Source organism: Mus caroli, unplaced genomic scaffold (genome assembly GCF_978045245.1).
Source record: "Mus caroli unplaced genomic scaffold, Mus_caroli_1 scaffold_4, whole genome shotgun sequence".
Classification (NCBI taxonomy): Eukaryota; Metazoa; Chordata; class Mammalia; order Rodentia; family Muridae; genus Mus; species Mus caroli.
This window is the reverse complement of record NW_028227259.1, coordinates 113,800,732-113,930,692: the sequence shown is the minus strand read 5'-3', so window position 1 is coordinate 113,930,692 and position 129,961 is coordinate 113,800,732. Positions and strand designations below refer to the sequence as shown.

Below are 129,961 nucleotides of genomic sequence, written 5' to 3'. Positions count from 1 at the left end.
TTGCTGCATAATAAAAAGTTTACTTATCTAAGTCTAAGTTACTATGATGTTGTAGGTGACCTGCCTTCTGTGATCCTCTGAGGTCAGAAATCGCAGTTTCTGGCACTCAGCACCTCATCCTAAAACAGCAGGAGATTCAGTAAAGGATTAATTGCTAGACCCTTTCCCCTATTGTCCACATGCCTCCTGCTTGTAGGGCTAGGAGGGAGTATAGAGCAATAGACTTGTATTGAGTCAGGAGAAGAGAAAACACTCCCAGAAGGAAAAACTTTTACATAAGCAATTATGCATAATCTCACATAAATTCATATTCAGCTTCATTCATGCTCATTTATTCATTTTCATTCAAACCCGGCTAGGCCCAGCTTTCATACATTCTCACAACAACATACTTACACACACACAAGCAGACATTCTCACAATTACATACTTATACACACACATCCATACTTACATATGCATATGGAGCAAAAGACCAAGCATGGGTGCAGCCAGGATTCACTCATTCTGGATGAAAAAAAAAAAAAATGTGTTCCAATCTTTATTACATAGAGAAAGAAAAGGCTTCTACCTTTTTAATGCTAAGTGAATTAAACCCATGTTTGTAAGAAAAAAGCTTTGTTTCTTTTAGTAAGATTAAACCTGCCTTGTCCTTACCATGGCACCTGTTCTGTCCCATGGTTAGGAGAAGCCTGCCTGCTCCTTCTGCTCCCTGCGACATCTTCTTTTCTCCTCTTTCCCTCTGCATTCTGCACATTGCTCTCTTAGTACTTTATGTTACCTATAATTTCTAAGCTACTCCACTCTGCATTCTTCTTCTAATATAAAAAGTGTTCTGTCTAAAAACTTCTCCTCAAAACCAAAAAAAAAAAAAAAAAAAAAAAAGAGAAGCCGGGCGTGGTGGCGCACGCCTTTAATCCCAGCACTCGGGAGGCAGAGGCAGGCGGATTTCTGAGTTCGAGGCCAGCCTGGTCTACAAAGTGAGTTCCAGGACAGCCAGGGCTATACAGAGAAACCCTGTCTCGAAAAACCAAAATAAATAAATAAATAAATAAATAAATAAATAAAAACTTCTCACCTCAGCTCAGTTCCTCCCTCAGCTCAGTTCTTCTCACCTCCGTTCCTCTCACCCCAGTCCCTCAGTTCTGACTCTTCTCTCTGACCTCAGCCCTTAAACATCATTCAGAATACATGATCACATGTTAAAAAGGTCATCAAAAGTTCACACAGAAAATCAAATCATAAATTGAAATAAAAGTTTACAACAGAGAATGTCTACATGTATATCCAATAGGAGTGATTATCTAGCTAAACATTCATCACCTGTCTCAGCTCCACAGGTTCACAGAAGGCTTAAAACCATAACTAAGTTATAAGTGAAGTTCTGTATAGATAAACCCAGTCAATACTTTATCTTCTGTCCCAGCACCTACAATAAATCATCAGTCCCCTTTTTATTATCTTTTTAAATTGTTTTACAACCTCTTGAAATGTGCTCTGAGTAGGAGAATGTCTGGTTACTAGCTAAGAGCATTTAACTGGTGAAATTTGAGAAACTGGAGAATTCTCATTGCAGCTTTGATTATCAGAAAAGGACCTAATAGCAGTCTCATTATAAAAGAGCTTAATAATCACAGATATAATATTAGGAATTATTATAGGATCATCATTAAGACTTAAGTCATCTATTTACATAGCATCACTATGAGATAGTACATCTCCGTGGATCTGCAGAGATCTGCTCCAAAGGGATGTGCTACTACTTAGTGGTAGTTATGTATATTCAATAACAACAGGAAAAGCATATTAATAGCAGGAAACTTTCCTAAAATGAGTCCCTCAGAGCCTTGCTTAATGAGGGCTCACCTGTCGCAGATTATATAATAATCCGAGGCAGGCCACTTCAGGATGATCACCTGCTAGTTATTAGCTTGTCCCTGACACAGTGAAGACTGAGGTTGTATGAGAGGTCCAGGACATGCACAAAGCTGTCCAGGTAAGATCCCCTTGTCTATACACTCTACAGCACTGCAGATGTGTGCTAGCACATCTTTGCTCTCAAACAAAATATACTGTTTTTAAAAATGGAATTACTTTTAATCTTTCTTTTCCCTTAAAGATATGAGGTAGTCGTTTTTCCTTGGGACAAACATTATTTTCATGTTTTGTAAGAACTAAACAAACTTTCACTTTGAAATCTTAAATGATTTACTTAAGAGAGCATGTTCTGTGATCCACTGTGTTCATGCTCTGCTTCCTTCATTGTCTTGGCAGCAGGTTGCTCTGAGTACAGAAACGTATGCCATATTGTTCTTTAATTTTATTCTTTACATATTTTATGAAGATGAGAAGTTGGAATGTTTCGTGTTTGGAATGCTTGTTTGCAAAACGACTCTGTCCTTACACATTACAGCATATGGATGAAGAAAAAGGAGAAACTACTTAATATTTATCAATTTAATATCTACCCTGCTCTTTACACCATCATTAGCTATAGGTAAGAAATGAAAAGATTTTACTTTTGTCTAGAGTAGAAGAATGTAAACCAATATCCTCAATATGGTATTGGTTACAGTGCTGATTACATCCATCATATATTTGTTAAATTTTGCAAAAAAGAGAATTCCATGACTTATAATATCAGGAAGGATGCCTTATGTAAAAGAAATTTCCTTATCCTACCTAAAAATTTTGAGCTCTAAAAGTAAATTTAAGTCCCTGTTTTCTGTTTGTCAGTAAATAGCTAGTAGGCAAGCCTAAGTTATTGAGAACCTAAATCTTTAAAAACCATCAAATAGAAATATACCCACGACAGTATCCTGCATACAGGTAGGCTATCTGCACCAAGTTACATTATAACATGATCTAATGTCCACATGAGATAGTGACACTTACTGGTTTTCCATAGTACAATAAAATAAATAAAATGCTATTGTATGAATACTAATGTCATAATGGAATCTGTTTTCCCCAGAATGAGACACAGGTTAAAAGACAGAACTTAGTGGCAGGTCACTGCTTTGAAAGAGGGTTGGAGTCCTTCCCTCTCAGTGTCTTAATGCAGCTCACCACCTGCTATTTACATGGAAACAGCAGCAGACAGGATAATGGTCAGCAAGATTCAGGGAATGGTGAAGGATATTTTCAGTTTGTAATATGAAATTTAGGTACCCAGAGGCCTCAGAAGACATAAGCTCATAGATAGGTAAGGGGTACATGGTCTTGTGAAAAAGCCCATGAGTTCAATAAGATAAAAATTTGTAAAAACAAGGCTGGAGGGATGGCTCAGCTGTTAAGAGCACTAACTGCTCTTCCAGAGGTTCTGAGTTCAATTCCCAGCAACCACATGGTGGCACAAAACCATCTGTAATGGGATCTGATGCCTTCTTCTGGTGTGTGTCTCAAGACAGCTACAAGCTGGGTGTGGCCCAATGGGGGCCACTTTCATTCAGACTGTCACAGGTAGGAATAAAATATGTGTGTGATTGTTAACCATTGTCCAGGTAGGCGGGTGGAGGGAGGCACAGCTTGGAGAATGTTCAGACTGAATGTTTCTGGGCAGGTATGACTTCAAAATAGAAATTCTTTCTTATGTAAACAGTTTGCTCAGATGTCCACAGGTCTCTTCCTTTGTCCCTCTCCTTTAGAATGCAGAGGTGACACTTAAGAAGACTCTAGAGTAATTAAAGCCCCATACTGCCATGCTGGACTTGTGGTTGATGCTTGTCTAGCCTAGACTATTCTCTTATTCTTTCAGCCACATCCTTTAAATCTCATCTTCTGAGAAAAGACTTATGCATTTAATTCTTCTGATATCACACAAGCTCATGCAGGAAGGAGGAAGGGCACTGGTGGCTGTCAGTGGAGAACAGGCCCATTATTGATGGCAGGAGTGGTGTGGGGCCTCGTCATTTCTGTTCCTCCTGAGGATGCTATTTTAAAGAAAACTGTTCCTCATGACTGAAGATTTTCACACATAAGACATAGACAAGCAGCCGGTGTATCAGTGACACGTCATGGCATTGCTCTACACATAGGCAGAGCAGAGTTCACAGAGCGTGGGTGTTGTGAACGAGACTGTTGGAGGGTAGGAGGTGTGAGAATCACAGTCTCTTGTTTTCACCAGGATCTCTTTCTATTTCCTTCCACAGTACTGAAAGGCTCATTCCCACTGTTTCATTTCCTCTTCATTAAAGTTGATATTATTTCCTGTTGAACTTGTCTAATAGGATGCAGCATTCCTAGAGAAGTCTATTTTCTAGTGTTACTTTGTGTCCAGGACACCTTAAGTGGGACAGAAGTGGAAGACAGAGCTGAGGGTGCCCCCTGGTGGCTTCTACTGAACCAATTTCATTTAATAAGATGATGATGAAAGACTAAGAAAGGTGCTATACTGTGTACAGTAAATTTCCTTTTTTTAACTGATTTTTTTTTTTTTGGTAAATTTCCTTTAAAGAAATTTTCATTTGTGAGGCTTATTTTAACAAAAATTTTGTGGTCATTTTATAAATAATCTAATTGTTATATATACATATGTTTTAAAAATAAAATTTAAAAAAAGATTTATTTATTATTATAACTAAGTACACTGTAGATACAGTTCAAATGCACCAGAAGAGGGCATCAGATCTCATTACAGATGGTTGTGAGCTACCATGTGGTTGCTGGGATTTGAACTCAGGACCTTCGGAAGAGCAGTGGGTGCTCTTAACCACTGAGCCATCTCTCCAGTCCAAAAATAAAAATTTTAAAATAAAAATCGAATTTAAAAAAAGTTTCATGGTCTTTAGTTTTAAAATAAAAAGGTTTTCCGGGTGAGTCTTTGAAGCACATTTTCAGTAGCCTATTACTAATGTGATCAGTACTCTAGCTGGAGGACAGGATGTGCAAACATGTATTTTACATGACTGTCCTCCCACAGAAAAGGGAATACTGTGTTATGTATTTTAGGTGCTAATTAAAGCGTCTAGGTAACATACCATGTTCTTCAAACAGCCATTGAACCTTTTGCCATCTCAAATAAGTTTCACCTACCTTCTTAGGGAGGGGAGGCAAGAATTCTTTCTTTTTTGAGAAGGGTTTTGCATTTGTATTCTTTTTTTTTTTTTTTTTTTAATGTACAGTGTTTTGCCTGCATGCCAGAAGAGGGTGCCAAGATCACATTAAAGATGGTTGTCAGCCGGGCAGTGGTGGTGCACGCCTTTAATCCCAGCCCTTGGGAGGCAGAGGCAGGCGGATTTCTGAGTTCGAGGACAGCCTGGTCTACAAAGTGAGTTCCAGGACAGCCAAGGCTACACAGAGAAACCCTGTCTCAAAAAAAAAAAAAAAAAAAAAAAAAAAAAAAGATGGTTGTCAGCCACCATGTGGTTGCTGGAATTGAACTCAGAGACCAATCACAGCTCATGCTTGCATGATGCAGAAGAACAAAAGAGGGAAGACTTTATGGAAAACCTGCAGGTTTTCTTTCCCTGCCCATCATTAACATAGCCAAGGGCACTCTGGTCACTGTGTGTTCTTCCTGTGAACCTTCCAAATTCTGACGAAGCTTGGAATTAAACATTTTAGAAAACTAATAGTCACATAACAGGGATCTCTCTGGATTGCTTCAATGTGTCAGCAGCAGATCCCATGTTCTGATGCTCTGTTGAATGGCAAGGAGGTGGACATGGAGGACAGTCTAGAAAGACTGCCATGTGAATCTTAAAGAAAGTTATCTTGACTCTATCCAATATATGTTTGTGTTTAATAAACACTAGAGGGAAGCACCTTGGAACCCTCTCTTACAACTCATAATGCAATGGGGTTGGTCCCCTCTTGCCAAAGATCACTGAATCTGTTAGAGCATCTCCCGGAGTACTCTTCTGGCTTGAGAAGATATTTATGGTGCTTTAAGTACTAGTCCTCTTGGTCATTTTTGCTGGAATTAAACTCACGACCTCTGGAAAAGCAGCCAGTGCTCTTAGCCGATGAACTCATCTCTCCAGCCCCTAGTCATGATTTCGTAATTATTCAACGTGTCTTCTTAGAATCAACACTGTATTGAATATTGCAAAACACTAAGTTGATTTACGGTGTAAGGAGGATGTGTCTGGGTTTTATGCTATTTCTACTCAATTTTACATAGGAGACCTGGCCATCCCAAGATGTGATATTGATGTGGGGGCCTGGAACCAAAGTCCCATGTATACAGAGAACTGCCTGTATGCTGACTGGTAACTACACTTTCGAGAAAGTGTCAAGGTGATATTCAGAATCGTGGGTAAGATACATTAATACAGATGAGTCTGGCCCATGTATGGTTAGACAGAGTCAGTGTGGAGACGGTGGCACAGACTCAAACAGTGATCACCAAGAGCCCTCCCATCTTGTCTCTTAACTTGCCTGTTCTATGACAAGAGCTGTCCAGAGAAAAAACAAGGTAAACCCCAGAGATAATAACCTTCATTGCTCTCTGCTTTTTAACTTGTTTCTGAAGATATCTGTTGGGAGGCCATCTACAGGAAGTACATTAAACAGCATCTAACATAAACCTGACCAATCTCTCCCCTTCGGTGCACACCAAGTACCCATTACTCACAGGCACAATAGAAGTCTTCAAAGGAGGACACAGGAAGGAAGGTGGGATCCACTTCTGCTGCTGGTCATTGGTCACCATGTTTGTGGTATGATGAAGGAAGATTTTTTTCTGTTCAAAGCAATAAAACATCTATTGCTGTGTGCTAAGAATCAGAGTTTTGCTCAGTGTTTTCTTTTTTTTTAAAGATTCTACTTACTTTATGTATGCTAGTACTGTCATTGTCTTCAGACACATAAGAAGAGGGCATCAGATCACATTACAGATGGTTGTGAGCTGCCATGTGGTTGCTGGGAAATGAATTCAGGACCTATGCAAGAACAGTCAGTGCTCTTAACTTCCAAGCCATCTAGCCCTTGCTCAGTCTTTTCAATACCTGCCCAGTAGCTTGAGCTAAGATATGATCATGAATAGAATCCCCGTAATGGCACAAGTGGCTTTATAAGGACAAGTAGAGAAACCTCATTATCCCATTTCCTCTGCCTCACTAGATGACACCCTTATCATGTTATGATGTAGCAAGAGATCCCTCACCAGATACTGTTGCTGTGTTCTTGAAACTCCCATTCTCCAGAGTCATGAGCCCAACAAATCTATTTTCTTTAAAAAATTAACCAGGCTGTGGCATGTGGTTATAATTACAGAAAACAAATTAAGATAGTATCTTTTGTTTTGTTTCCTAGTTAACTTGAGTATAGAAACTTTGAGGGATATAAATATAGATTTAAAGAATTTATTTAAGGCCAGTGAGATGTCTCAGTGGGTTGATGATCTGAGTTTTAGCCCCAGAATAGATATGGTGGAAGGAGAGAACTAACTTCTGAATGTTGCCCTCTTGTCTCTATGTGTGCACCATGGTACTCATGTGTGCACAAGTACTCACACCCACCCACACAAGTAAATAAATTTTGTTTGTTTGTTTTGTATGTGTGTGTGTGTGTGTGAGTGTGTGTGTGGTTTTGAGACAAGTTTTCTCTGTGTAGGCCTGGCTGTCCTGAAACTCACTCTGTAGACCAGGCTGGCCTCAAACTCAGAAAATCACCTGCCTCTGCCTCCCAAGTGCTGGGATTAAAGGTGTGCACCATTATGCCCTTCGTCAATAAATATTTTAAAGTTATTTTATTTTGTAATGTATACCTCAACAATATGAATAAACATATTTATTGATTTAGCTACACTGTATCATAAAGCACATGCAGTACTGTATTCATTCAATGATATTACTTTTTCTACTTTTGTGTCCAGGTTTACATTAACTTTGCATGTGACTCTTGGCTATAGGTATTTTTATAATTCCCACTGTCAATGTTGAGCCTCTTACAAGCATCCTAAAGTGCATGACTTTTGGTTCTGACCTATTGAAGGCTGTGGCCATGCCAACTATAAAACAAGTTCAAACTACAAGCTTCCATTGACTGGAAAATGACCTCTTATCATAAGCTTCTACCTTATGATTGACTAGGAGAGATGATTTTTTTTTTCATTGATCCTATCCTATGCTTCAGAATTTGAACAAGCTGGGCATGGTGGTGCACACCTTTAATCTCAGCACTCGGGAGGCAGAGGCAGGCGGCTTTCTGAGTTTGAGGCCAGCCTGGTCTACAAAGTGAGTTCCAGGACAGCCAGGGCTATACAGAGAAACCCTGTCTTGAGAAAAAAAGAAAAAAGAAAAAAACAAAAAACAAAAGCAAAAACAGAATTTGAACAATGACTCCTTTCTTAATTGATATTTAAAGTCTGTGTACAGTGACTTTCAACAATTCCAATGTGAGGTCCTTATACTGATTATTAACCCTTTCTAAGGGGATTTCCTTTTTCTGTGTTTAAATAATTTCTCAAGTGGCCTCTGTTAGCACCCTAAACTGACGATACTGAAGGTGTTTCCAGAGATAAATGTCCAAATAATTTAGTTGTGATCGCCTTCTACATTGTGAATCTTTGTAGTGACATTAGACTTGACATTGGATGCTTCTTCCTAATGAGTAAACTTTAAGAGAGGAAAAACAAAATAGTGGGCATAGGATGTAGTCATTGTTGATGATCACAAGGACAAACCTTTGAGCTTCTTAACTTGGTTGCTGAGAACAGAACACAGACCCTCTGAAAGATCAGCAACTGCTCTTAACTTTCTAGTCATTTCTCCACCCCCAAATGTGGGTAAATTTTTTAAAAACAATAAAAACTGGACAAATCCCTACTGAATAAGGTAAAATATAAATATTACTAAAAGTAGAGAGTAGAAAGAGACAGAAAGTAAAAAGGCAAGCAAATGATTTCCTACCAAGAATACATTCAGGTTAGCTGTTATTCTTCCCTTAGGTGTCCATTATAGTCTGCTTTCCATATTGTGTAATAGATATACTTACTTGAAGCCTTTTTTATAAAGAAGTATGTCTTTTTTATCCCCCTAATTTGAAGCTCCTGGATGTTTTTCTTTGAATCTGATGTTTTGTTATTTCTCTGATAAGAGCAGCTCACTTTGGACTTTATTTTAGTTTTGTTTATAAATGACTCATGGTTTATTTGCAGTTTGAATTGAAATATTATGACATAGTTTCTTCAAACATTGCTTTTTCTCATTCCTTGCCATCCTCTTATTATATTGAGTCTTCTCTTTATTTTATGTGTTTTGTATCCATTTCATATTTCTATGTATCTATTCTCCATGTTAATTTCACTTGTGTGTGCATACATGTATGAGTGCCACCCCCCTCTCTCTTGGTGTGTGTGTGTGTAAACCTCAGAAGGGCATGTTTAGATAGAAAGACAATTTGAGTAAGTTTGTTCTCTCTTTCCACCATATGTGTTCCAGGAATTGAACTCAGGTCATTAGTCTTGGTGCCAAATGGTTTCAGATGAGCCACCTTGCTGTCCCCGATTAAACACTTTATTGCACCAGGACTTTTTTTTTCCAAGACAGAATTTCAGTGTGTAACATGACTTTCTGGAACTCGCTTTGTAGAACATGGTGGCCTCCAACTCAGAGAGATCCACCTGCCTCTGCCTACAGAGTGCTGGGATTAAAGATGTGCACCACAGTACCTGGCTACAACAGGATTCTTAATTCCTTTGCTTACTTTACAGCCAAAACAAGACCTAGCCGGGCGTGGTGGCACACAACTTTAATTCCAGCACTTGGGGAGGCAGAGGCAGGTGACTTTCTGAGTTCGAGGTCAGCCTGGTCTACAGAGTGAGTTCCAGGACAGCCAGGGCTACACAGAGAAACCCTGTCTCGAAAAAACTTAAAAAAAAAAAAAAAACAAAACAAAACCCAGTTGCAAATACTTACCTGATAATGGCATACATTTTATCATTAGAATATCTTTTATGTACTATAAAATGCTGACATAAATCCATGAGCCTATGACTTTAATGGGACTATCCATTTCTTAGGGGACACTCCCTGAAGCCTGTCTGAGTCTTTTCTTGGAATATGTTAACAATTTCTAAACTAAAGCTTCTTATTAAAAAGAAATTGAAGCAGGGCGTGGTGGCGCACGCCTTTAATCCCAGCACTCGGGAGGCAGAGGCAGGCGGATTTCTGAGTTCGAGGCCAGCCTGGGCTTCAGAGTGAGTTCCAGGACAGCCACGACTACACAGAGAAACCCTGTCTTGAAAAACCAAAAAAAAAAAAAATAATAAAATAAATAAAATAAAATAAAATAAAATAAAAAGAAATTGAAAGGTATGAGTCTCCTTTTCCCTTGCCATAAAGTCTGATAAATTCAGTCATCACTAGATTTTCAGTTCAAAAAATGTACCTACTACAACTTGTATGGAAGTAAAAACCTCTTTTCTTCTTTTAAACATGGCATCATGAGACATGCAGAAGCAGCCTGACAAACCATGAATGAATTATTAGTTGTTATTGAATGGCTTCACAACTGTTTAAGTTTTGAAAGCAAGTGTTGTTCTCTCCTGTAATTTTAGAATGGATTCATTAGGAAACATAATCAAGGGCTGGAGAAATGGGTCAGGGGTTAGGAGCACGGACTTCTCTTCCAGAGGTCCTGAGTTCAAATCCCAGCAACCACATGGTGGCTCACAACCATCTGTAATGGGATCCAATGCTCTCTTCTGAAGACAACTACAGTGTACTCATATGCATAAAATAAATAAATAAACCTTTTAAAATGTTCTTTAGAAAAAAAGAAACATCAAACCTATTCTCAAAGCTATTTGGTGTCTAATAATGGACTTAGTGCAGTTCTTTCTATTCAGAAACACTGTACCCCTGAACTTTAAAAGAAAAAACAAAAAAACCTGCACTAAAACTTTGTCATTGGTAACCCAGTGAACTGATGTGCAGCAGGGCAGGGTAGAATATGATAGGGGTGATTGGAATTTCCTCTCTGCCCTCTGAAGGTTTGCTGGAATAAAATGTCTAAGATAAGTTAAATCGGAGAAAAGTGTGCAACTGCATTAGTGTCCTTAAGTGCAGCCCAACGTGATTCAGAAGCTTTGGGGCGCCACACTTTCTAGGGGAAGTGAAACACAGGAAATGTCAGAAAACAGCGTGCTGGGGTTTTCTCTTTATTGTTGTTGTTGTTATTGTTGGGATTATTTTTTATTGTCAACATTACACAAGTGAGACTCATCTTCCAAGAGGACCTCTTAATTGAGAAAAGGCCTCTATCAGACTGGCCTATGGGCATATATGTTGGGCATTTTCTTGATTAATTATTGATGTGAAAAAGCCCAGCCGGGCAATGGTGGCAAAGGCCTTTAATCCTAGCACTTGGGAGGCAGAGACAGAGGGATTTCTGAGTTCGAGGCCAGCCTGGTCTACAGAGTGAGTTCAAGGACAGCCAGGGCTATACAGAGAAACCCTATCTCCAAAGAAAAAAAGAAAAAGCCCAAGAAATTGTGGGCAGTGTGACCCCTGGGTAGGTAGTCCTTGGTCATATGAAAAAAACGAGCTGAGCAAGCAAGCAAGCAAACAGAATTCCTCCATGGCCTCTGCTATATTTCCTGCTTCCAGCTTCCTACTTGCCAGGGTTGCTGCTCCGATTTCCCTTCATGAAAGACTATAAGTTGTGAGACAGAATAAGTAAAACCCTCAAGCTGGTGTTGATTGTGATGTTTATCACAGCATCAAAAACAAATTAGAACAAATAGTAAAAATCATTTAGGGATTCACAGGGGTGAAGAATATACAATAGTTTGGAACAACCAGTATTTGCTCTGCAAACGTGGTGGGCAATATTATGTCCAATCTTTGAGAACATCCCACCTGAAGACTGGCTCCATTACTACATCTGATGCAAATCTGACAGAAAGCTGAGGACAGTTAGAGCAACCACCTGTTGCACTGTCATGTCTTCTAGCTCTTAAATCACAACCTGTATTTTTTTTAACAGCATCTGTTGTTTTTGCCTTACCAAGTAATATGATACAATTTTAAAACAGGTATTCCTTTCTTCACTAAGAGAAGCAGTTATGGGGCTGGAGAGATGGCTCAGTGGTTAAGAGCACAGATTACCATTGAAGAGGACTGAGACCTGGTTCCCAGCACCCACATTGGAAGGTTCACAACGGCTTATAACTCCGGCTCCAGGGGCTCAGACACTTCTATTCTCAGAGGGTGCCCCACACTCCCACACAAACACTAAAAACAAATAAATAATGAAATAATTAAAAAAGAAAAACAGTTGTCAGCTTGCCATACTATTGTATTTTATATGATTTTTTTTTTGTTTTTAAAAACAGATTAAAAAGTGGGCTGAATATTAGCAAAGTTCAGAGTTACCAAGACCAAGTGAAGAGGGTGCCATTGAAATCAACCCAAAATGCTAATTGCAGAGTTGTCTTACTCTCAATCTCTCAATATTTCCTAATGATGGGGAAAAAAGTTTAGTAGTGTTAGGTAGGTTGTCACCTATCCTTCATAGGCTCCCTAAGAACACTAACACCAGTGACAGAAATAGTAACTAATGTTTGTTTATTTAGTGTTCGTTAGGTGACAGGGCCTGCAGAGTTTTATATATCTCACTCCTAATTTTGCAGTATGTGCTATTCTGTCAGTTTTACACATGAAGAGCTGGAATCTGAGTCACTCATTATTGAATGCTAAGTGTTGTGTTGTTTACTGCTTATCCTGTCTTGAGGTGGCTTGCATTCTAGGAGTAATAAACTGATGTTTACTACATGAAAGTTTAGTCTAAATATCTAGACAAGCACTGAGCATCTTTTATTATGCCAGCATGAATTCAAACATCTCTTCACAGCAAAAGATGACACAAACATTCAGTGAAGAAAAGATCCTTGCATGCTGCAGGCCACCGCCAGTGCAGCCAGGGGTTTCACACATCCTAGCCTCAGTGACATACCTTTAAAAACCAAGACATTTGAGGACAGAGGAAGCATCTCATGCTGACTTCTTGTGAAAGTCCATGTGCTTAACCAACCCAAACAGATAGGCATAAAGGTCTTTTTTTTAATTTTTAATATTTTTATTACATATTTTCCTCAATTACATTTCCAATGTTATCCCAAAAGTCCCCCATAGCACCCCCCACTTCCCTACCCACCCATTCCCATTCTTTTGGCCCTGGCATTCCCCTATATTGGGGCATATAAAGTTAGGCATAAAGGTCTTATTCTGTAAAGTTTTATAAAGGAAAGTAAACTAATTAAGTACTTCCTAGGAGTTAGTGCTGTAAACTAAGTACTGCCTGGGAGTTGGTGCTGTAAACTAAGTACTGCCTGAGAGTTAGTGCAGTAAACTAAGTACTGTTGGGGAGTTGGTGCTGTAAACTAAGTACTGCCTGGGAGTTGGTGTTGTAAACTAAGTACTGCCTGAGAGTTAGTGCAGTAAACTAAGTACTGCTGGGGAGTTGGTGCTGTGCAGAGCACTCAGGCTTCACTAGGATTCTGTCTTCTTCTCAGCACTTCAGAGCCAACAGCTGCCTCTATTGCACTAAGTCACTCAGAGGAGTTTGCTTTGAGATTTCAACAGATACCTTAGAAATGACAGTGGTAGACATTTTAATGCTACTTTGTTTTTAAGATACACATATATAAATGCAGTGAAACAGTTAAGAAACTGACCAAAGTAGATTAGCATTGCTGTTGCTGAGTTGCAGCTTTACAGAGACTAGCCTCCCTATCAGTTTATGGTGAAAGAGAACATTTTATTATTTTTGTAAAATATACATAATATGAAAGCTATGATTTTTTATCTTTTGGTTTTTTTTTTTTTGTTTGTTTGGTTGGTTTTTGTTTTTTTGGTTTTTTCGAGACAGGGTTTCTCTGTGTAGCCCTGGCTGTCCTGGAACTCACTCTGTAGACCAGGATGGCCTCGAACTCAGAAATCTGCCTGCTTCTGCCTCCCAAGTGCTGGGATTAAAGGCGTGAGCCACCACGCCCAGCTACTAACACAAATTCTTAAATCATTCTATTAAATAGCAAAGTACGGGTACATTACTAAACTCTTTTTGAAGCTAGCATTATCCTGATACTCAAACCAGATAAAAACCAAAATAAAAAATTACTCACCAACCTCCAATATAAATATATATATGCAAAATTTCTTTAGAAATACTTGCAAACTCGATTCAATAATACATCAAAGTATCACTCACCATGATCAAGCTGGTTTATCCCAGAGATGTAGTGATGGTTCAATATATCAATTAATAAATTCTATAAATTTCACAAATGATACCTTGTCTTGATAATAGAAATCATATGACATCTTGATAGACCTGGAAGGCTTTTGAGAAAACCAACATTGATCATATCAAGCATCCCAAGAAACTCAGAATATCAGAAATATATCTCACCAGAATAATACAGCAAGCTTATAGTTGACATTATATTAAATGGAGAAAATAAGGGTTTCCACTTTCCTGAATCTGATTTAAGGTGGTTCTGAAAAATCTTAGCTAGAACAATATAAAGCAAATAAAAGAAATATAATACAGAAAGGTAGAAGTCAAAGTATCTCTATTTGCAGATAATATAATTCTATACATCAAAGACTCTAAGGACTCCACCAGAAAACCTAAAGAATGGATAAATATTTGCAACAAAATGGCAGAAGACAAAAATGACATATAAAAGTCAGTAGCCTTCTTATAAACCAATGAAAATATACTGAGAAAGAAATCAGGGAAATAATCCCATTCATAAGACTTTAAAAATCCAAGCCAAAAAAAAAAAAATCTCTTGAATTAAACCTGACCAAGGAAGTGAAAGACCTCTATAATGAAAACTTTAGATACTGAAGAAAGAAATTATAGAAGATATTAGAAGATGGCAAGACCTTGGGTGCCCAAGGGATGGCCATAATTCTAAAGTCAATGTACAGATTCAATGCAACCCCAAGAGAAATTAAGGTGTTTGGGGAATATTGTCAAAATACATTACACACATGCATGGAAACACTATAATTAATCCCATTATTCTGTATAATAAATACTTATTAAAACGTGTTTTGAAAACTTTACTGTAGATCCAAGCTGTTTTCAGTGACACACACACAGACAATCACATACATGCATATGACAAAACTCCAAAACACTAGTCAGGCACATGAAGTTCTTCCAGTAATCTCAGCTCTGGTGAGGTGGAGACAGGTGGAGCCCTGGGATTCACCGTCAAGACAGCCAGCCTAAATTATTGATCTCAAGTGAGACACCTGGCTTCAAAAAAGACAGGTGGATATTACCTGAGGGACAATATCCAAGGTCAGCATTTGGTCAATAGATGCATACAAACATAAATGAACACACACTAGGTACAAATGGAACATGATTCAGACTAAACACTGTGGCACACGCCAGAACATAGATGTCCCAAAAATTTTACACAAAAAGAAATAACCTGGTTGCCAAGAGACAAATATTATATTGATTTTATTTGATCAAGGAGCCTAGAGACATCAAATTGGTGGCAATGGAAAGTAGCATGGTGGTTACCAAGGGTTATGAGAGGGAGAAGTGAAGAGTTAGTATTTACTGAGTATGGAATTTCAGTTTAAAATGGTAAAAGAAATCCTACAATACTGTGAATGTATTTAATGCTACTCAACTATTAACTTAAAAAGATAAAAATCAAGCCTAAAACTAACCCTAACCCCTAACTCTGACCCTAACCCCTGACCCTGACCTTGGCCCTAAACCCTTACCCTGACTCTGACCATATGCAGTCACACTGGAGTGATTGAAAACCTAGTGGCTGTACAATAATGAGGTTGAAGGCCTTCACTGTTCCAGTCTGGTTCTAGAAACTTGTGAGATTCCTGGAGTGTTATAATTCTGTCTAAACTCTACTCCACAGTTACCTGGCAATAACCAGGTATGCTCCTCCCCACAGTTACCTGTCACTCAGGCCACTATCGGACTGCATGTTTACTTTATCCAAGTGGCTGATCTTGCAGACCCTTAAGACCTGCACCTCTCGGGACCTCTCTGCTTACGTTTGCAACCTTGTTCAGCAGTCTGTGGAGTTCTCCATGGACTTCTTGTTCCATGTGACTGAGGCAGTGGAAAGATGAGTCAATGCTGGCTCAACCAATGACATACTCATCAAGCAAGATGCCTTAATGCCCCTACTCACATTGCTGTGGCAGCCATAAAGAATAATGATATCTGGGCTGGTGAGATGGCTCAGTGGGTAAGAGCACCCGACTGCTCTTCCAAAGGTCCAGAGTTCAAATCCCAGCAACCACATGGTGGCTCACAACCATCCGTAAAGAGATCTGGTGCCCTCTTCTGGAGTGTCTGAAGATAGCTACAGTGTACTTGCATATAATAAATAAAAAAATTAAAAAAAAAAAAGAATAATGATATCCATAAATGGGTTGTTGCCATTTGTGATTTGGACATTTGTGCAGGCCCCATTGCAGCCCTAACTGCCTCCATTGATGCCTTGGCCATGGAGTGTGTGCAGAGGACATGCCCTTTTCCTGAAGAGTGCTCTGATTGCACCTGTTGGAACTATAGCAAGCCTGGTCATCTTAGATGGGTCTGTCCCTCAGCTAGGCCCAAGACCAGATGTCCCTGTTGTAACAAGGGTTTTCACAGGAATTGCATTGCTGTTCTCCAAGGCAGGAAGACAATTTAAACTCCAAAAGGGGCATCCCTCATCCTTGCCAGTAAGAAGGAGCCTTGCTCATTTAGGAGTCTTTTGGATTTTGCTTGTGTTTCCTCACTCCCTAATATGACTGTGCACCTAGATGGTATAGCCGTTAAAAGGTTTTTTGACCTCAGAGATCAGTATGCGCAGGAAAGTGCATGGGCTGCAGAAGCAACATAGCTTCTTGGACTGGCTCCCTTCAGGTCTTCATTTTCAGCCAGGAGGTGGAGCTGAGCTCCAGATCTCAGTGCACCTTCCCTGCAAGAGGAGAGCTTGCCTTCAGAGAGTGCTCTGACCACTGAGACTCAGGAGAGAGTTGGATTCCCAGAAGTGCTGACAGAGGCTAACAGAATAACAGGAGGAACAAGCTCCAGTCAGAGACAGCTATAACAACTGACACCAGAGATTACTAGATGGTGAAAGGCAAATGTAAGAATCTTACTGACAGAAACCAAGACCACTCAGCATCATCAGAACACAGCACTCCCACCACAGTGAGTTCTGGATACCCCAACACACCAGAAAAGCAAGATTTGGATTTAAAATCATATCTCATGATGCTGGTAGAGGATTTTTGAGAAGAACATTAATAACTTACTTAAAGAAATACAGGAGACTACAGGTAAACAGCTAGAAGCCCTTAAAGAGGAAACACAAAAATCCCTTAAAGAATTACAGGAAAACACAATCAAACAGGCAAAGGAAATGAACAAAACCATCCAGAATCTAAAAATGGAAGTAGAAATGAAAGAAAGATGAAATTTCAAGACCTGTAAGTCATATAAAGTACTCAGAAATTGCTGGTTGTTTGTGAGCCTAGAGGCTGCCTGGGGCTGAGAACAAAGAAAAACAAACCTGGGCATGCCCCGTTGTTAAAGCATTCCTGGGAACAGCTTGACCATAAAGATAAAGAGGAATGTGAGGATATAACAGGGCTATCTGAACTGAATCAACAACCATCTGGCCCACCACCTCCCTCTGCCCATTGCCCTTTGACAAAGTTTAAACCAGATACTCTGCTAGCATTGATAAACATCCAACTCACAGAACCCTGACACCTTGACCTGCATGTATTCTTTTGCTGATATGTAATTGTTTTGCTGATGTTTGAATAAGCCAATAGTGTATCACTATGCTGAATTCCCCACCCCTAAGCCCTTTACCCAATAAAAATCCCTAGCTTTCGAGCCTCGGGGTTGAATCCACTGTCTCCTGCGTGAGATACTTTTTGATCTGGAGCTCTGCCATTAAACTGACTCATGTGTTTACAGCAAGAGGGATTTTCGTGTTTCTTTGGGTGCGCTCTCTCCTGAGACAAGAGTGGGGTCCCCAAAAGGGGGTCTTACAGAAACAATAAAGAAATCACAAAGGGAAACAACCCTAGAGTTAGAAAACCTAGGAAAGTGATCAGGAGTCATAGATGCATCACCAACAGAATACAAGAGATAGAAGTGAGACTCTCAGGTACACAAGATAATATAGAAAACATTGACATAACAGTCTAAGAAAATGCCAAAATTAAAATGTGCCTAAACCAAAACATCCAGGAAATCCAGGACACAATGAAAAGATCAAACCCAAGGATAATAGGTATAGAAGAAAGCAAAGATTCCCAACTTAAAGGGCCAGGAAATATCTTCAACCAAAGTATAGAAGAAAACTTCCCTAACCTAAAGAAAGAGATGCCCACAAACATACAAGAAGCCCACAGAACTCCAAATAGCCTGGACTCAAAAAGAAATTCCTCCTGTCACATAATAATCAAAACACCAAATGCACTAAACAAAGAAAGAATATTAAAAGCAGTAAGGGAAGCAGATGATATGATAGTATATATGTGACCCTAAAAATTCTACCAGAGTGTTGGGAACTATTAAGACAACTCTTGATCTCTGAATTGGGCCTCTCCCTCCAAGAAGAAAAAGGGATCAAAAGCGGGACCGAGACACCAATTCTGAGAATGTTCCAGCCCTAAGCCATCGCTGATGTCCTGACCACACCCTGATACCACCTAGTTCCTGCTTCCCCGTGTAGCTGCCAAAAGAAAGAATTTCTATTGCCCCCCTGTAAGGAGCCGCCCTCACATTCGCCATTACAAGATGGCGCTGATGGCACTGGCACCTGTGTAAACAAACCATCTGCGCATGCGCTGGGGTAGTTTCCCACCCCATGTGCTCTGCCTTCCCTGTGACAACAACTCTGGCCAATGGGCTGCAGCCAATCAGGGAGCGACACGTCCAAGGCGGAGGACAGTCCTCCATAAAAGGGACGGGTTTCCGCCATTCTCTCTCTCTGGCGCTCTCTTCTCCACTGGCTCCTGAAGGGGTAAGCAATAAAGCTTGTGCCTCAGAAGATTCCGGTTGCCCTGAGCTTGTTCTTACCAGGGGGGAACAAAAGCACGGGCAATACCCCCCTCCCATAAATACTTCTCCTTTTGCTTGTATTGCTCTACCCCTCCCACTGATAAGTATCTGTACTTCCCCTTTTGCTTGTGCATTTAAGCCTTGGACCTTTTTCAACAGATTTGTGGCCTTGATACATTCCAGAACGGTTTCCGTGTCATTATTCGTACAAGGCCCTCGTCCCTCTCTACCCCCCACTTGGTTCTTAGGAGGAGGTCCCCTCGTGACCCTCGAATAACTGGACCTGCTGGACGGGTCACCAGAGACCTCCTAAACCTGATAAACAGCTTCCGTGAAATAGCTGGATACAAAATTAACTCAAACAAGTCAATGGCCTTTCTCTACAGAAAGAATAAACAGTCTGAGAAAGAAATTAGGGAAACAACACCATTCTCAATAGTCACAAATAATATAAAATACCTTGGCGTGACTCTAACTAAGGAAGTGAAAGATTTGTATGATAAGAACTTCAAGTCTCTGAAGAAAAAAATTAAAGAAGATCTCAGAAGATGGAAAGATCTCCCATGCTCATGGATTGGCAGGATCAACATTGTAAAAATGGCTATCTTGCCAAAAGCAATCTACAGATTCAATGAAATCCCCATCAAAATTCCAACTCAATTCTTCAACGAATTAGAAAGAGCAATCTGCAAATTCATCTGGAATAACAAAAAACCTAGGATAGCAAAAACTCTTCTCAAGGATAAAAGAACCTCTGGTGGAATCACCATGCCTGACCTAAAGCTTTACTACAGAGCAATTGTGATAAAAACTGCATAGTACTGGTATAGTGACAGACAAGTGGACCAATGGAATAGAATTGAAGACCCAGAAATGAACTCACACACCTATGGTCACTTGATCTTCAACAAGGGAGCTAAAACCATCCAGTGGAAAAAAGACAGCATTTTCAACAAATGGTGCTGGCACAACTGGTGGTTATCATGTAGAAGAATGCGAATCGATCCATTCCTATCTCCTTGTTCTAAGGTCAAATCTAAGTGGATCAAGGAACTCCACATAAAACCAGAGACACTGAAACTTATAGAGGAGAAAGTGGGGAAAAGCCTCGAAGATATGGGCACAGGGGGAAAATTCCTGAATAGAACAGCAATGGCTTGTGCTGTAAGATCGAGGATTGACAAATGGGACCTCATGAAACTGCAAAGCTTCTGCAAGGCAAAAGACACCGTCAATAAGACAAAAAGGCCACCAACAGATTGGGAAAGGATCTTTACCTATCCTAAATCAGATAAGGGACTAATATCCAATATATATAAAGAACTCAAGAAAATCAAATAACCCCATTAAAAAATGGGGCTCAGAGCTAAACAAAGAATTCTCACCTGAGGAATACCAAATGGCTGAGAAGCACCTGAAAAAATGTTCAGCATCCTTAATCATCAGAGAAATGCAAATCAAAACAACCCTGAGATTCCACCTCACACCAGTCAGAATGGCTAAGATCAAAAATTCAGGTGACAGCAGATGCTGGTGAGGATGTGGAGAAAGAGGAACACTCCTCCATTGTTGGTGGGATTGCAAGCTTGTACAACCACTCTGGAAATCGGTCTGGCGGTTCCTCAGAAAATTGGACATAGTACTACTGAAGGATCCCGCAATACCTCTCCTGGGCATATATCCAGAAGATGTTCCAACTGGTAAGAAGGACACATGCTCCACTATGTTCATAGCAGCCTTATTTATAATAGCCAGAAGCTGGAAAGAACCCAGATACCCCTCAACAGAGGAATGGATACAGAAAATGTGATACATTTACACAATGGAGTACTACTCAGCTATTAACAAGAATGAATTTATGAAATTCCTAGGCAAATGGTTGGACCTAGAGGGCATCATCCTGGGGATGTAACACAATCACAAAAGAACTCAAATGATATGTACTCACTGATAAGTGGATATTAGCCCAGAAACCTAGTATACCCGAGATATAAGATACAATTTGCAAAACAGATGAAACTGAAGAAGAATGAAGACCAAAGTGTGGACACTTTACCCCTTCTTAGAATTGGGAACAAAACACCCATGGAAGGAGTTACAGAGACAAAGTTTGGAGCTGAGACAAAAAGATGGACCATCTAGAGACTGCCATATCCAGGGATCCATCCCATAATCAGCCTCCAAACAATGACACCATTGCATTCACTAGCAAGGGTTTGCTGAAAGGACCCTGATATAGCTGTGTCTTGTGAGACTATGCCGGGGCCTGGCAAAGACGTAAGTGGATGCTCACAGTCAGCTATTGGATGGATCACAGGGCCCCCAATGGAGGAGCTAGGGAAAGTATCCAAGGAGCTAAAGGGATCTGCAACCCTATAGGTGGAACAACATTATGAACTAACCAGTACCCCGGAGCTCTTGACTCTAGCTGCATATGTATCAAAAGATGGCCTAGTCGGCCATCACTGTAAAGAGAGGCCCATTGGACATGCAAACTTTATATGCTCCAGTACAGGGGAATGCCAGGGCCCCAAAAAGTGGGAGTGGGTGGATAGGGGAGCGGGGGGGGGGGGGCGGTTATGGGGGACTTTTGGGATAGCATTGGAAATGTAATTGAGGAAAATACCATATATATATATACATACATATATATATATATATATTAAAATAAATAAAGAAAGAAAGAAAAGAAAAGAAATCACAAAGGGAAACAACCCTAGAGTTAGAAAACCTAGGAAAGTGATCAGGAGTCATAGATGCATCACCAACAGAATACAAGAGATAGAAGTGAGAAAGAATCTCAGGTACACAAGATAACATAGAAAACATTGACATAACAGTCTAAGAAAATGTAAAAATCAAAATGACAGGAGACAATGAAAAGATCAAACCCAAGGATAATAGGTATAGAAGAAAGCAAAGATTCCCAACTTAAAGGGCCAGGAAATATCTTCAACCAAAGTATAGAAGAAAACTTCCCTAACCTAAAGAAAGAGATGCCCACAAACATACAAGAAGCCCACAGAACTCCAAATAGCCTGGACTCAAAAAGAAATTCCTCCCGTCACATAATAATCAAAACACCAAATGCACTAAACAAAGAAAGAATATTAAAAGCAGTAAGGGAAAAGGTGAAGTAACAAATAAAGGCAGACCTATCAGAATTACACCAGAGTTCTCATCAGAGACTATGAAAGCTAGAAGATCCTGGGCAGATGTCATATAGACTCTAAGAGAACACAAATGGCAGCCCAGGCTACTATACCCAGCAAAACTCTCGATTACTATAGAGGAGAAAGCAATATATTCCATGCCAAAACCAAATTTACACAATATCTTTCCATAAATACATATATCCTACAAAGAATAATAGATGGACTACACCAATACAAGGAGGGAAATTACACCCTAAAAAAAAAAAAAAAAAAAGGAAGAAAGTAATCTTTCAACAAACCCCAAACAAGATAGCCACACAAACATATTTCTACCTCTAACAACAAAAATAACAGGAAGCAACAATCACTTTTCCTTAATTTCTCTTAACACAATGGACTCAATTCCCCAAAAAAGACATAGATTAACAGGCTGGATATGTAAACAAGACCAAGCCTTTTGCTGTATACAAAAAATGTGAAACCAGCAGCCTTGTGATTCTTTTTCATAGTGATTTTATACCCCACAGTACTGTCTAAAGCAAAGCCACAGGCTAACAGAAACAATTTCCTGAAATATACACAGACTATCTGTTCTTATCCAGAGTCATCTCCCTTGAGCCTCAGGTGTACCTCCTCTTATCATTCCATGCCTCATCAGACTGGGAAATCTGCCAACAGACCCTGACCCATCCTGACTGCCTGGGTACAAAGAGTAGGGACAGTTGTAAGGCATAAACAAAGTAGAAATGTAAGAAAAAGGGTGTAAACAAAGTTCCCCTGGTGGCTGTATTCAGGGTCTTATCAAGATGATCAAGATACGACAAGATATGAGGAACACATTCCTCAGCTGTACTTTTTCTGAGGTTACTTCCTTGACCTAGCCCAGTGTCAAATATTCTTGCCATTTTCCTAGAAGGGGTACCAAGAACTCTCCACACCTGGGAGAGTAGAAGATTCTAATAAAATACAAACTTACCATACTAGGGCTCTGTCTGCCCTTAGAGTGGGCTGGAAGGGGAGGCTGGGAAGGTCTGTGCTGTCTGAGTCATTTAATCTCTACTCCTGCAGTAGGAGAGCTGCTACTGTCTGTCCTCTGGGCAGCCTAGAAATCAGGAGGAGTACCAGTGGGAGGTAGTTTGCAGGTTCTTCCCATATTCTCCTCTGATGCAGCTCATCAGAGAGCTGTGAGGAAGACCACAGCCATGCCATCATGATTGTGGCATCCACCAGGTTGGCCAAGCAATCAGAGTCCAATCTGATTAAAATGTGATGGTCTGTGAACCAGACTGTGGTTCTTTTGGTACATGTGGTGCCCTGGGAAAAGGGCCTTGGCCTCTGAACCTTCCTGAGTGTGGATACCCTGAGGAAGAGGCTCTGCAGTTCTGGCCATAGGAAGCTGTGTTACTTATATCATCACTGCACAGTGTGCACACACAAGCATTGCTTTTTTGTGTGCAGAAGAAAGACTACAAAACTGAAACTCTGGTTTCTAGATGTTCGGAACATTGCATTGCAAATTCAGTTTTGTGTGATAAATTTTACAAAAAGTTTAGAAACTAGTAGAGATGAGGTTATGGGGATCCTCCTTTGGCAATATTTGAATAAAATCCTTTTACCTTTCCAATATTGGAACTAGTCACAATGAATGGAGTGATTCAGGGAAATCAGGTCCAGTGTCCAAAGGGAGTTTCTCAGATGCAGAGGTTTCTTAATTGTGCGTGGTGGTGTGCAGGTCAGTAGGGCAGATTCTACATCATGTGCTATAATCCATGTGGAAGGAAGCAGCCATTAAAATATTCTTCAACCTTTTTTGTGTGTGGCTTCAGTGGGGCTGGGTTTGTGTGAGATCACAAGGGGGCATTAGGTGTTGCAGAGCCATAGCCTAGCTTTCTGATAACCCCCATACAGAGAGATTTCTGGGGCCTCTGTTTGGAAGTGAGGTCTGTAGTGGCTGGAGGGGTTACAAATGTATCAGTTAGGGGTCACTTTGAGTTATTTTTGTGGGAGTTGTGAAGTCTGTGTTTATTCTATTTGTATACACATGCAGTCATGCTTAATATTGGTCATGTTCACTTTCCTTAGATCTTTTGATTGAAACTTGACTATAATTTGTGCCTTATGTTCTTGGCTTTTTTTCTCTACATCTTATTATTTTTGACAAATATATATATGTATATGTATATATATATATTTGTAAAGCTTTTGATTGTTGTAGCTTTGTGATAAATTTGGATGGAATTTACATGGTCTCAAAATGTGTACTATTTCTTCATAATCTTAATGATAATTCTGAGGATTTTTTTCAGATGGCAGATCAGTTTTTCCTGTTAGGAGTTTTCTTTAGTTTGTTTTGAATTTATGCTGCAAATTAAACATACCCAACATCCCCCCCACGTTTAAAAAAATCACTGTAATGGTGTTGTTTAGAGTTGTAAGTGTGGGAAACTGAAACTGATGTGAAATAATGTACAAAGCAATAGAAAGAGGACTTTAGCATAGACTTTAGTAACCAAGAATACATTGTTAGGGTCAGGTAAATGGTATCTCGCTAAGTATAACTCAATTGAGAACACAAAAAGAATGAAAATAAGACATTGTCCAGAATTGAAGAATGAATATGTATGTGACACAGGATTGTGTATTAGCAATAAACCCTGATAGCAGTAGGTTGGGCTTTTCCATAGATATCAACTAAAATTAGTTTAGACCATGTTGTGTTCTAGTTGATATAAAATTGCACATATTTAATATATGTATTCTGATACATTTGGACATAATACCTATACCCAAGCAACCCCATTCTACGGAGTTCTCATAAATGACAGAGTTGCCATGGATCCCAGCAGTCTTCTCAGTATAGTTTCCATGCACTTGAGATTAGTTTAAAGAAGAACCAGAATTATCATGTTCATTGCAGTTGTATTCATGGTAGCCTAAATATGAGAATTACCTCAATGCTCTTTTGTTGAGGACAATTTGGGTGCATCAAGGAGAAGTTGTGCTAAAGGAATGAAGACAATAGCAATGGTTAAAGGATTTAGTACTTGTAAAGACGCTCACAGTTAGTTCTGTAGTGGTCATAAAAACATGTAATTACAGTTTAAACATTGTCAAACTATTTTTTTTACCTATATAATTTTAGTCTTTAGAGTACTCTTATTGTCAAATGGATGTGAGAACTTGAACCACCTTGCTCCCTAACAATGAAGATAAAGTTAATTTTAGAAGGAAGCACTCATGTTTGAAAGTAATGTCTAAATGTGTGGCTGACAAAATGATGAATTAGAGAAAGATCTGACAGAATAGGATATGCCCAACTCTCAAAAAAGAAGAGAGGCAATAATAAGAAGAAGCAGCTCAGAGAGTGAGAGGCGGAGGCAGTTTTACCTGGAGAGTTTTACAGAGACAGGCTAAAGAGAAAACAAGCTAGACACACAGGTGAAGAAAGAATTAGCCAGAGAATTAGCATGAGAAAGTGCCAGAAGATGAGAACAGATTGCTGGAGTTCATTTGAGACCAAGCACAGCAATTCAGTCAGTAGTGAAAGAAGCCAGTTTGAATCTGTTAGCATGAAGAGGAGTTAGAGTCAGAACAGCTGAGTTGATCTGCCAACCAAAGTTCAGAAAGAAAAAGAAAGGGTGAATTTATTCAGCAGTTAAGTCTCAGATGCCCAAAACATTTTAGACCTAGATAAGATTGTGGAGAGGCTAGAAGCTTTCAGGACTAGGTCTAGATGATCAGTAGGAGGAATTGAGCCTCCAAGATTATATTTTTACAGTCCTATGTGATGATCATGGTCTACAAAAACAGAATGAAAACTGTATCTGCCACAATCATACTGTCCTTGTCTTCACCATTTTGCTTTTCTTTGTTCATTATTGCTTTCCTTTTTTGCATTTTCTTTTTTTTATCTTTTTTCTTTTTTCAGATTTATTTATTAATATATCTAAGCACACTGTAGCTGTCTTTGGAGACACCAGGGAGAGCTTCAGATCTCATTAAGGATAATTGTGAGCCACCATGTGGTTGCTGGGATTTGAACTCATGACCTTCGGAAGGGTTGGTGCTCTTAACCGCTGAGCCATCTCTCCAGTTCCCCCTTTTTGCATTTTCATTTAAGCAATATTAAATTAATTTTTAATTGAAGACAGATTCTCTCTCATACAATATATCCTGAGCACTGTTTTTCCTCCCTACAGTCTTCCTAGCTATGCCCCTTGCCCCCACTTCACCTATCCTCTTTTCTCCATTATTGAACACCCATTTCCTCTTCAAAAAGTGGCAGATCTCCAAGAGAGGACAGCCTAAGAGGACAAAACAAGATAGAAAAAGACAAGGTGAAAGCCTTCATATTGGACAAGGCAACCTGCTAGGAGGAAAAGTCTCAAGATCAAGCTAAGGAATCAGAGTTATACCTGCTCCCACTGTTAGGAGTCCCACAAAGACACCAAGCTAACAACCATAACGTATCAGCAGAGGACCTGGCCCATGCTGTCTCTATGCTTGCCATTTAAGTCTCTGTAACATTCCTAAAATCCAGTCAGTGTTAGTCATGGGTTCCCTCTCATGTCAAGGGTCTCAAGTTAAACCAAACATTGGTTTGCCACTGAACCAAATTTGTTACCATCATGCCCCAGAACATCTTGCAGGAAGGACCAATTGTAGGGGTGTGTGTTTGTATGTGTGTGTGTAAGTGGGAGTGCAGTGTGTGTGTGTGTGTGTGTGTGTCCACGTTTCTCTTCCTGTAGCTTGTAGAGTACCTTCTCTCCTCAAAGAGACTAGAACACAGGGATGAAGGCTCTAAGCTTGTATCAGCTTGATTTCTATATTAAATGAGCTGTGTGGAATTTGTCCTCATTTATGGAGCCCTGCTGTTGAAAGACCCACAACGTGAGGACTCCCCCATGTTCTGACTCAGGAGAGGCGACACCCCAAATCACTCACAATTAACAGTCTTGCTGCATACTACAGGAGGACTTTTTATTTCAAGACTGCTCTCGGGGTCCACAGTCATACACCATGCCCGGGTAGAGGACTGTGGCGCCCTGAGTAGCTGGGTAAGGGGGTATTTAAAGGAAGAAACCACAACTTAAGGGGGTGGGAAGGGTGTTGTTGGAAAATACCAAAATACCAGTTAAGAGTCAAGAGGAAGTGGAAAGTCAAGACAGTTTTCTAGGAGCCTCTAACAATAGCATCTTTGCATAGAGGGTTCCAGCAACAGTCAGGGTGGGTCAGGGTGACTTTCTTTGAATGAACACTTCCTGAACCCAGGAAGAGGGTGGGTGGAGGAATGTTGCAATCTGTTTTTATGATTAGCATGCTTTGGAGCATTGAGTCACAAAGGTCACATTCTCCAGCCTGGGCCTAAAGGCCTAGAATTTTTGTTTTTAAGTTATACTTTTTCACTGTTAGTTATGTGAGAGCAAAGTTTTGTCCTAGTGTCAGCATGGATAGTTTAAGGATCTCCAAGAGACCACGTTGACCAACAGCTCAACCAAATGTAACCCATTTCCAACACTGAAGCCCTGGCTGGCTACAAGAATGGTCAGTTCAGACTCCATATCCTCCATTACTTGGAGTCTTCATTAGGGTCACTCCATAGCATTCAGGAATTTGTGATTGTACTGGGTTTTTACACTAACCCACAAATGACCCCATTCCAACTGTTTCTCCCTGCATTCTACTTTACCCCTGCATTGCCCCAACTTATCCCTCCCACTCCTGTTCCCATCAAACCCTAGTCTGCTCACAGAAACTACTCTATTTCCCCTTTAGAAGGAGATCTGTGCTTCCCCCTATAGTCCATCTCCACCTAGCCTTTCTGGGTTTGAGGAGTACAGCTTGATTATTATTTACCCAGTAGGTAATATCCACTTATAAGTGAATGCATGCCATACGTGTCATTGTGGGTGTGGATTACTTCACTTAGGGTGGTGTGGTTTTATTTTTTAGTTGCATTCACTTGCCAGTAAATTCATGATGTCATTTTTTTTAAACAGCTTTGTGATACTTCATTGTATAAATGCACTACATTTTTGTTTATCCATTCTTCAGTTGAGGTCCCTCTTGGTTGTTTCCAGTTTCTGGCTAGTATGAACAAATATGCTATGAACATAGTTTAGCAAGTGTCCTTGTGGTAGGGTGGAGCACCTTTTGGATGGTGCTCCGAAGAGCACCATCTTCGGTGATTCCGAAGAGCAGTGTGAGTGGGTTTTGAGATAGATGGCTTGTCAGTGTTTGGAGGAACCAAGATTCTGAGGAAATGCTGATTTGCATAGTGGCTATATTAGTTTGCACCCCACAAGCAGTGGAGAGTTGTTCACTCTCTCCACATCCTTGCCACATCTGAGGGAGCCTCCCTTGAGTCCAGGCCCTCATCAAAATGGCTGGATGCTGTGTCTGTGAGAGATTGTGTTGTGTGATGATTGATGTGGGAAGGGTCTTCCACTGAGGGTGGCAGGATCCCTAAGCCAGTGGGCCTGGGCTATAGTAAGAGAACTAGCTGAGCATGAGACAGTGACCAAGCAAGAGGGCAAGGAGGAAACAATGGTTTGTCCATGGTTTTTGCCTAATTTTCTTGAAGCTTGAGTTTCTATCCTAAGATCCCAAAATGATCCAACAGAACCAAACAAATGAGCCTTTACCTGAGATGCTTTTGGTTAGACGATTTAATCAAAGTAACAGAGTAGCAAGTTACAACCAAGAAAAGAAAAAAAAAAAAAGCAAAGGAAGTGATTTTGTTGCTGGACAGAAACTGGAAATGTTCTTCATTGGAGGGATGTGGGAGATATCAGAACTTGAGATGGCATACAACATAGAAAACTGTACTCAGAGCTTAATTGACTGTTGTTGTAGCATCTGGAAATTTGGAGTATTGCAAGTAATGAAGACAGAAATTGAGGTCATAGTGAAAGACTCACAATGTGAGGACTCCCCCACTTTCTGACTCAGGAGAGGCGACACCCCAAATCACTCACTGCAAGAGGACTTTTAATTCAAGAGCGCTCTTGGGCCCATGGTCATACACCACACAGGGGTAGAGGACCATGGCACCCCGAATATCTGGGTAAGGGGGAATTTAAAGGAAGAAACCACAACTCAAGGAAGTGGGGAGGGCCTTGTTGGAAAATACCAAAGATACCAGTTAAGAGTTGCAAGGAGGGGCTGGAGAGATGGCTCAGTGGGTAACAGCACCCGACTGCTCTTCTGAAGGTCCGGAATTCAAATCCCAGCAACCACGTGGTGTATCACAACCTTCCATAGCAACAGTGTACATACATTAAATAAATAAATAAATCTTAAAAAAAAAAAGAGTCATAAGGAAGTGCAAAGTTACAGGAGTCACAAGGAATACCTGGTAATTGTGCAGGTTATCTTTCAAGACAATTTCTAAGAGCCACTAACAATAGCACATTTGCATAGCGGGTTCCAGCAATGGTCAGGGTGGGTCAGGGTGGGTCAGGGTGGGTCAGGGTGGGTCAGGGTGACTTTCTTTGAATGAACACTCCTTGAACCCAGGAAGAGGGTGGGTGGAGGAATGTCGCTATCTGTTTTATGATTAGCATACCTTGGAGCATTGAGTCATAGAGGTCATATTCTCAAGCCTGGGCCTAAATGTCTAGAATTTTGCTTTTACGTTATATTTTTTCAATAGGATTTCAGTTGAAAATGGACACCATGAAAAATTTAACTAGAGGTGATTTGTGTGCTAATTTGACCCCAAATCTTTCTTATCCTTCCTGTGCTCTGAGAAATTGAGTAAGGCAGAATTAAAAAACTAATTGGCTGTATTCCTTAGATGGAACATTGAATCTGTTGGATGATTATTTCCAGTAGCTCATTCAGGACCACAATTAAAAAAATTGCAGCAAGTTGGGCAGAAATAAATGCAAAGTCTGTGGCTTGAAGAGCAAACCAGCACTGGGTAGTTTCAAATGGCAGCCAAATGCTGAGACAGAGGCCTGAATTCAGGATTGAAAGCCTAAGAAGGTGTCCTAAGGGAAACCCACCCTCCTGCTAAGCATTTAATGAATGGAAGGGCAGAGTGGGGTGAGTGGGGGAGGGGGGGTGGAAGGTGGGGGGTAGGCAATGTAATTCTTAGTCCCCGGAAGGAACTTCATACAAAGCCTGCCTCAACTGTGGTCCAAGCATGGGGGAGTTCATCCCAATTTAGAATCCAAACTTGACAGGAGCACCCAAATTCTGGAAATAAGAACAATGCAAAATTTAAGGTCATGGATTCTTCCCCTGTGGTTTCAGTTCAGCACTGTTCCAACCATCTATGTTTGCCAGAGTCAGAGCCCCAGTGATGGAGGATACTGTGAGAGTGCATTGTATGAACTTGTGAGGATAAAGCCTGAGTTGCATTTTGAGACCACAAGATGTTGAGATACCTAAGCTAGGAGACACCTGCCACGGAGAGCGGCATATAGAGAGTGCAAGTAACTAAACTGAGAGATGTATGAGAAGTTGCAGGGATAGGGCCATCTAAGGCTTTTGAAACTTAGGCACCTTGTGTATGAGACAGAGCTACAGGATATGGTGTTTGTCCTGCTGGGTTTCCTGCCTTGGTCCAGTCTTCCCATACTATGTACATATTCTTCTCCTTTGGAATGGGAAGGGGCATTCTGTGCTTTCATATGTTGGAAAGATATAATGTGTGTTTTGATTTTACAAGACGTAGCAATCAAGAGTATCAGAAGAGGGGATGGAGAGATGGCTCAGCTGTTAAGAGCACTATCTGCTTGCTCTTCCAGAGGACCTGAGTTCAATTCCCAGCAACCACACTATGTTAGAACTTCATGGTCATGAAATAAGTGGGGGAAATACCAGAATCATACAAACATATTGTCAATGGAGCATACATTTACAGTGATGTTGGTATCATGGTTTCTGTTGTACACATGTATGGAATATTTTAGGATGCATTGACCTATGATGATGTGTATGTGAACTTCACTCAAGAAGAATGGGCTTTGCTGAATCCTTCACAGAAGAGTCTCTACAAAGATGTGATGTTGGAGACCTACAGGAACCTCAATGCTATAGGTAAGACTGTGAATTTTCTTTCACTTTTAAAAACAAGGGTACAACTATTTTGTTGGGCATTGGGCTATGCACAGACAGCCTGATTTCCAGTTGGCTAGATGTTGAACCCTGGGACCCGGTGGTGATAATTCACCTACATGGGACAGAAGGAGTTCTCTCATGTCTCCTGGAACTCTGGCTCCTGTAGAAGTTACAGCCCCCCTCAGCCCCCACAAGAGAAGCATGGTTAACAGTTATGTAGGCAATGTCCCAAGCTTCTGACCTTCAGGTTCCACTCCTCCTCAGTTACCTAGGAACAGAAAAGATTGCTACTTAGAAAAGATAGCAGCATACTCTAAGAGGGATTGTTTGGCCCTGCCACACTTTCTCCTCTCTCACTCCTTTCACTTCTCTTTCTCTCTTTGGCTTCTCTTCTCCTCTCCTCTCACTCTCTTACTCTCTCTTTCTCTCTAGCCTTTCTTCTCTCTCTTTTACCTTCTCTCTTTCCCCTGCCTTTCTATAATAAAGCTCTAAAACCATAGACAGTCTCTGCTCATCAAGGCCCGATGTGCCTGTGTGGGAACCTCTCTTCCTAAGCCCTCTCTCCCATAATCCCGGTGCACGGGTTGTTGCCCCAGACCCCTGGTTGGGGGCTGCTCCTTGTCCACCCTCTGTCCAGTGGGGTCAAAGGCTTAGATGACCACCAGGGGCCAAGTGGAAAGCATCTCGCAGCCCTTCCGCATCCACCTGCCCAGAGCATAGGAGGAACTCTGGCCAGACATGGGCTATCCTCCCTTCCCTCTCCTTCCCTGACCTCTTTTAGTTCCCACACTATTTCTTTGTTGTTGATGCTTTTCTGTAATTTTAATTGAGAATGAGGAAGAATGAGGTGAATAATCAGGTTTACTAAAGATAGAAACTTAAATTTTCCTAATTTCCAGTAATATGTCATACTTTTTTTGGTACTAGATTTTAGGATTCAGTTGGGAAGACCATACTATTGAAGAACATTATCAAAGTTCCAGAAGACATGAAAGGTAATTTTCATGTGCACGTTCATATGAATATAGCTCTGAAGAAATGTTAATGTGTCCTGGAACTTTTAAGGAAAAGCAACAGTGTAAAAAAAGTACTTCTTTAAGTGTATTAATTATTAAATTCTCAATCCATGTACCTCAATATCAGGTGTCTGATTTGTGTTTTCAAAGAATTTCTCTAAAAGAGAAGGCAAGAAAACAATGCCTTAACTGATATTATCATTTGAATCATAGTCATATTCCAGCTACTCTATAGAACTGCCATTCTAGTTTCATACTACTCACATATTGCCAAAGATATATATTAGGTGATAAGTGTATGTTTCTAATAAGCAATTATTCCATAGTAAAGCTGATTACTTCTAGACTAACATTGCTATGTTGAAGTGAGAGGGGCAGTTGATGAGAATCAAGAATGTTGTTGAGAACAAACCTTAATTCCTATACCATATGTCTATGAAGAAAAAACAGCCACACTGCGTGAATGCAATGGAAATCTTTCATTTGTTATTCTTATTTATTTATTTATTTATTTATTTATTTATTTATTTGGTTTTTCGAGACAGGGTTTCTCTGTGTAGCCCTGACTGTCCTGGAACTCACTTTGTAGACCAGGCTGGCCTCGAACTCAGAAATCCGCCTGCCTCTGCCTCAAAAGTGCTGGGATTAAAGGCGTGCGCCACCATGCCCGGCTGTTATTCTTTTTTAATAGGTATATCCTGAGTCACAATGGATACAGGCCATTTGAGCATATGGATATTGAAATAAGCAATGTACCTCTCTTTCCCAGAACACTTAGAATATATAGTAGTCCACATTTGCACAAACTTTCTCAGTGTGATACAAGTTTATAATTAGGTGGTTTTCCAACTTAATTGGGGATATATCCATAAACTCGCACTGCAGAAAATCCCTATGAGTACTAGGATTGTGGAAATTCTTTTATGTTTCCCTGGTTTACTTTGCCAATGTAGTATGAAAATGTAGTGTATTTCACAATATAGGAAAATTTGTGAATGTACTCAGTGTGGTAAAGCTCTGAGCTCTTCCATTTCTCTTCAAATTTCTAAAAAATTTCTCATGGAGAAAAAGAATGCTACAAATGTGGGCCATGTAATAACACTCTTACCATTACAGGTTTGCAAAACAAACCATAATTAAGGGGAACACATGAATGTAAACAAAGTGATAAAAATCTTACGATACGATTCCTCTTTACAATTAGACCAAATTGTAAAATTAATTCCTATAGATAAAAAGATTCATTGGTTTAGTGAATGTGGTAAAGCTTTCACATGTGCCAATTATCTTTGCAGGCATGAAAGAAGACTTACTGGAGAGAAACCCTCGGAAAATACTCAGTGTGGTAAAGCCTTTGCACGTCACAGTTATCTTCAAAGGCATGAAAGAATTCATGCTGGAGAGAAACCCTATGAAGGCATTCAGTATGGTGAAGCCTTTGAACATCACAGTAGTCTCCAAATGAATAAAAAAATCCCTACTTGAAAGAAACCCTACAAATGCAAGGTGCAAGTGGCTGAGCAGTGCCAGGTGGAGTGGTGGAGACACCTTGGGGCTGCGCGGGGAAACAGATGGGTAGGCTATTGGAGGACAGGCACAAATACTACAGAAATGCAAATCCCTGTAGATCTGGAAAAAGTCAGGCACTGGACTTGAAGCTAGGGCTGAGAACCCCTGCACAGTGTACCTTTAGCACACACCTGAACCCTAAGGGAGGTGCTCGAGTCACTCAAGACTTACTGGCCAATCAGAGCCTCTAGGCGGACCTGCCAGTCAGAAGGGAAGGCGGGTTTTTTCCGGATACCTTGGTCCCATTTCTCTTAGTAGCTGAGCGGGCTTGAATGGTCCCTTACACTGAGCTCTCTGTCTGGCCGCTGGATGCTGTGGAAGGTGCTCAGGCAAGCTCCGAAGTTGCGATATGGTGAGTACAGGGTCAGTGAAAACAATGGGGAGAAACCAGGGTATGAGCCGCGCGAGCTGCTGTGGTGGGTCTTTCCCGGGGCTGCGCGGGAATCCACGGCCACCTGTGAGGTCCCCTGAGATCCTAGCCATTCGCGGGACCCAGCTGTAGCGTCTGAATAACTTCACTGTGGGGGCTGCATGTGTGCAGAGCATTTGGCTTGTGTGTAGAAAGATCTTTGGCGTTATCCCAAACTCGGAGAGTCCAGGACTTTCTACAAGTTCTGTTCTTAGCACTTGAGGTTAAGGTGGACAATCCATTTGTAGTTAATTTTGGGGAGGTTGTAAAAGGCATCTCATGTGCTGGGTAGCAAATCAGTGTCAAGCTGTGATGTTAAAGAGTAGAATTGATGATGTAAAGGATTTAGTAAAGCTTAGGAAATAGCAAGGCACACCAAGTAGAATTTAGCTGAGGGAGGACTGCCTCACACCTCACAGATAAGTACTATGCCAACCAGGGCAGTTAGAGATTAGGATACACATGCTTGTTCACCAGCATTGTCCAGAAATCATAACAAAGGAAACAAACTTGATTTATAATCTGCCACTAGGCCCATTTCCTTATCGAAGAGCAGGCCTCTAACCAGCTGCTCAATGGGCCATTACAGGATCACAACCAACAGCAAGGCCTCTTGTGCCATAAGGTTCAGTTTTCTTCTTGAGAAAAGCATAGTTCTGCCACACTGGCTAGATGACATCTAGTGACAACCATTTGAAAACTTAAAAAAACAAAACAAAAGAAAACAACCCACTACCAGTGCATTGAGTGCAGGCCTGATCCAGCTGCACTTTACCTGAGGTCACCATGTCTGGAGCAGGACACAGCTCCTTCTGACACTCAGGAACATGCTTGGCAGAGCCAGTCACAGCCTGGGCCTAGTCCTTGGGAGTTTTCCCCTTGCCCTGTGTATAGAGAGAAAACAGGGCTCCTTTACTTCGTTTTTTTTGTTTTTGTTTTGTAGAACATGATTTTAATATTTTCAATTGTTAATATTTTTAAAAGAGAATAATTATTTTAAGATATATTTCACTGTTATATCCTCCTTTTCATTTCTGATTTTATTACTGAGGATACTGTCTCTGTGCCCTCTGCTGAGTCTGGTTTATCTAGTTGATTTTCTCAAAGAAATATCTCCTGGTCTTGTTGATTCTGTATATAGTTCTTTTTGTTTCTATTTGTTTGATTTCAGCCCCGAGTTTGACTCTTTCCTGACATCTCCTCCTCTTGGGTGTATTTGCAGAGCTCCTTCTCTAAAACCTGAAATACACTTGGGAGAGCTGGTAATGGTCTGGGGCCAGGGCTTTGGGAGGGGTTGAATCAGATTCTGAGAGCACAACTTCCCACCATATGGGGCTGTGGTTATCAGTTCCAAGGCCACTAGAAGTTTGGTCAGAAATGTTTTTGAGAAACACTGAGTTCCCCTCCTGCAGCAGTGTTTGATTAGCCTTCTCCTGAGTGTGTCCCATTGTCTGATGTTTCTGTGGACTTCCTACTTTCTTCATCTTCCTGCTGACTTCAGAGGTGTCTCCCATCTCCTTCCTTTTCCCTCATGTCAATCGTGTACAAGATGGTATTCTTAAGAAGCTGACTTAGCATAAGCCATAGCTTGTGTAAGACCTCCCACCCCAGCTCTCATACTCTCTACCTTTTCCTTTTCCGGTGTTTTTCATCATCTGGAACCTTCCACTTAAGACACTGTCACTAACCTGCTGTGTGGTAGGGCACTGGTGTCCTTAAGAGATGATCCTGGAATATGCTTGCTGTGCAAATTTCCCATGTGTCTTAGTGGCTAGACTTGCAGTCTCCAGTCTGTATTTAAGTTGTTCAAAACTTAACCTGGAACCTGAACCTAAAAGAGACTTAAGGGTGGCAGCATATGTGGAATGCAAAATCCATCCTAGTCTGGCTCCTCTTTTAGCCTTAATCAGTGTAGCTGGTCTTTGCTACTTTATGGTTTCTTCTTTTCCCCTCCCTTATCCTCTTCCATGACCCCCCCCCCGCCCCCCACAGTTTCACTCACTAACACCAGACAGGAGAAAAACAGGGATGGAGGAGAAAGATCCTTGAGTTGAGTTTCTGTCCTTGTACTGGATCCCCCAGCATGAGTCAAACAGTCTCTGATGGGGGAGCAAGGATCAAAAATAGGAAAGGTAGAAGGAAGATGCAAAGTCAAGAATTAGATTTGAGAGAACTGCTGGTTAATACTGCTGCAGCAGCAGCCAGCAGCAACCACCAACCTTGAGTTTACTTTTCATAGTCTTTTTATACCCCACAGCACCTTGGAAAGCAAAGCTACAAGCTAACAGAAACAATTTCCTGAAATATACACAGACTATCCCTTCTTTTCCAGAGGCACCTCCATTGAGCCTCAGGTATACCTCCTCTTTTCATTTCTTGCCTCATCAGACTGGGAAATCTGCCAACAGACCCTGACACACCTTGACTGCCTGAGTGCAAACAGGAGTAGGGTCAGTTCTAAGGCATAAACAAAGTAGAAATGTAAGAAAAAGGGTGTAAACAAGTTCCACTGGTAGCTGTATTCTGGGTCTTATCAAGATGATCAAGATATGACAAGATATGAGGAACACATTCCTCAGCTGTACTTTTTTTGAGCTTACTTCCTTGACCTAGCCCAGTGTCAAATATTCTTGCCATTTTTTCCTAGAAGCGGTTCCAACAACTGTCCACACCTGGGAGAGTAGAAGATTCTAATAAAACACAAATTTACCATACTAGGGCTCTGTCTGCCCCTAGGGTGGGCTGGAAGGGGATAGCTGGGAAGGTCTGTGCTGTCTGAGTCATTTAATCTCTACTTCTCCAGTAGGAGAGCTGCTACTGTCCTCTGGGCAGCCTAGCAATCAGGAGTAGTAGCTTGCAGGTTCTTTCTATAATTCTCCTCGGATGCAGTTCATCAGAGAGCTGTGAGGGAGACCACATTGTGACTGTGACAGCCACCAGGAAGAATAGGTTGGCTAAACAATCTGATTGGACTGTGATGGACTGTGAACCAGACTGTGTTTCTTTTGGTACATGTGGTGACCTGGGCAAAAGGCCTTGGCCTCTGTGTGGATTCCCTGGGGAGGAGGAGGTTCTGCAGTTCTGGCCATAGGAAGCTGTGTTGCTTATAATCCCACTGCCCAATGTGAACACACAAACAGTGCTTTTGGTGTGCAGAAGATAAATTTCAAAACTGAAAATCTGGTTTGTAGAAGTTCTGAACATTTCATTGCAAATTCAGTTTTGTGTGATAAATTTTACAAATAGTTTAGAAAGTGGTAGAGATGAGGTTATGGGGATCATCCTTCAGCCATATTTGATTAAAATCCTTGTTCCTCTCCACCATCACCAGTCACAATGAATGGAGTGATTCAGGGAAATTCAGTTCCAGGGTCACCAAGGAGTTTCTGAGATGCAGAGGATTCTTAAGTGTGCATGATGGTGTGCAGGTGGGTAGGGCAGGTACTACATCATGTGCTATAATCCATGTGGTAGGAAGCAGACATTAAATTATTCTTCAACCTTGGTTTGTGTGTGGGCTCATTGGGTCTGGGTTTGTGTGAGATCTCTAGTGGGTATTAGGTGCTGCAGAACCATAGCCCAGCTTTCTGATCACCTCCATACAGAGAGAGCTCTAGAGCCTCTGTTTGGAAGTGAGGTCAGTAGTGGCTGGAGGGTCAGAAATATAACAGTTTGGGGTCACTTTTAGTTATTTTTGTGGAGTTGTGAAGTCCTTGTTCATTCCATTTGTATACACATGCAATCATTGGTAATATTAGTCATGTTCACATGTTTCCTGGCTGAGTTTCCTTAGGTCTTTTAATTGAAACTTGAGTATAATTTGGGGCTTAATTTCCTGGCTTTTTTTTCTGTACATTTCATTATTTTTTCACAAATGTTGTAAAGCTTTTGATTGTTGGAGCTCTGTGATAAGTAGGGATGGAATTTACATTGTGCCAAAATGTGTACTATTTCTTCATCATCCTAGTGACAATTCTGAGATCAGTTTCACATGGCAGGTAGCTTTGGAATCAGCTTTCCTGTTAGGAGTTTTTTTTTTTTTTTTAGATTGTTTAGAATTTATGCTGCAAATTAAACCTACCCAACCCCCCCCCCCCAATTTTTAAACATCACTATAATGGTGTAGTTTACAGTTGTAAGTGTGTGAAATTGACGCTGATGTGAAGTAATGTATAAAGCTATAGAAAGAGGACTTTAGCATAGACTTTAGTGACACACAGTACATCAGAATACATTATTAGAGTCACATAAATGATATCTCACTAAGAATAACTCAATTGAGAAAACAAAGAGAGTGTAAATACGACATTGTCCAGTATTGAACAATGAATATGAATGTGGCACATGATTGTGTTTTAGGAATAAATTCTGAAGCCGGGCGTGGTGGCGCACGCCTTTAATCCCAGCACTCGGGAGGCAGAGGCAGGCGGATTTCTGAGTTCGAGGCCAGCCTGGTCTACAGAGTGAGTTCCAGGACAGCCAGGGCTATACAGAGAAACCCTGTCTCGAAAAACCAAAAAAAAAAAAAAAAAAAAAAAGGAATAAATTCTGAGAGCAGCAGGTTGGGATTTTCCACAGATATTAACTAAAATTAGTTAAGGCCACATTGTTTTATAGTTGATATAAAACTATACATATTTAATATATGTATTTTGATACATTTGGATATAATACCTACACTCAAGCGACCCCATTGTACCTAGTTCTTATAAAAATGACAGAGTTGCCATGGATCCCAGCAGTTTTCTCAGTATAGTTTCCATGTACTTGAAATTAGTTTTATGAAGAATCAGAATTCTCATGTTCATTGCATTTGTATTCATAGTACCCTAAATATGAGAATTACTTCAGTGCTCATTTGTTGAGGACAAACTGGCTGCCTCAAGGAGAAGTTGTGCTAAAGGAATGAATACAATAGTAATGGTTAAAGGACTAGGTACTTGTAAAGACTCTCACAGTCAGTGCCGTATTGGTCTTAAAAATGGCATGTAATTACAGCTTAAGCATTGTCAACCCATTTTGTTTTCCATATAATTTTAATCTTTAGTGTTCTCCTATGGATATGAGAACTTGAACCATCTTGTCTACCTTGCATGTAGGAATGGAAAATGAAGGGTGACCATTCAGCTCAGTCAGGTCAACAGGATCTCAAGGGAGAGCAAGGATTGAAAAGAAGAAGACCATTAGACAACACTATAATATTACTCCAGGCATTGCTGAGGCTGAAGTGGGTCTATTTTTCTTTTTTTTTTTTTCTTAAGATTTATTTATTACATGTAAGTACACTGTAGCTGTCTTCAGACACACCAGAAGAGGGAGTCAGATCTCGTTAAGGATGGTCGTGAGCCACCATGTGGTTGCTGGGATTTGAACTCAGGACCTTTGGAAGAACAGTCGGGTGCTCTTACCTGCTGAGCCATCTCACCAGACCGGGGTCTATTTTTCTTAAGCCTGCTCTTATACCATTTTAAGTCCATACCAGTAATAAGGTCAGTTCTAGGTCAAGGAACTGAGAAGACAGTAAACCAAGTCCAGGGATGGTTGTTTTTAGGGGCTTAGTAGGATGACCAAGAGAAAAGGAATGCCACACATTCCTTGGCTGAGTTTGCCTAGCTTGAGCTTTGTAGTAGCCCAAATGTAAATATTATTTTCTTTTTTTTGTGGTTTTTCGAGACAGGGTTTCTCTGTGTAGCTCTGGCTGTCCTGGAACTCACTTTGTAGACCAGGCTGGCCTCGAACTCAGAAATCCGCCTGCCTCTGCCTCCCGAGTGCTGGGATTAAAGGCGTGCGCCACCAGGCCCGGCTTAAATATTATTTTCTGAGCCTACTTCCGTGTCCTAGCTTAATGTCCAATTCCTGCCAAATTCCTACAGAAGGGCAGAAAGCACAGAATCTAGCTGAAGAAATCACATTCAAAGAGTTTTTCTAATGTTTATTTAGATCATTATGTGGAGAAGAGAAATGAACTCGCAAGTTTCCTGTAGCAAGAGTTGTTATAGATGGGAAGCAAATGTGGTATTATAGTATACTGTCAAAATGCAGAGAGTGGCTGTATTTGGATGGTATGAGAGCTTTCTGTCTATGAGTCATGCTCCATGAAAAAGTAAAAATGAGTTTAAGAAACAGACTGACTGTTTTGTTTGAATTTAAATACTGATGATATATTGCAATTGAACACAAAAATGAACACACAGTTATCTTAAATAACTGACTCATCTCTTTGTTTTCTCTGCATTAAGTCACTTATTTTAGATAGTAACACTTTCATTTTTGCTTTGGAGAATGTGTTTAAACACTTAACATTTTTATACATTGGTTTATTCTTAATGCATAACATCATTATTGTAGCAATTTTGTACAACATCACATGTTTATTTTTATTGAATACTTATTTAAACATTAGTTTTCTTGAAAACAATCAAGAGTATTTGTTTGGGATGAATTCAGAAGCATTTTAATTCCACATTCCAAACTAGTGAAAGCTAATACAGAAAATGACTGCTTTTGTTTCCTACATGATATATATTTCACATTACTGAGAGGAAAACTTCTGATTTCACAGATGTAGACTGGGCCCAAGAAGACCTTATCATGAACTCCTGTTTTGCAGGGTATTTGATCACACTGTGAACCCAGAGATTATCCAATTTGGTAGAGGGTGTGGGAAACTGTTTCAAATTGTGGGGTGGCTCAGCCCTTAGTATACACATTTGCTCCCAAAGGATGGAGATAAAGTTACTTTCAGAAGGAAGCACTCATGTTTGAAAGCAATGTCTAATTGAGTGGCTGAAAAAATGATGAATCACGCAAAGATCTGACAGAATAGGATATGCTCAACTCTCAAGAGAAGAGAGAAGAGAGGCAACATAAGAGGAAGCAGCACCCTCTCAGTGGGTGTTGGAGAGTTTTACAGAGACAGGCTAGAGAGAAAACGAACTAGACACAGGTGAAGGACGAAGGAGCCAGAGAATGATTATTATTTACCTAGTAGGTAATATCCACTTATAAGTGAATGCATGCCATGTGTGTCATTCTGGGTGTGGGTTACTTCACTTAGGGTGGGTTTTGTGTGTGTGTGTGTGTGTGTGTGTGTGTATTTTGTTGTTGTTGTTGCATTCATTTGGCTGTAACTTTACTATGTCATTTTTTAAAAATATCTGAGTGATACTCTATTGTATAAACATACCACATCTTTTGTTTATTCATTCTGCATTTGAGGTACCTCTAGGATGTTTCCAGTTTCTGGCTAGTATGAATAAATATGCTAGGAACATAGTTGAGCAAATGTTCTTGTGGTACAGTGGAGCACCATTTGGATAGATTCCCAAGAGCAGTGTAGCTGGGTTTTGGGTAGAGGGATTCTCACTGTTGTGAGGAACTACAATTCTAAGGAAAACAGTGATTTCTCTAGTGACAGTATTAGTTTGTATCCGACAAGGAGTTGTGTTTTGGTCCCCTTTCTCCACATCCTTGTCAGCATGCCCTGCCACTTGTATTATTGATCTTAACCATTCTGACTTGTACAAGATAGATACTCAAAGTAGTTTTGATTTGCATTCCCCTCATGACTAAGATGGTGATGATTTCATTAAGTATTTCTCATGTTTTTGAGACTTGTCTGTTGAGAATTCTCTGTTTAGATCTATACCCCATTATACATGGAATTTTTTGCTTTGGAAAGCCTAGTTTCTTGAGGTTGTTATATATTTTGTATATTAGGCCTTTGTAAGACGTGGATTTGGTTAAAAAAAAATCTTTTCCCATTCCTTAGGCTGCCTCTATATCCAATTGACCAGGTTTTTGCCACTTTTAATCTATTTTCTATCATTGGCAAAGAGGAGAAACAGAATACACAGGATGAGTATTGGCCTGTAATTTCTTAATTTTTTTCATTATAGTCTTGTACTTCATTTTTAAAAGACTTATATGTCTGTCAGTCTTTCTGTCTCTTTTTATTTGTGGTGCTCTTTATGTTGTGTGATTTTTTTTCATTATTATCTAATTATATTGTTGTTTCTCTGGAAATGATAGACCTTCACCTACTTTTGTCTTTTAAAAATTTACTATGAGTTTCTTGAGTTTTTGATAGTTTGGGAAACAGTTTTAATTTCCTCTATTTGATTCTGAAGGCTTGCCTCTCCTCATTTCTTGGCAACTCTGGCTTCCAGTCGCTGCAATCAGCTATTTTTGGGGTTTTGCTACTTAAGTGATTGATATGGTTAACAAATTAGATTAGGGTATTTGAAACTTTCTGATATATTATTGTCTGTGTGTTCCAATGAGCTTAAGTTGTCAACATTTTGGAGCCTACAGGCATCTGAGGGAGCCTCACTTGAGCTCATGCCCTCATTAAAATAAATGGATGCTATGTTAGTGAGAGATTGTGATGAGTGATGTGGGAAGGGTCTTCCACTGAGGGTGGCAGGATTCCTATGCAAGAGGCTCTGGGGTACATAAGAGAGCTAGCTGAGCATGAGACAGTGACCAAGCCAGAGGGCAAGGCAAGAAACAATGTTTGTCCATGGTTTTTGCCTTATTTTATTTTATTTTATTTTATTTTTTGTTTTTTTCAAGACAGGGTTTCTCTATATAGCCCTGGCTGTCCTGGAACTCACTTTGTAGACCAGGCTGGTCTAGAACTCAGAAATTCGCCTGCCTCTGCCTCCCTAATGCTGGGATTAAAGGCGTGCCCCACCATGCCAGGCTTACTTTTTGATTTTACAAGATATAGCAATCAAGAGTATCAGAAGAGGGCATGAAGAGATGGCTCAGTGGTTAAGAGCACTGTCTGCTTGTTCTTCCATTGGTCCTGAGTTTAATTCTCAGCAACCACATGGTGGCTTACAACAATCTGTAATGGGATATGATGCACTCCTCTGGTGTGTCTGAGGACAGATACAGTGTACTCATATAAATGAAATAAATAAATCTTGATTTTAAAAAAGAGAGTCATAATAGACTTTAGACATTTGAAGAATATATGGGCTGCTGTAGACTATTAGGGTCATTGAAGTTAAACTCAGTGCATTTTCATCATGGATGACCATGACCAGAATGTAGTTGATTTAAATCAAAAAGCTCCCAGATAGTGTGATGTCTTTGAACACTTGTTTTTCCTTTGTAGCTTTCTTTGGGAGAGCTTATATTGTTAGTGTCCAAGAATCACTGAAGGAAGCCCCCAACTCAAATAGTATGCAAAAGTGTTTTATTCTCCAGAATACTATCATACAGGGGTGTACCATTCACTGGGATGGATACAGGCATGAGCTTTGCAAGCTCAATTTAAAGCCAGTTAGGGGAGTTCTAGGGAGCAGTAGGTGAACTTAATTCTGATTGGTTGACTCAATTTACAGGGGTATGGGTGTCTTTGGGATTGGTTTAGGTTCTGGGGAATATGGGAGACTTTCCAGAACCAATGCTAAGTAATCTTGGTTCAGATTTGGCTCAGGCCTGGTGGCAGAGGCAGCTCCTGGAAGCTCCTGATTGGCAGTCTATGAGGGTGGTTTTCCTGGAATTGACTTGTTTGGACTTTTCTAGTTCTGGGAAACAAACTTAGGCCTAGTCTCCCAAATTGTCAGTTTGCAGCTTGTCATAGATTCAGCTTGGCTTTGGCCAACTCAGTCTTAGTCGAAGTTTTGGTAGGAGGAACTTTTCTAGATTGCTTATTGGGAATGAAATTTGAGTGTCTATAGACTCAACCCATTTCCTGTGTGTGTGTGTGTGTGTGTGTGTGTGTACTGTGTTGTGGTTGGACGTGATTAGTCAGCTTGCTTCTTATGTTGTCTTGCCTTCACCATTATAGACTTTATCCCCTAAATTACATAAGATGCATTTGAAGCAATTGTAATTCACTGCTAAGTTATTTTGTAAGCTCAGTGTTTTTATAATTTTAAATTTGTTGTTTTTGTCTTTGAGGACATCATTTCTCTGTGTAGCCTTGGCTGTCCTGAAAGTGTAAGTGTATAGCACATGTGGCCTCAAACTTAAAAGTCCACCTGAGTCTGGCTCCACAATGCTGGGATTAAATGTGGGCCAACATGACTAGCTTTTTCTTTGTTTGTTTGTTTTTATATCATTGACTGATGGGCTTGCAATGTAGGTTTTGGTACATGTCATGCATGTGCTGTTGTGTTGATCTTCATGCACATTTTGAATTTTGAAATTTGGCAGAGAGAATATTCTGTTTCTCAAGATGGCGTGTATTCATGACATTGATACTGCCTGAGCTTTACTGCCTGAGCTTTCTGAGTCATTGGATTGCGGGTGCATAGCATTCTTCCTACCTATTGTGGTTGTTTTGATATTTTTAAATGAATATGAATATTTGAGTCTATGCATGAATATGCCCATCATGTATACCTGGTCCCCATAGTAGTGAGAAGATGGGTTCAGAATTCCCAAACTTGAAGTAATTGATAGTTCTGAAGCCCCCTTGAAGGTACTGGCAATTGAGCCCAATTATTTGCAAGCCTAGGAAGAGCTCTTCACTGCTGAGCCATCTCCTGTCCCATGTAGCATCAATATTGACATTGCCAATATTTTCATAGGTCTATTTGTGTGTGTTTAAAGATGCATCCCTTTTTAGTAAGATCTTGTTACTGTTACAGATTAAGCTGGGCCACATCAGGAGGCTGGAAGATGAATAGAGAACTGGAGTGAATGTGTAATTCTTTCTAGGAACTCCAGTAAAAACATCTGAGTCCTTTCTATCTTTCTTGTTTGTTAGATTGATTCTTATAGGTGAGACAGGGTCTTAATATGTACCTGTGGCTGTCCTGATAGACCAAAGATATACTTGCTTCTGTCTCCTGAGTGCTGCGATTAAAGACATGAACTAATATGCTCAGCTTGCCCAATTTCTCTGATGTATGCTCAGTACTGCTTCTCTCTCTCTCTCTCTCTCTCTCTCTCTCTCTCTCTCTCTCTCTCTCTCTCTCTCTCTCTCTCTTTCTCTCTCTCTCTGTTAATTAGCATTTCTCTAGTAAGGCTAAATCCTATTCTAAAAGCAAAGAAATGACAGAATTGAACCTTATTACTCAGTTTCCTTCTAAGATGACTTGGTAATTGCATTAGAACTTCTTGGTCATGAAATAAGTAGGGGAAGCACCAGAATCATACAAACATATTGTCATTGAAGCATACATTTACAGTGATGTTGGTGTCATGGTTTCTGTTGTACACATGTATGGAATGTTTTAGGATGCATTGACCTATGATGATGTGTATGTGAACTTCACTCAAGAAGAATGGGCTTTGCTGAATCCTTCACAGAAGAGTCTCTACAAAGATGTGATGTTGGAGACCTACAGGAACCTCAATGCTGTAGGTAAGACTGAATTTTCTTTCACTTTTTAAAATAAGGGAACAACTGTTTTCTTCTTATTGATGCTTTTCTGTAATTTCACTTGAGAATGAGGAAGAATGAGGTGAACAAATCAGGTTTACTAAAGATAGTAACTTAAATTTGCCTAATTTCCAATAATATAATCATACATTTTCTGGTACTATGTTTTAGGCTACAATTGGGAAGAGCATAATATTGAAGAACATTGTCAAAGTTCCAGAAGACATGGGAGGTAATTTTCATGTTCAAGTTGGTATGGATATGCTTATAAAGAAAAGTTAACGTGTCCTGGAACTTTTAAAGAAAGCAACAGTGTTTTTTTTTTTAAAAAAAAAAAAAAAGCAATTCTTTAAGTGAGTTGATTAAATTCTCAAAAATCCCAATACCTCAATGTCAGGTGTCTGATTTTAGTCTCATACCATTCACATATTGCCAAGATATATATTAGGTGATAAGTGTATGTTTGTAATAAGCAAATATTTCATAGGAAAGCTGATTACTCCTATAGTAACATTGCTAAGTTTAAGTGAGTGGGGCAGTTTATGAGAGTCAGGAATGTTGTTGAGGAGAAAACTTAATGCCTATACCATACGTCTATGATGGACAAACAACCAAACTTCATGAATGTAATGTGAAAATCTTTCATTTGTTATTTTTTTTAATAGGTATATCCTGTGTCACAATGGATACAAGCCATGTGAGCATAGGCATATTGAAATAAGCAATGTAACTCTCTCTCACATAAATATTGAAATGTATGTAGTAGTCCACGCTTGAGCAAACTTTCTCAATGTCTACAAGTTTACAATAAGTTTGTTTTCCAATTTCAGTGGGAATATACCCCCAAACGCACACTGCAGAAAATCCATATGAATACTAGGATTGTAGAAATTCTTTTCTATTTGTCCTGTTTTTTTTTTTTTTTTTTTTTTTGCCAATGTAGTGTGAAAATGTAGTGTTTTTCACAATATAGAAAGTTTATGAATGTACTCAGTGTGGTAAAGCTCTGAGCTCTTCCATTTCTCTTCAAATTTGTGAAAAATATTATAGAGAAGAAGGATTCTACAAATGTAAGCCATGTAATAATACTCTTACCATTACAGGCAAGCAAAACAAAGCATAATGAAGGGGAACCCATGAATGTAAACAAAGTGATAAAAATCTTAAGATGTGATTCTTCTTTCCAATTAGACCAAATTGTAATATTAATTCCTACAGATAAAAAAATATTCATTGGTACAGTGAATGTGGCAAAGCTTTCACATGTGCCAATTACCTTTGCAGGAATGACAGAAGTCTTACTGGAGAGAATCCCTCTGAAGGCATTCAGTGTGGTGAAGCCTTTGTTCATCACAGTAGTCTCCGAATGCAGAAAATAACACACACTGGAGAGAAACGCTACAAATGCAGTCAATGTGGTAAAGCCTATGCAAGACCCCATAATCTCCAGATACATGAAAGAACACATAGTGGAGAGAAAGCCTATGAATGTAAGCAATGTAGTAAATCCTTTGCTTCTCATGGTCAACTTCGAAAACATGAAAGAATTCATACTCGAGTGAAATGTTACAAATGTGATCAATGTTCTAAAGCCTTTGCATACCCTGGTAATCTTCGAATGCATAAAAGAATGCATACTGAACACAAACCCTATGAATGTAATCAATGTACTAAATCCTTTGCTTCTCATCGTCAACTTCGAATACATGAAAGAATTCATACTGAAGAGAAACCATATGAATGTAATCAATGTAGTAAAACCTTTGCTTGTCATGGTCAACTTCGAATACATGAAAGAACACATAGTGGAGAGAAACCCTATGAATGTAATCAATGTAGTAAAACCTTTGAATCTCATGGTCACCTTCGAATACATGAAAGAATTCATACTGGAGAGAAACCTTACAAATGTGATCAATGTGGAAAAGCCTTTTCACACCAAGGTAATCTCAAAATGCATAAAATAACAACACATACTGAAGAGAAACCTTACAAGTGTGATCAGTGTGGTAAAGGCTTTGCATATCATGGAAGGTTCGAAGTACATAAAAGAGCACATACTGGAGAGAAGCCCTATGAATGTAAGCAATGTGGCAAAGCCTTTGCATGTCAAAATTATTACCAAATACATAAAAGAATACATACTGGAGAGAAGCCCTATGAATGTAAGCAATGTGGCAAAGCCTTTGCATATCAAAATCAATACCAAGTACATAAAAGAATACATACTGGAGAGAAACCCTATGAATGTAAGCAATGTAGTAAATCCTTTGCTTCTTGTGGTCAACTTCGAATACATGAAAGAATTCATACTGGAGAGAAACCTTACAAGTGTGATCAATGTGGCAAAGCCTTTGTACACTACGGTTATCTCAAAATACACAAAATAACAACACATAATGAAGAGACACCTTACAAGTGTGATCAGTGTGGTAAAGGCTTTGCATATCATAGTATGTTCCAAGTACATAAAAGAACACATACTGGAGAGAAGCCCTATGAATGTAAGCAATGTGGCAAAGCCTTTGCATGTCAAAATTATTACCAAGTACATAAAAGAATACATACTGGAGAGAAATCCTATGAATGTAAGCAATGTAGTAAATCCTTTGTTCATCATGCTTCACTTCGAAAACATGAAAGAATTCATATTGGAGAGAAAACTTATTAATGTAGACAATGTGGTAAAGCCTATTCACAATCAATGTGCCTAAAACTACATAAAAGGACACATACTAAAGAGTAACCCTATGAATATAACTAATGTGGTAAAGCCTTTACAGTGATATTGAAAGGTGTGGTGGTTTAAATATACTTGGACCTTGGAGAGTGGCCGTATTAGGAAGTATGGCCTTTTGGAGTAGATGTGGCATTTGAGAAAGTCTGTCACTGTGGGCTTGGACTCTGAGATCCTATGCTTAAGCTCCACCCAGGGCAGAAGTGTCTTCTGGCTGCCTTCTGATCAAGTTGTCAAATTCTCCTTTCTTCCAGCACCATGTCTGCTTGGACACTGCTGTTCTTTTCGCCTTGATGATAATAGACTGAAACTTTGAATCTGTACAATACCCCCAATTAAATGTCCTTCATAAGAGTTGCCTTTATCTTGGTATATTTTTTTTCACATCAATAAAACCCAAATTAAGATGAACAGCATAGCGAGGCAGTAGTGGCACATGCCTTTAATCTCAGCACTTGGGAGGCAGAGGCAGGTGATTTTTTAGTTCAAGGTCAGTGAGGGCTACATAGAGACACCCCGTCTTGAAAAACCAATATATATATCAAAAAAGATAACACATTGGAGAGAAACTGACAAGCAGATATTTCTCTGCATGTTTGATAACAGAAATAACATGTTTTAAATAGTCTCCTTTTTCCTTCCCCTCTCCTTCCATTTTCCACATATATATTCTTCTACATCTACTTTTCCTTTCCATTTCCCCGCCCCCATGAGGACAGTATATATTAAGATAGAATCTTACATGTAGTCGAGAGTTGTCTTGAATTAAAAGTCCTCCTACGTCTACCTCTTGAAGGTTAAGATTATAGTTGTGTGTGTCATGCCTAGGGTTTTATGGATGTTGAACCCTGAGCTAGAAAATAACTAATCTTTGGGAAATTGCTAAGGTGATGACAATATTGATGAGTAATCTGAGAAAGTACAATCATACCTCTACTTCTGTTAGCTCCTGCAAGCCCACTACTGTAGGGATATGGAGTAAGCTTAGGCATTAATTATAAAGCAGCTTGTTTCACTTGAGACAATAAGAGGTACCAAAATGACCAACATGGACTAGAGATTGAAGCACCGTAAAGGCCTCTTAAGCCAGACAAGGAGTCCAGTAGATGCTCTAACAGATTAAATGATCCTTCTCTGAAGAGGACCACCCCATTGTGTTATACGGTCTAAGAGAAAGTTCCAAAATGTTCCATGGGATGTGTTGCTGATGCATTGAAGCAATTCGAGAAAGATCACTGTTATGTGACTATTAGTTTTTGAAATGTTTAATCCCAGGCTTCTTCACAATTTGTAAGGTTCATAGGAAGAACAAACACGTAAAGACCAGAATGTCTTTGGCTGTGTTAGTGATTAAAAAGGGAAAGAAAAGTCTTGTGAGTTTTCCTAAAAGGTTTCCCGCCTGTGTTCTACATCATGCAAAGCCTGAACTATGATTGGTCTCTGAGGTCTTGCACTGTTTCTCCTTGGTAATGTTGCCTGATGAGCAGGTAATGAATTCTGGTCTTTACTGTGCTTGCAGAAATCATGATTTCCTAACAATTCAGTGTGTTTTCTTAGAGTCAACATTGTATTGAATATGTAAAACATCTAAACTGATTTACAGTGTAAGGTTCTGTGCTGTTACTACACAATTCTACATGCTTGTGGGTAGTTTCACTTCACTACATTGTTTTGGCTGCTCTGTATTATTTATTGACCATATAACTACCAGAAAGCACATTATACAGTGAAACTAACTTTTCTCTTTTTTTCTTGTTTTTACTAGATATTTTCTTTATTTACATTTCAAATGCTATCCTGAAAGTTCCCAATACCCTCTCCCCTGCCCTGCTCCCCTACCCACCCACTCCCACTTCTTGGCCCTGGTGTTCCACTTTACTGGGGCATATACAGTTTTCAAGACCAAGGGGCCTCTCTTCCCAATGATGGCCGACTTGGCCATTGTCTGCTACATATGTAGCTATAGACACAGCTGTGGAGTGTACTGGTTATTTCATGTTGCTGTTCCTCCTATAAGGTTGGAGATCCCGTTAGCTTCTTGGGTACTTTCTGTAGCTCCTTCACTAGGGGCCCTGTGTTCCATCCAATAGATGACTGTGAGCATCTACTTCTGTATTTGCAAGGCACTGGCATAGCCTCACAAGAGACAGCTATATCAGGGTCCTGTCAGCAAAATCTTGCTGGCATATGCAATAGTGTCTGTGTTTGGTGGTTGATTGTGGGATGGATCCCCGGGTGGGACAGTCTATGGATGGTACATTCTTTCATCTCAGCTCCAAATGTTATTCTGTAACTCCTTCCATGAGTATTTTGTTCCCTATTCTAAGGAGGAATGCAGTATTCATGCGTTGATTTTCCTCCTTCTTGATTTTCTTGTGTTTTGCAAATTGTATCTTGGGTATTCTGTTTCTGGGCTAATATCCACTTATCAGTGAGTGCATATCAAGTGAGTTCTTTTGTGATTGGCTTGAAACTAACTTTTCAATGTGTTATTTCCTGAAATTTGCCCTAGCAAACCTTAAACTAAAAAGTGTTATTTCTCTAGAATGTGCTCAACAATTAATTTTGTATCAGCAAATTAAGAGAGCAGCTTTCAGATGCACACATTCATAGTTAACAGAGTGTGCTATTGAAACCTGTTGTTAAGGGCAATACATATTTCTTTGGTCTAGTCATCTTGATCTACTACAAATTTGTTCATTATTAGAAAATTTAATTTAGCTAAATTATGGATACAGTGATACTGTGAAATGATGTGAAGAAAAAAACTGCACTTTTGAGATGGCTCAGAGGTTGAATGCACTGACTGCACTTCCAGAGGTCCTGAGTTCAATTCCCAGCAAGCACACGGTGGCTCACAACTATTTGTAATGTGATCTTAGTGCCCTCTTCTGGCGTGCAGGCAGAACACTCTACAGAATAAATGAATAAATCTTTAATAATAATCATAAAAAAGAATCAAAATGCAAAACTCTTGCCCCCCAAAAAAGGGAGAATGCTTGTCTCGTCTTCCTAAGAAGGTAGGTGAAATTTATTTGAGATGGCAAAAGGCTCTATGGGTGTTTGAAGAAGATGACATGTTACCCAGATGCTTTAATTAGCATCCAAAATACAGATCATAATATTCACTTTTGTGTGGGAGGGCAGTCATGAAAAATACATGTAATTGGGTGAGTTTGCACATCCTATCCTCCAGCTAGAGTACTGATCTCATTGGGAATAGGCTACTGAAAATGTGCTTCAAAAGCTCACCGTGAAACAATTTTTTTTTTAAATTAAAAACTCAGAAACATTTTTAACTCTTTTATTTCTAAAATATATACACATTATATAACTATTAAATTATTTATAAAGCGATTATAAAATATTTTCTAATAAAATAAGCACCACACATGAACATTTGTTTAAAGGAAATTTACTGTACACAGTATAGCACCTTTCTCAGAGTTAGTCTTTCATCATCTTATTATATGAAATTTGTTCAGTAGAAACCACCAGGGGGTACCCTCAATGTTGTCTTCCACTTGTGTCCTACTTGAGGTCATGCAAACAAGGTCCTGGACAGAAGGTGACACTAGAAAATAGAACTCTCTAGGAATACTGCCTGCTATTCGACAAATTCAACAGGAAAAAAACATAAACTTTAACAAAGAGAAAATGAAACAGAATAAGTCATTCAGTACTGTGGAAGAGAAATAGAGATCCTGGTGAAAACAAGAGACTGCAATTCTCACACCTCCTACCCAGCAACAGTCTCCTCTACCACATCTACTATGTGTGAACTCCCCTATGCCTATGTGGAGAGTGATGCCATGACATGTCACTGGCATACCTGCTGCTGGTCTATGTCTTAAGTGTGAAAATCTTCAGTCATGAGGAACAGTTTTCTTTAAAATAGCATCGTCAGGAGGAACAGAAATGACGAGGCCCCACACCACTCCTGCCATCAATAATGGGCCTGTTCTCCACTGGCAGCCAGCACTGCCCTTCCTCCTTCCTGCCTGTGCCTGGGTGATATCAGAAGAATCAAATGCATAAGTCTTTTCTCAGGAATGACATTCAAAGGATGTGGCTGAAAGAATAAGAGAAAAGGTTTCACTAGGCAAGCATCTACCACAAGTCAGCATGGCTTTATGGGGGCTTTGTGTCTCAGCTCAAAGATGCTTAGTGTTAGGAAATTGTGAGGTGAGAAATAGGCAGTGCAGGCCCATTGACAGCCAAGAGAACTGTCAGCTTGATGGCGTGAGTAGTACATAGCTGACAGCCAGTCCCACCATTACACATCTGTCACATTGGAGCTGTTTTGTGCGAGTGCCAACAACCCCAGAATTCCTGGTCTCTTCCAAGATGTCCTTGTGCTCATAGCCTCATTAAGGAACTGACCTATAGTACACTTAATTCACATAAAATATTACTACGGGTGCCTCCTTAGCATAGTAGGCAGCACGTCAGTCTCATAATCTGAAGGTCCTGAGTTTGAACCTAAGAGGGGTCAACCTCAGTTTTATTTATTTATTTATTTTGTGGTTTTTCTAGACAGGGTTTCTCTGTATAGCCCTGGCCATCCTGGAACTCACTTTGTAGACCAGGCTGGCCTCGAACTCATAAATCCACCTGCCTCTGCCTCCCGAGTGCTGGGATTAAAGACATGGGCCACCACACCGTGCTTCAACCTCAGTTTTAAACACTAATACTTAAATCTTTAATTTTAGCCGAACAGTGGTGGCACATGCCTTCGATCCCAGGTCTAGGGAGGCAGAGACAGGCAGATTTCTGAGTTCTAGGCCAGCCTGGACTACAGAGTGATTTCCAGGACTGCCAGGGCTACACAGAGAAACCTTGCCTTGAAAACAACAACAAGCACAACAACAACAAAATACTTACTAACACTAATTTGTCAGAGACCATACCATGAGAAAGCAAGCCCTTCACAATCTCCCACCCTGACAGGTCAAATGGCCTCATGCTAGGAGCCTGTTGTCACTCCCTCCTCCCTGTTCTCTTCCTGGCACCTGAGGCTGTAAAAGCTGAATTATAGTCCCCTCTTCCCTATTTCTTCCTGATCTCCCATGACTGCCAAGGACATGAGTTACACCTGAGCCCGGCCTGATACCCCAAGGCTGTTAAGGAGGATCTATGTTCCGGAGATAAGATGCAGAGTGCGGGCTGCCTGGAGCCTGACTTAGGCCCTCATGTCAGCAAATGCCTACTTCTTTATTCTTTGTTAAATTTCCCCTTGACCCCTCCCTATTCCCCTCATTGTATGCTTTAAAACCCAGCTCTCAGCCTAATAGATGGAGACCTCAACAAATCTTGCTTGGTCTCTGCTTCTCCTTCCCTTCCTCTCATTTTCTTCCAGGTTTGCAGTCCCCCTCCCACCCACGAATAACTGAATCCCGCTGGACGAGACTTATTAAACTCTGTGCGCCAGGACTTGTGTTCCAAGCTTTATAGGGATTATCTCATTGTAGAAATATTTCCATAAAAAAACAGCTTTTACTAAAAATATTTTGGTACCTAAGCTTTAGTTGGCTGAAAATTGTACATATATGGAAAACACAATTGCTAAGGAGACTTTGATTAAATGAGGCTTCCATTTTCTCTTTTTGGACTGTGTGTGTGCACAAACATTAAGTCTTCTAAGTGTGTTCCGTATGTACTTTTGTACTGTGCTCTGTCCTTCAGTAGACTAGTAATCCTTTATCCATGGGAAATGAATGACGAGACTCCAGTGGAATAGCACCAAGCCTTATGCATGCTGTTTTCTGTTCATGAATGTTGGTGATAACCTTTAGCCTTTAAATTAAATACAATAACAGGTTAACAGCAATGTTAACTGCATACTACAGTAAAAAGTAACACAAACTAGCTGTTGACCCTTAAAATATTATGTGCACAGTTCTTCCTGTGACGATGCGAGATGGCAGTGCCACACCACAGTAAGGTAAAGGGAGCCAGAAAACACAAACACTCTGGCAGCAAGGGTCATCTGAACACAGCTGCAGTGACAGTAAATTTGAGACAGAGACAGTGGTAGAGCAACACATGGGTGGGTGACACATGCAGACTGGATGCAGGAGAAAGGGATGGTTTACATCTTAGCTGAGACCAAGAAAGACAGCACAAAACTGTGCTTTGGGGTCTTCCTAAGCTAGTAATGGCACGGATCTCATTCAGCTTTTCGGGAAACACCTACATTGCTCAGGGTGCCTTCACATCCACCTTGGTCCCACTTCTCTGAGCTTCTGCAGCCCTCACTTCCTGTCTATTGGGTGCCAACTAGCTCTGTCACTCATCTCTCATATTGATAGCCCCTTCTTCTCTGGACCACAAAAAGGTGGTATTCAGGCTCTTCTGTAGACTCCTCTGATGCTGGTATGTTACCCCTCCATTCTTCTTCTGAGAGCTTGTTTTGTCATATGAACAATAGGGATTATACTACTCACATGATATTGGCCAATGTGTCCATTACTCTAAATAACATGCAAAGAGATTGCTATACTAATGTTAGTTATCTGTCATGCAATTTGCATAATTCTACTAAAGTATGGTATTCATGTAACATTTATTTTTAAATTTTTTGACAAATTATTAATTTTTATTGTGTGTATAGTGTCTGATGAATGTGTGGGCACATACATATAATGGCACATGTGTGAAAATCAGGACAACTTTGTGGAATTGGTTTTTTTACCTTTGCCTAAGCTCTGGGATTGCACTCAGGTCTTTAGGTTTATGTGATATGTGCTTTTTTTTCCTCTCTGAGCCATGTTGCCAGCCCTCACATAGCTTTCTAGAAGTGTATTTTTAAGGAATAAACATGGAACAATCTGCCCAGTCCAAGCCTTGACCAGGGACCCATCTGCTACTTCTACATCATCAGCGTTAGCCCCTAAGGCAGCCCTCTCCAAAGACCCAGACACTCAGATTTCTTTCCTAATTTTGGGATTAAGCCACTGAAATACTAGATCCTCTGTGCTGTAGAGTAAATGTTTATGTCCTCTGGAAGCTGCGTGTGGTAACTGGGACCACAGTTTAATGTGATTATGAGCCTTTGGCAGATTATCAAGTCACAATATGTATCCCTCATGGAGTACTCATGAGTGTGGTTTTAGCCTTAGAAAAGAGACCTGAGAGCTCCGGTATTCCTTCTGCCATGGGAACACAGGAAGAAGATTGCAGTCAGGGAATGGACATCTGTGGACCTCAGCAGATACCTAACCTGGCACCCTGACTTAGTATTTTCAGTGTTTCTGTGCTGGAAATTTATGTGACTTTGCTATAGTGACAGACTATCTCTGTTGGGTCTTGGAAGTGGAAATATGCATGTGCCATGCACCATCTGCAAAGCAGTCTGTAGTGTTGGGTAGATGGCAGCTTTATGAGAGCAAAGACCAATGCCCACATGGTCCTGTACAAGTGAGGCAATACCTTTTGTCCCCAATTTCTTGTTTCTAGCTCTACTCCTTATAGTAGGAGTCCTACTAAATTGGAAGATGCTAGTTCTCTGTCTTTCTACTCCTATCTTCCATCAGCTATTTTTTCCTTTAAAGTACAAGAATATTCTACCTTCAGTGTTCTTTTCTTTTATTTATTTATTTATTATATATAGGTACATTTATTTATTATATATAGGTACATTTATTTATTATATATAGGTACATTTATTTATTATATATAGGTACATTTATTTATTATATATAGGTACATTTATTTATTATATATAGGTACATTTATTTATTATATATAGGTACATTTATTTATTATATATAGGTACATTGTCGTTGCCTTTCAGGCAGCTGTCCTGACAACTGTGCTCCCTGCTCTAGTAAAAGTCACAGTTCCTGATTTTATCTTAGACCCTTAAACTTAGAATGTGTAGAATGACTACTGTTTTCCTCATCAAATCCAGACAGGTCACACCAATTTGCTTCTATACCCAAATTCACCCTACATCTCACACACTCATACACACTCATACACACTCACACACACTCACACAAACACACACAAACTCACATGTGTATACACCTTCTTGATTCTGTGAGACTGGTGTCCAGCCAGCTCTAAGATCTGTCTGTCTCCCTCATACTCCACAGAACTGAGATTACAAACACATTGGATCCATGCCTAGTTTTCATGTGGGTTCTGGGCATTTGAACTCAGATCCTCATGCTTGTACAAAACTCATTTCACCACTGAGCCATCTCTTCAGTCCCGCTAATTTGTTGACCTTAGACAAAAGACTGGCAGCTTAAAACAAAGCTTTTGTAGAATGCATTCTTCCACCAGCAGGCTCTCAATGTTGTTCCAGTCTTTTAATTCTTTAATTGGTAGAGAAAATGAACCTAACCAAGTCTCCTAAATGGCAAGTAAGGGGGCTGCTTACTTCGTTGTTTACTGTGGCCTGCTCAGCCTGCTTTCTTTCTGCCCAAAGGACCACCATCCACAATGGTCTGGGATCTCCCACATCAGTGACTGAAGAAGAAAATGCCTTACAGGCTTGCCTACAGCCCAATCTTATGGAATTTTTTTAATAGATTGCTTTATTTATTTTATGTATATGAGTTCATTGTTGCTGTCTTCAGACACACCAGAACAGTGCATCAGATCCCTTTATATATGGTTGTGAGCTAACATGTGGGTGTGAGGAATTGAACTCAGGACCTTTGAAAGAGGAGTCTGTGCTCTTAACCACTGAGCAATCTATCCAGCTGCCACAGCCCCCCATTTTTTTTAAAAAAGATTTATTTATTTATTTTAAGATTGTATTTATTTTATATATTTATTTTCAATGTCTTCAGACACAGCAGTATCAGATCCATGGTGGTTGTGAGCCACCATGTGGTTGCTGGGAATTGAACTCAGGACCTCTGGAAGAACAGTCAGTGCTCTTAACCGCTAAGCCATCTCTCCAGCCCCTATGGAACATTTTAAAATTGTGGTTCTCTCCTCTGACATGACTCCAGTTTGTGTCAAATTAACAAAAAACTTTCCAGAACATAAATGTTGACCAAAAAAAAAATTCTGAAGAATAAACTTATAATGAAAATCTGGGGGCTGGCTCAGTAGTTAAGAGAACCATCTCACATTTCACAACCATCTGTAAGGGGATCCAGTGCTGCCTTCTGGTATGTCTGAAGGCAGTGACAGTGCACTCACATATATAAAATAATTTTTTAAAAAAGAAAATCTGATTTCCTTTAAAAAAAAAGATCTTATCTATGTATCTATCTATCTATGTATCTATGTGTCTATGTATGTATGTATGTATCTATCTATTTATTCATTTAATTTACTTTATGTATACGAGTACACTGTAGCTGTACAGATGGTTGTGAGCTTTCGTGTGGTTTTTAGGAATTGCATTTTGGGACCTTGCTCAACTCAACCTCACTTGCTTCTGTTGGCCCTGCTTGCTTAGGCCCTGCTCGCTCTCTCCCAAAGATTTATTATTATAGATAAATACACTATTGCTATCTTTAAACACTCCAGAAGATGATGTCAGATGTTATTACAGGTGGATATGAGCCACCATGTGTTGCTGGGATTTGAATTCAGGACCTTTGGAAGAACAGTCATTGCTCTTACCTGCTGAGCCAACTCGTCAGCCCAAAAATCTGTTATCTTAACTACTAAATTCTTCATTTTAGTTCAGTATGCTTGGATCTTAGCCTGTGAGTCTTTCAAGGAGGGATTTATATATTTTTTTAGTAGTTTAGTGTTAAACTGAGACACATAAAATAAATGTTTTTTGAGAGTTAAAGACAACTTAATGCGTATAATGTATGGTTTATCCTATTACCAAAGTACAGGTGACATGGTCTATTTTGGACGGTTATTGTACACACAAGGCTGTGTGTAAAACTAAAGTTGATGTTCCGACATTATAAAGACAGAATTGAGCGGTAGAAGTTCATGGTGATGAGAATGAATGGGAAGCACCTTGAGTCTCTCATTTGAGAGTTGAATTGCTTTCTCACAGATCTGCAGTACAGAGGTGAGGCTTGTGTCAGTCTGTCCCTTCTTTGGCCTCCCCAAATAGATTATATACATTCACAATAGGAATATGAAGGCACAGAAGAAAGATTTATTTGAAAAAAAAAAGGGGGGAAGCTCTTTTTCTCCTCTCCTCCCCTCCCCTCCCCTCTCCTCTCTTCTCTCAGTACACATGGTCCCCCTCTCTGTCTCTCTCTCCCTCTCTGTCTCTACCCCCCCCCATGCCTTCTTTCCCCATGCAAACTTCCTTGGCCTTGGTCCTTGGGGCCAGTGAACTTGCCCACCAGAAAGTATCTTCCCAATAAACTTGCATTTAATATATACATATATGAAATATTTGAAGAAGCAATTTCTGATAAATTTTAAAAATTAAGATTGATACCAGCTACATAATTTAAAAACTCATAAAATGTTAAAAAGATAAATAAATCTGCAAATTAAAAATATAAAGCCCTTTAATAGCTTACAGTATGAATATAACAAATCAGAAATTAATGTCTTGTAAACAAGTAAAAATTCTTATAAAATAAACAATAATTATAATAATAAGATGGGATGATGATAAAAGGCTACTTACATTTGAAATAAAAGGAACTAACATGATTTTATGCAAATGAGTACAACATAAAACAAAACATAATTAACTATGCATTTGATGTTAGACACATGCCAAGGTGTAGTAAATCATAAACGCAGTGGCTTCCATAATACAAGGAAATGAATCATGTGACAACTCCAGCTTGTGATCCTACTTGAAAGCGCTGGATCCACGGGTCTTCTGCCTCTGGTGTTTAAAATGAAATATTGCAGAAATCTGTGTGGGCTTGTTGACTGAGCCATTGTTGACTGCCCTCCAATTGTCTACCCATCTGTCTTCCCACCCAGACCCAGGGAGGACTCACCACTCCAGCTTCCACTGCTCAGTCGCCTGCTCCTCCCCTTTGTGTGCAGTGGCCCTGTGTTCACCAGGTGGAGACTTCAGAGGTTGCCTGAGCTCCCCTCCCAGCACTCAATAGACACTTCTTCCTCCTGGAATCAAGGTAGATGGCTTGCATAGCCCTTGACTCAAGTTGTAGTGGTGTTATTAATCTGTCTCACAGGAGAAGGGTGCCCAGAATATTATCAATTACAGAGGGGTTTTAGGAAACAAGAGTTTTGTTTTGTGCCTTCATGCTGGGTTCAGGCAAACTACAGCTACTTTTCCCCTGGTAGGTCTGAGACAAGCTGGGAGAAAAGCAGGAAACAAATGACACACACTGTGGAGCACTATTGTTAGCTGGCACATCTTTCTCAGTGGGAAGGTGGAAAAACAAAAACCTGTGCACACACACAGCTATATTAGTAAAGAATCACTTGATGAACAGAACTGAGAGAATGAATCTCTGTATGCATGTTGAAAGTGAATTTATTTGAATATCTCACAGTCTAACAATGGCTGTCTACCAATGGAAAGTTGAAGAATCCAGTGTGGTTCAGTAAATGTGGTTGGATGCCTCAGTCTTCAGTATATACTGGTGTTTCAATGAAGTTGGCTTTTTAATGCCAGGAAAAGAAAGAAAGAAAGAAAGAAAGAAAGAAAGAAAGAAAGAAAGAAAGAAAGAAAGAAAGAGTGAGTTCCAGGACAGCCAAGGCTACACAGAGAAACCCTTTCTCGAAACACACACACACACACACACACACACACACACACACAAACACACACACACACACACACAAGAAGAAGAAGAAGAAGAAAGGAAAGAGGGAAGGAAGTTGTTAGCTAGATGTAAGGTAAGTAGACAGAGAGAACCAGCTCCCATCTTCAGTGTCCTTTCTCTATGTAGCCCACCACCAGAAGCTGTGGCCTAGAGTAAAGGGGGGTCTTAGCACCTCAAAAAAAATCCAGATTAAAGAAGGGTTTTCACAGTTCAAAAGCTATAATAAAGAAATCCCTCCACAGTACCCAAACTCTTTCAGTGTTAGTTAATTCCACATGTAGTCAGTTTGACTACAGGAATAGCCATGATGCAAGACAAGAAGATGAAAGAACGGAGAAAGATGCCCCCCGCCCTTGGTCAGCAAGGTGAGAATAGGAGTCAATACCAAGACAATGAAGAAAGGAAGCACTGGGATTTTATTGAGGGAGTCTGGATACGTTCACATCTAGGTTTTCCTACTCCTACACATGCTAAGTTAGCCATTGTTGGACTACAGCTTGTGAAATATTCCAATACATCCACTTTGTACATACCTAGATTTACCCTATCAGGTCTGTTCATCTAGAGAACCTTCACTAATACAGTTCTATGTGTGAATGTGTGTTCACCTTCCCACGGAGGAAGGTGTGCTGGCTAACAGCAGTGCTCCACAGGGTTTGTCATCTGGTTCCTGTTTGTCTTCCAGGGTTTACATACCTACCAGCTGAAAACTAGCTGCAGTTTACCTAAGCCCAGCATGAAGGACTCAACCCAAGTGAAATTTGAGTATTTTCGGGTTTATTAGGAGCAGCTCTCTAGTGGATTCACTGATCCCAAGGAAGCAGAGAGTTCACTAGTCCCAAGAAGGTCAGAGAAGTCATGGGATGGGAGAATAAGGAGCAGAGGTGGGGAGAAAGAGCCAGCAAGGCAAGCTGGGAGAGAAAAATGCAGGGGAGTAGGGATTGGGAGGGAAAAGGAGGAAGAAGGAGGGAGAAAGACTGCAGAGGGAAGAAAGGGGAGAGAGATTGAGACAGAGAAACAGAGAGACAAAGAGTACAAAATGTCTGGATTATGTAGGAAGGGCTTCTAGGAAGGGCAACCCTGGTCCCTGGGCTGGAAGTTCAAGGTACAAGGTGGGGTCTGCCACCTTGCCCTGTAACAGGTGGAGAGTGAGGAGTGCTGGGAGAACCTGGAGGCCCAGCTGTAACCTTCCCAGCCTTGAGCAGACTGAGCAGACCTTGAACATTCACCAAGACAACCCAGGACAGTGACAACTGTCTTTGTTGCAGTTGCAGGTTCTCATGGGAACTTAGCTGTTTTGGCTGCCTGCACTGACATTGCTCTACAACATACTGCAGCTGAAGAAGGGGGTTTTGTAGGTTTTCCCTTTATAAACACAAACTTTATTATTAAACTTTGAGCCTTGATCAGAACCTTTGCTTGGCTTCATTCTTCTCTCACCCCAATACCAATTCATTTCCAGTTCAGGTTTCATGTATACCCAGTTTGCCTTTGGAAGGTGAATGGCTCCACCCAGCCAGCTTTGGTGTGTGTAAATATTATGCAGAACAGCCTCTGAACCTTGGTGTCTCAATCCCAACAGCAAGAAAACAGAACTATTGTTTGCCCATGACACTCTTTAATTATTAATATTCTGGGCACCTATTCGCTTGTGGGATAGATTGATAAATCCCATGCAAGTTGAGTAATGGGCTATGCAAGCTACCTACCTTGATTCAAGGAGGAAGAAGGCAAACAAGATAGTGAGTGAGGGAAGCTCTGGCTGAAGACAGGCCCTGGCCTTCACAGGGTCACCTCCCACCTAGGGGAGGAGCAAGGGGCGGAGCAGTGGCAGGGGAGTGGTGGGGCCTCCCCGGGGCTGCGCGGGGAGACAAATGGGTAGCCTATTGGAAGGCTGCGCGGGGAGACAAATGGGTAGCCTATTGGAAGACCGACACGAATACTACAGAATTGGAAAGCCCTGCAGGTCTGGACTTGAATCTTGTTGGGCTGAGAACATCTACAAGGTGTACCTTCAGAACACTCTAACCCTAAGGGGGGTGCTCGAGTCACTCAAGACGTATTGGCCAATCAGAGTCTCTCGGCCGACCTGCAAATCAAAAGGAAGGCGGGGTTTTCCGGGTGCAGTGGCGCCTGTTTAGCTAAGTTGTGGTACGGAATAGATTGGCACCTTGATCTGCGCTCTCTGTCCTGAGGCTGAATGCTGTGGAGGGTGCTCAGGCAAGCTCCGAAGTTGCGACATGGTGAGTACAGGGTCACTGAAAACAATGGGGAGAAACCGGGGTCTGAGTGGCGCGAGCTGCTGTGGTGGGTCTTTCCCGGGGCTGCGTGGGAATCCGCGGCCACCTGTGAGGTCCCCTGAACTCTTAGCCACTCGCGGGACCCAGCTGTAGCGTCTGAATAACTTCACTGTGGGGGCTGCATGTGTGCAGAGCATTTGGCTTGTGTGTAGAAAGATCTTTGGCGTGATCCCAAACTCGGAGAGTCCAGGACTTTGTACCAGTTCTGTTCTTAGCACTTGAGGTTAAGGTGGACAATCCATTTGTAGTTAATTTTGTGGAGGTTGTAAAAGGCATCTCATGTGCTGGGTAGCAAATCAATGTCAAGCTGTGATGTTAAAGAGTAGAATTGATGATGTAAAGGATTTAGTAAAGCTTAGGAAATAGTAAGGCACACCAAGTATAATTTAGCTGAGGGAGGACTGCCTCACACCTCACAGATAAGTACTATGCCAACCAGGGCAGTTAGAGATTAGGATGCTAGGATACACATGCTTGTTCACCAGCATTGTCCAGAAATCATAACAAAGGAAACAAACTTGATTTATAATCTGCCACTAGGCCCATCTCCTTATCGAAGAGCAGGCCTCTAACCAGCTGCTCAATGGGGCATTACAGGATCACAACGAACAGCAAGGCCTCTTGTGCCATAAGGTTCAGTTTTCTTGAGAAAAGCATAGTTCTGCCACACTAGCTAGATGACATGTAGTGACAACCATTTGAAAACTTAAAATAACAAAACAACCCACTACCAGTGCATTGAGTGCAGGCCTGATCCAGCTACACTTTCCCTGCGGTCCCCATGTCTGGAGCAGGACACAGCTCCTTCTGACACTCAGGAACATGCTTGGCAGAGCCAGTCACAGCTTGGGCCTAGTTCTTGGGAGCTTTCCCTGAGGCCTTGGGTATAGAGAGAAAACAGGGCTCCTTTACTTCTTTTTTTTCTTTGTTTGTTTTTGTTTTGTAGAACATGATTTTAATATTTTCAATTGGTAATATTTTTAAAACAGAATAATTATTTTAAGATATATTTCTCTGTTATATCCTCCTTTTCATTTCTGATTCTATTAATTAGGATACTGTCTCTGTGCCCTCTGGTGAGTCTGGTTTATCTAGTTGATTTTCTCAAAGAAACAGCTCCTGGTCTTGTTGATTCTGTATATAATTCTTTTTGTTTCTATTGTTTGATTTCAGCCCTGAGTTTGACTCATTCCTGACATCTCCTTTTGGGTGTATTTGCAGAGCTCCTTCTCTAAATTCAGGAATACACTTGGGAGAGCGGTTAATGGTCTGGGGCAGGGCCTTTGGGAGGGGTTGAATCAGATTCTGAGAGCACAACTTCCCACCATATGGGGCTGTGGTTATCAGTTCCAAGGCCACTAGAAGTTTGGTCAGAAATGTTTTTGATTTACACTGAGTTCCCCTTGTGCAGCAGTGTTTGGTTAGCCTTCCCTGAGTGTGTCCCATTGTCTGATGTTTCTGTGGACTTCCTACTTTCTTCATCTTCCTGCTGACTTCAGAGGTGTCTCCCATCTCCTTCCTTTTCCCTCATGTCAATCGTGTACAAGATGGTATTCTTAAGAAGCTGACTTAGCATAAGCCATAGCTTGTGTGTGACCTCCCCACCCCAGCTTTCATATTCTCTACCTTTTCCTTTTCCCATGTTTTTCATCATCTGCAACCTTCCACTTAGGACACTGTCACTAACCTGCTGTGGTAGGGCACTGGTGTCCTTAATAAACGATCCTGGAATATGCTTGCTGTGTAAATTTTCCATGTATCTTAGTGGCTAGACTTGTAGACTCCAGTCTGTATTTAAGTTGTTCAAAACTTAACCTGGAACCTGAACCTAAAAGAGACTTAAGGGTGGCAGCATATGTGGAATGCAAAATCCATCCTAGTCTGGCTCCTCTTTTAGCCTTAATCAGTGTAGCTGGTCTTTGCTACTTTATGGTTTCTTCTTTTTCCCCTCCCTTAACCCCTTTCCGTGACCACCCCCCCCCCCAAATGTTTCACCCCCTCACACCAGACAGGAGAGAAACAGAGATGGAGGAGAAAGAGATCCTTGACTCTAGTTTCTGTCCTTGTATTGGATCCCCCAGCATGAGTCAAACAGTCTCTGATGGGGGAACAAGGATTAAAAATAGGAAAGGCAGAAAGAAGATGCAAAGCCAAGAACTAGATTTGGGAGAACTGCTGGTTAATACTGCTGCTGCAGAAGCCAGCAGCAACCACCAGCCTTGAGTTTATTTTTCATAGTCTTTTTATACCCCACAGTACCGTGGAAAGCAAAGCCACAAGCTAACAGAGACAATTTCCTGAAATGTATACAGACTATCCATTCTTTTCCAGAGGCACCTCCCTTGAGCCTCAGCCTCTTATCATTCCATGCCTCATCAGACAGGGAAATCTGCCAACAGACCCTGACCCACTTTGACTGCCTGGGTACAAACAAAGAGTAAGGTCAGTTCTAAGGCATAAACAAAGTAGAAATGTAAGAAAAAGGGTGTAAACAAAGTTCCCAAGGATCACTGTATTCAGGGTCTTATCAAGATGATCAAGATATGACAAGATACGAGGAATACATTCCTCAGCTGTACTTTTTTTGAGCTTACTTCCTTGACCTAGCCCAGTGTCAAATATTCTTGCCATTTTTTCCTAGGAGCGGTTCCAAGAACTGGCCACACCTGGGAGAGTAGAAGATTCTAATAAAATACTCATTTACCATGCTAGGGCTCTGTCTGCCCTTAGAATGGGCTGGAAGGGGAGAGCTGGGAAGGTCTGTGCTGTCTGAGTCATTTAATCTCTACTTCTCCTGTAGGAGAGCTGCTACTGTCCTCTGGGCAGCCTAGCAATCAGGAGTAGTAGCTTGCAGGTTCTTTCCATATTCTCCTCTGATGCAGTTCATCAGAGAGCTGTGAGTGAGACCATAAGCCATGCCATTGTGATTGTGGCAGCCACCAGGAAGATTAGGTTGGCTAAACAATCTGATTAGACTGTGATGGACTGTGAACCAGACTGTGTTTCTTTTGGTACATGTGGTGACCTGGGCAAAAGGCCTTGGCCTCTGTGTGGATCCCCTGGGGAGGAGGAGGTTCTGCAGCTCTGGCCATAGGAAGCTGTGAACACTGAATATGAAGGTGGCACATGATTGTGTATTAAAAATAAATTCTGGGGGGCTGGTGAGATGTCTCAGTGGGTAAGAGCACCCGACTGCTCTTCTGAAGGTCCAGAGTTCAAATCCCAGCAACCACATGGTGGCTCACAACCATCCGTAACCAGATCTGGCGCCCTCTTCTGGAGTGTCTGAAGACAGCTACAGTGTACTTACATATAATAAATAAATAAATCTTTAAAAAAAAAGTTAAAAATAAATTCTGATAGCAGTAGGTTGAGATTTTCCATAGATATTAACTAAAACTAGTTTAGGCCACATTGTGTTATAGTTGATATAAAACTCTACACATTTAATATATGTATTTTGATACATTTGGATATAATACCTACACTCAAGCAACCCCATTGTACCTAGTTCTTATAAAAATGACAGAGTTGTCATGGATCCCAGCAGTTTTCTCAGTATAGTTTCCATGCACTTGAAATTAGTTTTAAGAAGAACCAGAATTCTCATGTTCACTGCAGTTGTATTCATGGTAGCCTAAATATGAGAATTACTTCAGTGCTCATTTGTTGAGGACAAGCTGGCTTCCTCAAGGAGAAGAGCTAAAGGAATTAAGACAATAGTAAAGTACTTGTAAAGACTCTCAAAGTCAGTGCTGTATTGGTCTTAAAAACGGCATGTAATTACAGCTTAAGCATTGTCAACTCATTTCGTTTTCCATATAATTTTAATATTTAGTGTTCTCCTATGGATATGAGAACTTGAACCATCTTGTGTACCTTGCATGTAGGAATGGAAAATGAAGGGTGACCATTTAGCTCAGTCAAGTCAACAGGATCTCAAGGGAGAGAAAGGATTGAAAAGAAGAACATTAGACAACACGATAACATTACTCTAGCCAGTGCTGAAGCTGAAGTGGGTCTATTTTTCTTAAGCCTGCTCTTATACCATTTAAGTCCATACCAATAATAAGATCAGTTCTAGATCAAGGAACTGAGAAGACAGTAAACAAAGTCCAGGGATGGTTGTTTTTAGGGGCTTAGTAGGATGACCAAGATAAAAGGAATGCCACACATTCCTTGGCTGAGTTTGCCTAGCTTGAGCTTTGTATTAGCCCAAATGTAAATATTATTTTCTGAGCCTACTTCCATGTCCTAGCTTAATGTCCAATTCCTGCCAAATTCCTACAGAAGGGCAGAAAGCACAGAATCTAGCTGAAGAAATCACATTCAAAGAGTTTTTCTAATGTTTATTTAGATCATTATGTGGAGAAGAGAAATGAACTCGCAAGTTTTCTGTAGCAAGAGTTGTTATAGATGGGAAGCAAATGTGGTATTATAGTATACTGTAAAAATGCAGAGAGTGGCTGTATTTGGATGGTATGAGAGCTTTCTGTCTATGCGTCATGCTCCATGAAAAAGTAAAAATGAGTTTAAGAAACGGACTGTTTTGTTTGAATTTAAATACTGATGATATATTACAATTTAACACACAAATGAACACACAGTTATCTTAAATAACTGACTCATCTCTTTGTTTTCTCTGCATTAAGTCACTTATTTTAGATAGTAACACTTTCATTTTTGCTTTGGAGAATGTGTTTAAACACAACATTTTTATACATTGGTTTATTCTTAATGCATAATATCATTATTGTAGCAATTTTGTACAACATCACCTGTTTATTTATTTTTTTAATTAATTTATTTTTTTTTCTTTTTTCGAGACAGGGTTTCTCTGTGTAGCCCTGGCTGTCCTGGCACTCACTTTGTAGACCAGGCTGGCCTCGGACTCAGAAATCCGCCTGCCTCTGCCTCCGGAGTGCTGGGATTAAAGGCATGCGCCACCACGCCCGGCTTACCTGTTTATTTTTATTGACTACTTATTTAAACATTAGTTTTCTTGAAAACAATCGAGAGTATTTGTTTGGGATGAAATGAGAAGCATTGTAATTTCCCATTCCAAACTAGTGAAAGCTAATACAAGAAAATGACTGCTTTTGTTTCCTACTTGATATATATTTCACATTACTGAGAGGAAAACTTCTTACTTCACAGATGTAGACTGGGCCCAAGAAGAGCTTATCATGAACTCCTGTTTTGCTGGGTATTTGATCACATTGTGAACCCAGAGAATATCCAATTTGGTAGAGGGTGTGGGAAACTGTTTCTAATTGGGGGGTGGCTCAGCCCTTAGTATACACATTTGCTCCCAAAGGATGGAGATAAAGTTACTTTCAGAAGGAAGTACTCCTGTTTGAAAGCAATGTCTAATTGAGTGGCTGAAAAAATGATGAATCACGCAAAGATCTGACAGAATAGGATATGCTCAACTCTCAAGAGAAGAGAGAAGAGAGAAGAGAGAAGAGAGGCAACATAAGAGGAAGCAGCACCCTCTCAGAGCGTGAGAGGCAGAGGCAGTTTTACCTGGAGAGTTTTACAGAGTCAGGCTAAAGAGAAAACAAGCTAAACACAGGTGAAGAAAGAATGAGCCAGAGAATGAGAATGTGCCAGAAAATGAGAACAGATTGCTGGAGTTCATTTGAGGCCAAGCACAGCAATTCAGTCAGAAGTAAAAGATGTCCAGTTGAATAGGTTACCATGAAGAGGAGTTTGAGACAGACCAGCTGAGTTGACCAGCCAGCCAAAGTTCAGAAAGAAAAAGAAAGGGTGATTTTATTCAGCAGTTAAGTCTCAGATACTCAAAACATTCTAGACCTAGATAAGATTGTACAGAGGTTAGAAGCTTTCAGGACTAGGTCTAGATTATCAGGAGGAATTGAGCCTCCAAGATGATATGTTTACATTCCTGTGTGAGGGTCACAGTCTATAAAAACAGAATGAAAACTGTATCTGTCACAATCATACTGTCCTCTCTTCACTATTTTGCTTTTCTTTGTCCATTATTGCTTCCCTCTTTTGCATTTTCATTTAGGCAATATTGAATTAATTTTTAAATTGAAGGTAGGTTCTCTCTCATACAATATATCCTGAGCACTGATTTTCCTTCTCTACGATCCTCTCAGCTACTGCCCCCACAATTCACCTATCCTCCTCTCCCAAAGTTCCAACACCCCCTCACCCCATTTACTCTTCAAAAAGGAGCAGAGCTCCACGAGAGGACAGTCTAACAGGATAAAATCAGTTAGACAAACGTGAAACCTTCATATTGGAGTATGCAACCTGCCACAGACCCTCTCGGTCCCTTGTCTGTGTAGAATGAGTCTCTGATTACAGGTGGACAAGGAGTTGAAATGAATGAGAGACAGATCAAAATGAGAGGTTGTGTAGAATCTGAATGTAATTTGTCAAGTCGAACATCGAACTTTTTATACAGAAGAATAACAAGAAACCAGGAGAGATACATCTGCTGAGTTACAGTGACACAAAATTAAGGAATGCATACATCAAAAGAAGGTGGGGACCAGGCCACTGCCACTAAGAAGGGAGCCAGGTGTAATGCTAGTCTATCATTAAGCCCACCACCAGGGTTTCTTAGTAAATGCCTGATTTATGCTGTTTCTTGTGGCCTAATGAGGAAACCTGTCTCAGGGGGATTCCCTAACTCTTTCATGGTAAACCCACCTATTCTCTAGGCCATTGTGAATTCCTTTGTCTGGAAAGACTGGCTATTGTCTCAAGTAAACTTTCTGTAGACCAGCCCTGAGCTATTCTGGCTCCTTTCTTTGTAATGTGTCTCTATTAGAAATAAATTTGAATGTTACTGAATAGATAACCTTCTCACTGAATTCCTACTGAATTCCAAGTTTGTCGGCTTCAGGGATTTTCTAGGATGTTGGAACACTGGTGAAGGCTTAGCTATGTCAGAATTCAATATTTAAAGGCACTTATAATAAAATAATAGTGAAAGAGAGCACATGTATCCATACACCAGACTAACAGGGGGATAGGGTATGATTATATGGGTTATGAGAATGCCAAGGTTCCAGGAGGTTGAGTTTCTGTGAAACTCTTTGCCTCCTGAGTGCTTCCAGGCCTCTCAGCCTGCCAAGCAGGCTTCACTGGAGTGTGCATAGCAGCAACCTGATAGGAGGAAGACTCAAGATCAAGGAAAAGAATCTGAGTTACACCTGTTTCCACCAATAGGAATCCCACAAAAACACCAAGGTAACAACCATAACATGTCAGCAGAGGACCTGACACAGACCCACGCTGTCTCTATGCTTGCCATTTAAGTCTCTGTAAGGTTCCTAGAAATCCAGTCAGTGTTAGTCATGGGTTCCCTCTCATGTCAAGGGTCTCAGGTTAAACCAAACATTATTGGCCACTCAAATAAGTTTCTTACCATCATCCCCCAGCACATCTTGTAGGAAGGACCAATTGTAGGGATATGTGTATGTGTGTGTGTGTGTGTGTGTGTAAAGGATGGGGGTCCAGGTTTCTCTTTCTGTAGCCTTTTCTCCTCAAAGAGACTAGAACATAGAGGTTAACTAGCCTGCACCACCTTGATTTCTGCATTCAGTGAAATGTGTAGAATTTCTCCTCATTGATGGGGCCCTGCTGTCAGTTATCTGAGAGCAAAGTTTTGTCCTAGAATCAGCATGGATTGTTTAAGGATCTCCAAAACCACCTTGGCCAACAGCTCAACCATATGTAACCCATTTCCAACATTGAAGCCCTGGTTGGCTACAAGGATGGTCAGTTCAGACTCCATATTCTCCATTACTCGGAGTCTTCATTAGGGTCCGCCTACCTCTGCATCCCTAGTGCTGGGATTAAAGGCATGCCCCATGACACCCGGCTTACTCTTTGATTTTACATGATGTAGCAATCAAGAGTATCAGAAGAGGGCATAAAGACATGGCTCAGCAGTTAAGAGCACTGTCTGCTTGTTCTTCCATTGGCCCTGAGTTCAATTCTCAGCAACCACATGGTGGCTTACAACCATCTGTAATGGGATATGATGCACTCCTCTGGTGTGTCTGAGGACAGATACAGTGTACTCATATAAATGAAATCAATAAATCTTAATTTTAAAAAAGAGAGTAATAACAGACTTTGTACATTTGAAGAATGTATGGGCTGCTGCAGACTATTAGGGTCATTGAAGTTAAACTCAGTGCATTTTCATCATGGATGACCATGACCAGAATGTAGTTGATTGAGTCAAAATCTCCCAGATAGGGTGATGTCTTTGAACACTTGTTTTTCCTTTGTAGCTTTCTTTGGGAGAGCTTATAATGTTAGGGTCCAAGAATCACTGAAGGAAGACCCCAACTCAAATAGTATGCAAAAGTGTTTTATTCTGCAGAATTCTATCATATAGGGGCCTACCATTCCCTGGGATGGATACAGACATGAGCTTTGCAAGCTCAATTTAAAGCCAGTTAGGGGAGTTCTAGGGAGCAGTTGGTGAACTTAATTCTGCTTGGTTGACTCAATTTACAGGGGTATGGGTGTCTTTGGGATTGGTGTAGGTTCTGTGGAATTTGGGAGACTTTCCAGAACCAATGCTAAGTAATCTTGGTTCAGATTTGGCTCAGGCCTGGTGGCAGAGGCAGCTCCTGGAAGCTCCTGATTGGCAGTCTATGAGGGTAGTTTTCCTGGAATTGACTTGTTTGGACTTTTCTAGTTCTGGGAAACAAACTTAGGCCTAATCTCCCAAATTGTCAGTTTGCAGCTTTTCATAGATTCAGCTTGGCTTTGGCCAACTCAGTCTTAGTCGAAGTTTTGGTAGGAGGAACTTTTCTAGATTGCTTATTGGGAATGAAATTTGAGTGTCTATAGACTCAACCCATTTCCTGTCTGTGTGTGTGTGTGTGTGTGTGTGTGTGAACTGTGTTGTGATTGGATGTGATTAGTCAGCTTGCTTCTTTTGTTGTCCTGCCTTCACCATTATAGACTTTATCCCCTAAATTACATAAGATGCAGTTGAAGCAGTTGTAATTCAGTGCTAAGTTATTTTGTAAGCTCAGTGTTTTTATAATTTTAAATTTGTTGTTTTTGTCTTTGAGGACATCATTTCTCTGTGTAGCCCCGGCTGTCTTGAAAGTGTAAGCACATGTGGCCTCAAACTTAAAAGTCCACCTGACTCTGGCTCCAGAATGCTGGGATTAAATGTGGGCCAACATGCCTAGCTTTTTCTTTGTTTGTTTTTATATCATTGACTGATGGGCTTGCAATGTAGATTTTGGTACATGTCAAGCATATGCTGTTGTGTTGATCTTCATGCATGTTTTGAATTTTGAAATTTGGCAGAGAGAATTTTCTGTTTCTCAGGATGGCGTGTATTCATGACATTGATACTGCCTGAGCTTTACTGCCTGAGCTTTCTGAGTCATTGGATTGCAGGTGCATAGCATTCTTCCTACCTGTTGTGTTTGTTTTGATTTTTTAAATGAATATGAATATTTGAGTCTATGCATGAATATACACATCATGTATACCTGGTCCCCATAGTAGTGAGAAGATGGGTTCAGAATTCCCGAACTTGAAGTAATTGATAGTTGTGAAGCCCCCTTGAAGGTACTGGCAATTGAGCACAACTACTTGCAAGACCAGGAAGAGCTCTTCACTGCTGAGCCATCTTCTGTCCCATGTAGCATCAATATTGACATTGCCAATATTTTCATCTGTCTATTTGTATCTGTTTAAAGATGCATCCCTTTTTAGTAAGATCTTGTTACTGTTACAGATTAAACTGGGACACGTCTGGAGGCTGGAAGATGAATAAAGAACTGGAGTGAATGTGTAATTCTTTCTAGGAACTCCAGTAAAAACATCTGAGTCCTTTCTATCTTTCTTGTTTGTTTGATTGATTCTTACAGGTGAGACAGGGTCTTAATATGTACCTCTGGCTGTCCTGGGTAGACCAGAGATATGCTTGCTTCTGTCTCCTGAGTGCTGCGATTAAAGACATGAACTAATATGCTCAGCTTGCCCAATTTCTCTGATGTGTGCTCAGTACTGCTTCTCTCTCTCTCTCTCTCTCTCTCTCTCTCTCTCTCTCTGTCTGTCTCTCTCTCTCTCTCTCTCTCTGTTAATAAGCATTTCTCTAGTAAGGCTAAATCCTATTCTAAAAGCAAAGAAATGAAAAAATTGGACCTTATTACTCAGTTTCCTTCTAAGATGACTTGGTAATTGCTTTAGACCTTCTTGGTCATGAAATAAGTAGGGGAAGCACCAGAATCATACAAATATATTGTCAATGAAGCATACATTTACAGTGATGTCGGTGTCATGGTTTCTGTTGTACACATGTATGGAACGTTTTAGGATGCATTGACCTATGATGATGTGTATGTGAACTTCACTCAAGAAGAATGGGCTTTGCTGAATCCTTCACAGAAGAGTCTCTACAAAGATGTGATGTTGGAGAACTACACAAACCTCATTGCTGTAGGTAAGACTCAATTTTCTTTCACTTTTTAAAATGAGGGAACAACTGTTTCCTTGTTGTTGATGCTTTTCTGTAATTTCACTTGAGAATGAGGAAGAGTGAGGTGAATAAATCAGATTTACTAAAGATAGTAACTTAAATTTGCCTAATTTCCAATAATATATCATACATTTTCTGGTACTATCTTTTAGGCTACAATTGGGAAGACCATAATATTGAAGAACATTGTCAAAGTTCCAGAAGACATGGAAGGTAATTTTCATGTTCACGTTGGTATGGATATGCTTCTAAAGAAAAGTTAATGTGTCCTGGAACTTTTAAAGACAAGCAACAGTGTTAAAAAAAAAAAAAAAAAAAAAAGCAGTTCTTTAAGTGTGTTGTTTAAATTCTCACAAATCCCCATACCTCAATGTCAGGTGTCTGATTTGTGTTTTCAAGGCATTTTTCTGAAAGAAAAGACAAGGAAACAATGCCTCAACAGATATTACCATTTGAATCATAGCCACATTCCAGCTACTCTGTGGAAATGCCAATCTAGTCTCATACCATTCACATACTGCCAAGATATATATTAGGTGATGAGTGCATGTTTGTAATAAGCAAATGTTTCATAGGAAAGCTGATTACTCCTATAGTAACATTGCTAAGTTTAAGTGAGTGGGGCAGTTTATGAGAGTCAGGAATGTTGTTGAGGAGAAAACTTAATGCTTATACCATCTGACTATGATGGACAAACAACCAAACTTCATGAATGTAATGTGGAAATCTTTCATTTGTTATTCCTTTTTTAATACGTATATCCTGTGTCCCAACTGATACAAGCCATGTGATCATAGGGATATTGAAATAAGCAATGTACCTCTCTCTCTCCCAGAACAATTGAAATGTATGTAGTAGTCCACACTTGAGCAAACCTTTTCAATAGATACAAGTTTACAATTAGTTTATTTTCCAATTTCAGTGGGAATATATTTCCAACTCACACTGCAGAAAATCCGTATGAGTACTAGGATTGTAGAAATTCTTTTCTATATGTCCTGGTTTACTTTGCCAATGTAGGGTGAAAAATGTAGTGTTTTTCACAATATAGAAAGTTTATGCATGTACTCAGTGTGGTAAAGGTCTGAGTTCTTCCATTTCTCTTCAAATTTGTGAAAAATATTATAGAGAAGAAGGATTCTACAAATGTAAGCCATGTAATAACACTCTTACCAGTACAGGCAAGCAAAACCAAGCATAATGAAGGGGAACCCATGAATGTAAACAAAGTGATAAAAATCTTAAAATGTGATTCTTCTTTCCAATTAGACCAAATTGTAAAATTAATTCCTACAGATAAAAAATATTCATTGGTATAGTGAATGTGGCAAAGCTTTCACATGTGCCAATTACCTTTGCAGGAATGACAGAAGTCTTACTGGAGAGAATCCCTATGAAGGCATTCAGTGCGGTAAAGCCTTTGTTCTTCACAGTAGTTTCCGAATGCAGAAAATAACACACACTGGAGAGAAACGCTACAAATGCAGTCAATGTGGTAAAGCCTATGCAAGACCCCATACTCTCCAAATACATGAAAGAACACATAGTGGAGAGAAAGCCTATGAATGTAAGCAATGTAGTAAATCCTTTGCTTCTCATGGTCAACTTCGAAAACATGAAAGAATTCATACTCGAGGGAAATGTTACAAATGTGATCAATGTTCTAAAGCCTTTGCATACCCTGGTAATCTTCGAATGCATAAAAGAATGCATACTGAACACAAACCCTATGCATGTAATCAATGTACTAAATCCTTTGCTTCTCGTGGTCAACTTCGAATACATGAAAGAATTCATACTGAAGAGAAACCCTATGAATGTAATCAATGTAGTAAAACCTTTGCTTGTCATGGTCAACTTCGAATACATGAAAGAACACATAGTGGAGAGAAACCCTATGAATGTAAGCAATGTAGTAAAACCTTTGAATCTCATGGTCAACTTCAAATACATGAAAGAATTCATACTGGAGAGAAACCTTACAAATGTGATCAGTGTGGCAAAGCCTTTGCACAACACGGCAATCTCAAAATGCATAAAATAACAACACATACTGAAGAGAAACCTTACAAGTGTGACCAGTGTGGTAAAGGCTTTGCATATCATAGAAGGTTCCAAGTACATAAAAGAGCACATACTGGAGAGAAGCCCTATGAATGTAAGCAATGTGGCAAAGCCTTTGCATGTCAAAATTATTACCAAGTACATAAAAGAATACATACTGGAGAGAAACCCTATGAATGTAAGCAATGTGGCAAAGCCTTTGCATATCAACATTATTACCAAATACATAAAAGAATACATACTGGAGAGAAACCCTATGAATGTAAGCAATGTGGCAAAGCCTTTGCATATCAAAATTATTACCAAGTACATATAAGAATACATACTGGAGAGAAACCCTATGAATGTAAGCAATGTAGTAAATCCTTTGCTTCTCGTGGTCAACTTCGAAAACATGAAAGAATTCATACTGGAGAGAAAAGTTATTAATGTAGACAATGTGGTAAAGCCTATTCACAATCAACTTGCCTAAAACTACATAAAAGAAGACATACTAAAGAGTGACCCTATGAATATATCTAATGTGGTAAATCCTTTACAGTGATATTGAAAGGTGTGGTGGTTTAAATATACTTGGCCTGTGGCAAGTGGCTGTATTAGGAAGTATGGCCTTTTGGAGTAGATGTAGCATTTCAGAAAGTCTGTCACTGTGGGCTTGGACTCTGAGATCCTATGCTTAAGCTCCACCCAGGGCAGAAGAGTCTTCTGGCTGCCTTCTGAACAAGATGCCGAATTTTCCTTTCTTCCAGCACCATGTCTGCTTGGACACTGCTGTTCTTTTCATCTTGATGATAATAGACTGAACCTTTGAATCTGTACACTACCCCCAATTAAATGTCCTTCATAAGAGTTGCTTTGGTCTTGTTATTTTTTTTCACATCAATAAAACCCAAAATAAAACGAACAGCATGACCAGGCAGTGGTGGCACATGCCTTTAATCTCAGCACTTGGGAGGCAGAGGCAAGTGGATTTTTTTGTTCAAGGTCAGACTGGTCTGCAGAATGATTTCCAGGACAGCCAGGGCTACATAGAGAAACCTTGTCTTGAAAAACCAATATACATATATAGCATAAAAGATAACACATTGGAGAGAAACTGACAAGCAGATATTTCTCTGCATGTTTGATAACAGAAATAACATGTTTTAAATAGTCTCGTTTTTCCTTCCCCTCTCCTTCCATTTTCCACATATATATTCTTCTACATCTACTTTTCCTTTCCATTTCCCCACCCCCATGAGGACAGTATATAGTAAGATAGAATCTCACATGTAGTGGAGAGTTGTCTTGAATTAAAAGTCCTCCTGCGTCTACCTCTTGAAGGTTAAGATTATAGTTGTGTGTGTCATGCCTAGGTTTTTCATGGATGTCGAACCCTTAGCTAGAAAATAACTCTCTAATCTTTGGGAAATTGCTAAGGTGATGACAATATTGATGAGTAAACTCAGAAAGTACAATCATGCCTCTACTTCTGTTAGCTCCTGCAAGCCCACTACTGTAGGGATATGGAGTAAGCTTAGGCATTAATTATAAAGCAGCTTCTTTCACTTGAGACAATAAGAGGTGACCAAGATGGACTAGAGATTGAAGCACCATAAAGGCCTCTCAAGCCATACAAGGAGTCCAGTAGATGCTCTAACAGAGTAAATGATCCTTGGCTGAAGAGGACCAACCCCATTGTGTTATAAGTCTAAGAGAAAGGTCCAAGGTGTTCCATGGAATGTGTTGCTGATGCATTGAAGCAATTCGAGAAAGATCACTGTTATGTGACTATTAGTTTTTGAAATGTTTAATCCCAAGCTTCTTCAGAAATTGTAAGGTTCATAGGAAGAACAAACACATAATGACCAGAATGCCTTTGGCTGTGTTACTGATTAAAAAGGGAAAGGAAAGTCTTGTGAGTTTTCCTAAAAGTTTCCCGCCTGTGTTCTTCTACATCATGCAAAGTCTGAACTATGATTGGTCTCTGAGGTCTTGCACTGTTTCTCCTTGGTAATGTTGCCTGATGAGCAGGTAATGAATTCTGGTCTTTACTGTGCATGCAGAGATCATGATTTTCTAACAATTCAGTGTGTTTTCTTAGAGTCAACATTGTATTGAATATGTAAAACATCTAAACTGATTTACAGTGTAAGGAGGATGTGTCTGGGTTCTGTGCTGTTACTACACAATTCTACATGCTTGAGGGTAGTTTAACTTCACTACATTGTTTTGGCTGCTCAGTATTATTTATTGACCATATAACTACCAGAAAGCCATTTTACAGTGAAACTAACTTTTCTTCTTTTTTCTTTTTTTTCTTAGATATTTTCTTTATTTACATTTCAAATGCTATCCCGAAATTTCACTATACCCTCCCCCCACCCTGCTACCCTACTCATCCACTCCCACTTCTTGGCCCTGGCATTCCATTTTACTGGAGCATATAAAGTTTTCAAGACCAAGAGGCCTCTCCTCCCAATGATGTCGGACTAGGCCATTGTCTGCTACATATGCAGCTATAGACACAGCTCTGGGGTGTACTGGTTATTTCATGTTGTTGTTTTTCCTATAGGGTTGCAGAATCTGTTAGCTCCTTGGGTACTTGCTGTAGCTCCTTCACTAGGCGCCCTGTGTTCCATCCAATAGATGACTGTGAGCATCCACTTCTGTATTTGCAAGGCACTGGCATAGCCTCACAAGAGGCAGCTATATCAGGGTCCTGTCAGCAAAATCTTGCTGGCATATGCAATAGTGTCTGTGTTTGGTGGTTGATTGTGGGATGGATCCCCGGGTGGGACAGTCTATGGATCATCTATCCATTCATCTGAGCTCCAAACTTTGTTCTGTAACTCCTTCCATGGTGTATTAGTCAGGGTTTTACTGCTGTGAACAGACAGGATGACCAAGGCAAGTCTTATAAAAAACAACATTTAATTGGGGCTGGCTTACAGGTTCAGAAGTTCAGTCTATTATCATCAAGGTGGGAGCATGGCAGTATCCAGGCAGGCATGGTGCAGGAGGAGCTGAGAGTTGTATGTCTTCATCCAAAGGCCTCTAGTGGAAGACTGATTTCTAGGCAAATAGGATGAGGATCTTATGCACATACCCACAGTGATACACCCATTCCAACCAGGTCACACCTATTCCAACAAGGCCACACCTTCAGATTGTGCCACTCCCTGATCCCCATAGACTTGTTCAAAAACATTAGTCCTAGGATCATCATTGTAAAAATGGCTATCTTGCCAAAAGCAATCTACAGATTCAATGCAATCCACATCAAAATTCCAACTCAATTCTTCCACGAATTAGAAAGAGCAATCTGCAAATTCATCTGGAATAACAAAAAACCTAGGATAGCAAAAACTTTTCTCAAGGATAAAAGAACCTCCGGTGTAATCACCATGCCTGACCTAAAGCTTTACTACAGAGCAATTGTGATTAAAAACTGCATGGTACTGGTATAGTGACAGACAAGTAGACCAATGGAATAGAACTGAAGGCCCAGAAATGAACCCACACACATATGGTCACTTGATCTTCCACAAGGGAGCTAAAACCATCCAGTGGAAGAAAGACAGCATTTTCAACAAATGGTGCTGGCACAACTGGTTGTTTTCATGTAGAAGAATGCGAATTGATCCATTCCTATCTCCTTGTACTAAGGTCAAATCTAAGTGGATCAAGGAACTTCACATAAAACCAGAGACACTGAAACTTATAGAGGAGAAAGTGGGGAAAAGCCTTGAAGATATGGGCACAGGGGAAAAATTCTTGAATAGAACAGCAATGGCTTTTGCTGTAAGATCGAGAATTGACAAGTGGGACCTCATGAAACTGCAAAGCTTCTGCAAGGCAAAAGACACCATCAATAAGACAAAAAGACCACCAACAGATTGGGAAAGGATCTTTACCTACCCTAAATCAGATAAGGGACTAATATCCAATATATATAAAGAACTCAAGAAGGTGGACTCCAGAAAATCAAATAACACCATTAAAAAATGGGGCTCAGAGCTAAACAAAGAATTCTCACCTGAGGAATACCGAATGGCAGAGAAGCACCTGAAAAAATGTTCAACATCCTTAATCATCAGGGAAATGCAACTCAAAACAACCCTGAGATTCCACCTCACACCAGTCAGAATGGCTAAGATCAAAAATTCAGGTGACAGCAGATGCTGGCGAGGATGTGGAGAAAGAGGAACACTCCTCCATTGTTGGTGGGATTGCAAGCTTGTACAACCACTCTGGAAATCAGTCTGGTGGTTCCTCAGAAAATTGGACATAGTACTACCGGAGGATCCAGCAATACTTCTCCTGGGCATATATCCAGAAGATGTCCCAACCGGTAAGAAGGACACATGCTCCACTATGTTCATAGCAGCCTTATTTATAATAGCCAGAATCTGGAAAGAACCCAGATGCCCTTCAACAGAGGAATGGATACAGAAAATATGGTACATTTACACAATGGAGTACTACTCAGCTATTAAAAAGAATGAATTTATGAAATTCCTAGCCAAATGGATGGACCTGGAGGGCATCATCTTGAGTGAGGTAACACAATCACAAAGGAACTCACACAATATGTATTCACTGATAAGTGGATATTAGTCCAAAACTTAGTGTGATGGTTTGTATATCCTTGGACCAGGGAGTGGCACCATCTGAAGGTGTGGCCTTGTTGGAATAGGTGTGACCTGGTTGGAATGGGTGTTCACTGTGGGTGTGGGCTTAAGATCCTCACCCTAGTTGCCTGGAAGTCAGTCTTCCACTAGCAGCCTTTGGATGAAGACATAGAACTCTCGGCTCCTCCTGCACCATGCCTGCCTGGATACTGCCATGCTCCCACCTTGATGATAATGGACTGAACCTCTGAACCTGTAAGCCAGCCCCAATTAAATGTTGTTTTTTATAAGACTTAACTTGGTCATGGTGTCTGTTCACAGCAGTAAAACCCTAACTAAGACACTTAGAATACCCAAGATATAAGATACAATTTGCTAAACGCATGAACCTCAAGAAGAATGAAGACCAAAGTGTGGACACTGTGCCCCTTCTTAGAATTGGGAACAAAACACCCATGGAAGGAGTTACAGAGACAAAGTTTGGAGCTGTGATGAAAGGATGGATCATCTAGAGACTGCCATATCCAGGGATCCATCCCATAATCAGCTTCTAAACGCTGACACCATTGCATACACTAGCAAGATTTTGCTGAAAGGACCCAAATATAGCTCTCTCTTGTGAAACTATGCCAGGGCCAAACAACACAGAAGTGGATGCTCACTGTCAGCTATTGTATGGATCACAGGGCTCCCAATGGAGAAGCTAGAGAAAGTACCCAAGGAGCTAAAGGGATCTGCAACCCTATAGTTGGAACAACATGATGAACTAACCAGTACCCCGGATCTCTTGTCTCTAGCTGCATATGTATCGAAAGATGGCCTAGTCGGCCATCACTGGAAAGAGAGGCCCATTGGACTTGCAAACTTTATATGCCCCAATACAGGAATGCCAGGGCCAAAAGAATGGGTATGGGTGGGTAGGGAAGTCGGGGGGGGGGTATGGGGGACTTTTGGGATAGCATTGGAAATGTAATTGAGGAAAATACGTAATAAAAAAATAATAAAAGAAAAATAAAAACATTAGTTTATGGGGGCCATACTTAAACATAGCATAATGCAAAATGCATTTAGTCCAACTTTCAAAGTTCTCATAGTCTATAGCAGTCACAACAATGTTAAAAGTCCAAAGTTCAAGGTCTCTTCTGTGATTCATTCAACTTAATTAATTGTAATTCCCAAAGCAAGGCAGGAAACCAGCTGGGCAAACTCCAAACTCTGCATCTCCATGGCTGATGTCAAAGCGGTTTTCAGATCTCCACTCCTTTTTCATCTTTGTTAACTGAAACATACTGCTTTCTCCTGGGCTGGTTCCACTCCCTGTTAGCAGCTTTCTTCAGCATGTATCCCATGGCTCTGGCATCTTTAACATCTTTGAGTCTCCAAGGCAATTTCAGTGATACAGCTTCTTGTTCCAGTGTCTGGGATTCCACTTGATCTTTTGGACTCCTCCTAAGGGCTGGCATCACTTTTCCAGCTCTGCCCTCTGTAGCACTCTAAGCTCAGGTTGATCCACTCCACTACAGCTGCTATTCTTGGTGATCATCCCATGGTACTGACATCTCCAATACACTGGGGTGTTCCACTCCAACTAGGCTTCACCAATAGCCTCTCATAGGCTCTCTGCAGAGTGCCAAGCCTCAAATCCTTTGCATGACCCCTTCAGTCCTGGGCCATCAACTACAGCTGAGGCTTCACCTTCTCCAATGGCCTTCCCTGGCCTCTCACAGTGCTAAGCCTCAGCTTCTCTCCATGATCCCTTCATTCCTTCACAAGAAGTACCACCTGAGTGACTCTTACACATTACCAAGTCCAGCCGCAGCATGAGGTACAACCTTGGGTATCTCTGGAGCACAGCTTCTTTGTGCTCCCAGAAAACACTTTCCAAAAGATTTCACCTCAGTGATGCTGATCTCTTCTTAATCACTGCTAATTCCTTGGCTCCAGCTAACCAGCATCAATTTTCCCAGTAGTTCCTTCCATTCTTAACTCTAGAGCCAGAGCCACATGGCTGAAGCTGCCGAGTTCTGCTGCTTACAGGAACTAGAATATGATCCCCTTGTACTATTATATTATCACTAGCTTTATGTTTTCTAAATCCATCACTGCCTAAACTTGGCTATCCTGGTTCTTGCTCTGTAGATTGACCTTGAATGCAGAGATCAGCATGCTTGTCTCATGGGATTAAAGGTGTGTACCACCATGACTGGATCTAATTAAACTGGGTAGAATCTTGCCCCAAGGTCCCACTCCCTTAATCTGTTATCTCCTAGAACACAAGATTTTGCTTGCAATCCCACCAACAATGGAGGAGTGTTCCTCTTTCTCCACATCCTCGCCAGCATCTGCTGTCACCTGAATTTTTGATCTTAGCCATTCTGACTGGTGTGAGGTGGAATCTCAGTGTTGTTTTGATTTGCATTTCCCTGATGATTAAGGATGTTGAACATTTTTTCAGGTGCTTCTCTGCCATTCGGTATTCTTCAGGTGAGAATTCTTTGTTCAGTTCTGAGCCCCATTTTTTAATGGAGTTATTTGACTTTTTGGAGTCCACCTTCTTGAGTTCCTTATATATATTGGATATTAGACCCTTATCTGATATAGGATAGGTAAAGATCCTTTCCCAATCTGTTGGTGGTTTTTTTGTCTTATTGATGGTGTCTTTTGCCTTGCAGAAGCTTTGCAGTTTCATGAGGTCCCACTTGTCAATTCTCGATCTTACAGCACAAGCCATTGCTGTTCTATTCAAGAATTTTTCCCCTGTGCCCATATCTTCAAGGCTTTTCCCCACTTTCTCCTCTATAAGTTTCAGTGTCTCTGGTTTTATGTGAAGTTCCTTGATCCACTTAGACTTGACCTTAGTACAAGGAGATAGGAATAGATCGATTCGCATTCACATTATAACAACCAGTTGTACCAGCACCATTTGCTGAAAATGCTGTCTTTCTTCCACTGGATGGTTTTAGCTCCCTTGTCGAAGATCAAGTGACCGTAGGTGTGTGGGTTCATTTCTGGGTCGTCAATTCTATTCCATTGGTCTATTTGTCTGTCACTATACCAGTACCACGCAGTTTTTATCACAATTGCTCTGTAGTAAAGCTTTAGGTCTGGCATGGTGATTCCACCAGAGGTTCTTTTATCCTTGAGAAGAGATTTTGCTATCCTAGGTTTTTTGTTATTCCAGATGAATTTGCAGATTGCACTTTCTAATTCATTGAAGAATTGAGTTGGAATTTTGATGGGGATTGCATTGAATCTGTAGATTGCTTTTGGCAAGATAGCCATTTTTACAATGTTGATCCTGCCAATCCATGAGCATGGGAGATCTTTCCATCTTCTGAGATCTTCTAGAATTTATTTCTTCAGAGACTTGAAGTTTTTATTATACAGATCTTTCACTTCCTTAGTTAGAGTCACGCCAAGATATTTTATATTATTTGTGACTATTGAGAAGGGTGTTGTTTCCCTAATTTCTTTCTCAGCCTGTTTATTCTTTGTGTAGAGAAAGGCCATTGATTTGTTTGAGTTAATTTTATATCCATCTACTTCACCGAAGCTGTTTATCAGGTTTAGGAGTTCTCTGGTGGAATTTTTAGGGTCAGTTATATATACTATCATATCATCTGCAAAAAGTGATATTTTGACTTCATCTTTTCCAATTTGTATCCCTTTGATCTCCTTTTGTTGTCGAATTGCTCCGGCTAGGACTTCAAGTACAATGTTGAATAGGTATGGAGAAAGTGGACAGCCTTGTCTAGTCCCTGATTTTAGAGGGATTGCTTCAAGCTTCTCACCATTTACTTTGATGTTGGCTACTGGTTTGCTGTAGATTGCTTTTATCATGTTTAGGTATGGGCCTTGAATTCCTGATCTTTCCAAGACTTTTATCATGAATGGGTGTTGGATCTTGTCAAATGCTTTTTCCGCATCTAACGAGATGACCATGTGGTTTTTGTCTTTGAGTTTGTTTATATACTGGATTACGTTGATGGATTTCCATATATCGAACCATCCCTGCATCCCTGGGATGAAACCTACTTGGTCAGGATGGATGATTGTTTTGATGTGTTCTTGGATTCGGTTAGCAAGAACTTTATTGAGGATTTTTGCATCAATATTCATAAGGGATATTGGTCTGAAGTTTTCTATCTTTGTTGGGTCTTTTTGTGGTTTAGGTATCAGTGTAATTGTGGCTTCATAGAATGAGTTGGGTAGAGTACCTTCTGTTTCTATTTTGTGGAATCGTTTGTGAAGAACTGGGATTAGATCTTCTTTAAAGGTCTGATAGAACTCTGCACTAAACCCATCTGGTCCTGGGCTTTTTTTAGTTGGGAGACTATTAATGACTGCTTCTATTTCTTTGGGGGATATAGGGCTGTTTAGATCATTAACCTGATCTTGATTCAACTTTGGTACCTGGTATCTGTCTAGGAACTTCTCCATTTCATCCAGGTTCTCCAGTTTTGTTGAGTATAGCCTTTGGTAGAAGGATCTGATGGTGTTTTGGATGTCTTCAGGATCTGTTGTTATGTCTCCTTTTTCATTTCTGGTTTTGTTAATTAGGATGCTTTCCCTGTGCCCTCTAGTGAGTCTGGCTAAGGGTTTATCTATCTTGTTGATTTTCTCAAAGAACCAGCTCCTTGATTGGTTGATTCTTTGAATAGTTCTTCTTGTTTCCACTTGGTTGATTTCGCCCCTGAGTTTGATTATTTCCTGCCGTCTAATCCTCTTGGGTGAATTTGCTTCCTTTTGTTCTAGTGCTTTTAGGTATGTTGTCAAGCTGCTAATATGTGCTCTCTCTAGTTTCTTTTTGGAGGCACTCAGCGCTATGAGTTTTCCTCTTAGAAATGCTTTCATTGCGTCCCATAGGTTTGGGTATGTTGTGGCTTCATTTTCATTGAACTCTAAAAAGTCCTTAATTTCTTTCTTTATTCCTTCCTTGACCAAGGTATCATTGAGAAGAGTGTTGTTCAGTTTCCACGTGAAGGTTGGCTTTCTATTATTTATTTTGTTATTGAAGATCAGCCTTAGTCCATGGTGATCTGATAGGATGCATGGGACAATTTCAATATTTTTGTATCTGTTGAGGCCTGTTTTGTGACAAATTATGTGGTCAATTTTGGAGAAGGTACCATGAGGTGCTGAGAAGAAGGTATATCCTTTTGTTTTAGGATAGAATGTTCTGTAGATATCTGCCAGATCCATTTGATTCATAATTTCTGTTAGTTTCACTGTGTCCCTGTTTAGTTTCTGTTTCCATGATCTGTTCATTGGTGAAAGTGGTGTGTTGAAGTCTCCCACTATTATTGTATGAGGTGCAATGTGTGCTTTGAGATTTACTAAAGTTTCTTTAATGAATGTGGCTGCCTTTGTATTTGGAGCATAGATATTCAGGATTGATAGTTCCTCTTGGAGGATTTTACCTTTGATGAGTATGGAGTGTCCCTCCCTGTATTTTTTTAATGACTTTGGGTTGGAAGTCAATCTTATCAGATATTAGAATGGCTACTCCAGCTTGTTTCTTCATACCATTTGCTTGGAAAATTGTTTTCCAGCCTTTCATTCTGAGGTAGTGTCTATCTTTTTCTCTGAGATGAGTTTCCTGTAAGCAGCAAAATGTTGGGTCTTGTTTGTTTAGCCAGTTTGTTAGTCTATGTCTTTTTATCGGGGAGTTGAGTCCATTGATATTAAGAGATATTAAGGAAAAGTAATTGTTGTTTCCTGTTATTTTTGTTGTTAAAGTTGGCATTCTGTTCTTGTGGCTGTCTTCTTTTAGGTTTGTTGAGGGATTATCTTCTTGTTGTTTCTAGGGCGTGGTTCCCGTCCTTGTATTGGTTTTTTTCTGTTATTATCCTTTGAAGGGCTGGATTCGTGGAGAGATAATGTGTGAATTTGGTTTTGTCGTGGAATACTTTGGTTTCTCCATCTATGTTAATTGAGAGTTTGGCTGGGTATAGTAGCCTGGGCTGGAATTTGTGTTCTTTTAGTGTCTGTATAACATCCGTCCAGGATCTTCTGGCTTTCATAGTCTCTGGTGAAAAATCTGGTGTAATTCTGATAGGCTTGCCTTTATATGTTACTTGGCCTTTTTCTCTTACTGCTTTTAGTATTCTATCTTTATTTAGAGCATTTGTTGTTCTGATTATTATGTGTCGGGAGGTATTTCTTTTCTGGTCCAGTCTATTTGGAGTTCTGTAGGCTTCTTGTATGTTCATGGGCATCTCCTTCTTTAGATTTGGGAAGTTTTCTTCTATAATTTTGTTGAAGATGTTTGCTGGTCCTTTGAGTTGAAAATCTTCATTCTCATCCACTCCTATTATCCGTAGGTTTGGTCTTCTCATTGTGTCCTGTATTTCTTGGATGTTTTGAGTTAGGATCTTTTTGCGTTTTACATTTTCCTTGATTGTTGTGCCGATGTTCTCTATGGAATCTTCTGCACATGAGATTCTCTCTTCCATCTCTTGTATTCTGTTGCTGATGCTCGTATCTATGGTTCCAGATTTCTTTCCTAGGGATCTATCTCCAGTGTTGCCTCATTTTGGGTTTTCTTTATTGTGTCTACTTCCCTTTTTAGGTCTAGTATGGTTTTGTTCATTTCCATCATCTTTTTGGATGTGTTTTCCTGTTTTTCTTTAAGGACTTCTACCTGTTTGATTATGTTATCCTGTTTTTCTTTAAGGATTTGTAACTCTTTAGCAGTGTTCTCCTGCAATTCTTTAAGGGATTTTTGTGCTTCCTCTTTAATGTCTTCTACCTGTTTACCAGTGTTCCTTTGTATTTCTTTAAGTGTGTTATTAAAGTCCTTCTTGAAGTCCTCTATCATCATCAGGAGATATGCTTTTAGATCCGTGTCTAGCTTTTTCGGTGTGTTGGGGTGCCCTGGACTTGGCGAAGTGGGAGTGCTGGGTTCTGATGATGGTGAGTGGTCTTGGTTTCTGTTAGTAAGATTATTACGTTTACCTTTCGCCATCTGGTAATCTCTGGGGTTAGTTGTTGTTGTTGTCAGTGTTTAAAGATTGGAGGAGAAGCTGTGTTCCACTCACCAGAAGTCTCAAAATCACATGGCGGGGGTCATGGTTAGCTGGCGGGTGTCAGCCGACCCTGCACTGTAGCTACCCCGGTGCTGTTCAGGCCGGAAGAGGCCTGTGGCCCTACTCAGGTCGGTTTTCTGTTTCCCTAATTAATGCAGTCTCAGGTCCTGCGCGCAATTGGATTGGAGCAGAAGCTGTGTTCCACTCACCAGAAGTCTTAAGATCCTGTGGCGGGTGTTGTGGGTAGCTGGCGAGTGTCAGCCGACCCTGCGCCCTAGCTACCCCGGTGCTGTTCCTAGCTTCTACTTTTTTATCTCATTAAAAATCACAAAATTTAATATTGATTCTTATTTACAAGTTAGAAAAATTGAGAATGAGGAACTAAAGCATGAAAGAATTGTCTGAGTAGTACTCCATTGTGTAAATCTACCACATTTTCTGTATCAATTCCTTTGTTGAGGGACATCTAGGTTCTTTCCAGCTCCTGGCTATTTTAAATAAGGCTGCTATGAACATAGTGTAGCATGTGTCCTTATTACAAGTTGGAACATCTTCTGGGTATATGTCCAGGAGAGGAATTGCTGGATATTCTGGTAGCACTATGTCAAATTTTCGGAGGAATCACCAGACTGATTTCCAGAGTGGTTATACCAGCTTGCAATCCCATCGACAATGGAGGAATGTCCCTCTTTCTCCCCATCCTCTCCAGCATCTGCTGTCACCTGAATTTTTGATCTTAGCCATTATGACTGGTGTGAGGTGGAATCTCAGTGTTGTTTTGATTTGCATTTCCCTGATGGTTAAGTATGTTGAACATTTTTTTTTTTCAGGTGCTTCTCAACCATTCGGTAAAAACAATGAATTCATGAATTTTTTCGGCAAATTGGTGCATCTGGAGGATATCATCCTGAGTGAGGTAACCCAATTACAAAAGAACACAAAGGATATGCACTCATTAATAGTTGGATAATAGCTCAGAATCTTAGAATATCCAAGATACAATTTGTAAAACACATGAAACTCAAGAAGAAGGAGGACCTAAGTGTGGATACTTCATTCCTTCTTAGAATTGGGAACAAAATACCCATGGAAGGAGTTACAGGGACTAAGTTCGGAGCTGAGATGGAAGGAAGGACCATCCAGAGACTGCCCCACCCTGGGATCCATCCCATATACCACCACCAAACCCAGACATTGCATATGCCAGAAAGATTTTGATGACAGGACCATGACATAGCTGTCTTGTGAGGCTATGCCAGTGCCTGGCAAATATAGAAGTGGATGCTCACAGTTATCTATTGGATTGAACACTGGGCCCTTAATGAAGGAGCTATAGAAAGTTTCCAAGGAGCTAAAGGGGTCTGCAACACTATAGGAGGAACTACAGTATGAACTAAATAGTACCCCCAGAGCTGTGCTCTAGCTGAATATGTAGCAGAGGATGTCCTGGTAGGCCATCAATGGGAGGAGAGGTGCTTGGTTTGGGAAAACCATATGCCCCAGTACTGCGGAATGCCAAGGCCAGGAAGCAGGAGTGGGTCATTTGGAGAGCAAGGTGGGGGAGGGTATAGGGAACTTTGGTAATAGAATTTGAAATGTAAATGAAGAAAATATCTAATAAAAAAAGAGAGAGTTGTCTGAACTTGCATCTACACCTTTAGGTACTCCAGTGTCCTTTTTTTTTTTGAAATGGAGCAATTAAAAGTGAGTGATTATTAGGTATTTTCTCTTCACTGTAATTTTCTAAATTTTATTTTTGTAAGACATGACATTTGGTGCCTGCACCCAGGCAGAAAAAACAATTAAATTATTCCATCAAAAGTAAACTGTAAATTAACAAGTAAAATAAAAGCAACAAAAAATACTTTGAGAGAAAATGACACTGATCTTCAACAATTGATGTCCAGAAATAATAATGTTCATGTGTTTGTATGTACATCTTTGTGTGTATAATATTAAACCAAATAATTCTTAATTACTCCTATTTTGATAACATTTTTGAAGTCATTCATCTTGTGATATAGGTCTTGTGTGTGAATTTTTCCACTACCAATTTTTCTCCCTGAATGAAACGTCTTCATTTCATATTAAAATGGTATGTTTTCATATGAAGTTCAAGACCCTTATACAGCATGCATAATCTCAACCCCATTGTCCTTTTCATATATGGTATTTCTTTTAGTATGTTACCTGATATTCTGAATACTTTCATAGTACATTATGAAGCAATTACAAATCTCAGGCCTCTGAGAGGGCCATCAACAATATGCAACACTGTACCTAAGCTCCACACTCTCCTAATATTCAATCTTGTTTCTCTTTCAAATCAGTGCCTTCTATTGCATCAGTAATCTGTGGTATTCCAAATCCCAACCAAGCATTTTAACATTTTGCTGATGTCTTAAGTTCTGTTGCTGCAAGAAAACACCATGGTTAAAGGAACCATGTGAGAAAAGTCTTATTCCCCTATGTACCTTGGTCACAGTTAATAGAATGAAGTCAAGGCAAGAACATGGATGCAGACACTCAATGAAAGCACATGGAATAATGCTGATTATTGACTTCATGTCTGTGCTCTTTAAAGTCCTCTTTCTTATAACTCCCAGAACATTTTGCCCAGACGTAGCAGTCTCACATACATTAGGGTCACCTTATTACATATTAAATTAGGTACATAGCTTACACACATAACTCAAAGGTCAAAGTAATGATAGCTATTCATCAACTTAGATTCTGTACTCTCAAATTTTGCATCTATGTGCACATGAATGAGACCATTTAACCCTAAAACAATAATTGGAATTATATTAGGCAGTGCTGAGCTGCCCAACATTGTAAGTACTAACTTTGTATATTACTGAAAATTTTTGTATGATTTACTGGTGCTTTTGTTATGAAAAAGCAAAAAAAAAATAATTTGAGTACCATTGGACATTTTAAATTATTAAAAATTCAAGAAGAGCCGGGCGTGGTGGCGCACGCCTTTAATCCCAGCACTCGGGAGGCAGAGGCAGGCGGATTTCTGAGTTCGAGGCCAGCCTGGTCTACAAAGTGAGTTCCAGGACAGCCAGGACTATACAGAGAAACCCTGTCTCGAAAAAACCAAAAAAAAAAAAAAAAAAAAAAAAAAAAAAAAAAATTCAAGAAGGCAATTTATCTTTGTACTTAGGCAGAAAGTTTGAATCTAGTCTAAGTAAAATAACACAACATTTTGGGAAAAAGATGCACCCTAGCAAGCCTGCACTAGAAGCTAAGATGGAGAAAACCTCCACAACCACCATGGCCGTTCCCCTGGTGCTGTGGTAAACAGGGAGGAAGGTGACCCAGACACTGCAGAACACCAGCATGCTGAATGTTAGGAATTTGGCTTCATTGAATCTGTCAGGAAGGTTCCTAGCCAAGAAAGCCACAGTGAAGCTCCCCAGAGCCAAGGAACCCAAGTATCCCAGAACAAAGTGAAAGGCAATGGCTGAGCCTTTGTTGCAAATAATGATGGTCTTTCCATATTCAGATTGTGTATCTCTGTCAATAAAGGGAGGAGATGTTACCAACCAGATTCCACAGAGAACAAGTTGGATTAGGGTACAAATGGGAATGACCAAGTTAGGTGCCCCTGATGCCAGCATCCCTCTCATCCTTCTCCCTGGAGTAGTGAGCTTGAAAGCCATGAGCACAGTTATTGTTTTAGCCAACACTGTAGAAATAGCCACTGTGAAAAATACTGCAAATGTGGTCTGCTGCAGGATGCAGGTGGCCTGGTTGGGATGTCCAATGAAGAGCAATGAGCAGAGAAAGCAGAAGACTAGAGAGATGAGCAGGATGTAGCTGAGAATGCTGTTATTGGCCTTCACAATGGGTGTATCCTTGTACTTCACAAAAGTGACTAGTACTAGAACTGTGAGTGCAGAGAAGGACAGGGCCATGCATCCTAGAGCCATCCCCAATGGATCTTCATAAGCCAGGAATGACACAGCTCTTTGGAGGCAGTGGGTTTTCTCTAAGTTGGCATACTTATCATCTGGACACCTCACACACTGTTCCATATCTGCTGGCAAACAACAATAGACCCGTATAAGATATCATAATTTTCTAGTTAATAATTGTATATTTGTATTATTCAGAGTACATATCAATAAATAATTTGGTGTTGAAAAGCCACTCCATTCCTTATTATTATAGGGACCAGTAACTCAAAATTTCTTTGTATCAACCTATGCTTTCTGATGGAACAAAACACCATCATAGGGAATTGAACAGTACTAATTATTTATTAAACAAAAATAATGAAAAATATGATGAATATTTATATGTATAACTCCAGATTATTTAACTCCTCAAACCATAAATTTACTACTCAGAGACAAGCGTATAGTGTAGACGTAGTTACTGATGCCAGTTGATGAAATATATTATGTAATTTGTTTTCTTTGAGAGTTGTTTTCTTTATTTGTATCTACACATAGGCACCAGAGCATACAATTCCTCATGCAAATATTTACATAAAGGAATATTTTCATTCTTGAAGCTGTATGCATCATAAACATATGAATGTCCCGCTCATTGTGGGAAGATATCTTTCTTCCCAAGCACATCTTCCAAATTCTATGACATAAAAGGTATGGATATTCACATTCATCTGTCTTTCCTTAGGTAGGCTGTGATTGATGATAAGCAATCTCCCATCTCTTGTTTCATTCTTGAAATCTTCACTCTTGTTATAATTCTTTGACAGGAAATGCTTAATCTTTTAAGCCATCTAAGCTCTTAAACTGTATTTCATTAAACAACCACTGTTACGCTGAGCATCTGGTCTTCGACAGGGACTAAGTTGGGTGATCAAGGGAAAGATTGTGAACTGATCATGTAGTTAAGTTTCTTTGTACAAAGAATCAAAGAAAAAGAAACATATGCATAAATTATGCCTAATATTTCTGTTCAAAAATAGTTATAGAGGTATGTCCCCCTTGATATTTTCTATATAATGTAAAATTAGTAGCCATCATATTATGATAGAATTGCATAGTTTGTAGAAAATATTGCAAGTTATTTGCTGGATCTAAAAGAAGTAGACATTACTTAACTGATCAAGTTCTGAAACATGGAAATTTTAGGTCTTCAGTTTCCACCTAGGCCATATCATATTTCTAGTTTGGAAAGAGAAGGCATTTTAATTCATCAATTTTTCTTCTCTATGCAACCATGTACCTGTTTCATTGGAAACTGCATTTTCTGGGCACTGATTACAATCAAAGCAGCAGTCTGCAGTTTGTTTCTGATGAATTTTCCTGTGTCCAGCAGTACATGTTACACTACACAGGGAGGAGGGAACCTAAGGCAATACATAAGTATTATATAATATGTGAGGTGTATAGTTTATGTATATATCATATGTATAATGACACATAGATTGTTATATGGGACATTAACAGATATGGTTATAAATATTCCTCTGATAACTAGCATTACTTAACAGTTTCAGGAACATTATTATTTTGTATTACCCTGCAATGCACTGAATGTCATACAATTTTTTTTAAAACTTACATATTTTAATACCATAAAACACTGGCTCAGCAACTGTGGAATAATTGTTTTCAAACATGCATGAACCATTTTTCAGATTTAGTTTCATCTCTGTCCATGAAGCAAATTGTGATACATTTTAAGCATTAAATAATGTATCATCCTATACATTGGAAGTAATGTAGAAATCAATAACAAAAGACAAACTGGATGTCTGCCAATATTGAACTATTAAACAGTATTCTTTTAAATATATTAAAAATTGTATGGTTCTGGCTCATACAATTTTTAATATATAACATAATATTTATATGTACATTCAGGCTATAGCAGTTTAAAATTTTTTCTTTCTAATCGCAGCAATCCAAAATAATGTTTATGTGGCATCAGTTTCTCATGGTTTATATATAAAAAAAACTAGAACACTGAGCTGTATGGAGAGACAAGATAGGGTAAATTAAGAAAGAGTTCAATGAATATGAGCAAAATAAGTTATATATGACTCTCATGAAATTAATGAAGTTTTCCTAAGTTTAAAAGAAAAAATGGAGCCCTCTATCCCATCCCCATATCTCCCTGCTTCTATAAGGGAGCTACCACAATCACATGCCCACTCCTACTTCACCACCCTAGCATTCCTCTATGCTGGGGCATCAAGTCTCCACAGGACCAAGGGCCATCCCTCCCACTGATGCCAGATAAGGCAATACTCCACAGAGGAGAGGAAACTAGGAATGGGAATAACATTTGAAATATAAATACTAAAATAACCAATAAAAATATATAAAAAAATACCTTGATTCTGGAGAAATATTTCTGTTAATGAATACACGCTGTACTTAATTACTTAATTAGGTTGTAAATATGTTCACAAAGAATCAGAAAACTCCATGGTTTGTATATAGTTACAAAATTTTATATATATATATATATATATATTAGAGAGAGAGAGAAATATTACTAAACATTTAATAATTATATAACTGTACTGTGGTTGAGTAGGCATTCGGACGCTATTGAACTTGGAATCCAGTGGTCTTTGCTCCCTATAACCAGATTTACATGAAGATAGGAGTTAACAAATTTTGGTGCTCGTAACTGAGGATGGTCATTTGCAAGAGTAGCAATTGATCTTAACCACAGAGCTATTACTTTAGTGCCTCACAATTTAAAATTCAGATATCCTGAAAAAATATTAAAATTATAGTATACCCACTGATGATCCTCTTGTGGCCCACTCCAAATCTTCAGATATATGAAGTTGTTGGCTCTGATGGAAACAAGGCAAATAGCTTCCTATTTTCACTTTTAATCCAAGGCCTTGTGGAAAATTCCAAATGATGAAAATGTCATACTCTGTACACTGATTTTCCCTATGCTTCATGTTCACCAGTTCTCCAACAGGGTTAGTAAATATCCTGGTTTTCAGCATGGAAGACACCTAGTTAAGATTCATCATTAGATGTTTACAATTGTATATCAATTAAGGGAATACCAAATTGAGGATTTTTCATAATTTATTTATAAATTTCAGAAAAAACATGTGATATATACAATTCCTTGTAGTAAAATACAATATGCCTCATGGATGATTTAAAATTAAAATACTTCATATTAATGTTCCATGGTAAAATGTGTGAGAAAAAATGATTACCAGATAACAAGTAAAACTGTGCGTGTGTATGAGCATGTTTCTCAGAAATGGTAGTTTTAAAATCATGAAGTCAGGTATGTGGAAATGAAGGTGAATTCTGAATGTCTGTAAGTTGTGAAAATAATGGTTGTGGGCCTTTCGTGTACATACAGTCTATATACATAAACAAAAACTTAATAAAATGTGAAGTCTTAATCATTTCTGGTTTTGTAAATAATTGTTAATTGAAATGAATAATTATTAATCATAGCCCATTTACCAATTCTTGTGAAATACTTCTTTAGAAAACTATTCTAGTCTACTCATCCCTTAACGGTCTTTATTACTCATCACTTAAAGGGCTTTATTATAAAACTCTTGGATTCTATTTTAAATTTTGAACTTATTTGGTAAAATGTTGAGACACATTTTCACAAACCTTGATATCATAAAAAATGTATTGTCTCCTCTCAAATGTGATTCTTGTGCATGATATTTATCCATGTTAAAGATTCATTAAAAAGATTTGCAGTGAAGAAATCTTTCCTTTGAGAGAATAATCTCTAACAAATGTACAGTTGTTTCTCTGGGTACATTTAAAAGATCTCATTGATATGTCTAAATATAATGAATACTGTCAATAAGACAAAAAGGCCACCAACAGATTGGGAAAGGATTTTTACCAATCCTAAATATGATAGGGGATGAATATTCAATATATACAAAGAGCTCAGGAAGCTGGACTCCAGAAATTCAAATAACCCCATTAAAAATGGGGTACAGAGCAAACAAAGAATTCTCAACTGAGGAATACCAAAGGGCTGAGAAGCACTTGAAAAAATGTTCAACATCCTTAATCATCAGGGAAATGCAAATCAAAACAACCCTGAGATTCCACCTCACAGTAGTCAGAATGGCTAAGATAAAAATTCAGGTGACAGCAGATGCTGGGAAGGATGTGGAGAAAGAGGAACTCCTCCATTGCTGGTGGGATTGCAAGTTGTACAACCACTTTGGAAATCAGTCTGGCATTCCTCAGAAGATTGGACATAGTGCTACCAGAAGATCCAGCAATACCTCTCCTAGGCATATACCCAGAAGATATTCCAACTGGTAATAAGGACACATGCTCCACTATGTTCATAACAGCCTTATTTATAATAGCCAGAAGGTGGAAAGAACCCAGATGTCCCTCAACAGAGGAATGGATACAGAAAATGTGGTACATTTACACAATGGAGTACTACTTAGCTATTAAAAAGAATGAATTTATGAAATTCTTGGACAAATGGCTGTATCTGGAGGATACTGAGTGAGGTAACACAAGAAATCACTTGATAGGCACTCACTGATAAGTGGATATTAGCCCAGAAACTTAGAATATCCAAGATAAAATTTGCAAAACACAAGAAAATCAAGAAGAAGGAAGACCAACTTGTGGATACTTCATTCCTCATTAGAGTAGGGAACAAAATACCCATGGAAGGAGTTACAGAGACAAAGTTTGGAGGTAAGACAAAAGGATGGACCATCCAGAGACAATCCCCATCCACCCAGGGATCTATGCCATAATCAGCCACCAAACTCAGACACTATTGCATAGGCCAGCAAGATTTTGCTGAAAGGATCCTGATACAGCTGTCTTGTGTGGTGCTATGCCAGGGCCTGGCAAATACAGAAGTAGATGCTCACGATTATCTATTGGATGGAACACAGGGCCCCCAATGGAGAAGCTAGAGAAAGTACCCAAGATGCTGAAGGGTCTGCAATACTACAGGTTGAACAACAATATGAACTAACCAGCACTCCCAGAGCTTGTGTCTCTAGCTGCATATGTAGCAGAAGATGGCCTAGTAGGCCATCATTGGGAAGAGAGACCCCTTGGTTTTGCAAACTTTATATGCCTCAGTACAGGGGAACACCAGGGCCAAGAAGTGGGAATGGATGTGTAGGGGAGCAGGCCCTGGGGAGTGTATAGGGGACTTTAGGAATAGCATTGAAATGTAAATGAAAAAACTGTCTAATTAAAAATAAACTTTACCTGCTGACAGTCAGTGAATGTTTTTTTGGGTACTGCCGTTTGCTGAGATTCTACATGTTGAAGAATGAGTTCATGGTAGGTATGGGCCACAGCATACACAGCATTATACAAATTGTAGCCTTCCTCACTCAGAACCATGTCATATTTGTGCAGTGCTGTCCATTTCTGGTGTTGAATGTAAAATGATCCATTTTGCTATGGCTGTTCATTGAGGTTGAACAATTAAAGTAATTCCACCCCACTATAGACTGAGAAAGGTTTACTGGGTATTTGTCAGTGTTCATTGTTTGCATAAAATTCTTAAATTTAGCAATCTCACTGTGGTGGTGTTCAAAAGTGACAGTCCCGTGAAAGAAATCAAGGCTAAAATCATTTTTATTTGTGATAACGTCCCATTGAGAAGTTGTGATCCAGATTCTCCTTACACCTAAATTTTCCCACCTTCTAAAGCTGACTTCTAGCGTAGAGTTCATTTCACCATAAATGGTAACAACCTTTGCTGTTGATTCCATAATTTGTTTATCATATATCTTAGCCCTTGTCATATATAACTGCATGTCTTCTGGGATCATGTTAACAAAAGCTAAACAGATTCCATGTCTTTGCATATCTTCTCTCAAGTCTGATAGAAACTGAATACCCTGGTCATCATCTGAGATGACCATTCCTATCCATGTCCATCTAAAATGAAGCATCAAGGAGACCATGGCATGAAAAAAATGTATGTCCTTGGTGGCTACCTGATGGACATAGGGAAACTGGTCATGGTCACTCAGCTTAGGATTAAATGGTCCAAAGAAAACCTAAAGGATATAGAAGAGAGGATGAAACATCCACATGAGGAATAAGATTGATAGGATATTTGTACTTATACACAGGTAATGTTATTCACCTTTCAGAACTCACATTAAAGATATTAAGATTATAGTATAAATATCACATATTATTCCTATTAGATTCTAGAGTATTCCTGACAAATCTGAATGTTCTAGAAAACAGTTTTGCCTGTTTGCCCACTAGAACTATGATCCTATTATATAACTCTTTATTATGTGTGTGCGTGTTTGTGTGTGTGTAACAGTGCACTCATAAATGCATCTTCTCCAAGTTTTCTTGTAGGCACATGTAAATGGAATTTAAAAGTTGTTAACTTTGGCTAGAGAGATTGCTCAGTGGTTAAGAGCACTGACTGCTCTTGCAAAGGTCCTGAGTTCAATCCCCAGTAACCATGTGGTGGATCACAAACATCTGAAATGGGATCTGATGCCCTCTTCTGGTCTGTACAGAGGCAGTGACAATGTTCTCACCTATATTAAATAAATGAATATTTAAACACAAAAAGTTGTTAACTCATCCAGTGTCACATATTCTTACCCTTGGTGTCCTAGAATTAATTGACAGTTTTACCGATGTTTTCCATGATGGTCCTATAAGGCCTATGTAACAGTTTCCATAAATTAAACAGATATAATCAGTAAATTCCACAGAATAATTCTCTTCTGAATATATGTCATCCAACTCTTCCAATGTTCTTTCACACTGACCACGATTAATGGGGAATATCAAAGACATGTTGGGTAAAAGATAAGGATTCTTGTTGATTTCATCAGTTGCAAAAAACAGTACTAGGAAAAACTCATATCTTCTTGCTGGTATTCTAAAACAAGGCATAATGATGATTAAGGGAGATGTTTGAAACATAAAATCCCAATTCCTGTAAAGTTTGTAATATGAGACATAATATATTTCTGTCTAAATATCTTGAAATAAGCCTCATAAATTAAAGATCTTTAAAGTTAAATAGAATTTAAGAATTCATAGAAATAGGGCACTATGATATGTTTTGTAATTGTGAAAATAAAGATTGTTTTATCTCTGAATGCCAACCTTGAACTAGATTATAGTCCTATTGAAGGAGACTAGTATAAAATAATATTAGAGTTATAATTCCACAGGTTAAAAAAAGCATATAAAGTACATAACACATTCTCCTTAAAATTTTTTATTATTTAAATGCATTTTATACTGTGGAAAGTCAGAGTGCTGCCATGAGAACAGTGTGTATAGCCAAGGCCATGAGAGCAGTCTGTGTAGCCAAGGCCATGAGAACAGTCAGTGTAGCCAAGGCCATGAGAACAGTCAGTGTAGCCATTTTTACTATATTGATCCTGCCAATCCATGAGCATGGGAGATCTTTCCATCTTCTGAGATCTTCTTTAATTTCTTTCTTCAGAGACTTGAAGTTCTTACCATACAGATCTTTTACTTCCTTAGTTAGAGTCACGCCAAGGTATTTTATATTATTTTATATTATTATATTATTTTATATTATTTGTGACTATTGAGAAGGGTGTTGTTTCCCTAATTTCTTTCTCAGCCTGTTTATCCTTTGTGTAGAGAAAGGGCATTGACTTGTTTGAGTTAATTTTATATCCAGCTACTTCATTGAAGCTGTTTATTAGACTTAGGAGTTCTCTGGTGGAATTTTTAGGGTCACTTATATATACTATCATATCATTTGCAAAAAGTGATATTTTGACTTCTTCTTTTCCAATTTGTATCCCCTTGATCTCCTTTTGTTGTCGAATTGCTCTGCCTAGGACTTCAAGTACAATGTTGAATAGGTAGGGAGAGAGTGGACAGCCTTGTCAAGTCCTTAATTTTAGTGGGATTGCTTCCAGCTTCTCACCATTTACTTTGATGTTGGCTACTGGTTTGCTGTAGATTGCTTTTATCATGGTTAGGTATGGGCCTTGAATTCCTGATCTTTCCAAGTCTTTTGTCGTGAATGGGTGTTGGATTTTGTCGAATGCTTTCTCAGCATCTAATGAGATGATCATGTGGTTTTTTTCTTTGAGTTTGTTTATATACTGGATTACGTTGATGGATTTCCATATATTGAACCATCCCTGCATCCCTGGGATGAAACCTACTTGGTCATGGTGGATGATTGTTTTGGTGAGTTCTTTGATTCGGTAACGAGAACTTTATTGAGGCTTTTTGCATCAATATTCATAAGGGATATTGGTCTCAAGTTCTCTATCTTTGTTAGGTCTTTCTGTGGTTTAGGCATCAGAGTAATTGTGGCTTCATAGAGTGAATTCTGTAGAGTATATTCTACTGCTATTTTGTGGAATAATTTGTGAAGAACTTGAATTAGATCTTCTTTGAGGTCTGATATAACTCTGCACTAAACCCATCTGGTACTGGGCTTTCTTTGGTTGGGAGACTATTAATGACTGATTTTAATTCTTCAGGGGATATAGGACTGTTTAGATCATTAACCTGATCCTGATTTAACTTTGGTAACTGGTATCTGTCTAGAAACTTTTCATTTCATCCAGGATCTCCAGTTTTGTTGAGTACAGCCTTTGGTAGAAGGATCTGATGGTGTTTTGGATTTCTTCAGTATCTGTTGTTATGTCTCCTTTTTCATTTCTGATTTTGTTAAGTAGGATGCTTTCCCTGTGCCCTCTAGTGAGTCTGGCTAACGGTTTATCTATCTTGTTGATTTTTCTCAAAGAACCAGCTCCTCATTTGGTTGATTCTTTGAATAGTTCTGCTTGTTTCCACTTGGCTGATTTTGCCCCTGATTTTGATTATTTCCTGCCTTCTACTCCTCTGATCATGGACAGAAGTTATACAGACACTAAGAAAACACAAATGCCAGCCCATGCTACTGTAACCCAGCCAAATTCTCAATTACCATAGATGGAGAAATCAAAGTATTCAATGACAAAACCAAATTCACACATTATCTTTCCATGAATCCAGCCCTTCAAAGGATAATAACAGAAAAAAACCAATACAAGGACGGAAATCATGCCCTAGAAAAAAGCAAGAAGGTAATCCCTCAACAAACCTAAAAGAAGACAGCCACAAGAACAGAATGCCAACTTTAACACCAAAAATAACAGGAAGCAACAATTACTTTTCCTTAATATCTCTTAATATCAATGGAATCAACTCCCCAATAAAAAGACATAGACTAACAAACTGGCTACACAAACAAGACCCAACATTTTGCTGCTTACAGGAAACTCATCTCAGAGAAAAAGATAGACACTACCTCAGAATGAAAGGCTGGAAAACAAATTTCCAAGCAAATGGTCTGAAGAAACAAGCTGGAGTAGCCTTTCTAATATCTAATAAAATCGACTTCCAACCCAAAGTCATCAAAAAAGACAAGGAGGGGCACTTCATACTCGTCAAAGGTAAAATCCTCCAAGAGGAACTATCAATTCTGAATATTTATGCTCCAAATACAAGGGCAGCCACATTCATTAAAGACACTTTAGTAAAGCTCAAAGCACACATTGCAACTCACACAATAATAGTGGGAGACTTCAACACACCACTTTCACCAATGAACAGATCATGGAAACAGAAACTAAACAGGGACACAGTGAAACTAACAGAAGTTATGAAACAAATGGATCTGACAGATATCTACAGAACATTTTATCCTAAAACAAAAGGATATACCTTCTTCTCAGCACCTCATGGTACCTTCTCTGAAATTGAACACATAATTGGTCACAAAACAAGCCTCAATATATACAAAAATATTAAAATTGTCCCATGCATCCTATCAGATCACCATGGACTAAGGCTGATCTTCAATAACAAAATAAATAATAGAAAGTCAACATTCGGCGGCCGTCATGGCAGCCGAAGAGAAGGACCCCTTGAGCTACTTCGCGGCTTATGGGAGCAGCAGCTCCGACTTGTCTGAGGAGAACATTGAGCCGGAAGACGCACGACGGGAGGCCGCGGGAAGCAGGCGGAGAAGAGGCTGCCCGGCCCGCACGAGCTGTTCCGCAGCGTGACCTGCCCAGCCTTCCTCTACAACCCGCTCAACAAGCAGATAGACTGGGAGTGGCATGTGGTGAAGGCGCCCGAGGAGCCTCCAAAGGAGTTCAAGATCTGGAAGTCCAACTGTGTGCCGCCGCCAGAGACCTACACTACCAAGAAGAAGCCGCTACCGCCAGAGCTGGACATGGCGATCAAATGGTCGAATATCTATGAAGACAATGGAGACGATGCCCCCACAGAACGCCAAGAAAGCCAGGCTTCTGCCAGAAGGGGAGGAGACAGTGGAATCAGAGACTTAATTAAGAAAGCTCTCTTCTTTCCCTCTTCAAGATGATGACAAAGATGAGCGGGCATCTAAGATTCGCAGAGTGGAGCCAGGAGAAGCAGCCAAGGAGAAGTAGAGAGTTGTGACTCCTGAGATGTGTCGTTGAGTGGAGTGTTTGCTTTTGTGCGTTACTATGACAGACATCTCCGTGAACGTATTTATGTTAACGAACTAATGAGTGTCGCCTCAAGACTTTCCACTGTAGAATTCACTTTTTTATTTAAAACCTGTATGTATTTACAACTCTAATGGTGACCTGTGATTGTGAACTGACAGTACTTGGAAGCATTCTGGCTATCAAAAATTGGTGACAGGCTTTGAGAGTTTGTCACATGGACATGCCAATGTTCTATGAACCTTTTATAAAGGAATATATTTTTAAAGTAAATATATTGTATTGTACTGTGAACTTGTGGGTGCTTTTCATTAGTATCTGTACAGTGTAAATAGATGATCATGGAAATAAAATTACTTAATTCAAAAAAAAAAAAAAAGAAGAAAGCCAACATTCACATGGAAACTGAACAACACTCTTCTCAATGATACCTTGGTCATGGAAGGAATAAAGGAAGAAATTAAGGACTATTTGGCAAAGTTTCTTCTATTTCTATTTTGTGGAATAGTTTGAGGAGTATTGGTATTAGTTCAATTTTGTTTGGGAGGGTTTTAATGACTGCTTCTATTTCCTTAGGGGTTATGGGACTTTTTTTCTTTTTTCTTTTCTTAGTTTTTTTTTTTTTTTTAAACAGTTCAAATTTTATACCCTCTCCTCATTTCTCCTCTGAACCCTCCACCACGGCCACCCTTCCCTTGCTCACCATCCCACCCACTCCTGCTTCCCTGCCCTGGCATTCCCCTACACTGGGACACAGAGCCTTCACAAGACCAAGAGCCTCCCCTCTCATTGATGTCCCACAAGCCATGGTTGGTGGTATAGTCCCTGGGAGCTCTGGGAGTACTGGTTGGTTCATATTGTTGTTCCTCCTATGGGGCTGCAAATCCCTTCAGCTCCCTGGGTACTTTCCATATCTCCTTCATTGGGGACCCTGTGCTCTGTCCAGTGGATGGCTATGAGCACCCACTTATGTATTTGTCAGGTACTGGCAGAGCCTCTCAGGAGACAGCTATATCAGGCTCATCTAAGCAAGCACTTACTGGCATCCACAATATTGTCTGGGTTTGGTAACTGTATATGGGATGGATCCCCAGGTGAGTCAGTCACTGACTGGCCATTCCTTCAGTTTCTCCTCCAAACATTGTCTCTGTATCTCCTCCGATGGGTATTTTAATCCCCCTTCTAAAAAGGACGGAAGTATCCATATTGTGGTCTTCTTTCTTCTTGAGCTTCATTTGGTCTGTGAATTGTATCATGAAATAGCAAGAAAATAATCTTCTTTTTACAAACCAAAAAGAAGATAGCCACATAAACATAATTTCACCTCTAACAACAAAAATAACAAGAAGCAACAATCACCTTATTTTCCTTAATATCTTTAAATATAAATGGACTCAATTCCCCAGTAAAAAGACATTGTCTAATAGACTGGTTACATAAACAGGACCCAACATTTTGCTGCATGCAGGAAACCCACCTCAGTGACAAAGACAGACGCTACCCCAGAGTAAAAGGCTGGAAAAATTTTTTGTAAGCAAATGATCCCAAGAAACAAGATGGGGTTATGGGACTTTTTATATTGTTTACCTGATCTTGCCTGATCTTGATACCTAATTTTGCTATGTGGTATCTGTCTAGAAAGTCATCCTTTTCATTTATCTTTTCCAGTTTTGTGGAGTACTGGCTTTGGAAGTATGACCTAATGGTTTTTTAATTTTTTTCAATTTCTGTTGTGATGCTTCCTTTTCATTTCTGACTTCACTGATTTGGATACTGTCTCTGTGCCTTTTAGTTAGTTTAGCTAAGGGTTTGTCCATCTTGTTGATTGTTCTCAAAGAACCATCTCTTGATTTTGCAGAATCTTTGTATTGATTTCTTTGTTTCTAATTGATTTTCAGCCTGAGTTTGATTATTTTCTGCTGTCTACTCCTCTTGGGTTTGTTTGCTTCTTTTTGTTCAGGTGTGCTGTTAAGTTGCTAGTATGAGATCTCCCCAATTTCCTCATGAAGTGTCTTAGTGGTATGAATTTTTCCTTTCATCACTGCTTTCAGTATGTCAAATAAGTTTTGGTATGTTGTGCCTTCATTTTCATTGAATTCTAGAAAGTCTTTAATTTCGTTCTTTATTTCTTCCCTGATCAAGTAACCATCGAGTACAGAGTTATTCATTTTCTATGACTATGTGGGCTTTCTGTTGTTTCTCTTATTGTTGAAATCTAGCCTTAATTGATGGTGATCTGATTGAGTGCATGTGGTTATTTCAGTCTTCTTGTATATATTGAGTTTTGATTATATGGTCAGTTTTAGAGAGGGTTCTGTGAGGTGCTGAGAAGAAGGCACATTCATTGGTTTTTGGATTAAGGATTCTGTAGATAGCTGTTAAATCCATGTGGTTTATAACAATTCTTTCTCTGTTAAGTTTCTGTTTTGATGGCCTGTGCACTGGTGAAAGTGGAATGTGGAAGTTCTCCCCTATTATTTTGCTGGTTTAATGTATGGTTTGAGTTTTAGTAATGTTTCTCTTATGAATGTGGGTGCCCTTGCATTTTGCGGCATAGATATTCAGAATGGAGATATCATGGTGGATTTTTACTTTCATGAGTATGAAGTGTCCTTCCCCATTTCTTTTGATAACTTTAGGTTGAAAGTCTATTTTGTTAGATATTAGAATAGCTACTCCAGCTTGTTTCTTGGGTTTTTTTGTGCAGAAAACCTTTTTCCAGCCGTTTATACTGAGGTAGTGTCTAACTTTGTTGCTGAGGTACATTTGTTGCATGTAGCAGAATGATAGATCCTGTTTAGGTATCCAGTCTGTTACCCTCTGTTTTCTTTTCATTTTTTTTATTGAGGAATTGAGTACATTAATGCTGAGAAATTAATAACAAATGTTTGTTAGTTCCCATTATTTTGATATTGGAAGTGGTATGTGTGTTTGTCTGTCATTCTCTTCTTTTAGTTTTGCTGTGAGATGGTTAATTTCTTGTGGTTTTTTTTTTTTTTTTTTTTTTTTTTTTTTTTTTTTTTTTTTGCTGGTTATATAAGCCTGGGCTGACATGTGTAGTCTCTCAGGTTCTGCAAGACATCTGTGTAGGATCTCCTGGCTTTTAGAGTCTGTTTTGAGAAGTCAGGTGTAATTCTGATAGGTCAACCATGTGGTTGCTGGGATTTGAAGTCAGGACCTTCGGAAGAGCAGTCAGTGCCCTTAACTGCTGATCCATCTCTCCAGCCCAGCTTTTAATATTCTTTTTTTGCTCTGTACATTAAATGTTTTGAATGTTATGGGGAGGAAGGACTCTCTTTCCTAGTCTAATCTCTTTGGTGTTCTGTAAGCATCTTTTTAAGTTAAGCATCTCTTTAGGTTAGGGAAGTTTTCTTCTATGATTTTGTTGAAGAATTTTTCTGGCCTTCCATCCTGGAAATCCTCACCCTCTTCTATTCTTATTATTCTTTTTTTTTTTTTTAAGATTTATTTATTTATTATATGTAAGTACACTGTAGCTGTCTTCAGACATTCCAGAAGAAGGCGCCAGATCTCGTTACGGGTGGTTGTGAGCCACCATGTGGTTGCTGGGATTTGAACTCTGGAACTTCGGAAGAGCAGTCGGGTGCTCTTACCCACTGAGCCATCTCACCAGCCCCCTCTTATTATTCTTAGGTTTGATCTTTTCATAATGTCCCATTTCCTAAGTGTTTTGAGTTAGGAATGTTTTACATTTGGCATTTTCTTTAACCAATGCATCCATTTCTTCTATGGTATCTTGTATACATGAGAGTCTCTCTTCCATCTCTTATATTCTGTTGATGATGCTTGCATCTGTCTTTCCTGGACTCTTCCCTAGGTTTTCTATCTCCATGGTTGCTTCTGTTTGCATTTTGTTTATTGCTTCTATTTTAATTTTTAGGTCTTGAACCATTTTATTCATATCCTTTTCCTGTTTGATTGTATTTTCTTGCCTTTCTTTAATGGATTTATTTGTTTCCTTTTTAAATTCTTCTACCTGTTTAATTATATTTTCCTGTATTACTTTAAGGGAATCATTTATTTTCTTTCAAGGCCTCTCTTATCTTCATGAGATGGGGGTTAAGGTCATAGTCTTGCTCTCAAGGTGTTTGGATATCCGGGGCTTGCTGTAGTAGGAGAGCTGTGTTCTGATGGTACCATAATACATTGGCTTCTGTTGATTATGTTCTTGTGCTTGCCTTTAGCCATCTGGTTTTAGCTGGCTGGCCTGGTTATCCGGGTTGGAGCAGGCCTCCTGGGATGTAGGTAGAGCCATGTGTCCAGGGTCTGAGTAGGCCTTCTGGGAGGCAGGCAGAGCCACAGGGTGGGGTTCAGTGCAGTGCAGAAATCATCACTGTAGTTGTAGGTGAAGACCAGAAGGAGGATGGAGCTCCCATAGGGCAGGGCAGAACCCATGAATAGTGGGCTTGTTAGGGTTCCAGCAGTTGGGGGTGAGAGGATGTCCCATGTGTGTGTCTCAGGTTAGAGTAGACCTCTTGGGGTGCAGGGTTGTGGGGTGGGGTGCAGTGCACCAATCCATGACTGCTGAGTCAGGTTATAATGTATGTACTGACTGTCCTGGAATTCATTGCACAGACCATGCTGGCATCCATGTTGATGAGAGACACCTGCTGCTGCCTCCCGAGTTCTGAGATCAAAGGCCAATACACCCAGATCACCCATCTTTTTTTGTGATTAGTAATTGTTCCTACAATTTCCCTGTTGTGTGCTTAGTACTGTTGATCTTTTTTCTTTTCTCTCTCTTTTTATGTCTATTAGTTGGCATTTCTTTTGCAAGGATATATCCTATTCAAAGAGCAAAGAAATGAGAGAGATGACCTTATTTAGCTTTCTTCTAAAATGTCATGGATTACATAAAACTTCTGCTTAGGAAATTGTTGGAGGATACATAGGAATAAAATGGCAATATTGTCAAGGAAGTATGCATTTATTGTGTTGTTGTTACTGTGCTTTCTTTCGTACACATGTATGGGATGTTTTAGAATGCAGTGACATATGAGGATGTGCATGTGAACTTTACTCAGGAAGAGTGGTCTTTGCTGAATCCTTCACAGAAGTGTCTCTATAAAGATGTGATGCTGGAGACCTTCAAGAACCTCACTGCTTAGATGAGACAGTAAATTTTATTTCACTCTTTAAAATAATGGCATGACTGTTTCTTTGTTATTGATGCTTTTCTGCAAATTCAGTTGAGAGTGAAGAAGAGTAAGTGAATAAGCTAGTCATTGTTCTAAGGTTCACTGAAATTAGTAAGTTACTATACTTTAGGCTTTAGTAAGGTACTATACTTTAGGCTACAATTGGGAAGACTGTAATATTGGAGAACATTTTCAAAGTTCCAGAAGACATGGAAGGTAATTTTCATGTGCAAGTTGATATGAATATGCCTCTGATGACATTTCAATGTGTTCTGGAAGGTTAAAAGGAAAGCATCAGTGTAAAAAGTACTGTTATAAGTATATTGGTGATTACTAAGTTCTCACAAAACCATGTACCTCAATGTCAGGTATCTGATTTGTGTTTGTAAGGCATTCTTTTAAGAAAGAAGCAATGCCTTAACAGATATCACCATTCGCATCACAGTTCCATTAAACCTATGCTGAAGAACTGCCAGTCTGTTTAGTCTCATACTACTCAGATTGCAAAAGGTTAATCACACTGACTAGGTGATAAATAGATGTCCAAAATCTTATAATACCCAAAGAGTCCATAGTAAAGCTAGGGTTACTTATATGCTTGTAGTAACATTGCTAAGTTTAGTGAGAGGGGCAGTTTATGAGAGTCAAGATTGTTGTTGTGAGGCAGGAAGTGGTGGCACACTCCTTTAATCCCAGCACTCAGGAGGCAGGTGGAATTCTGGGTTGGTGGCCAGCCTGGTCTATAGAATGAGTTCCAGAAGAGCCAGGGCTATACAGAGAAACCCTGTCTCAAAAAACAAAACCACAAAAAACAAAAACAAAAACAAAGGAAAAAAAAAAGGAAAAAAAAGAAAGAAAGCTGTTGTGCAGAAATCCTAATCCCTTAGTTCCACCTTAATCTCACATGTCTGTGAGGAACATAGGCTGAATGCAATGTGTTTTTCCATTTGTTATTTTATTTCTTACTCTTTTAAATAGATATATCATATGTCCCAATTGATTCATGCCATGTGAGCATAGGGATATTGAAAGAAGCAAACCAGCTCTCCCAGAACAGCTAGAAGATACATAGTAGCCCCCTCTTCTAGTAGACTTTCTGAATATGATACAAGGTTACAATTGGTTCATTTTCCAACTTCACTGGTAATACATCCTAAATTCACATTGCAGAAAATCCCTGTGAATACTAGGAATTTGTAAGTTCTTCTGTTTGTCCTGATCCACTTTCCAAATGTAGTATGATTCATATTAAAGGAAAATTTATGAAGGCAATCAGTGTGGTAAAGCTCTGGTTGGGGTTGGGGGCAGTGTGGTCGGCGTGGGAGAGAGTGGGGGAGAGAGGGGAATCTGATCTGATATTGGGTGAGGAAAAAGGACTGAAGCCCTGTGGGCCAGCAGAAAGAATGTAAACAGGCAACCTCAGGAAATAGGTGGTTGGGGGACCCCCCAGAATGCACCAGAGACCTCAGGAAATAGGTGGTTGGGGGACCCCCCAGAATGCACCAGAGAACTGGGAGATGAGAGACTCCCAGGACTCGCAGGGAGAGATCTTAGATGAAATGTCTGACAGTAGGGAGAGGGAACTTATAACTTCAGCAGGAAGACAGGACATCAAGTGAGGGATGGGGTTGCCATGCCACAGTCACACCTCTGACCCATAATTGTTTCTGTTTTAAAGAATTACAGGGATGGAAATGGAGAGGAGTCTGAGGAAAAGAAGATTAAGTGACAGGCCCAAGGTGGGATCCAGCTCAAGGGGAGGTCCCAAGGCCTGACACTATTACTGAGGCTATGGAATGCTCATGAATAGGGACCTACCATGACTGCCCTCCGAAAGACCAAACAAGCAGCTGAAAGAGTCAGATGCAGATATTTGCACCGGACCAATGGACAGAAGCAGCTGACCCCTGTTGTTGAATTAGGGAAGGCTGAAAGAAGCTGAGGAGAAGGGTAATCCTGTAGTTGACCCAGCAATTTTAATTAATCTGGACCCCTGAGATCTTTCAAACACTGAACCACCAGACAACATACACCAGCTGATATGAGGCCCCCAACACACATACAGTAGAGGACTTCCAGGTGTGTGTTCATTCAGAGATGCTGCAACTAATCCTCAAGAGACCTAAGGCCCCAGGGAGTTTAGAGGTCAGGTGGGGTGGGGGATGGGGGCATTCATGTGGAGATGGGGTGGGGTGTGGAGGATGTGTGGGATGTGGAGCAGTCACAGGGTGGATAAGGGGGCTGGGAATGGAATATAGAGTGTAAAAAATGAATTAAATATAAAATAAAATTTAAAAAATGTGAGCCATGTAATAAATTCTTTTACTATTGAAAAACATAAAAGCAAAATTCTAGGCCTTTAGGCACAGGCTTGGGAATGTGACCTCTGTGACTCAATGCTCCAAGGTATGCTAATCATAAAACAGATAGTGACATTCCTTGACCCACTCGCTTCCTGGGTTCAAAGAGTGTCCATTCAAAGAAAGTCACCCTGACCCACCCTGACCATTGCTGGAACCCACTATTCAAATGTGCTATTGTTAGGGGCTCCTAGAAAATGTCTTGAGAGATAACACGAACAATTACCAGGTATTCCTTGTGACGCTTGTGACTTTGTACTTCCTTGTGACTCTTAACTGGTATCTTTGGTATTTTCCAACAATGCCCTCCCCACTTCCCTGAGTTGTGGTTTCTTCCTTTAAATACCCCCTTACCCAGCTACTGGGGTGCCTCGGTCTTCTACCCCTGTGTAGTGTATGATTGGAGGCCCGAGAACACTCTTGAATTAAAAGTTCTCTTGCAGTTTGCAGCAAGACCGTTTCTAGTGAGTGATTTGGGGTGTCGCCTCTCCTGTGTCAGAACATGGGGGAGTCCTTACGTTGTGGGTCTTTCACTATCACAGATATCTTCAAAGACACAAAAGAACCCAAAATTTAGGGGAAACCATGAATGTAAACAAAGTGATGAAACATTAAGATGTGATTCCTCTTCACCATTAAACCTAATTGTAAAATTAATTCATACAGAGAAAAAGATTCATCAGTGTAATGAATGTGGCAAAGCTTTCACATGTGCCAATTATCTTTGCAGACAGGAAAGAAGTCATACTGGAGAGAAAAATCTCTGAATGTACTCCATGTTGTAAAGCCTTTGACTATCACAGTCACCCTCAGAGGAATGAAAGAACTCATACTGGAGAGAAGCCTAATAAATGTAATCAATGTGGTGAAGCCTTTGCATGTTACAGTCATCACCGATTACATAAAAGGACACATACTGGGCTGGAGAGATTGCTCAGCGGCTAAGAGCACTGACTGCTCTTCCAGAGGTCCTGAGTTCAAGTCCCAGCAACTACATCGTGGCTCACTGCCATCTGTAGTCGGGTTCTGGTGCCCTCTTCTAGTGTGTCTGAAGAGATCAAGGTTGGTGTACCTATATGCAAAAATAAATAAATAAATCTTTACCAAAAAAAAAAAAAAACCCAACCCCCCCAAAAAAAACCCCAAAAAACACATACTGGAGAGAAACTCTATGAATGTAATTAAAGTGATAAAGCCTTTGCACATCAAAGTCATTTTCAAAGGCATGAAAAAATGCATACTGGAGAGAAACGCCATGAACTTATTTAATGTGGTGAAGTCTTTGCACATTTTTATAGTCTTCATCATCATGAAAGTATTCATACTGGAGAGATTCTATGCATGTAAGCAACATGATAAGCCTTTGTGTTAAGTGTCTGCTTAAGTACAGTACAACTCCAACACCAGGTCAATGAAGATGACAAGAATTTATTATAAGCAAGCCACTACTGATCAATGAGGACTGTAGAATATACTCAGGAGCTGAAGTGCAACCCATGAAACAAAGCTTTTAATCTTGAAAACCACAAATGTGTTCCAAGTTACAGATACATTTCTCACCCATCAGCACTTAGGGATAAGGGCTTTCTTTATGTGATTGAACGCTGTCAATGGATGCAGAATATAGGTTTTACAGTCTAACCAATCATATCCATTTGTTTTTGTGTGTGTGTGTGTGTGTTTAAGAACAGTGATAATATTTTGTGAAAGAAAAGATGAATAACAGAAGCTATTCAGCTATTGGGAAGTCTTCAGCTCCCCTATAGCTTAGGAACTTGAACGTAGTTTCATTCTATGATTAAATGGAGACCAATAATAAAAAAGGGAGTACTTAGAACATGTTTATTTTGCTTGTTCCCAAAATTTGTATATCACAGTTCTCTACATATACATATACATAAAAGAATACATACTGGAAAGAAAGGCTGTGAAATATAAGCAGTGTGATAAAGCCTTTTCTGGCAGTGGCCCTGTAGGGAAGAGCTTATGAATGCTTCACTGATAGGACTCTCCTATGGCAAGGCCCATAAAAATCCCTTCCCACTTGGCAAAGACCTGGGGTGAATTCGGTGGCTTCTATGCTTATTATCTAGATCACATGTGCTACAAGCCCTCCTTGCTTTTGCTATGCTTATGTTAATACTCATAGCAATGTTTACTTTCACCTTGTTGGTCATGGAAAAGGTTGGAATCATGTAGGCTGAAAGCTCTGCAAATGATTCTGTGTTTTTTTCTCAATACTCTTTCAAGGAGTAAAAATCTCTTTGCCTCTCTTTGCCTAAGTCGATCTTCCAGATGTGACCATTATTCCTGAGTATTTTGGGACATGTAATCATTTCCCTAGAGAAACAGCTACAGTCACACTGAGTAAACCTATGGGTCCTGCTTGCATAACTGTTCTGAGGAAGCTATGTCTGATAAGCAGAGACTTAAAATAGGGAAGCCATGTCTGATCAATACAGACTTAAAAATGGTTCTTAGAGAGATGGTATCAAATTGGTAGGTGCTTATCAGGAAAGGTTGCTTGGTGCAATGAACACATCTCTATGTGCAATTAAAAAAGTATTCTGACAGAGGGGTGCTAGTTGATGAATGGACTTATACCCACAAAAGTTTAATTTGTGTCACCTTGCATAACTGAATAACCTGCTACCAGCTGGGTATGTGCACATGTCCACAGGGTATTTCTGGCTAGACATGTATTTTTGGCTTGCCGAAATTGAGCTTTGTAGTGCAAAATAAGGTTCAGGAGTAATTGACCTAGCAGGAGATGGGAAGGAGGAAGGAAAACTATTGGGGCTTTTACAGTGATGGGGCTTTTATAATACTGATATGAATCAACACCAGTGACAGGTCCCTAAGTACAAAGTCCCAGAGGATGAAAAAGACAGGAAAAGTAGAAGGTAGAAAGTATAGAAGCTGGGGTGGGGAGGCCTTGCAGAAGCTGTCTTATACCAAGTAAGCTTTCTAACAATAGAACCTTGTACACTACTTACAGTGGAAAACAGAAAGAAATGGGAAACTTCTATGAAGTCATCAGAAACTCTCAGACAATGGGACAAACTCAGGAGGAGATACTCAGGGTATCTGTACTGGCTAGTTTTGTGTCAACTTGACACAGCTGGAGTTATCACAGAGAAAGGAGCTTCAGTTGAGGAAATGCCTCCATGAGATCCAACTGTAAGGCATTTTCTCAATTAGTGATCCAGGGGGAAAGGCCCCATGTGGGTGGGACCATCTCTGGGCTGGTAGTCTTGGGTTCTATAAGAGAGCAGGCTGAGCAAGCCAGGGGAAGCAAGCCAGTAAGGAATATCCCTCCATGGCTTCTGCATCAGCTCCTGCTTTCTGACCTGCTTGAGTTCCAGTCCTGACTTCCTTTGGTGATGAACAGCAATGTAGAAGTGTAAGCCAAATAAACCCTTTCCTCCCCAACTTACTTCTTGGTCATGATGTTTGTGCAGGAATAGAAACCCTGATTAAGACAAATTGGTACCAGCAGAGTGGGGTATTCCTGGGACAACCTGGCCATGTTTTAGTGGGGACTGTGGAAGGACTTTGGAACTTTGGGCTAGAAGATCCATTCGGTGTTAACAGTTCTGTCAGATGTTGTGTAGGAACTGGGGGATAATGTTGAAAACAGTGCAGAAGATGGAGGCCAGGCTTGTGAAATTTCAGAGGGAAAATAAAAGACTCTTTTCAGGGCCATTGTTATTTTGTTTGTGAAGATTCTGTGGTTCTGGTTAGCTGGGGCTGAAGAATCCGCTGTGATTAACAAGATACCAGAACTACTAAAGCAAAAACTTTGCATTTCTGGGACTATTGATGCTGGTTAGCTGGAGCTAAGAAATTCGGGGTGATTAAGAAGAGACCAGCATCATTGAGGTGACATCATCTGGGAAGTGTTTTCTGAAAGCACAGAGACTGTGTTCCAGAGATAGCCAAGGTTGGACCTTGTGCTGGGGCTGGACTTGGTAATGTGTAAGAGTCTCCCAGGTGGTACTGGTTTTGCAGGCATGAAGGGGTCATGCAGGGTAGCTGAGGCTTGGCACTGTGAGAGGCCATGGAAGGCCATTGGTGAAGGTGCAGCCTCAGTTGCAATTGATGGCCCAGGACTGAAGGGGTCTTGCAGTGTTTTGGAGATGCCAGTGCCATGAGATGACCACCAAGAGCAGCAGCAGTGGAGTACAGGCATCTGGAGCCTAGAGGATGTGTGCTACAAAGGGCATGGCTGGAGAAGTGACCCAAGCCCTTGGAGGAGCCCAGAAGATCGTGAGTTGGATCCCAGACATTGGACGGTTGCAGATTGATTTTTGCTTTTGATTGTGACTGTGCCCTGATATTTTCCCTCTTGAAGGAAGAAAATATTTTAGTGGAGCCCACAGTTAAGAGACTTTTAATTGTAAAAAGACTTTGGATTTTAAAAGAGATGGATATTTTAAAGAGATTGAAAATTGAAGAATATGTAAAGAGTGTGGGATGTTTAAAGTTATTTAGACCCTGGGGATGAATAAGAATGTTAGGGTTGAGGCTTAGTAGTGATGTGTTTGTGTGTCAAGTTGACAAGGGGTCAATTGTACTGGCTAGTTTTGTGTCAACGTGACACAGCTGGAGTTATCACAGAGAAAGGAGCTTCAGTTGAGGAAATGCCTCCATGAGATCCAGCTGTAAGGCATTTTCACAATTAGTGATCAAGGGGGAAAGCCCCTTGTGGGTGGTACCATTTCTGGGTTGGTAGTCTTGGTTCTTAAGAGAGCAGGCTGAGCAAGCAAGTAATGAACACCCCTCCATGGCCTCTGCATCAGCTCCTGCTTGCTGACCTGTTTGAGTTCCAGTCCTGACTTCCTTTGGTGATGAACAGCAGCATGGAAGTGTAAGCCAAATTAACCCTTTCCTCCCCAACTTGCTTCTTGGTCATGATGTTTGTGCAGGAACAGAAACCCTGACTAAGACAGCATCTTAAAAACATTACTGACTAAGCCTACAATGGATTTAGGAATGAAAACCACAGCCCCAGGTGGTATGAAGAACTGTATTCTCAAAATCTGAAGCAACCTCTCCCCAAAGTCCCTGACCCCAGAACATTACCAGCTCTCATAAGCATATTCCTGGCTTTAAAGAAGGAGCTCCATTTGTTTCTCAGTATATCAGGGCCTGCCAGGAGCCTCCTAGTCTGGGTTGGGGTAGTAGTGAAGTTACAGAATAGGTGTCTGGTGAGGGTTTTAAAGACTGAGGGTCTTGGACCTTTCCAGCTCTCTAACTGTACTGAAATGCTGATGATGACATCTAAAAAGTCCTAAAAACTTTCTTGCTCTTTCTGAGGGTAAAAGACTGCTGGCTTAGGTAGCCTAACAGGGGAGGATTAAGCAATGTGGACTTTGTTCTATCTCAGCAGGAACTGCTGGGCTCTAACTTTCAGCCTGCTATTCCAAAATCTCAGAAAGGAAAAGGGAGGGACACTTAGAAAAGCTATTATAACATTTATTACTAAGTTGTACAAAGTTTCCTATGAAAGTTATCTAAGAGGAAAATCAAAAAGACCCTAAGTGGGGAAAGTGAAAAATTCTTTAAGTGGGGACAGGCAAAAAATTCTATTTTAAGTGGGGAAGGGCAAAAAATTCTCCTTTCTTTTTCTTTTCTCATCTCTCTGTCCTCAGTACTTATACATCTTTCAGAATACATGATCACATGTTACAAAGTTCATCACAAGTTCACAGAAAAAAATCAAATCATAAACTGAAATAGAAGTTTACAACAGAGAATGTTTACATGCATATCCATTTCAGTAATTACCTAGCAAACATCCATCACTTGTCTCAGCTTCACAGGTTCAATGAAGGCTTAAAACCATGACAAAGTTATAAGTGAAGTTCTGTATAGATAAACCCAGTCAGTACTTTATCTTCTGGCCTAGCACCTATAATAAATCGTTAGTTCTCTTTTTATGACCTTTACTTTATATTACAACCTCTTGTAATGTACTCTGAGTAGGAGAATGTCTGGTTACCATCTAAGAGCAATTAACTGGTGACACTTGAGAGACATAATTGTAGGACTTCTTATGGGATCATCATTAAGACTTAAGTCATCTAGTTGTCTATATAACATCACTACAAGAGAGTACATCTTCGTGGATCTGTGGAGATCTGCTCCTGAGGGGGGTGCTACTACTTAGTAATTGTTATATACGTTTAATAATAAATGGAAAAAGCATAATAATAGCAGGAATCTTTCCTAAAATGAGTCCCTCACCACCTTGATTAATAAGGATGCACATGTCCCAGATTATATAATAATCTGCAGCAGCCAGCGTCAGGATGATCACCTGCTAGTTATTAGTTATTGGCTTGTCCCATTATGGCTCCTGACAAGGGCCTTAGGGAAAGCTCCCAAGGCCTAGGCCCCAGGTTGTTACTGGCTCTGCCAAGCTTGTTCCTGGGTTTGAGAAAAAGCTATCATTCATCATATATGAGGGCCTCAGAGAAAGGTATGCTTGATTAGGCCAGCCCTCAACACAACAGTTTTGTCTCTTTTTCATAGACTTATCAACTAGTGTGATTTTGCCCATGTGGCAGAATTGTGCATTTCTCAAGTAAATTAGACCTTTATGGCTCACCAGGCTTACTGTTGCTTGTGATCCTGTAATGCCCCATTGAGCAGCTTGTTAGAGGCCTGCTCTTTAATATGAGGTTTGGCCTGGTGGCTGGTGGTAAATAAGGGGTGTTTCCTTTATCACGGTTTAGAGCCAAATTTCTGGACAGTCCTGGTGAACAAACATCTGTATCCTAGTATCTTAATCTCTAACAGGCTTGGTTAGCATAGTACTTATCTGTGAGAAGTTTTAGAGGCATTTCTCCCTCATCTAAATTCTACCTTACCATCTCCTAAGCACTGGCAAATCCTTTCCATCACTGACTATACTCTTCCACATCAGACCTTAAGATTGGATTGCTGCTACCCAACACATGAGATGCCTTTTACAACCTCCACAAATTAACTCCAAATGGATCTTACACCTAAATGTCAAATGCTAAGCACAGAACTTTTAAAGACACTAGAGAAACTAGGCCTCTCCAAGTTTGGTATCCTGCCAAGGATGTTTCTACACATAAGGCGCTGATGGAAATGCTTTGTACAGACTCAGCCCCCAAGAAATGAAGTTAGTCAGAGGCCATCTCTGGTTCCTGAGAATTGTTAGAATCACAAACGACCTCACAGGTGGCCACAACTCACCAGTTTCCCACCCAGCCCCAGGGAGGACCCAACACACCACCTCCCCATCCTACCCAGCTACTCTTCCCGACTGTGGACAGTGAGTGTGTGCTAACCAATTCCCAATTTCAGAGCTTGCCTGAACTCACCTCCCATCACCCACCATCAGCATTCAGGGCATTTCTCACAGTACCATTCAAGCCTACTCAGCCACAGGACTGAACCTGCAACATGGCATCCAGGAGAACACCACACGTAGTCTGACTCATAGGTCTGCCTGGAGGCCCTGACTAGCCAGTGAGTCTTGAGCACCTCCCTTAGAGTTAGAGTGTGCTGAAGGGACACAGCATAGTGTTTCCTGACCACAGTCAGACCCTTTCTATATCTACAGAGATTTGCTTTTCAGTAGCACTTGTGACTGCCCTCCAATTGTCTACCCATCTGTCTTCCCACCCAGACCCAGGGAGGACTCACCACTCCAGCTTCCACTGCTCAGTTGCCTGCTCCTCCCCTTTGTGTGCAGTGGCCCTGTGTTCACCAGGTGGAGACTTCAGAGGTTGCCTGAGCTCCCCTCCCAGCACTCAATAGACACTTCTTCCTCCTGGAATCAAGGTAGATGGCTTGCATAGCCCTTGACTCAAGTTGTAGTGGTGTTATTAATCTGTCTCACAGGAGAAGGGTGCCCAGAATATTATCAATTACAGAGGGGTTTTAGGAAACAAGAGTTTTGTTTTGTGCCTTCATGCTGGGTTCAGGCAAACTACAGCTACTTTTCCCCTGGTAGGTCTGAGACAAGCTGGGAGAAAAGCAGGAAACAAATGACACACACTGTGAAGCACTATTGTTAGCTGGCACATCTTTCTCAGTGGGAAGGTGGAAAAACAAAAACCTGTGCACACACACAGCTATATTAGTAAAGAATCACTTGATGAGCAGAACTGAGAGAATGAATCTCTGTATGCATGTTGAAAGTGAATTTATTTGAATATCTCACAGTCTAACAATGGCTGTCTACCAATGGAAAGTTGAAGAATCCAGTGTGGTTCAGTAAATGTGGTTGGATGCCTCAGTCTTCAGTATATACTGGTGTTTCAATGAAGTTGGCTTTTTAATGCCAGGAAAAGAAAGGAAGGAAGGAAGGAAGGAAGGAAGGAAGGAAGGAAGGAAGGAAGGAAGAAAGAAAGAAAGAAAGAAAGAAAGAAAGAAAGGAAGGAAGGAAGAAAGGAAGAAAGGAAGAAAGGAAGAAAGGAAGAAAGGAAGAAAGGAAGAAAGGAAGAAAGAAAGAAAGAAAGAAAGAAAGAAAGAAAGAAAGAAAGAAAGAAAGAAAGACAGTGGTGGCACACGCCTTTAATCCCAGCACTTGGGATGCAGAGGCAGGTGGATTTCTGAGTTCAAAGCCAGCCTGGTCTACAGAGTGAGTTCCAGGACAGCCAGGGCTACACAGAGAAACCCTGCCTCAAAACACACACACACACACACACACACACACACAAAGAAGAAGAAAGGAAGGAGGGAGGGAAGGAAGGAAGGAAGGAAGTAAGTTGTTAGCCAGATGTAAGGGAAGTAGACAAAGAGAACCAGCTCCCATCTTCAGCCATCTTCAGTGTCCTTTCTCTATGTAGCCCACCACCAGAAGCTGTGGCCTAGAGTAAAGGGGGGTCTTAGCACTTCAAAAAAATCCAGATTAAAGGCGGGTTTTCCCAGTTCAAAAGCTATAATAAAGAAAAACCCTCCAGAGTACCCAAACTCTTTCAGTTTTAGTTAATTCCACATGTAGTCAGTTTGACTACAGGAAAAGCCTCAATGCAGGACAAGATGAAAGAACAGAGGGAGTCTGGATACGTTCACATCTAGGTTTTCCTACTCCTACTCCTCTTCCTACACATGCTATGTTAGCCATTGTTGGACTAGTTGGATTACAGCCTGTGAAATATTCCAATACATCCACTTTGTACATACCTAGATTTACCCAATCAGGTCTGTTCATCTAGAGAACCTTCACTAATACAGTTCTATGTGTGAATGTGTGTTCACCTTCCCATGGAGGAAGGTGTGCTGCCTAACAACAGTGCTCCACAGGGTTTGTCATGTGGTTCCTGTTTGTCTCCCAGGGTTCACATACCTACCAGCTGAAAACTAGCTGCAGTTTACCTAAGCCCAGCATGAAGGACACAACCCAAGTGAAATTAGAGTATTTTCGGGTTTATTAGGGGCAGCTCTGTAGTGGATTCACTGATCCCAAGGAAGCAGAGAGTTCACTAGTCACAAGGAGGTCAGAGAAGTTATGGGATGGGAGAATAAGAAGCAGAGGTGGGGAGAAAGAGCCAACAAAGCAAGCTGGGAAACATGCAGGGGAGTAGGGATTGGGAGGGAAAGTGGAGGGAGAAGGGAGAAAGACTGCAGAAGGAAGAAAGGGGAGAGAGATCAAGACAGAGAAACAGAGAGACAAAGAGTACAAAATGTCTGGATTATGTAGGAAGGGCTTCTAGGAAGGGAAAGCCTGGTCCCTGGGCTGGAAGTTCAAGGTACAAGGTGGGGTCTGCCAACTTTGCCCTGTAACAGGTGGAGAGTGAGGAGTGCTGGGAGAACCTGGAGGCCCAGCTGTAACCTTCCCAGCCTTGAGCAGACTGAGCAGACATTGCACATTCACCATGACAACCCAGGACAGTGACAACTGTCTTTGTTGCAGTTGGAGGTTCTCATGGGAACTTAGCTGTTTTGGCTGCCTGCACTGACATTGCTCTACAACATACTGCAGCTGAAGAAGGGGGTTTGTAGGTTTTCCCTTTATAAACGCAAACCTTATTATTAAACTTTGAGCCTTGATCAGAATCTTTGATTGGCTTCATTCTTCTCTCACCCCAATACCTATTCATTTCCAGTTCCTGTTTCAGGTAAACCCAGTTTGCCCATTGCAGGTGGATGACTCCTTTGGTGTGTTAATAATATGCAGATCAGCCTCTGATCCTGGGTCTGAAACCCAACAGCAAGAAAACAGAACTATTGTTTGCACATGACACTCTTTAATTGTTAATATCCTGGGTACCCTTCCGCTTGTGGGACAGATTGATAAATCCTCTGCAAGTTGAGTAATGAATGGGCTATGCAAGCTCCCTACCTTGATTCGAGGAGGAAGAAGGCTTACAAGCTAGCGAGTGAGGGAAGCTCTGGCTGAAGTGCGATCACAAGGTCACTGCCCACCTAGGGGAGGAGCAAGCAGCGAAGCAGTGGCAGGGGAGTGGTGGGGCCTCCCTGGGGCTGCGCGGGGAGACAGATGGGTAGCCTATTGGAGGACCAACACAAATACTACAGAATTGGAAATCCCTGCAGGTCTGGACTTGCAGCTTGTTGGGCTGAGAACCTCTACACGGTGTACCTTCAGCACACCCTAACCCTAAGGGAGGAGCTCGAGTCACTCAAGACTTATTGGCCAATCAGAGTCTCTCGGCCAACCTGCAAATCAAAAGGAAGGCGGGTTTTTCCGGGTGCAGTGGCGCCTGTTTCGCTTAGTTGCAGAGCAGACTAGATAGGTCCCCTGTTCTGTGCTCTTCTCTCCTGAGGCGGAATGCTTTGGAGGGTACTCAGGCAAGCTCCAAAGTTGCGACATGGTGAGTACAGGGTCACTGAAAACAATGGGGAGAAACCGGAGTCTGAGCAGCGCGAGCTGCTGTGGTGGGTCTTTCCGGGGACTGCATGGGAGTCTGCGGCCACCTGTGAGGTCCCCTGAGGTCCTAGCAACTTGGAGGACCCAGCTGTAGAGTCTGAATAACTTTACTGTGGGGCTGCATGTGTGCAGAGCATTTGGCTTGTGTGTAGAAAGATCTTTGGCGTGATCCCAAACTCAGAGTCCAGGACTTTGTACCAGTTCTGTTCTTAGCACTTGAGGTTAAGGTGGACAATCCATTTGGAGTTACTTTTGGGGAGGTTGTAAAAGGCATCTCATGTTCTGGGTAGCAAATCAATGTCAAGCTGTGATGTTAAAGAGTAGAATTGATGATGTAAAGGATTAAGTAAAGCTTAGGAAATAGCAAGGCACACCAAGTAGAATTTAGCTGAGGGAGGACTGCCTCACACCTCACAGATAAGTACTATGCCAACCAGGGCAGTTAGAGATTAGGATGCTAGGATACACATGCTTGTTCACCAGGATTGTCCAGAAATCATAACAAAGGAAACAAACTTGATTTATAATCTGCCACTAGGCCCATCTCCTTATCGAAGAGCAGGCCTCTAATCAGCTGCTCAATGGGGCATTACAGGATCACAACCAACAGCAAGGCCTCTTGTGCCATAAGGTTCAGTTTTCTTCTTGAGAAAAGCATAGTTCTGCCACACTGGCTAGATGACATCTAGTGACAACCATTTGAAAACTTAAAAAAAACAAAACAACCCACAACCAGTGCATTGAGTGCATGCCTGATCCAGCTGCACTTTACCTGAGGTCACCATGTCTGGAGCAGGACACAGCTCCTTCTGAAACCCAGGAACATGCTTGGCAGAGCCAGTCACAGCCTGGGCCTAGTCCTTGGGAGCTTTCCCCTTGCCCTGTGTATAGAGAGAAAACAGGGCTCCTTTACTTCTTTTTTTGTTTTTGTTTTGTAGAACATGATGTTAATATTTTCAATTGTTAATATTTTTAAAAGAGAATAATTATTTTAAGATATATTTCACTGTTATATCCTCCTTTTCATTTCTGATTTTATTACTTAGGATACTGTCTCTGTGCCCTCTGGTGAGTCTGGTTTATCTAGTTGATTTTCTCAAAGAAACAGGTCCTGGTTTTGTTGATTCTGTATATAGTTCTTTTTGTTTCTATTAGTTTGATTTCAGCCCCGAGTTTGACTCTTTCCTGCCATCTACTCTTCTTGGGTGTATTTGCAGAGCTCCTTCTCTAAATTCAGTAACGTGCTTGGGAGAGCTGGTACTGGTCTGGGCCAGGGCCTTTGGGAGGGGTTGAATCAGATTCTGAGAGCACAACTTCCCACCATATGGGGCTGTGGTTATCAGTTCCAAGGCCACTAGAAGTTTGGTCAGAAATGTTTTTGATTTACACTGATTTCCCCTCCTGCAGCAGTGTTTGATTAGCCTTACCTGAGTGTGTCCCATTGTCTGATGTTTCTGCGGACTTCCTACTTTCTTCATCTTCCTGCTGACTTCAGAGGTGTCTCCCTTCTCCTTCCTTTTCCCTCATGTCAATCGTGTACAAATAGTATTCTTAAGAAGCCGACTTAGTATAAGCCATAGCTTGTGTAAGACCTCCCACCCCAGCTTTCATATTCTCTACCTTTTCCTTTTCCGATGTTTTTCATCATCTGGAACCTTCCACTTAGGACACTGTTAGTAACCTGCTGTGGTAGCGCACTGGTGTCCTTAAGAAATGATCCTGGAATATGCTCGCTGTGTAAATTTCCCATGTGTCTTAGTGGCTAGACTTGTAGTCTCCAGTCTGTATTTAAGTTGTTCAAAACTTAACCTGGAACCTGAACCTAAAAGAGACTTAAAGGTGGCAGCATATGTGGAATGCAAAATCCATCCTAGTCTGGCTCCTCTTTTAGCCTTAATCAGTGTAGCTGGTCTTTGCTACTTTATGGTTTCTTCTTTTCCCCTCCCTTAAACCCCTTCCCTGACCCCCCCCCCAAATCTTTCACCCCCTAACACCAGACAGGAGAGAAACAGAGATGGAGGAGAAAGAGATCCTTTTTTTTTTTTTCACTGTTTTTTTTTTTTTATTACATATTTTCCTCAATTACATTTCCAATGCTATCCCAAAAGTCCCCCATACCGCCCCCCACTTCCCTACCCTCCCATTCCCATTCTTTTGGCCCTGGCATTCCCCTATATTGGGGCATATAAAGTTTGCAAGTCCAATGGGCCTCTCTTTCCAGTTATGGCCGACTAGGCCATCAGAGAAAGAGATCCTTGAGTCTAGTTTCTGTCCTTGTACTGGACCCCCCAGCATGAGTCAAACAGTCTCTGATTGGGGAGCAAGGATTAAAAATAGGAAAGGTAGAAGGAAGATGCAAAGCCAAGAATTAGATTTGGGAGAACTGCTGGTTAATACTGCTGCAGCAGCAGCCAGTAGCAACCACCAGCCTTGAGTTTATTTTTCATAGTCTTTTTATACCCCACAGAGCCTTGGAAAGCAAAGCCACAAGGTAACTGAAACAATTTCCTGAAATATACACAGACTATCTGCTCTTTTCCAGAAGCAACTCCCTTGAGCCTCAGGTATACCTTCTCTTATCATTCCATGCCTCAATCAGACAGGGAAATCTCCCAACAGACCCTGATCTACCTTGACTGCCTGGGTACAAACAAAGAGTAGGGTCAGTTCTAAGGCATAAACAAAGTAGAAATGTAAGAAAAAGGGTGTAAACAAAGTTCTCCTGGTCGAGGTATTCAGGGTCTTATCAAGATGATCAAGGTATGACAGGATATGAGGAACACATTCCTCAGCTGTAATTTTTTTGAGCTTACTTCCTTGACCTAACCCAGTGTCAAATATTCTTGCAATTTTTTTCTAGAAGCGGTCCACAACTGTCCACACCTGGGAGAGTAGAAGATTCTAATAAAATATAAACTTACCATACTAGGGCTCTGTCTGCCCCTAGGGTAGGCTGGAAGGGGAGGCTGGGAAGGTCTGTGCTGTCTGAGTCATTTAATCTCTTCTTCTCCAGTAGGAGAGCTGCTACTGTCCTCTGGGCAGCCTAGCAATTAGGAGTAGTAGCTTGCAGGTTCTTTCCATAATTCTCCTATTATGCAGTTCATCAGAGAGCTGTGAGGAGACCACAAACCATGCCATTGTGATTGTGGCAGCCACCAGGAAGAATAGGTTGGCTAAACAATCTGATTGGACTGTGATGGACTGTGAACCAGACTGTGTTTCTTTGGTACATGTGGTGACCTGGGCAAAAGGCCTTGACCTCTGTGTGGATTCCCTGGGGAGGAGGAGGTTCTGCAGCTCTGGCCATAGGAAGCTGTGTTGCTTATAATCTCACTGCCCGCTGTGCACACACATGGAGTGCTTTTGGTGTGCAGAAGATAAATTTCAAAACTGAAAATCTGGTTTGTCGAAGTTCTAAATATTTCATTGCAAATTCAGATTTGTGTGATAAATTTTACAAACAGTTTAGAAAGTTGTAGAGATGAGGTTATGGGGATCCTCCTTCGGCCATATTTGATTAAAATCCTTTACCTTTCCAGTATCACCAGTCACAGTGAATGGAGTGATTCAGGGAAATTCAGTTCCAGGGTCGCCAAGGAGTTTCTGAGTTCAAGAGTATTCTTAAGTGTGCATGGTGGTGTGCAGGTGGGTAGGGCAGATTCTACATCATGTGGTATAATCCACGTGGCAGGAGGCAGACATTAAATTATTCTTCAACCTTGGTTTGTGTGTGGGCTCATTGGGTCTGGGTCTGTGTGAGATCTCTAGTGGGTATTAGGTGCTGCAGAACCATAGCCCAGCTTTCTGATCACCTCCATACAGAGAGCCTCTGTTTGGAAGTGAGCCTCTGTTTAGAAGTGAGGTCAGTAGTAGTTGGAGGGTCAGAAATATAACAGTTAGGGGTCACTTTCAGTTATTTTTGTGGAGTTGTGAAGTCCTTGTTCATTCCATTTGTATACACATCCAATCATTGGTAATATTAGTCATGTTCACAGGTTTCCTGGATGAGTTTCCTTAGGTCTTTTAATTGAAACTTGACTATACTTTAAGGCTTATTTTTTTGGCTTTTTTTTTTTCTGAACATTTCATTATTTTTTCACAAATGTTGTAAAGCTTTTGATTGTTGTAGCTCTGTGATAAGTAGGGATGGAATTTACATTGTGCCAAAATGTGTACTATTTCTTCATCATCCTAGTGACAATTCTGAGATTATTTTCATATGGCAGGTAGCTTTGGAATCAGCTTTCCTGTTAGGAGTTTATTTTTTTTAGATTCTTTTGAATTTATGGTGCAAATTGAACCTACCCAACATCCCCCCCCTCACTTTTTAAACATCACTATAATGGTGTTGTTTACAGTTGTAAGTGTGTGAAATTGACGCTGATGTGAAATAATGTATAAGGCTATAGAAAGAGGACTTTAGCATAGAATTTAGTGACACAGAATACATCAGAACACATTATTAGAGTCACATAAATGATATCTCACTAAGTATAACTTATTGAGAAAACAAAGAGAGTGCAAATACGACATTGTCCAGTATTGAACACTGATTATGAATGTTGCACATGATTGTGTTTTAGGAATAAATTCTGATATCAGTAGGTTGGGATTTTCTATAAATATTAACTAAAATTAGTTAAGGCCACATTGTGTTATACTTGATATAAAACTGTACACATTTAATATATGTATTTTGATATATTTGGATATAATACCTACACTCAAGCAACCCCATTGTACCTAGCTCTTATAAAAATGACAGAATTGCCATGGATCCCAGCAGTTTTCTCAGTATAGTTTCCATGCACTTGAATTAGTTTTAAGAAGAATCAGAATTCTCATGTTCATTGCAGTTGTATTCATAGTACCCTAAATATGAGAATTACTTCAGTGCTCATTTGTTGAGGACAAACTGGCTGCCTCAAGGAGAAGTTGTGCTAAAGGAATGAATACAATAGTAATGGTTAAAGGACTAAGTACTTGTAAAGACTCTCACAGTCAGTGCTGTATTGGTCTTAAAAACGGCATTAATTACAGCTTAAGCATTGTCAACGCAATTCTTTTTCCATATAATTGTAATCTTCAGTGTTCTCTTGTGGATATGAGAACTTGAACCATCTTGTGTACCTTGCATGTAGGAATGGAAAATGAAGGTTGACCATTCAGCTCAGTCAAGTCAACAGGATCTCAAGGGAGAGCAAGGATTGAAAAGAAGAAGACCATTAGACAACACTATAACATTACTCCAGGCATTGCTGAGGCTGAAGTGGGTCTATTTTTCTTAAGCCTGCTCTTATACCATTTTAAGTCCATAGCAGTAATAAGGTCAGTTCTAGGTCAAGGAACTGAGAAGACAGTAAACCAAGTTCAGGGATGGTTGTTTTTAGGGGCTTAGTAGGATGACCAAGATAAAAGGAATGCCACACATTCCTTGGCTGAGTTTGCCTAGCTTGAGCTTTGTAGTAGCCCAAATGTAAATCTTATTTTCTGAGCCTACTTCCATGTCCTAGCTTAATGTCCAATTCCTGCCAAATTCCTACAGAAGGGCAGAAAGCACAGAATCTAGCTGAAGAAATCACATTCAAAGAGTTTTTCTAATGTTTATTTAGATCATTATGTGGAGAAGAGAAATGAACTCGCAAGTTTTCTGTAGCAAGAGTTGTTATAGATGGGAAGCAAATGTGGTATTATAGTATACTGTAAAAATGCAGAGAGGGGCTGTATTTGGATGGTATGAGAGCTTTCTGTCTATGAGTCATGCTCCATGAAAAAGTAAAAATGAGTTTAAGAAACAGACTGACTGTTTTGTTTGAATTTAAATACTGATGATATATTACAATTGAACACACCAATGACCACACAGTTATCTTAAATAACTGACTCATCTCTTTGTTTTCTCTGCATTAAGTCACTTATCTTAGATAGTAACACTTTCATTTTTGCTTTGGAGAATGTGTTTAAACACTTAACATTTTTATACATTGGTTTATTCGTAATGCATAATATCATTATTGTAGCAATTTTGTACAACATCACATGTTTATTTTTATTGAATACTTATTTAAACATTAGTTTTCTTGAAAACAATGAAGAGTATTTGTTTAGGATGAATTCAGAAGCATTGTAATTCCACATTCCAAAGTAGTGAAAGCTAATACAAGAAAATGACTGCTTTTGTGTCCTACATGATATATATTTCACATTACTGAGAGGAAAACTACTGATTTCACAGATGTAGACTGGGCCCAAGAAGAGCCCATGAAATTGTGTTTTGCCGGGTATTTGATCACACTGTGAACCCAGAGAATATCCAATTTGGTAGAGGGTGTGGGAAACTGTTTCAAATTGTGGGGTGGCTCAGCCCTTAGTATACACATTTGCTCCCAAAGGTTGAAGATAAAGTTACTTTCAGAAGGAAGTACTCCTGTTTGAAAGCAATGTCTAATTGAGTGGCTGAAAAAATGATGAATCACGCAAAGATCTGACAGAATAGGATATGCTCAACTCTCAAGAGAAGAGAGAAGAGAGGCAACATAAGAGGAAGCAGCACCCTCTCAGAGCGTGAGAGGCAGAGGCAGTTTTACCTGGAGAGTTTTACAGAGACAGGCTAAAGAGAAAACAAGCTAGACACAGGTGAAGAAAGAATGAGCCAGAGAATGAGAATGTGCCAGAAAATGAGAACAGATTGCTGGAGTTCATTTGAGGCCAAGCACAGCAATTCAGTCAGAAGTAAAAGATGTCTGGTTGAATAGGTTACCATGAAGAGGAATTTGAGTCAGAACAGCTGAGTTGACCAGCCAGCCAAAGTTCAGAAAGAAAAATAAAGGGTGATTTTATTCAGCAGTTAAGTCTCAGATACTCAAAACATTCTAGACCTAGATAAGATTGTACAGAGGTTAGAAGCTTTCAGGACTAGGTCTAGATTATCAGGAGGAATTGAGCCTCCAAGATGATATGTTTACATTCCTGTGTGAGGGGCACCATCTCTAAAAACAGAACGAAAACTGTATCTGTCACAATCTGTCACAATCATACTGTCCTCTCTTCACTATTTTGCTTTTCTTTGTCCATTATTGCTTCCCTCTTTTGCATTTTCATTTAGGCAATATTGAATTAATTTTTAAATTGAAGGTAGGTTCTCTCTCATACAATATATCCTGAGCACTGATTTTCCTTCCCTACACTCCTCCCAGCTACTGCCCCCACAATTCACCTATCCTCCTCTCACCAAGTTCCAACACCCCTTCACCCCATTTTCTCTTCAAAAAGGAGCAGAGCTCCACGAGATGACAGTCTTACAGGACAAAATCAGTTAGAAAAAAGTGAAAACCTTCATATTGGAGTAGGCAACCTGCCACAGACCCTCTTGGTCCCTTGTCTGTGTAGATCGGGTCTCTGGTTACAGGTGGACAAGGAGTCGAAAATGAATGAGAGACAGATCAACACGAGAGGTTGTGTAGAATCTGAATGTAATTTGTCAAGTCGAACATCGAACTTTTTATACAGAAGAATAACAAGAAACCAGGAGAGATACATCTGCTGAGTTACAGTGACACAAAAAATAAGGAATGTATACATCAAAAGAAGGTGGGGACCAGGCCACTGCCACTAAGAAGGGAGCCAGGTGTAATGCTAGTCTATCATTAAGCCCACCACCAGGGTTTCTTAGTAAATGCCTGATTTATGCTGTTTCTTGTGGCCTAATGAAGAAACCTGTCTCAGGGGGATTCCCTAACTCTTTCATGGTAAACCCACCTATTCTCTAGGCCATTGTGAATTCCTTTGTCTGGGTAAGACTGGCTATTGTCTCAAGTAAACATTCTGTAGACCAGCCCTGAGCTATTCTGGCTCCTTTCTTTGTAATGTGTCTCTACTAGAAGTAAATTTGAATGTTACTGAATAGATAACCTTCTCACTGAATTCCTACTGAATTCCAAGTTTGTAGGTTTCAGGGATTTTCTAGGATGTTGGAACACTGGCAAAGGCTTAACTATGTCATAATTCAATCTTTAAAGGCACTTATAATAAAATAATAGTGAAAGAGAGCAAATGGATCCATACACCAGAATAATGGGGGGATAGGGTATGAGTATATGGGTTATGAGAATGCCAAGGGTCCAGGAGGTTGAATTTCTGTGAAACTATTTACCTCATGAGTGCTTCCAGGCCTCTCAGCCTGCCAAGCAGGCTTCACTGGAGTGTGCATAGCAGCAACCTACTAGGAGAAAGTCTCAAGATCAAGCAAAAGAATCTAAGTTACACCTGTTTCCACCTTTAGGAGTCCCACAAAACACCAAGGTAACAACCATAAAATGTCAGCAGAGGACCTGACAAAGACCCATGCTGTCTCTATGCTTGCCATTTAAGTCTCTGTAAGGTTCCTAGAAATCCAGTCAGTGTTAGTCATGGGTTCCCTCTCATGTCAAGGGTCTCAGGTTAAACCAAACATTATTGGCCACTCAAACAAGTTTCTCACCATCATGCCCCAGCACATCTTGTAGGGAGGACTCAATTTAAAGCCAGTGGCGTTCTATGAGAGTGGCATGTGTGTGTGTAAAGGATGGGGGTCCAGGTTTCTCTTTCTGTAGACTTCTCTTCTCAAAGAGACTAGAACATAGAGGTTAACAAGCCTGCACCAACTTGATTTTTGCATTCATTGAAATGTGTAGAATTTGTCCTCATTGATGTGGCCCTGCTGTCAGTTATCTGAGAGCAAAGTTTTGTCCTAGAATCAGCATGGATTATTGAAGGATCTCCAAAACCACCTTGGCCAACAGCTCAACCATATGTAACCCATTTCCAACATTGAAGCCCTGGCTGGCTACAAGGATGGTCAGTTCAGACTCCATATTCTCCATTAATTGGAATCTTCATTAGGGCCCGCCTGTCTCTGCCTCCCTAATGCTGGGATTAGAGGCATGCCCCACCACACCCAACTTACATTTTGATTTTACAAGATGTAGCAATCAAGAGTATCAGAAGAGGGCATGAAGAGATGGTTCAGCAGTTAAGAGCACTGTCTGCTTGTTCTTTCATTGGTCCTGAGTTCAATTCTCAGCAACCACATGGTGGCTTACAACCATCTGTAATGGGATCTGATGCACTCCTCTGGTGTGTCTGAGGACAGATACAGTGTACTCATATAAATGTAATAAATCTTGATTTTAAAAAAGAGCATAATAGACTTTGGATTTGAAGAATGTATGGGCTGCTGCAGACTATTAGGATCATTGAAGTTAAACTCAGTGCATTTTCAACGTGGATGACCATGACCAGAATGTAGTTGATTGAGTCAAAAAGCTCCCAGATAGGGTGATGTCTTTGAACACTTGTTTTTCCTTTGTAGCTTTCTTTGGGAGAGCTTATATTGTTAGGGTCCAAGAATCACTGAAGGAAGATCCCAACTCGAATAGTATGCAAAAGTGTTTTATTGTGCAGAATTCTATCATAAAGGGGTCTACCATTCACTGGGATAGATGCAGACATGAGCTTTGCAAGCTCAATTTAAAGCCAGTTAGGGGAGTTCTAGGGAGCAGTAGGTGAACTTAATTCTGATTGGTTGACTCAATTTACAGGGGTATGGGTGTCTTTGGGATTGGTTTAGGTTCTGGGGAATTTGGGAGACTTTCCAGAACCAATGCTAAGTAGTCTTGGTTCAGATTTGGCTCAGGCCTGGTGGCAGAGGCAGCTCCTGGAAGCTCCTGATTGGCGTTCTATGAGAGTGGTTTTCCTGGAATTGACTTTTTTGGACTTTTCTAGTTCTGGGAAACAAACTTAGGCCTAGTCTCCCAAATTGTCAGTTTGCAGCTTGTCATAGATTCAGCTTGGCTTTGGCCAACTCAGTCTTAATCGAAGTTTTCGTATGAGGAACCTTTCTACATTGCTCATTGGGGATGAAATTTGAGTGTCTATAGACTCAACCCATTTCCTCTGTGTGTGTGTGTGTGTGTGTGTGTGAACTGTGTTGTGGTTGGACGTGATTAGTCAGCTTGCTTCTTTTGTTGTCCTGCCTTCACCATTATAGACTTTATCCCCTAAATTACATAAGATGCAGTTGAAGCAGTTGTAATTCAGTGCTAAGTTATTTTGTAAGCCCAGTGTTTTTATACTTTTAAATTTGTTGTTTTTGTCTTTGAGGACATCATTTCTCTGTGTAGCCCCGGCTGTCCTGAAAGTGTAAGTGTATAGCACATGTGGCCTCAAACCTAAAAGTCCACCTGAGTCTGGCTCCAGAATGCTGGGATTAAATGTGGGCCAACATGCCTAGCTTTTTCTTTGTTTGTTTTTATATTATTGACTGATGGGCTTGCAATGTAGGTTTTGGTACATGTCAAGCATATGCTGTTGTGTTGATCTTCATGCACATTTTGAATTTTGAAATTTGGCAGAGAGAATTTTCTGTTTCTCAGGATGGCGAGTATTCATGACATTGATACTGCCTGAGCTTTACTGCCTGAGCTTTCTGAGTCATTGGATTGCAGGTGCATAGCATTCTTCCTACCTGTTGTGTTTGTTTTGATTTTTTTAAATGGATATGAATATTAGAGTCTATGCATGAATATGCCCATCATGTATACCTGGTCCCCATAGTAGTGAGAA

General features: G+C 40.2%; 3 protein-coding genes, 1 long non-coding RNA gene and 2 pseudogenes across 5 annotated transcripts; 4 read left to right on the top strand and 2 right to left on the bottom strand.

The window, feature by feature from the left end:
• Positions 1–31,057: 31,057 nt before the first annotated feature.
• LOC110288021 (zinc finger protein 431-like) lies at positions 31,058–32,240 on the top strand (annotated as a pseudogene).
• Positions 32,241–45,439: 13,199 nt separating this feature from the next.
• On the top strand, positions 45,440–48,270 carry LOC110288983 (uncharacterized). The gene is made up of 3 exons (XM_085837015.1): positions 45,440–45,561; positions 45,751–45,811; positions 46,864–48,270. Exons 1-3 carry the CDS (start codon positions 45,528–45,530, stop codon positions 48,248–48,250), a joined length of 1,482 nt encoding a protein of 493 aa, XP_085693141.1. The 5' UTR covers positions 45,440–45,527; the 3' UTR covers positions 48,251–48,270.
• Positions 48,271–58,826: 10,556 nt separating this feature from the next.
• Positions 58,827–61,798, bottom strand: LOC110288838 (uncharacterized). The gene is made up of 3 exons (XR_002377303.3): positions 61,722–61,798; positions 59,218–59,344; positions 58,827–59,099 (listed from the first exon to the last, which is right to left on the bottom strand). It is a non-coding gene; the product is annotated as an uncharacterized LOC110288838 (long non-coding RNA).
• A 55-nt stretch (positions 61,799–61,853) lies between these two features.
• Positions 61,854–108,288, top strand: LOC110288839 (zinc finger protein 431-like). 2 transcript variants are annotated; one of them, XM_085837002.1, is made up of 6 exons: positions 61,854–62,255; positions 72,648–72,774; positions 72,963–73,023; positions 74,172–74,377; positions 87,346–87,431; positions 107,805–108,288. In XM_085837002.1, the coding sequence occupies exons 1-6, from the start codon at positions 62,253–62,255 to the stop codon at positions 107,853–107,855; spliced, it is 534 nt and encodes a 177-aa protein (XP_085693128.1). In that variant the 5' UTR covers positions 61,854–62,252; the 3' UTR covers positions 107,856–108,288. The 2 variants fall into 2 exon arrangements, with proteins under 2 accessions (XP_085693128.1, XP_021010736.2); XM_021155077.3 differs by lacking the exons at positions 87,346–87,431; positions 107,805–108,288 and having other exon boundaries at positions 74,172–75,723.
• On the bottom strand, positions 89,655–97,383 carry LOC147005329 (vomeronasal type-2 receptor 116-like). The gene is given in 6 exon segments (XM_085836085.1): positions 89,655–90,563; positions 91,721–91,844; positions 93,255–93,479; positions 95,713–95,882; positions 95,885–96,515; positions 97,087–97,383. Coding segments are annotated over 6 exon segments (2,355 nt in total). The 3' UTR covers position 89,655.
• LOC147005328 (UPF0690 protein C1orf52 homolog pseudogene) lies at positions 100,304–101,327 on the top strand (annotated as a pseudogene).
• Positions 108,289–129,961: the final 21,673 nt, after the last annotated feature.

What these genes read in the sequence shown, in the direction of transcription:
- LOC110288839 (XM_021155077.3), top strand. An exon ending in CACAAACCTCATTGCTGTAG is followed by an intron (nt 72,775 to 72,962) that starts GTAAGACTCAAT and finishes ACTATCTTTTAG; the next exon opens with GCTACAATTGGGAAGACCAT. An exon ending in AGTTCCAGAAGACATGGAAG is followed by an intron (nt 73,024 to 74,171) that starts GTAATTTTCATG and finishes TTACCTTTGCAG; the next exon opens with GAATGACAGAAGTCTTACTG.
- LOC110288983 (XM_085837015.1), top strand. Translation starts at nt 45,528, where the DNA reads ATGTTGGAGACCTACAGGAACCTCAATGCTGTAG. An exon ending in CAGGAACCTCAATGCTGTAG is followed by an intron (nt 45,562 to 45,750) that starts GTAAGACTGAAT and finishes ACTATGTTTTAG; the next exon opens with GCTACAATTGGGAAGAGCAT. An exon ending in AGTTCCAGAAGACATGGGAG is followed by an intron (nt 45,812 to 46,863) that starts GTAATTTTCATG and finishes TTACCTTTGCAG; the next exon opens with GAATGACAGAAGTCTTACTG.